Here is a 125716-nt window from a genome sequence, read left to right as displayed (position 1 = left end):
AATATTCCTGTATGGTATTTCAAATAAATTGTGTCACAGTATTTAAAGAAAGAGTACAGCCACATTTAGAGATCATTCCAAAAAGTCTGTATTTTGCACATTGTCAGAGCTATCATTTGTTTCACTTTCTACAAAAGCTCATTTTCTGGCAGCATCCAACTCGAACTTAGCATTGTAGAGTCCCCGTTTCCTTTCTGACAGGTCCATGGTAACCATGTGGCACAAACAGATCCAACAATCACAGTCCACAAAAAACTCAGAAGCTACCCATGACAGTTCACTGAAAATTTAAGTAAGCTGAAGCATTTAAAAGTTGTAATTGAAAGTTGAGGTAAGTAAAATTAAATGTTAACATTTAAAATTTTACACTCTAAATCCTTCCTGGTTGCTCAGTCAGGCTGAACCAGACAGTGCACAAGCTCAGTGTTCTGTTCAACCTTGAGCTGAACTTCAAACTCCACAACCAGTCCATTATCAAGACTGCGTATTTCCACCTCTGCAATATCCCCTGCCTCTGTCCCTACCTCTGCCACTGAAACTCTCATCGGCACATTTGTCACCTCCAGGCTTGATCGTGCTAACATTCTTCTTGTTGGGCACCGAGCTCCACTCTCCATAAACTTTAACTCATCCAGAATTCTACTGCCCAGCTCCTAACTCAAACAAAGCGCCACTCATCTATCATTTCTGTCCTTGCCCAACTCCACTGGCTCTCCAGGTCCCAATACATTGATTTCAAAAACCTTGTTCTCGAACACAAAACCTTCCTCACTCCATTCGACTTTTGCAAAGTCCTCTAGACCTACCTCTCAGCTCACATCCTCTGCTCTTCTAAGTGTGGACCACTCTGTGTTCCCTCCCCCTTCCATTACACTGCCAGTAGCAGAGCCTTTAGCCAGTACGGCCCTGATGTTTGAAATTCTCCTCAAACCCGTGCGCCCTCATCTCTCCCCACCTTTAAAACTATCTCTTCAACCTCACCTTCAATCACCTGCTGCAAGTCACCTCTAAATTCCTGCTTAGTGTCTGAATTTCCCTTTTCCCCTCCTCGTGAAGTACCATGGGTCAGTCTGACAGGTCTAGGTCTGGAATTCAACTTATATGCAGCCTCATGAAGGAGTCACAGGTGTCAGCTGCTCAGACTTACTCAATTCTATTTTTTATACTTCATCAGTAACCAACACCCCAGAGAACCTAATAGTATATAATAAAGTTTATCTATTCCTCATTGTGCTGCTGGTGAAGGTAAGCAGTTAACCTGTCTTACCCCTCTGACTCAAGTTGCAGTGGCTCCTTAATCTACCAGGACTGTCTACAGCTTTTCCTCCCAACACTGCAATAGAAAATTAGAAAGAAAGACTTGCATTTCTACTGCGCCTTTCACCATCTCAGCACTCCCAAACCGCTTTACAGCCATTGAGCTACCTTTGAAGTATAGTCACTGCTGTAATGTAGGAAACGTGGCAGCCAATTTGCACGGCAGCCAATTTGCGCACAGCAGGGTCCCACAAACAGCAATGTGATATTGACCAGGTTGAGGGATAAATATTGGCCAGGACACCTCTTCTTCGAATAGTGCCACGGGATCTTTTATGTCCACCTGAGAGAGCAGACATTTTAACGTCCCATCCGAAAGATTGCACCTCCGACAATGCAGCACTCCCTCAGCACTGCATTGGGTGGGTCAGCCTAGATTTTGTGCTCAAGTCCCTGGAGTGGGACTTGAGCACACAACGTTCTAATTCTGAGGTGAGAGTGCTACAACTGAGCTAAGGCTGACACCGACAAAAATGGCAACTTTTGATATCTGTGGAAGCTACACAGATTACTCAATTAAACATTGACATATCCGTATACTACACTGTAGTGAAAGGAAACATAAAATAGAGTAAATGCACAGTAGGTGCATTTGTACTGGTGCAAAATGCAAATATAAAATCAGTCTCCGAGTCTCCCGCTGGTCAATCCACACAGAAGCATTTCCAGTAGCCTGGGTGCAGCCTTTACCACCAAAAGTGGATACGAGGACGAGGGGATGCACAACAGGCCAGATTCAGAAGAGTAAAAATTGTGAGCTGGAATGTAGGGCTGTAGGATGTGGCACAGGTAATGTGGAGCGAGGTCGTGGAGAGGGTTTTAAATGGAGATAAATATACTGAAATCACCATGCTGAAGAATGGGAATCCATTGGAGATTGGAAAGAACTGGGATGATAGGTAATCAGAACTTAGTATGGCATATAATGTAGGTGGCGTAGTTCAGGATCAGCTGGAGTTTGTGAAGAGTGATGCTCGGGAATCTGGTAAGGAAAGCATTGGCGAAGTCTGGATGTTATGGATGTGGAAAAAAGGTGGAATGGGTTTTAATGCTACCCACAGGTGGGAGCTACAGTGCCCTGGGTTACTTACCCATTGTTGCCAATTTTAACAGAAAATTCTGGACAGGCAGCAAAGCTGACTGCCCACAGCCAGTGGGGGCCTAATTCTTATATGCTAATCAGGGTCCAATTACAGCATTGCGCTCCAACAGTGATTTTAACTACAGCTTGAGCAGGAAGCCATTGTAGCTTTCTTGCCAGTTGAAGGCCAGCGTGAAGAGGATTGGCAAGCTGAAGAAGCCATGCAGGTAAGTTTTTTACTTTCCTATGTGGGGCCAGGAGGAGCAGCAGTGCAAGGAAAGTTTAAGCCTCACCTGCCTCAGACTCCGCCCACATCCCTGCTGCAAGATCTCCTGGAACCTTCTTCCCCACACTTACCCGAGTGTTGGCGGGAGACCAGGGGCCGGTAGTTAAAATTACCGTGGCCTCTTACTGCCATGGGTAGGTGGGAAATTAACTAAAACCAGCGGTTTCCTGCCAGAAATCCACTGGCAGTTAAAATCCCCACCTACTCTCATGGTGTTGAACTGAATATGGAGATTGAAGCTCAGTTCATCAGTATGACCTATCAGCTGAGAAGGTGAATGGATTTGGGAGCTAAATCGCTAAGTTTCGGGTGGGAGCCAAACCGGATTGGGAATTGAAAGCTGATTAAGACATACTGAGCAACAAGCCATGGAACAAATGGAATGACTATTAACCTGCCCCTTGTGCTTCTCTCCTGAAATATGGTAATAGTGTAGAACGCACTCGACCATTCATTCAGCTGTCTGCTCCATCAACCACTGCCAAAGAGTTTTTGGCGACCCTTGACTGGGAGTGACCATCTTTCCTTTGCTTTACCCATTCCTTCATTTTGTCCTCAATAAAATGAGACACAGATTATTCACTTTCTACATATACATGTGGCAGGCAGCAGTTTTATCCAAGAATCGTGAATGGACAAAAAAATGACACAACTGCCCCATATGCACTGGCTAAGTGGAGCCTCGCAAAACTTACCCAAATATTTAAAGTCTTTATCAGAAGCTGGTGTCAACATACTATCCCAACTGTGAAGCACTGTGAAGATTTTGACAGACAAGCTAAAATGGGAATGTGCAAGCAAAATTTGTAAGCATGTCTATGACCACTATTTTGAATAAGCTACAGGCAAAAGATAAATTTTACCAGAGAATTTGGCTTGTAGCACACGTGGCAGGGTGACAAAATCTAGTGAGGTGAATCTTAAAGGGAAGTTATAGTGGTAACAGAAAAGTGAACTAATTATTCAAAATGGTACAGCAGTACTTTGACAGTAGATCAAAATGGATAATGGTGAATCAGCAGCCCTTTTACACCTTGCCCAATATTCTTTTCATTAGACTATAGAGAACACCTTGAGGGTGGCGGTTGTAGCTGAGGACCAGCTACTGTACCTCATGAAGGTTGAGGTACCTCTATGTTGTTAGGAAGTTTCTTAGTGGGTCAGTGGGCATTGATACAAAGGACAGCTTTGTTCTACTAAGAACCACCCACCCAGTATTTCTTCTCCTTGAAGTAATGAGTGTGCTGTGGAATGCCGCAGAATGAAGGCACCATGGTTGCTTCCTGGATGAAGGTCACTAACATGCATGATGATGTTTCTGTGGTCAGATACCACCTGAACATTAATTTAGTGCAAACCTTTCTACATGAAACCAATGGGATTTATCTGAAGAGCCCGGATGCCCACATGGATACAATGCAATTGTTTGTATTCAAGAGAACCCTGCCACCTGGTGAAAGCTGTGTGTCTTGTCCAGCTGATGCCTCCTTCCTCAGGAAAAGTAATGAAGGTGTTGCATCTTGCAAAAGTAGCATTTGTCACTTTCCTGGTACATGTGCGCTCAGCAGACTGCCTGATGAGGCAGGTGCCTCCTGGGGTTGCTTAGATGAAGGTTTTATGCTGTGATAGTCTTCACTTCTACAGGAAGAGCTGTCCATGATCCACATGTCGTGTGCAGGTCATTGTGTAGAGTTGGCACAGCTCTGTGACAGTCTGTCTTGGGGAGTGCAGATAGCGAATGCAGGCCTCCTCTGACATGTCCAGGTACAGATTCTGGGCTAGTGACTTGTGTGGCCAAAATACTTCAGGGGTCATTTGAATCTGCATTTGTTGGCTCCCCAAAAACCCCTCCTCATTGTGCGATCAGAACCTCAAGTGAATACCCATCCTCAGCTCTTTGTAAAATGCAATGTTACCACGAAAAATGAAGAAAAATATTGGCAAGGAGAAAAAAAAATGGAGAGCTACTCTACGAAACCAACTAATGGATGGAGCAAAATGCGACCAAGGGTAGATAAAAACTCAATCTGTCCCTCTCCCAGAATAAAAATATTTACATTCTTCCATAAAGAAGCTTAGTTGCACAGATGAGCTCCCAAACACTCCGGTGAACCCAAATTTTAGGAGAGAGATTCACACTGTGGGTGGATCCTCACCCAAACTCATCAAAATACTCGCACTAAAATGTAATAATGGATTTTTGTAAATAAACGAGGCCATGTATGTTGGTACTACAGCCTCATTATTTGGTTCCAGATTGCAACCCCCCCCCACCCCGCCAAAATCAGGTACACAGTCAGTTGCCTAATTTTGTGATCTCGGTCCACTGCTCAAGAGGTTCCCCACCACTGGCAGGTCCTTGCAAACTAGTGCTTTTACTGTGTTTCAATACAGGCAGTATATCGCATAGGTTAGTGTTGGTGGACATCCTTGGTCTTTATAGAATGCAGAAGTCAGAGACCAGGCCATTGTTGTATGCCGCTGGATTGTGGCTAAGTAGGGAGTGCTTTTGGAAGAGATCTGCTTTTCAGAGGATCCAAAAATATAGCTTAGTCTCACTCTTCTTTCCTGCCATGTGGTGTTTTCCACTGTTAGCATTTATGTCACAAAAAACCATTGCAACTGCAAAAGATCCAAATCCTAATGGCAAAGCATGGCAGTGGCAGCAAAAATCTCAGCCCAAGTTACAAAATAGAAGCTAGTGCAACATTTGCGGTCTCATCAAAAAAACATTTTGGTGTTAGACTTTAAGCAGTCTCCAAGCCAGCTATTATTTATATGTGCTCAGTGACATCAAGCATTTAAAAATAACAGCAGCAGTACTAACTTGACCAAATTATCCTTGTCAGTTTACAAGTTGCTGTAGCCCAAGGGGCATGACTTATATTTTCTTATAACACTAATATTTATCACTGATCACTACCTCTTAGTGATCTTGGGGTTACAGAAATTGGCAGCACTGCAAGTTAGTTTGCAATTTGTACATCTACACAATCTTTGTTTTATTTTCTTTTTGTATAATCACAATGTAATTTAGTCATACCTTTATTTAATTTTTTTTACGGCATTCCAAACAAACTTTTGAAGAGAAACCATGGAGCTTTTTTTCCAAAACAGGAAATGTGAATGGCAGAGTTTGATTTTTGACAGTTTGGTCAAGCTGGGAAGTAGAAACAAACTCTTTTGCCAAGTGTATAGCTGTCAAGATGACTGAAAAAAACATTTACAAAAATAGTACAGTCACAGAAAGTCAATGTGTTAGAATGCTCCAGCTGCTGTCAAACAGTCATCCTTATGTTGCTGTCTGTCAAACTTGAAGCACTTTTCTTTTACCCTTTAGAGGAAGATGGCGATACACAGAGTTTGGGTTTATCCTTCTGCAGGCAAGTTTTTACTGTATTATCAGGATTTTCTATCAAAACATGGAACACTGGTTTTGTACATTAGAAACTTTCTTATTAAAACTAATATGTTTTGTGTAACAAGTTGTATTTCATAATATTTGCATTTTTTTTAAACCATTGTATTCAGTTTCTGAACAGAGTATGAATTGAATACTGTCTTTGCAATAATACTGTAATTCAATCCAAAGTCAAAAAATATATTTGATGGATTATTTTCCTGTATTTAACATACTTAAGTTTATCTTAATCAATTACATGTTGAGTAGATGGCTAGGGTGTGTTGTACAAAAGTTGGTCAGAAGGGAGAATTTTTAACATTGCTATTATTAAATTGCTGTGTTGGTTGCATTGTGGCAGCTGTGTTTCCAGCAATGTTTTAAGTTGGACTAGGAGACAAAAGTACTGGGAAGAAATAATGCAATATCATAGAAGCAATTATGACTTATATGTATCATAAAAAGTTTTGAAAATACGGTATTAGTCAAAGATACTTAACAAGAAGCAGTTTGTATCAACAAAAGTAGAACACAACATTATTTGGAAATTGAACAGTTTTGTTTAAATGGTCACATGTTCTGGTCTAATCCAAGTAGTCCCAATTCAGAGTTTTTTTTGCATATCCCTCTGTTGCGGCTATTTTAATGTTCCTGTTTGGCTTTTGAACTTCATTTTGAGGTCTCTCTACCACCTGTAACATGCAACAGGTTATTTAAAAAATGGTAAAGAGAGGATGCTATGTTTGCCAACAAGATGATGTCATCAACTTTGACACTACAATTTTTACTATTTTTATTAAGTTTCAACTAAACTAAAGGTTTTTAGCCTTAGGTTGACCTGGACTCCTTTCTCATTGAACAGAGGGGATGTATGATTTAGATTCAGCAGCATCAGGTATAACAACCATAGTGGTCTAAGATACTTTCTTAGGATTGAAAATCTATCATTGTGTCAGTATAGCATATACCCCAAACAATACATGTCACCCACTGTACATCCCTGACCTCTCTAACAGGTAGAATAAAACCATACAGTTAGATAATATAGTTCAGCTTAAAACTACTAGTCAAATTTATTGCACAACATAACTTTATACAGAACAAAAATAAATCAGAAGATAAAATAGCAATACAGTACTTAACTGAACACTTTAAACTGTTTTCTCAGACCAAAATAACAAAGCATTTTGGAATTCTTAGAGTCCTTTTCCAAACTCCTTTAACTGGATCTTGGATTAATGTAAAATGGGAGCTTCAGTTCCAGGGAGTTCTGCCTCATCATCGTGACAAACTTTGGTTTAGCTAAGTGAACTAAAAGTACAACCTCATTCCCAAGAACCTCTCAAACACACAACAACAAGCCAGCTCACATATTCCTGCCACTGGGGAGCACATAGAATAAGCACTAGTTTAGGTTGTACTAAAATGAAAGTCAGTGTTCTTGTTATGATGATAGATATTGTTTTAGCAGGAGCAGTGGCCCCAAATTTCCTTGGGGCCCAGTGATATATCTGGGGATGAAGTTCAACAGTCATAATGTGACAGGCCAGAAAATTGGGTGAGACCCAGTGATACTGGTTCTCCGCCCCATAGATCATCCTGCACAAGTTTTCTGTGGCAGCAAGACCAGACAGAAGTTATGTTTGCTCCCTGAAGGCCTGGTGTTGAAAAAAGAGCAAGGCCAGCAGGGTGACATTACCCATATAATTTCTTATAGTTCGAGCCTCTTCTCCCCTTATTATACTAGACGCCATTTATGGGGCCTAACAACTGAAAATTCTACCCTCTAGAATCCATAGTACAGGATGGAATCAATGACAGAGCTATGGGAAGATCAGAGATGGTTAGTATCGATTTATAAAGAGGTCATGTTTGACTAATTTAATTTTTTTGAGAAAATCACAATGTGTATGGGGAAAAGGGAATATGATGGATGTTGTATATGTGGATTTTCAGATAGGTTTTTGATAAAGTGCCAAATAAGACATTGTTACAAAAATTATGGAATATTTGGTAAAATTTTTGTCTTCACTGCATTGGCGGTAATCTGGCAGAGTGGATCATCCGCCTGTTATAGAACCTGCCCATGGGCAGGTGATTCAATCCACCAGATTACTGTCCATGCGGTGAAGATGGAGATTTGATGGTATTAGACAGGAACTTTCAGAAGATTGCTTTGGCAGATAAGGCAAAGGAGAATCCAAAGAGCTTCTACAAATACATAAAGGGCAAAAGAGTAACTAGGGAGAGAGTAGGGCCTTTTAAGGATCAACAAGGTCATCTATGTGCGGAACCACAAGAGATGGTGAGATCCTAAATGAATATTTCGCATCGGTACTTACGGTTGAGAAAGGCATGGATGTTAGGGAACTTGGGGAAATAAATAGTGATGTCTTGAGGAGTGTACAAATTACAGAGAGGGAGGTGCTGGAAGTCTTAACGCGTATCAAGGTAGATAAATCTCCGGGACCTGATGAAATGTATCCCAGGACGTTATGAGAAGTTAGGGAGGAAATTGCGGGTCCCCTAGCAGAGATATTTGAATCATCAACAGCTACAGGTGAGGTGCCTGAAGATTGGAGGGTAGCAAATGTTGTGCCTTTGTTTAAGAAGGGCCGCAGGGAAAAGCCTGGGAACTACAGACCGGTGAGCCTGACATCTGTAGTGGCTAAGTTGTTAGAGGGTATTCTGAGAGACAGGATCTACAGGCATTTGGAGAGGCAGGGACTGATTAGGAACAGTCAGCATGGTTTTGTGAGTGGAAAATCATGTCTCACGAATTTGATTGAGTTTTTTGAAGGGGTAACCAAGAAGATAGATGAGGGCTGTGCAGTAGATGTGGTCTACATGGACTTTAGCAAAGCCTTTGACAAGGTACCGCATGGTAGGTTGTTACATAAGGTTAAATCTCACAGGATCCAAGGTGAGGTAGCCAATTGGATACAAAATTGGATTGACGACAGAAGACAGAGGGTGGTTGTAGAGGGTTGTTTTTCAAACTGGAGGCCTGTGACCAGCGGTGTGCCTCAAGGATCGGTGCTGGGTCCGCTGTTATTTGTTATTTCTATTAATGATTTGGATGAGAATTTAGGAGGCATGGTTAGTAAGTTTGCAGATGACACCAAGATTGGTGGCATTGTGGACAGTGAAGAAGGTTATCTAGGATTGCAACGGGATCTTGATAAATTGGGCCAGTGGGCCGATGAATGGCAGATGGAGTTTAATTTAGATAAATGTGAGGGGACGCATTTTGGTAGATCGAATCGGGCCAGGACCTACTCCGTTAATGGTAGGGCGTTGGGGAGAGTTATAGAACAAAGAGATCCAGGAGTACAGGTTCATAGCTCCTTGAAAGTGGAGTCACAGGTTGATAGGGTGGTGAAGAAGGCATTCAGCATGCTTGGTTTCATTGGTCAGAACATTGAATACAGGAGTTGGGATGTCTTGTTGAAGTTGTACAAGACATTAGTAAGGCCACACTTGGAATACTGTGTACAGTTCTGGTCACCCTATTATAGAAAGGATATTATTAAACTAGAAAGAGTGCAGAAAAGATTTACTAGGATGCTACCGGGACTTGATGGTTTGACTTATAGGGAGAGGTTGGATAGACTGGGACTTTTTTCCCTGGAGAGTAGGAGGTTTAGGGGTGATGTTATAGGAGTCTATAAAATAATGAGGGGCATAGATAAGGTAGATAGTCAAAATCTTTTCCCAAAGGTAGGGGAGTCTATAACGAGGGGGCATAGATTTAAGGCGAGAGGGGAGAGATACAAAAGGGTCCAGAGGGGCAATTTTTTCACTCAAAGGGTGGTGAGTGTCTGGAACGAGCTGCCAGAGGCAGTGGTAGAGGCGGGTACAATTTTGTCTTTTAAAAAGCATTTGGACAGTTACATGGGTAAGATGGGTATAGAGGGATATGGGCCAAGTGCAGGCAATTGGGACTAGCTTAGTGGTATAAACTGGGCGACATGGACATGTTGGGCCGAAGGGCCTGTTTCCATGTTGTGAACTTCTATGATTCTATGATTTCCCCCATTGTATTAAAAAGTATGCAGCTGCATGGATAGAGATGGCTTCGGGGGACAGAAAGCAAAGAGTTGGCTTAAATGGATGTTATTGGAATAGGCAGGATTTGGATAGTGATGGGCCCAGGGATTGGGACCTCTTTTGATTCCCATTTATATAAATGACTGACACAAAAAGAATGACATTGTAGTTTGGTGATGATATCAAATGGCTAACTGTGATGAAGAATGCAAGCAACTGCAGGAAGTCATAGACAGGTTAGTAGAGAGGGCAGATACATGACAAATACAGTTCAATGTAAGAAATGTGATGGAGTAGATTTTGGGAAAAAGAACAGTGAAAGGATGCGTGCCTTAAATAATAAGGTTTTTAACAGAGTGAAGGAACAGTGCCCAGTCCTGAGGTTGTTTATCCCCTGGCTGGAGAATCTAGAACTAGGAGGCATAGGGGTCGATTTTAGGATGGCCTAGTGGGTGCATTGGGGGCGGGGGGGCTCGTAAAATCAGGGAATCCTGGGGCAGGTCCGGAGCCCGGCTCCCGGGACTCCCACCGGCAATTAAAGCCGACGGGATGACAATTTAAATACTTACTTACCTAGTTGAGGTATTTGACAGACCTCATTGACTGGAGATTTTGGCAGGGGTGCAATTTTCATGGATCCTCAGCGTGTTTCCCGTGCTGTGGGAAACACTCCCTGTTGGAGCAGACGTGTTTCAGTCAGTAGCCAGTGGGAGATGCAAAGGATTTTTTGACAGTCGGGGGGAAATCCTCATGTATTGCAGCAGGGCTCTCTGTCACTTCAGACAAAGTTTTGGCTGCAACACCTTTGTCTTTCCACTCAAAATTATTAATTTATAGCCTAAACTCTGCTGCGCAAACACATTTACCTACTTTGCGGACCCCCTCAAACTCACACCGTCAGGATGGGGGGGCGCCATGGCTGCATTGTTCATTTCATCCAAGGACGAGCAACATCACCAGCCTCGCCAGACATGCCGTCCACTTCCGCCACATGGAGCTCCACAACACAGTGCTGCGCCACAGGCACCTGCACAAAATAGTCGTGCAACTACACATACACCCACTGTAGGGTGACCCAATGGGTGGCATCAAGTGTGGGTGTTCATGGAGAACCTCATGAAAAAGGACTTATTGCACAAGCCGTCAAGAATGGCCAAGATGTGGCAGTAGCGGTGACAATGTAATATTTAATGTGAGTTGAACCAGAATCAAATATAAATAAAAAACATGACAAACCATCAAACACCCTTTTGCATCCCCTTTGTGCTCACGAAACCTTTGCCTTACACTTCCTACTACTCATACGTGATGCAACCCCTGTGGCTGCAGCAAAGGTAGTTGGGTGAGGATGACCGTGAAAGAGATGCATCGGAGGGTGAGTATGAGACAGAGCCATGAGATTGTATGAGGATTGGGTTGAGTGGTAGTGATGGGATGAGTACTGGGGAGGTGAGTAAGTGCAGGTAAGTTGAGGATGAGGTTTGAGTGGGTGTGAGAAGTGATGTGATAGAGTAGTGTTGGCAGTGCAGGAGTTGTAGGGTGGAAGACAGAGTGTAGGAGAATGAGTAAGTGTGCTCACTTTGGCTGGCCTAGTTAGGTCATTGAAGCGCTTCCTGCACTATATCCAGGTGCGGGATATGTTGCTGGTACTGATGACCTCCTCTGCCACCTCGAGCCAAGCCTTCTTGGTGGCAGAGGCAGGCCACTTCCTCCCATCCGCCGGGTAGAAGATCTCCCTCCTCCTCCTCCTCAACCCATCCAGTAAGATCTGGAGTAAGGCATCATTAAACCTGGGAGCAGCCTTTCCCCTGGGTTGCTGTTTTGGCTGTTTGCTGCAGGAGCAGCATTGGAGAACTGCCCCTTTAAATAGGGCTCCCGACAGCCTGTGATGCAGGTGCGCAGTCCGCCCACTGCGCAGGTTTCCAACGGGAAACCCGGAAGCCAAGCTAAGTGGCTTCAATTTACACGCGATCGCGTGGGGAATGCACCAATTTTACTGGGCGGGTTACCCACTTGCCCAGTCGACCCCCCGCTGCCAACCCACCTCCCTGGTAATATCAGGGCCATAGTCTCAGGATAAGGGGTCGGCTATTTAGAACTGAGATAAGGAGAAATTTCTTCACTCAGAGGGTGGTGAATCTTTGGAATTCTCTTCCCCAGAGGGCTGTGGATGCTCAGTCATTGAGTATATTCAAGGCTGAGATCGATAAATTTTTGGACTCTAAGGTAAGCAAGGGATATGGGGATCGGGCGGGAAAGTGGAGTTGAGGTCGAGATTAGCCATGATCTTAATGAATGGCGAAGAAGGTTCGAGGGGGCCGTATGGCCTACTCCTGCTCCTATTTCTTATATTCTTATCTAAGTGTTCAGATAATTGAGATCTTTAAAGATGTGCGTCCACGTAGAAAAGGCAAATGGGATTCTGGGTTTTACACATGAATATAGAGGAAGGAAATGATGATAAGTTTGTACAAGACACTGGTTCGGCCACAGGTAGAGAATTGCAAGCAGTTTACGGAACCCCATTGTAAAAAGATTTTTTTTCACCTGGAGGGTTGTTAGAACTTGGAATGCTTTAGCACAACTGGCTACTAAAATAGAGTCTACAACAGAATTTAAAAGGAATTTACAAGGGGTTTACAAAGGCAGCCAGCTTCCACCCTTTTCAGCCAGGTGCCAGCGTGGATAGAACATTTGATCCCAACTGAGGGCCTAGGAGTGGGAACTCCTGACTTTTAGGCACTCCCTCAGCAGTCTCTTTCTGTGTTGTTACACTTGATTACATTTGACACAGCATTACAGCACAAGTAGGAACCATACTACCCGGCCATAATAAGAAATGCATGATTTAAGGATTAAGCTTGCTCATGGTTACATCTGATACAATGTTACATTCTAAACAGGTAAATTAATGCAATGCTATTCTTTTAACACACATCATATGTTACTGTCACATTCCTGTTTATACACTTTATGCAAGCCCAGGTTAATAATTACCTCTTTTCCCAGGCCAGCAGCCCGAACTATTGGAATGATCCAAAACATAATCACACAGCAAAAGTAAAAGAGAAAAGAAAATCAGAAATACATCCACAATTACACCCTATTTTCTCCTATTGTGCTTTGCCTGGAGAGAGAGAGAGGCCACTACTCTTGTGTTCAATTGCCAATTAAAGTTTGCCAATGCCATCTCAATTATTTAAATTTCTGGTATTAGCTTAACAAAAGCCCATGATTATCATAACCCACAAGAGGAGCAAGCTAAACCAAACTGATCGTAAATGGAAGTCACTTAAATTTCCCACCTTGGTGCTCCTTTGTTTTGTCGTTAACTATGCATACTCAAGTTACCATCTTACGCAATACCAAAACAAAGAACAACTATCTGCCTTAAGTGAGAATTAACGATGGCTTTCCCACAGCTTTAGTTACTAATCCTTAGAAACCCAAGAATCCCTCAGAATACATAACATAAATTTTCTATTGGCAGGATAAAGGTTAATTTAAACACTATGTGCACACCCTAATATTTGGAAATATAAAGGCCAATTCCCAGATGATGTGCTCAGAAACCATGATTGTGCATGGGCCTCATTATACCTCTTAATTGTAGACAATCATATCTAAATTGGTCCCACAACTAATTCCCTGATTTTTCTGACCTGTTTATTGCTGCTTGCCCGTTTAAAAGGGCAACTGCTGGGATTTCCTTTTTCTGGTTTTCAGAGCTTGGATTTTTAAGGTGTGACAGTTCACCATTGTGTTTAAAGTTTTATTTTTTGGGGACTTTTCATAGTGGTTTCTGCACTATTGTGGGTGCATTACTTTCTCCTATTATTTGCTGCTGCGTTTTTGCAAAGGAAAACTTTTGCAGTGACCTTATCCAAGAGCACTATTGCTGAAGCAACCGCTTCCCTAGCAGGGACCACAGTTATCAGTATGGGAAGGCCATTAGGCATTCCAATTGCAGTGATGGATTTAGAGGAAAATTCATTCAGTCAAAGATAACAAACATCTCACGTACCCAGCTTGGCCGCGTCCTTTTATGCAAGACTTCAGATTGCGGCACATGTACTTTGGGACAACTGAGGAGACCTGCCTTCACCATTTACACGTCACATCTCTTTCAGCCCGACCTCCAGACAAGACCCTTCACACACACAGATGGTGAAGGTACCCACAACATTAAAATTGCACGCGACTGGATCCTTTCAAGCCACCACTCGTGACATTTGTGTTCGTCACTCTTTGGTCCATCAATGTATCAAGCAAGTGACAAATGTTAGGGGGAAACACTTTGTCACTTTTCCCATGGACAGTAAGCAACATCATAAGAGTACTTTGCACCTCAGTCCTTGGGAGCTCCCTGCAAATGGCTGTGGAGGTGCTACTCACTCTATGGTGGACATCAGGTTTACCAAATTGTCTCACATGACTCTACAGATGTCAGAGCTGCACTTATGCATAGCCTCTAATATATCATGCAGGGAGTTATAGAGTCATAGAGTTATACAGCACGGATAGAGGCCCTTCGGCCCATCGTGTCCGCGCCGGCCATCTAGCCCTGTCTACTCTAATCCCATATTCCAGCATTTGGTCCGTAGCCTTGTATGCTATGGCATTTCAAGTGCTCATCCAAATGCTTCTTGAATGTTGTGAGGGTTCCTGCCTCCACAACCCTTTCAGGCAGTGAGTTCCAGACTCCAACCACCCTCTGGGTGAAAAAGTTCTTTCTCAAATCCCCTCTAAACCTCCCGCCTTTTACCTTGAATCTATGTCCCCTTGTTATAGAACCCTCAACGAAGGGAAAAAGCTCCTTAGTATCCATCCTATCTGTGCCCCTCATAATTTTGTACACCTCAATCATGTCCCCCCTCAGCCTCCTCTGCTCCAAGGAAAACAAACCCAATCTTCCCAGTCTCTCTTCATAGCTGAAGCGCTCCAGCCCTGGTAACATCCTGGTGAATCTCCTCTGCACCCTCTCCAAAGCGATCACATCCTTCCTGTAGTGTGGCGACCAGAACTGCACACAGTACTCCAGCTGTGGCCTAACCAGTGTTTTATACAGCTCCATCATAACCTCCTTGCTCTTATATTCTATGCCTCGGCTAATAAAGGCAAGTATCCCATATGCCTTCTTTACCACCTTATCTACCTGTTCTGCCGCCTTCAGGGATCTGTAAACTTGCACACCAAGATCCCTCTGACCCTCAGTCTTGCCTAGGGTCCTCCCATTCATTGTGTATTCCCTTGCCTTGTTAGTCCCTCCAAAGTGCATCACCTCGCACTTTTCCGGGTTAAATTCCATTTGCCACTGTTCCGCCCATCTGACCAACCCATCTATATCGTCCTGCAGACTGAGGCTATCCTCCTCGCTATTTACCACCCTACCAATTTTTGTATCATCAGCGAACTTACTGATCATACCTTTTACATTCATATCCAAGTCATTAATGTAGACCACAAACAGCAAGGGACCCAGCACCGATCCCTGTGGTACCCCACTGGCCACAGGCTTCCAGTCACAAAAACAACCTTCGACCATCACCCTCTGCCTTCTGCCACTAAGCCAGAGGATTCTCAAAGCTGTGCATGAAGTGCTTCTGTTATTAATGAGTTCCTCTCTACATGCAACCCCATAAGGTACGAATCCATGAGCCATGCAGCAGAGGAACATTTGGCCTTGGACTTCCTTTTACCGTGTTTCTGTTTCTCTGGTGCCACCATGACTTGCTCCTTCTCACTTTTGCTCTGTGTTTCACTTGATGCTCCTTCCTGATCTTTTTCTCGTTCCTCTAAGGGGAATGTATCTGAACTGCTGCCTGTGAGGTCAGGAGAGCTTGACAGGTGCTCATGAGAAAGGCAAGCTTCCTGCTTGAGTCTGCTTGCAGAACTATCATCTTGGGAAGCCCCAACACAAAGAAAAGAGGAACGTAATAGCAAGGTTCATGCTTGAAATGGTTCAGTAGACAATATCAATGCAATTAGACTGTGTGCCATGCTGCTGGGTAGACGTCCCTGTGTGTTTGTGAGGCAATATGAAGAGGGAGTGAGAAGAATTTGTTGAAGAGAACACTTACCTTGTTGAGCTGGCATCAAGTCACCAAGACCTCTCTGGCCCACACCTTCCACGCTCATAATTCCAAGCACTGTCTCCTCATGGCAGGTCATCCATTAGTCTAGTTTCTCACTTTCTGGTATAGGCAGCCTTCTTCTTTAAGAATATACACTTTCAGTATTTGGATCCAACGTGAATTGCACCTTAGAACTCAACCTACTAGCCATCTTGTCTGCAGGAGGACGATATCTTTCTCTGTGCCTACCACAGAATTCAAGCTGAAACATTAGATTCTTTCTAGCTCATTACATAATCTAAAGTGCAAAATTCAAGTAATGATTTACATTTGACCTTTTTACAATGATCATTTAGCAATGCAAATAAATCATAATTAAATCAGATTAAAGTTTGATTAACTAAACAGCACTAGTAGACTGAGCAATGACTAGAAAGATGGTCGAGAATTTCCTAACCTGCGGCAATGCCACTGGAGGTGTGGTGAGGTATGACATCTACCTAACCCTAAATTCGGTGTTGATCCCAGTGCATTTCTTGGGGTCAGTCTAATTAATGGTGGGGGAGAGCATTAAGTCGCTCTTGCAGCAGTCCATCGGCAACTGCAGCAGCTTAAAGGGGCAGGAAATGGTCTGATCCATGAATATGACAGCAATCCATTTATTGGGAGCTCTTTATCAATGTGCCCTTCATAGGTTGCACTGACCTCTGTGCCCAAATAAGACCCCAGATTCTTTCCGCTGCCTTTGGCAATGCTGAACACTTGTTGCCGGCAGGCATAACTTATGCCCAGCGTTATTGAGGCAGTAATGGCAGGAAGTATTACATACCTTGCCATCCTGTCATTACCAAGTCCTTTAAGTGTGCCCAACCTTATTTATGCAGGGATGTCTGATGCCCAGTTAAAATGACACCAGAAGATCGCTACAGTGCCAGAACTGGACAGAGACCCAGCGGAATGGATTCTTGCCCAATTTTCTGCCCCCAACAAGAATTATACCAGTAACCAGGCATAACTGGAGAGGACGATCTCCTCTGTAAATTATAATTTCAAATTATTATTATTGTAATCTCCTCATTAGATGTTCTCTAACATAATATGTTATTTATGGCTCTTTTTTTCTTAATGGAGAAGCAAAGTACAATAACAACAGCAACAACTTGCATTTATATAGCGCCTTTAACGTAGTAAAACATCAAATTTTCAAACAAATTTTGATACCTAGCCACATAAGGAGATATTAGGACAGGTGACTAAAAGCTTGGTCAAAGTGGTAGGTTTTAAGGAGTGTCTTAAAGAAGGAGAGGTGGAGATTTGGCGAGGTTTAGGGTGGGAATTCCAGAGCTTAGGGCCTAGGCAGCTGAGGGCACGGCCGCCAATGGTAGAGTGATTAAAAACGGGGATGTGCAAGAGGCCAGGATTGGAGGAGTGCTGAGATTCGGAGAGTTGTAGGGCAGGAGGAGGTTACAGAGATATGATGGGGCGAGGCCATGGAGGAATTTGAAAACAAGGATGAGAACTTTAAAATCAAGGCGTTGCCAGAACGGGAGCCGATGTAGATCAACGAGCACGGGGGTGAGGGGTGAACAGGACTTGGTGCAAGTTAGGATATGAGCAGCAGAGTTTTGGATGAGCTCAAGTTTATGGAGGGTGGAAGATGGGAGGCCAGCCAAGGGAGCATCGGAATAATCAAGTCTAGAGGTAACAAAGACATGGATGAGGGTTTGAGCAGCAGATGAGCTGAGGCAAGGGTGGAGACGGGTGATGTTACGGAGGCAGAAATAGGCGGTCTTGGTGATGGAGCGGATATGAGGTTGCAAGCTCATCTCTGGGTCAAATAGGGTGCCAAGGCTTTATAATACATTCCTAATAAAATGTGTATCACTCCAAAACAATTTAGGAAGTGTGTTTATTGTGTTTGTTTAATTGATTTGTTTTGTTTTGCAGTGTTCCTTATTACAATATGTTCCATTTTCGCTGATCAGTATGTGACTCCCATGGCAGGGGTCTTATTTGTCCATGTATTGGAGAGGGGCTATTTTCAAGAAGGATTTCGTTCCTTTCAGGAAACATCTGGTAAGCAATCCTATTTAATGTTTTCTTACATTGTATTTAAACTCCAACTTTACCATCGGTGTAGTAATTTCAACTTTGCACTGATGCTGAGTAGGCAGTGTAAATCCAGAGACAGGGCCAAACCTGACTCTCAAGAGAAGTAGAGTGAGATTGGAGTATAAATCCAATGCGGTGTCAAACTTGGTTTGCAAAGTGCTCAGGACTTTTGTTGGACACTTTGTAAACTGACCCGACCTTAATTTAAACATTTAGAGAGCAGAGATTCTCCCCTTGCTGCTCCCCAAATATTTACATTTCTAACTTTGGGGATACAGCTTTGCTGCTGCAGCTATACAGGTATGCACAGAACTCTCTCTAAAATAGGAGAGTTACATTTCCAGCCAGACAGAAACCAAGCAATGTAAACAAAGTTCTGCCTGGCTGGAACCTGAACTGCAGCTACCAGTCTGAGATTGGTAGCTGCAGTGTAAATGCATCCTCTTATGTATGGTAGCCGAGTTATGTAGCTAAACAAAGAACTGTATTTTGAATAAGGCGGCCGCCGCAAAGGCCCTGTGGGGAAAGGCAACCGTTTAGAGCCTTCCCGCCATTGTAAACCGAGGGGATGCAATCAGGGAAAAACCCCCTCGGGCAGAATGTAAAATTCAAATTGCTGAAATGTACCTGTAATGAATCTGAAATGAATCTGTAAGCAATAATCTGTGTTGAGTATGATACAATGAGACACCCTAGAGTGTCATGAACTGTAATTATGTCCAATGTGTTCATTGTACTGTACTTGACGTAACCTGCAAATTGTATAATCTGTATTGTGTACGTTTGGAAAGTGATATGACAACTGTATTGTATGTACTGCTGCAAATTTTATGAATAAAGTATATTTTTTGAAAAAAAAGGGTATGAACAATGGTAGTATAGCAGTAATTCAGTTTCTAGTAGTATTTGTGTGTTTGCAAAAATATTTTCGAAGCTTCAAAGCTCAATTTTTTGAAAAAAAAACTTTCAGGGGACTTGAGTGTGTCTTTTCTGAGGTACAGGGGCCGATTTTGTTTTCAGTTCTGAGTCAGTTCTATATGGTTAAGAATTGGAGCAAATCATACCGGAATGGTCAAGTGCAAATAACATTCAGTTCTTCAGTGAGACTCAGACGTGCCTAGGGAGGACACGAGAGATGGGAGAGGAAATTTAAATAAAGGTCAAATTTAAAGGGATGGAGACAATTAAAGGGAAGTGTCACAATTGGCAGACAAAAAATTCAGAAAGCCTTTGAAAAGTCTCGAAGGGTGTCTGCCAAGACTGAAGGGACAGGCCATTGAGATATGGCAGGCCAACATGAAGGGAAAGAGAACCCTATATGCAAGCATGAGTCTGCATACATGTGATCGATTAGCCCAGCATCTGACCCCTATTCACTGGTTGATGAAGTCGAGGTGGTGCTGCATGAGGTCCTTGTGAGGAGGGTTGCTTTCTGTGCCATTCCACGGTTCCATCCTCCTAGGTCAGCATTGCAGCAGGGCCTCCATGAAGGTTCAGACAAGTTTCAGTCTATAGCTAACTGTCACTATCCCTGCACGTGGCAGCCCCATACTGGATGGTAGCTGCAGGTGTCCTTGCAGACCCTGAAAAGATAGCCATTCGAGCGATGGTGGCTCTTGATCATGCTGACTCCCCAAAGCCTTTCCACCATCTACAAGGCACAAGTCAGGAGTGTGATGGAATACTCTCCACTTGCCTGGATGAGTGCAGCTCCAACAACACTCAAGAAGCTTGACACCATCCAGGACAAAGCAGCTCGCTTGATTGGCACCCCATCCACCACCCTAAACATTCACTCCCTTCACCACCGGCGCACTGTGGCTGCAGTGTGTACCATCCACAGGATGGACTACAGCAATTCGCCAAGGCTTCTTCGACAGCACCTCCCAAACCCGCGACCTCTACCACCTAGAAGGACAAGAGCAGCAGGCACATGGGAACAACACCACCTGCATGTTCCCCTCCAAGTCACACACCATCCCGACTTGGAAATATATCGCCGTTCCTTCATCGTCGCTGGATCAAAATCCTGGAACTTCCTTTCTAGCAGCACTGTGGGAGAACCTTCACTACACGGACTGCAGCGGTTCAAGAAGGCGGCTCATCACCACCTTCTCAAGGGCAATTAGAGATGGGCAATTAATGCTGGCCTCACCAGCGATGCCCACATCCCATGAACGAATAAAAAAAAGCATGACATTCTGTGACTTGGGTGCTTCTGAGGAGCCATTCATCAGCACACTTAGTCAGGCATGCACACATTGTAATGATCCATTGGTGGTCTGTTAGCATAACTTCCTTTCGAAAGCAAAGCCTCCAAAAGCACTACATCTGCCAAAATGAGATAATTTTACCTCTCTCTGCACATGCAGGTGCTAGCAGGAAGTCATGAACCACCTTTTAGATAGCTTGACCTTTCTGACATTCCTCCACAGCCCCTCCACTTCTTTAGAAGCTGTGGCTCGGTGGTAGCATTCTTGCCTCTGAGTCAGAAATCGTGGGTTCAAATCCCACTCCAGAGACTTGAGCATAAAATCAAGACTGACACTCCACTGCAGTACTGCGGGGGTGCTGTAGTGTTGGAGGCCCCATCTGCCCTCTCAGGTGGGCATAAAAGATCCCACAGCACTATTTAGAAGAGAAGGGGAGTTCTCCCCAGTGTCCTGGCCAATATTTATCCTTCAACCAGCATCACTAAAAAACAGATGATCTGGTCATTATCTCATTACTGTTTGTGGGACCTTGCTGTGCGCACATTGGCTGCTGCGATTCCTATATTGCAACTACATTACAACTACACTTCAAAAGTACCTCATTGGCTAAAAAGTGCTTTGGGACTTCCTGAGGTCATGAAAGGTGCTATATAAACGCAAGTTCTTCCTTTCTTTAAAAAAAGCCACTGGTGCCAGTGAAGGTGCTGAGGGTAAAGAAAATATTACGGGCAACTAGCACAAAAAGTCATGAAAATTTAAGTGACAGCAGGAAAGAAAATAACAAAAAGGACCCAGAAATGGGACTGAATGACACTGAATCATCCTTCCCACCAGGTTTCTTATACAGTAGACTTGGCATCCAGAGTATCTGCTGGCCAAAGAATTGGGCGGGGGAAGCTTTCTCACTTCCTTTTGAATAAGCTAATGAAGCTCCCACCAGTCTTGGACAGGAGTTTCCGACGCCCACCCCAGGCCTAACTGGTAGGATAAGTGGGGCTGAAATTAGACAGAACTGATTTCTGCCTATTTTTGCATGTAGGCATGTGATGGACTCGAGTCTTTTGCTGATAGATATTTCGAATAGACTGAAGCTGTTAGAGGTTTGAATGATATAGATTAGAACAATATTCATTCATCTTTGGTACCTCAATTCTAATAAATCAAGCCAAGAAAGAAAGGATGAAGATGTGTTTTCTCTGACTGTTAAGAAACCTAAAGTAAATGATTCTGGATGGTCACAATCAAGTTTTCAGTGACAAACAAATAAAAATAAAAGAGGCTGAGGCTCTTTATGTGGAAAAGATCCATTTTTCTAATCTGTTTTTCAATTTAAAATGTCTTCAACTTTAAGTATGCTCTTCCAAGGACCCTTGCTGTAAGGTGGATGAAGAAATATGTTATTATCCCTTACCCTGATGAATAAGCATAGGGACAGAAATGTTTGCACCAATGCAGAACGGCGACATGGACCACTAATTTGAATGTTGATCCATTTCACTGGATTCCTGCTTAATTGCACAGCTAAATGTGCAAGACATCATTTTAATGGTCAATTTGATGGTAATTCCATTTAAATGCAATTCTGTTCTTTGTGATGGGATCATTGTTGTCAGTTGCATGTTGCACTACTTTATCTTTCAAAGAGGCTTAAGCATGGAAAATGTAGAGGAGGAGGCTTGTCCACAAGCCAGGCCAGACAAGGAGGCTGACAGTGACCCAGAAAATGTTGCTGAAGAGTCACCTTTGCAGCATGCAAGAGCAGTACAGCAGGATTTAGTGAAGGACACATGCACCTAACTGCTGCCAGAGCCAATCATTAACTATCAGTTGTGTGTACATGTGCAGTACACAGTGGACAAATATGCCTCCACCAACATCGTGCTCTGCACTACCTCAACCACTATGGATGCACATCCTTTGATTTGGTGATATCTTATTCTGCACCACCAGAAATAAGCACCCTGAAATTGCACTGCCCCTGGGAAACATGTTACATCATAATTACGTGCCCGCAAGTGCAAAATGAGGCATAGAGACAGGGCAATGCCATCCTGCCCCATTTTGCACCCCTCACCTGCCCACATTACTGCAGTTTCCTGGTGCAACGATGGAAGGAATTCGGGGCCCAGTGTCAAATTAGTTGCACCACCCAGTTCCACAAACTGTCACTTTAAAGTTTAAACTCCATTTGAAAAATATTTACTCTGTAGTTAAAGGTTTAGACCACTTGTTTTTTTATATTTTAAAATATTATTTGATTACTTACAGGTCTGTAAATAAGATTTAGGGGCCATAAATATAAATTAGGGACCATAAATATGATAGGGGCCATAAATATAAGATGATCACTAATAAATCCAATAGGGAATTCTGGAGAAACTTCCTTACCCAGAGAGTGGTTAGAATGTGGAACTCACTACCACAAGGAGATGTTGAGGTAATTAGCATTGATGCATTTAAATGGAAGCTAGATAAACACATAAAGGAGAAAGGAATAGAAAGTTATGCTGATAGAGATGAAGACGGGTGGGAGGAGGCTCGTGTGGAGCATAAACACCGACAAAGACCAGTTGGGCCGAATGACCTGTTTCTGTGCAGTACATTCTATGTAATTCTATGTAATATAGGATGGTCATGTCAATAATAAAAAAGGCAGATATGCATTAGATGTTTTACAATGATCATTTTGGCACAGAAGAAGCTTCTTGTTCATTACTGCCTAAATCCTACCTTTCACAATGTAAAATTGGCATTTACTTTTTATTTCAATCTCAACTCTCTATTCTAGGTGTATATACCAGTACTCCTATCACATTCAGCGCCAGCCTACATGACCACCCTGATCGGCCACGCTGGCTTCGCTTTATTCAGCGGACAGCATACCATGATGGACTGCTTTATGGCACGCCAACTTTGAGTGACGTTGGAGAGAGAATAATTGAAGTACTTACATTTTATGTACATGCACCAGATAGTACCGTAATATTTTGATAATGTGTGTACAACCCCATCAGAAAAATTTTCACACTCCAAGTATGCTGTACTTATAATCAACCACCTATTTATAATTCTAGCTCACTGCCGTCGTACTCCATAGAAAGTATGCAATATAATATTGCAGTAAAATAAACAAAGTTAAGTATTCTTGATCTAAATTCCTTTTTTTAACGTGATGCGTGTAGTTTAGTACATTATACTTAATGCAACAGGAAGATTCATTCAGATTGATATACTGCTTTCAACAAATTACATGTAATGTAATGTTTAATCTTTAATGACATGAAAAAATGTTAATATGTAATTATAGTTTAAAATATATCACTTTTTTACTGGGCACTAAAAATAATTGCACAACATACATAAATTCTGAAGTTAATTTTTGTTTTCTTTTGGTTAGATAACTGCTTATAATAGGAACACGTATGAGACAATGATGCAAAACATCATCTTTACTGTCAAACAACCAAGAGGTGAGATCCTATACATTAATTATTTGCTTGAGGAATGAGGGGTTTGATTGGTTTAGAGAAATGAATATTTTCTATTATACACACATAGGGGGAAAAATTCGATAGGGGCCGTTTTTGGACGTGGGTAGCGTAATGTGCTATTACCCTGCGCCCAATGGCCCCTGCGCAGGCAGAACGCAAGTTTGGACCCACCAGAGCACTTACCTGCAATCAGCGTTCCATTCCAGGCCTTGCATGTGGAATCAATGCAATTTGCACTTTCCACCACCAGAGGGAGCACAATCTCTTAAAGGGAGGATGATTCTTAGAAATCTCTTAAAAGTAGCTGGTAGTTGTTATTTGAACAGAGATTAGACATGGCACACGTAAAACACAGATGCAGGTCCCGTCCCTATGTTTACACACTGATGAGTTATGTTAAAACATTGAATAAAGGTTGCACACTACTAAAACCCACATCCTCCAATCTGCACGACAGACCTCACCAATCTACCGATCTGAGTTGGTACCAGGCCTGCGAGAGTGCAAGCACCAAAGTTCTCTGCTGATGCACTAGAGACCTTGGTGCAAGAGGTGGACAGAAGGAGGGACATCCTATATCCGCAAGAGGCCCTCCAGACATATACTCAAAAGGCAGTGGGAGGCTGGGGGGGATGAAGTCAATGCCAGGCGCACAGCATCATGAACATGGATGCAGTGCAGGAAGAAGTTCAATGCTTTGACATGAGTGGGCAAGGTGAGCGAGGTGAACTGTCAAGTGGTGTCTCATACCAGCTGCACCACGCACTACACCCCCATCCGCAATAAGCTTTTTCCATTAGTACTGAACTGTTCCAATCAGATGCTTCCTCTCACCCTTACGCATCACCACTGTTTCAAGCCGCCCACCCACAACTCATAGGCCACGCACACTGGCAGCTATTCAAACATGACAGGCACATCACCCAGACAGACGTCCCGCTTTCTTGCAGCAGAAGGTGGCACATATCAAGAGGCAGCAAGTGGCAGTGGCATTTAGCCCATCGAGCCAGTTCCACCATTCAATGAGATCATGGTGGACCTGTGACCTAACTCCATATATCCGTCTTAGCCCCATATCCCTTAATACCCTTGGTTCACAGAAATCTATCAATCTCAGATTTAACATTCACAAGTGAGCTAGCATCAGCTGCCATTGCAGAAGAGCTTTCCAAATGTCTCCCACCCTTTGCGTGTAGAAGCATTTCCTAACTTCACTCCTGCACGTCCTGGCTCTAAATGTTAGGCTATGTCCCCACATCCTAGTACTGAAGTCTAGGAGACCTCCAAAAACAGGTACAAATATCTTGGCAGCCAGAAGCAATAATCCAGCCACTAACCTGTAAATCCTGCATGGTCCTTTTAAATAGCGCTGGTGGAGGGGGGGGGGGGTCCTCCAGGCGCTCTAAGACACATTCAGATGGCCGGGGTTAAGACTGTGCGTTGAGTTGAGCGTTAAGTCCCAAAATGGTGTCTATCATTTTAAATCAGCGTTGCACATTGAAACCATTTTCTCCCTACTTTACATGATTCCAACGTTCGTTATCTGCGTCTGTGCTAACTCCTATACCAAGATGGCGTCTGGTGCACATCACGCAGGAAACGTGCGTGCGCATCCAAGACACCATCTTGGATGTCGGAGAGGCTGTGTAGTGCTGAAACAACGGGCGCTACACAGCCCAATTTAGCACCCATAGTTCTTTTGTGATATTGCTCATGGGTCTTTTAGGTAATGGAGCATGCTGTTCCAAATGATATGCATAATGAGTTCACATTGCCACTTAAGTTTCTCATCAAAGTCTTGCAGTTGTCTCGCAAGCTTTTATTTGGACATTGGAGGTAATTTTTTGAGTACATGGCAGTGGGGGCCATTGCACATCAAATAATCGTTGGTGCACCACTCCTGATTTTCCGTCTATTGATGAGATTCCCCACCACTGTTGCATGGTCATAAAATAACCCCAAATGAATGAACATGTTTTATTCACAGTGAGTTAATTTATTTAGGGATCCATTTTCTTTTGACTTTTAGGCACCATATAATTTTAATGAGCTCACAGAAAATCGCCCTCTGGAAAAAAACAACATAGCATAGGTTTTCCTGTTATTCCCTGAACAAACCACAACCATTAAGTAAACCACATCACTTTGCTTGGGTATCAGTAAATTTGATTTTATTTTTTTCCATTCAGGCAGCCCAATCATATAAATTTCTGAAAGTGGAACAGAAGATTACTTTTGAGGAAACTCTGGTGTCATTTTTTTGATGCGTAATGACAGCTACCTACCCATTGCTCCAAAGCAGATATTGAGAACTTAATTAGCACCAGCAGTGAAAATAGGAAATGGAAGCACTCTCTGGAAATAACCAGAATTAGCAAGTGTGCTCAAAGTGTGTAAAGGCCATGCATGTGAGGGGCACAGCAAAAGACAGAGGTCACTGTGGGCCATTTAGGTCCAAAAATAGAAGCCCAAAAATATTGGCACCAACGGTTCAGTTAAATAATGTGATCTGTGACTAGGAAGAAGAAGGTAAAGCCAAACCCTCTGAAAGAGGGCTGGTCTGCAAGGTCAGAAGTTCTTTTAGCTGTTGGGAGATGTTAAGCTTTTTAGGTATTTATTATTGTGACATTGTCTACTGTTAGCTTTGTAATAGTTCCTTTAATTGAATCACAGTATGCAAAGGAGTTAAAAACCAGCTGTATTCAGAATCATGTCCCAAGTCTAACTCAATACAATGTCGCATGGTGGTGGGCTGAAAAGAGCATCCAGCAGCAGTCCCAAAAGGGGAAGGAAAGGGGAATCTCAGTCAGGGTGGTGTGCGGCAGTAGGCCTCACTGTCCAAATTTTCTAACAGTCACCATTTCGGCAGCAATTACAGGTGGAATCATGGGGGAGAATTCCTCAAGTGCATTTGAATGCTTAAATATTTGTTCCCTCCTTAATTTATGTGGTAGTCTGATCGCCTAGCGAACAATACAAAGGATAACTTTGGTTTATATTTAGAATTTGTTAGCCCATAAATAATGTGCTACATGTAACGCACTCTAAAATACAGACTATTGGTCTTCTTTCTCCCATTTGCAATTGTAAACAATTTTACAACACCAAGTTATAGTCCAGCAATTTTATTTTAAATTCACAAGCTTTCGGAGGCTACCTCCTTCCTCAGGTGAACGATGTGGAAATGAAGTCCTCGAAATGAAGTCGCATTTATAATTCACAGAACAATGCTGGTGATAACAGACAGTTTTTTCAACTGCCCGTTGCCAAGGCAATCAGTGTGCAGACAGACAGGTGTTACCTGCCAGGTCTCAGAATATACAAATCACCAAAAAAAACAACAAACAAAAAAAAACAGAGATAGAGAGGTAGAAACATAGAAAAGACAGCAACTGACCCGTTATATTAAAAACAGATAACATTTGTTCGCTGGTGGGGTAACGTGTAGCGTGACATGAACCCAAGATCCCGGTTGAGGCCGTCCTCATGGGTGCGGAACTTGGCTATCAATTTCTGCTCTACGATTTTGCGTTGTCGTGTGTCTCGAAGGCCGCCTTGGAGTACGCTTACCCGAAGGTCGGTGGCTGAATGTCCTTGACTGCTGAAGTGTTCCCCGACTGGGAGGGAACCCTCCTGTTTGGCGATTGTTGCGCGGTGTCCGTTCATCCGTTGTCGCAGTGTCTGCATGGTCTCGCCAATGTACCATGCTCCGGGGCATCCTTTCCTGCAACGTATGAGGTAGACAACGTTGGCCGAGTCACAGGAGTATGAACCATGCACCTGGTGGGTGGTGTCCTCTCGTGTGATGGTGGTATCTGTGTCGATGATCTGGCATGTCTTGCAGAGGTTACCGCGGCAGGGTTGTGTGGTGTCGTGGACGCTGTTCTCTTGAAAGCTGGGTAATTTGCTGCGAACGATGGTCTGTTTGAGGTTGGGTGGCTGTTTAAAGGCGAGTAGTGGAGGTGTGGGGATGGCCATAGCGAGGTGTTCGTCGTCATTGATGACATGTTGAAGGCTGCGGAGAACATGGCGTAGTTTCTCCGCTCCGGGGAAGTACTGGACGACAAAGGGTACTCTGTTGGTTGCGTCCCGTGTTAGTCTCCTGAGGAGGTCTATGCGATTTTTTGCTGTGGCCCGTCGGAACTGTCGATCGATGAGTCGAGCGTCATATCCCGTTCTTACTAGGGCGTCTTTCAGCGTCTGTAGGTGTCCATCGCGTTCCTCCTCGTCTGAGCAGACCCTGTGTATTCGCAGGGCCTGTCCATAGGGGATGGCCTCTTTGACGTGGTTAGGGTGGAAGCTGGAAAAGTGGAGCATCGTGAGGTTGTCCGTGCGTTGTCGGTAACCTCTGCAAGACATGCCAGATCATCGACACAGATACCACCATCACACGAGAGGACACCACCCACCAGGTGCATGGTTCATACTCCTGTGACTCGGCCAACGTTGTCTACCTCATACGTTGCAGGAAAGGATGCCCCGGAGCATGGTACATTGGCGAGACCATGCAGACACTGCGACAACGGATGAACGGACACCGCGCAACAATCGCCAAACAGGAGGGTTCCCTCCCAGTCGGGGAACACTTCAGCAGTCAAGGACATTCAGCCACCGACCTTCGGGTAAGCGTACTCCAAGGCGGCCTTCGAGACACACGACAACGCAAAATCGTAGAGCAGAAATTGATAGCCAAGTTCCGCACCCATGAGGACGGCCTCAACCGGGATCTTGGGTTCATGTCACGCTACACGTTACCCCACCAGCGAACAAATGTTATCTGTTTTTAATATAACGGGTCAGTTGCTGTCTTTTCTATGTTTCTACCTCTCTATCTCTGTTTTTTTTTGTTTGTTGTTTTTTTTGGTGATTTGTATATTCTGAGACCTGGCAGGTAACACCTGTCTGTCTGCACACTGATTGCCTTGGCAACGGGCAGTTGAAAAAACTGTCTGTTATCACCAGCATTGTTCTGTGAATTATAAATGCGACTTCATTTCGAGGACTTCATTTCCACATCGTTCACCTGAGGAAGGAGGTAGCCTCCGAAAGCTTGTGAATTTAAAATAAAATTGCTGGACTATAACTTGGTGTTGTAAAATTGTTTACAATTGTCAACCCCAGTCCATCACCGGCATCTCCACATCATGACTCCCATTTGCAGACATTGGCCTTGAAATTCAATGATGCTGCCTGTTTTACAGGCATAAAATGGGCGCTGAAGTATCCCATATGGTGTGCGGTATGCACACAGACTTTCTGAGCAGGAAGTGGGCTGCCCGCCATATTGGTGTAGGTATCAAAGAGGTGTCCAGGGCCCATGCCTGAAACAGGTGTTAGGCTATTTGCATATGCAAACCCACTGCAGGCTGCTGCCAAAAAGGTAAGTTTTTAAAAAATACTTACTTGAACTTGGAGCTGGGAGGTGCTGGAGTGCACCTCCCAAATTCACTTTAAAACCATAGGCTGTTGCTGCTGGCCACTGCTGATCCCATTCCTGATTGCTACCTTGTCCCCCACTTCCCAAAGGCTACCCCTCCCTCCATCTCCCAATTGTACCACTCCCTCCCTGTCCTGATCACCCCCCTCCCCCTTCGTGCAAGACCCCACATGTGTCACCAGAAGCGACCTGAAATTCAAATGGTTTTTGCTGGCGAGCTGCCTGGCTCCCTGGTCTGAATGTAAATGAGGTCCAAGACGCAATATCGGGTGGGTCTTGGGCCTATCTGTTCCTGCGCAAATCAATTTCTAGGCTGTATAATTTTTGAGTTACAACTGAAAATCTAAAAAAAAGTTTATGCTTACAACTAATCACTTCTTTCTCACTCTTACACTTCGTCCTCTTACATAATCTAAGTGAGCATACATCAACATTTTCAACTGGTAAATGTTGTAACGTTGGCAAATATTGAGCAAAAGTTTTCTGCAAAAGGGCTACTGTATAGCTTATCCTCTGCACAAGGGTATGGTATTTTTTTCTATAGGACATAATGCAAACACATAGCAATATGCAAAATCTGTTGTTGTTTTGTAAAGCGTAAAGGGGAACTTTGCTCACATTCATTAGTCAAGCTAAATTAAATTTCTTTCTTGCTACAGCGTTGAAATTGCCATACCAGGTTGAATTCTTTGTGAAAAACAGAGATGTGGAGGAGGTATTGCCCACAGAGGTGCAAAAACACTTCATGGACAGAGTGGAGAGCATTTGGAGATCTAATCATTTGAACATAATCAACATCACTTCTGCGTTAGACAGAGGAGGCCGAGTTCCACTGCCTATTCAAGGAAGGAAAGAGGGGTGAGACAAATTATGTTCATTTCAAAAACATTGTAGATGAAGTCAATTAAGTGCTTATATGTATGCATTTTCTTTTGGATGGCAAGGCAACAGGTAACTGCCATCCATCTAGGTACTGTTGCCAAAATTTTTCAGTTTTGGCAGCAGCTACCAGATTAAAAAACACAAAAGATGATTCTAACTACCGGTGGAGAATGAGTGGGCAGTGGGCTGAGTGCGACTGCTGCTCGTTTGTACTTGCTGGCGAGAGGCCTGAGCCATTTAGAGGCCCGGGCCTCATTTCCATTATGCTGCCATAAAAAGCCATAAGTCGTAAGAAATGGTATTATCTGCAGGATCTTGTGCATAGCTAGCAACAGTGTATGTTATCTCAGAGTTTGTGGCATAATGGAGAATGTTATATTGAAGGACGACTGTGTATTCAAACTTAAGTTTTACGTTAAACAGTTTAACGTAGGGATCCTCTTTCCAACCCTCAAAAAATATGGAATCTTTATTTCCACATAGAGACTAATTCCATCATGAAATGAAAAATTACATTAAACAAAACTAGTAATTAAAGTGTTCTTCTATTTAAAACAGATAGCAATACAAGAAACAAATGAATGGAAGGTATATTGCATTACTTTCCTTTATCGGTAGTAGCTCTGAGTACCTTTGTAGTGCATAGAGACTATTTTTAATTTGTTGCAGTCGTGAGACACTTTCGAGTACAGAGAATGAAATCTGTCAGAGAACAAAATTTACCATGGCAACCATGGCCTGTGTGAAGAACCCAGTTACTGCAGTGAATTAACCTCCTGCTACATGTATTAGGTCTGGTTCTTCAAATATAACATAGATTAATTCAAAATTACCATTCTGCAACTGGGTTTCTGATATTGTCATGTGTTGCTGTTTATCTGTGTTGCTGGAATGCTCAGTTAAAATAACCTATTGTGTCCCTGTAAAAGATTGATCTCTGCAGAATGATGCTGATCCATCTCAGAGTATAGTTATGTACTTGCTGTTATATAATTTGGCTCAATACATTATCATCTGGTATTATATAGACTTTCTGGACACAAAAAAAAATGTTTAATTAGCTTAGTGTATTGACTCCAGATTATTTTAGTTCATGCGACTTGACGACATCTTTTAGGGTTCAAATTCCCGAGGGTTGTCCTGCTCATCCTAACTTCAGCGGAAGTGCCGCAGAAACCCCGGAAAAACAAGGCAAATGGATTTCCATGGCAGTTCCGCTGAAGTTCCAGTGGCAGAGCGGGAGACCCCCTGAGGAAATTCTCCAGGTATCTAAAAAAAATGTCACATTTTGCAAGGGTTTTCTGAAGCACTGCTCAGCATTGAGTTTGAAGGCTCTGAAGTAAATTAAGAATTTGGCCCAGAAATTGCTCACCCACAGATGCCGTCCCTGAATGGCATCCTGTCTCTCCGCCAATTGTGCAAGAACGCAAATGTGCACGTGCGCATGAAAACCCGGAAATTGCGAACTTGCTCCCGTTGGTTCGCCGGTGGTGTGACAGTTCCGAATTAAAGGGACATAGTACGCTAAAATTATAGAAAGCATTAAACGTTCGTAAACTTACCCATCTGCCCAGCTGGAATGAAGATACTTACGCCACCAAAAGGTGCGCTGGAAAATACCAGCCCTACACTACTTTTTAAAATTGTGGTGACTGTTACCGACTGCGAAACACCAAAAAATTAAATTTAAAAAATGTGGAATGTCAAATTACTCTTATTTTAATATTTTTTGATCATTAAAAAAAGTTTAAAAATTAAAAATTAAAAACTTTTTTTTACTTTTAACTTCTGTAAGTTTCATTAAATTAAATCATTTGCTTGGCTTTTTACAAGATATGTTAAAGTTTTATTGACACTAACATAGAGAAGTTCACTTTAAATGAATGATTTCTACTTGCCTGCTTGTGGGTGGGGCTTCCATTCTCACAGATATTTCCCATGCGCATCAACCCACGCTGTTCAGAGGCTGGGCTGATGTCGCGATTTGTACGCCTCGGATCCGCGGTAAGTAAATTTGTACCTTTTATTCATAGGAGCTGCTGCGGATGTTGCCATGCCGACGTGAGCAATTTCCAGCCCGATCTAATTTGTCTGCTTATTTTTATCATTTACCGGGCAGAATATATAAAAAATATTGAAAATCATAATTAACTCTATTTTCATATGTGTACCTATATGAACATACAAAAATGAAGGACAGGAAAGGACCAGCTGGTCCATCAAGCCTCTCCTCTACTGACTGCTACGTCCCATAACCCATCGTCCTAACAATACATCCTAACACCCAATTCACTTTTGTAATAGACTTGTGGCAGTGTTCATGGACCTTCAATGATTCATGTACTATAACATCCAGTCCTTCTCCTGCTCAGCAGGCTTTAATACGCAATCCTATAGGGTATATACATGCTTGGTGTTGCCCCCTACCCAAGTGCATAACACTATACTTATCTATATTAAAGGATGTCTATTGGATATATGCCCATTACCCCATCACGTCCAGATCTGCTTGCAATCTACTTTTCTCATCTAAGGTCCTTGCACCTGCACATACATTTGTATTACTTACAAACTTGTGGATAGTTTCCTCGACGGCTTCAGCCAAATTACTGATAAAGACAGTGAAGAGCATTGGTCCTAACACTGGTCCCTGCAGGATTCCACTACTAACCAGTCCCTATACAGAACCACTACCATTAATAATTACCATCTGTCTACGAGAATGCAATCAGTCCCATATCCAACCCAAAATCTGTTCATAAAAACTCAACCGTACTTAGTAGCCTTTTATGTGGTACCTTGTCAAAAGTTTTTTGAAAATCGAGATATACAATGTTGACCGGACTACCAAAATCCATCAACCTAGTAACTTGCCTGGCATGTTTTCTTTTATCCAGTACCACGTAAAGGCTGAGATCCTGTGCTTGAGGTGCTTCAAAAGAGTTATCCAGCATTAAATTTAGTCAGGTCTTCATATATTACATTCATGCCATCTGGTCTACTGTCACGGACTTCCTTGAGAATTGGAGTTTCCGCATCACTAATTCTCCAAGGAAGCTTAGACGAGAGATCGGAAATTACCCATTCTGCCTCATTTAAATGCGAACGTAGGTTCAGTTGTCTTCACTGGGGAAGTCCCAGGAAACCTGAAGGCAACACATGAAGGGGTAGTTCTAAGGTGACAGAGCTCCGTCCCATTTTCCTGTTCCTTGCACCTGGGGAATGCCGATTTATCCCCACAGCAGCCAGGGAATTTCCTGCACTACAAACTAAATGGATATGGTTACTCTCAGAATCCGGAATATTAGGCTATTTTGAATTCCATCTTCTTCAAAACACCAGAGATATTAAAAAGTGGTTCACCCTTTCACCTCCTTCTTTCTGCTAGATTAGACAATAATGTTACATAAAATAGCTGGAGGAAAATGAGAAAAATGAGACATGTTTGTCTAAGGCTTAGCATGGTGTTGGCTTTTAAAAATTCTGTCACAGTGAATAAGGAGTTAAAAACCAGCTTCACTTGCAGAAAACCATGAGCCTGAAAATCTCTGGGCCCAATGACAGATCTCCAGTGGAGGTCGGGAGCAGGAGGTCAGTCAGAGATGGAAATCTGGTGGGGCCCAGAAATACGAGGACTCTGCTCATTATCCAGTTGGCAGCCAATTTCTACCAGGGCTTTGGGTAGCTAGGACTTTGGACTGGCTCATATATGGCCCTGGACATCGGAGGGGTGGGCTGGGGGAGAGATTTCTCAAGCCAGGAATTTCCTCGGCCCCAGCCGCCCTGGACCTGGAAGCTGAGATGAACCTGGTAAATAAGTCACTGAACCGGTTGATGTGGGGCCGACCTGGTGTTCGAGGCCTGGATCCTGGCTTGGATAGCCCAGAAAACATCGACATCGTGAGCCATATAGGCTCCCTTTTTGACAGAAATTTTCTGCATCAGTGGCGTCAAATGACCAACAAATAGCTTTCCAGGAGTACTTTTCTAGCCACCCTCCTGTAATGGGCACCCAAAGTGTGCATGTACTGGTGCAGACACCCACTCAACATATGTAAAATAGTATGCCCTGCCCTGTCTGCTGATACTCCGGTGTTGGTTAGGAGCAGAACAACAACATTAACAACATCTTTCATTTATATAACGCCTTTAACATAGTAAAACGTCCCAAGGTGCTTCACAGGTGTGTTATCATACAAAATTTGACATCGATATTAGGACAGGCAACCAAAATCTTGGTCAAAGAGATAGGTTTTATGGAGCGTTTTAAAGAAGGACAGAGAGGTAGCGAGGCAAAGAGGTTTAGGGAGGGAATTCCAGAGCTTAGACAGCTGAAGCACGGCCACCAATGGAGGGGCAAAGGAAAGGGGGGATGCACAAGAGGCCAGAATTGAAGAAACGCAGAGTTCTCAGGGCTGTAGGGCTGGAGGAGGTTACAGAGATAGGGAAGCCATGGAGGGATTTGAACACAAGGATGAGAATTTTAAATTTGAGGCGTTGCTGGACCGAAGTCAGTGGCACCTGCTCTGCTGTATTCGTGCTGGCAGAACAGGATAGGGAATTTTCATGCCCTATGTCTCAGTTTAAGATAGATGCAAATATTTAAGATTTTCTTCACTTTGCCTCAGCTAGGTGTCTGAGGGAGAGATCAAGCCATCCAATCCAAATATAGACATCTTGTGGGATTTGTTCAAATGTGTGTTTCATTGGCAGTCATTTTAGTTTATCAGTTATTTAAATATATTTTCTGGAAAGTATTTCTCAGCCTGGCTGGTTTAAAGCGGACCTCCTAGTCAGTAGAAGGTAGGTCTCATGGACTAGCTTGGAGAAGGCAGGGGAGAAATTAGCAGGAAATGGTGGTTCAGAATAAGAGTGGGGGAGGAGTGGAAGATATTTGGCTTAAGGGGCAAGGGGAAGGTGGAAGGCAGTGGAGGCAGCTAAATGGATGGTCTCTTTCTTAGTGACTAAGAAATCCATAAGCTCTTCACATGGAGGTGTGGGAAAGGGTTTAAGGAGACAGTCAAAGTGGGCACAAAGAGCCTTGGGCTATTGTTGCCGTCTAAGATAATTCTAGAGTAGTGGGCAGTTTTAGCAAAGGAGAGAAACACCCTTAGAATTTCATGTGATCAAACCAGATCTGGCAATAAATAGCTAAGCCAGGTATGCTTATGTTTGTATCCCTCAGACTTGCGCATACTAGTGTGTCAGTGTTGACAGTTTTTCAATTAGCATTATTTTAATGCTGGTATTAGCTCAATTAAAATAAATGGATTAATACCAATTGGAAAATTTAGACTTGATTACCATTTTTTTGATATCATAAGATCACAAGATAATTACACATGAGGAAGGTCATTCAGCCCACCTTAATTCATCCAAACAGAAAAGCCCTGCAGTGTTCCCATTTCAGCATCCAAATGTTTCTTAAATGATTCCAGGGTTTTCACCTCCACTACTCTCGCTGGTAGTCTATTCCATGGGCTCAATTTTGGCACCCGCTATCGGGTGCGTTTCCCGCGGGGGGCTCCGAAAATCGGAGAATCCCGGCGCGGTACTGGAGCCCGCCCCGAACCCGCGCACTTCCGGGTTCCCCGCTGACGCGCCGGCGTGCACGCGCAGCCCCCGCTGGTGGGAATCCCGCAGGCAATTAAAGCCAGCGGGATGCCACTTGACAGTATTTAGTTAGGTATTTCAGGTCATTAACTGACCTGATTAAGGGACTATGTGGGATTTTAGAACAAAATGGGACTGTTTCCCACACTGGGGGAAACACTCCCAGGTCGAATGGACGTGTTGCAGCTGTCAGCCTGTGGCAGCTGCAAAGGTCCATTTGACAGGTCGGGGTGGGGGAGACCCTCACCCATTGCAGGAGGCCACTCCGTCACTTGGGACAAAGTTTGGCCTCCACCGCCCTCCTCCTGACAGTCAAAGTCACCAACCTGCATGCTTACCCCGGGGTCCGGAGACATGTACCTACCTTGCGGACCCCCTCAGATGTACATCTTGCGGATGGGGGCCGCCGTAGCTGCAGTCATGACCCCCTCGGAGGGTGAACAGCATTACCAGCCTCACCAGCCTCGCCATCCACGCCGTCCACCTCTGACACGTGGAGCTCCACAACAGAGTGCTGTGACACATCCACCTGTACAGCAGGAGGGAGGGCTACCGCAGAGAGCGATGCGTCGCAGAGGGCACTACCCTCGCCACAGGGTCCACAGACCGAGGCTCAGCCTCCTGGACCTCTCTGAGCAGCAGTGCACACGGAGGCGCAGAGTCACTCGGCATGTAGCCGTGGACATCTGCAGCCTCTTTCATGCCGAGCTGCTCCTGGCTGGCCCGAGCACCATTTTCTTACCTGTCGTTATCACAGTCACCACTGCCCTCCACAACTTCTCCTCCGCATCCTTCCAGGGTGCAACTGGGGACATCGCCGATGTCCCTCAGTCGTCTGCGCAGAAGAGCCCTGCAAATACACCTACACCCACTCTGCAGTGACACAATGGGTGGCATCAGTGGTGGGTCCTCATAGTGATCCGCAGGAGTGGGCATTATTGCACAAACCAGACAAGATTCGCAAAGACATGGCAGTACTGGTGCCAATATAATGTGTAATGTGAGTTGTTCTGAAATTCAATATAAGTAACATCCATGACGAACCCTCAAACACCCTTGTGCATCCCCTTCATGCTCACGACACGTTTGCCTTACGCTACCTACTGCACACATGTGATGCAAGCCCTGTGGCTGTAGCACAGGTAGTGGCAGGTTGAGTGAGGCTGGCCGTGAAAGAGATGCACGAGAGGGTGAGTATGAGATAGAGCCATGAGATTGTATGAGGATTGGGTTGCGTGGTAGTGGCGGGGTGAGTACTGGCGAGGTGAGTAGGTGCAGGTAAGATGAGGATGCGGTTTGTGTGGGTATGAGGGGTGATGTGACAGGGTAGCGTTGGCAGTGCCGAAGGAGATGTGGGGTGGGGGCAGTGCTGTGGCAGACGGAGTGTAGGGGAAAGACTACGTGTACTCACTTTGGCTGACCTACTAAGGTCATTGGAGCGCCTCCTGCACTGTTTGCAGTTGGGCGATATGTTGGTAGTGCTGGTGACCTCCTCTGCCACAGCGAGCCAGGCCTTCCTGGTGGCAGAGGCGGGCCGCTTCCTCCCGCCCGCCAGGTGGAAGATCTCTGTCCTCCCCCTCCTCCTCACCCCATGTATTGATACCTGGAGTGAGGCATCATTAAACTGGGAGCAGCCTTCCCCCTGGGCTGCTCCATGCTGTCATTTTTGCTATTTCTTGCAGCATCTGTCAGTGGAGGACTGCCCCTTTAAATAGAGCACCTCCAGCTGACAGATCTTACTGCGCATGCGCAGCCCGCCCGACGCGCAGATCAGCAGTGGGGAACCCGGAGGAACAGGTAAGTGGATACAATTAGTGGTTTGTCTGCTACGATCGCGCGGGAAACCCACTAATTTCACCGGGCGTGTTACCCACGCGCCCAATAGCCCCCCCGCCGAGAACCCGCAGCCCTGCTAACATCGGGCCCCATGTGTTGATCACTCTTTGGTGAAGAAAAACGTCATCATATCAGGTTTATATTTACCTTTTGAACTTGTATCCCTTTGTCTGATTCTCACAATTTAATTTAAAGTAGTAATCCAGTTTTACATTTTCAATTCCTTTAATTATCTTAAATACCTCTGTGCGATAACTGTCCGTCCCCTTCTTTCCAGACTGAAAAGCCCATGTTTTCCCAATCTTTCCTCATAATTCAGTTCCTACTCTGCACTGCCTTCAGGCGTCTGAATGTCTCCTTTGTTTCTTGGTGACCAGAATTGGACAGATTACTCAAGCTGTGGTCTGACCAGAGCAGTGCCTATTTTGATCGCAACGTCGACTGATTTATATTCTACTGTTGTGGCTATTTAGTTCATCATTCTCTTTACTTTGTCCATTGCTGATCTCCAAAGTTTGGACATTTTGGGGTTGATTTTGACTTTCGGGCAACCAACCGTCGGAGTACACTGGGTAATGGAGGCTCAGGCCTCATTTAAATTTGGCAGGCGAACTGTGGGTGCCAAACAGGCATCCTGATGCAACTCGCTGGATTGAGGTCTCAGGATCGGGCTATGGCAGCTGTCAGCAAGGTAAGTTGCCAGGGGCAGGGGCACAATCGTGGCGGGTGGAGGTCCCAGGGCGGCAGCAGCCCAGATTATTTTTGTGGACCCCAGAGGAGCACTTCTGCTCCCCTTGCGCCCACAAAATAATTTGACACTTACCTTTGGCGGGCCTCTTCGCTTCTATCGCCCATGGAATTGGTCAGAGTTTGTATGGCGCAAGCTCCAACCAGTTCCGACCTAAAATTGCTCGGAGTCCTTTTTGTTTCATGGAACCCCGATTTTCATATTAAAAGGGGCCTATTGCCTGAAAAAGGAGGGCACTTTGGACACCCGACCGTAGACTCCTTTCAAAATGGAGCTGGCCGCATCACCAGTGTTAACAGGGCGGTAAGGCTACTGACCCCATTTTGAGGCCATTAGTGCCAGGTGAAGGCAGTGAAAAACAACCCCGTTGTGTGTCAAGTCTACTAAGACTTCTAGGTCTCTTTCAACTTCGTCTTTTCAACTTTGCTATTTTATCACCATTCCTTCCTATGTGCAATACTTTACAATTGGCAGCATTAAATGTCATCTATCTGCCCACATGCGTAATTTATCCAACTTATTATGCAGCTACTACCTTTGTTTCCACGGCCCCTCCTAGTTTGGTAACATGTATATTTGGCTAATTTACAATGAGTCTCTAAATGGCAATTAAATTACGTCAATGGAAAAGGAAATCAGGTGTGGTGTAAAACGGGCTGCCTATTTGCTATCACCCACTTTTTGCTCACGATAACAGTTAACCCTCAATAATTCTTCCCAGGATTGTTACAACATTCTTTTCCTGTACTTTGTTTGGGTCATTATCAAATACCAGGTCAAAATGGGCATTGCTTCTTCTGGCTTCCTTGATGCAATTAGGTCATGAAGCTCTCATGCATTACATTTTACCAACTCTGACTCCAAACCACTTGGTTTTTTTTCAAATTATATTCATGCTAAGGAATTAATGAGTGGGAATTAATTACTGTAAATTTACAAAATAAAATTAATTGCCATAAAATGTCACAGCTAGTAATGGATACCTTACCTGAGATTTTCAACCCAGATAGTTCTGAGTTGTGAAGTTTGCAAGGCCATCCATGTGATTGAAAGAATGCTGCAGCTTTTTTCTAAAGGATGTCACTTTTAGTACCAGTAGGTGGCACACATATAAAGGAAAATGTATTACACATATTATTACTGTCAAATTTCATTTCTTTGACATACCAGCTCATTGAAGCTACAAAATGAAAAGATCACTCAAGCCCACAGAATAAGCTGAATTCCGAAACTATTAATTATAATTATACAGACAATTTCCTATTCCTTTTTAACACGCTCACAACGTCTCTCTATGTAACTGCTATATTACTGAAAACATGCTGGCCCCAAAATTCCAAGCTGTTTTTGGCATTTCTGGAGCCTAAAATTGGGGGAACTCACTTGGCTAGCCAGCAAATTGAGATGGAACTTTTCCGGCCGAAAAACAAAGTGCTTGAATTTCGAAATCTCTAATTTGGCCCCTCTCATGATATGCCTGCCAGGTTCCTATGCTGCTGATTTAAATATATAGTAATGAGGACCACTGGTTTAATGCTTGCAGTACACTAAGGGTACGTTGGAATGAAAAATATACGGCATGGCTGTTGCCAGGTTCGGCTGGGACTCGCTGAAATGAGGATATTTTGAGCCTGAAAATTGCTGAAAGTTTGAGTAATGCCACAACAGGAAGCAACTTTTTGGAACTATTTTTTGACATTCAGTCTAATCAGCCTTGTACTTGCTTCTGGCTGACCATGGGAGTATGAAACCACTGGGAGATTTTGACATCTCCCCCCACCCACGGTATGGGCTTCTAAGAAGCAGGTATAGCGTTCCCTATGGTCACACCTTTGTACGGCATTGTTAATATGGAGGAATAGGAGCAGGAGAGGATGGAGGAAAGGAGAATGAGGTTGCATTTAAGGAGGATGCATCCCAAAACATATTACCACCCCCAAAGAATATACAGGCAACCCAGATCCTATGAGGATATTAGTGAGGAGATATGTATTAAAAGAGTGTGCTTCACTAAAGAGACAATAGGGGAGCTCTACAACCACTCCATGAGAACCTACAGTCCTGGTCATCTGTCCAGATTACTCTATCTCAGCTATGAAGGTGATGACCGCACTCAGCTTTTATGGCACTGGGCTATTTCAGACAGTCACTAGGGGTCTTGCAATATCAACCAGGATGCAGTAAGGACATGTATTTGTCAGGTGACTGAAGCACTTTACATGAGAGTTGGGGAATTTGCCGACTCTTGCATCACAGCAAGGGAGCAGCGAAATAGGGCCATCCAATTTTACAGGGTTGCTCACTTTCTCATGGTCTAGGGTTCAATAGACGGCACCCATGTTGTTTTGCGAGGTCTAACAGGCAACCCTCTCAACTTCCTCAATAGAAAAGGCTTCCTTCATGACAATGGATGGCTCGTGGGTAACAAGACATATCCCCTGCTGATGCCCTCACTGAGGGCTGCCCAAACAGCAACAAAGCAGTGTTATAATGACACACGACACTACCAGAATGGTCATCGAGAGGAACATTATGGTTTTAAAAGGGCACTTTCGCTCCAGTTTGTGAGTCGTACAAAGCTGCAGCCTACAGGCCTTGCAGAACTTTGCCATAAAAGAGGCTTGGACTTGGACATTCTTGGGGAGGTGGCCCTAGCTGCTACAGAAGCAGAAATACATGAAGGAGAGCATCAGGATGACCATCACTCAGAAGACTCATCAGTGACTGCTGCAAAGGTCATCAAAGCACAAATAATCACTGAAGTCTTCACTGCCTTAACTCCTTCTCTCCCTGCCTTCAGATAATGTGGAGATGCCGGTGATGGACTGGGGTGGACAAATGTAAGGAATCTTACAACACCAGGTTATAGTCCAACAATTTTATTTTAAAATCACAAGCTTTCGGAGATTATCTCCTTTGTCAGGTGACTCCCTCCCAGGGATATGCTGCCAAGAGAGGAAGATCACCCCATGGGCATTTGTAGCCCAGGTAGCCTGGTGTTGCCTTTAATGTACTACAGGCATGTTGCTCTGAGGGGAAAGACCAGATGCCTGGCATGTGCTGTTGTTCTGAGTGACAGCAATTTCAGATAGGCCAGTTCCAGCCCTCACCATTCCACTAGGCCCTGAATCTGTGTCCCCATTGATCAATGGCCTGGTTGGTCTAATGACAGCTATCGGACCCTGAAAGATCTAAAAGACAGCAGCCTACATCCTGGCTGCCAGGGTCTGGAAGCCAGTCCACAGATTATTGCCTATTCTGTCCAATACTGCCACCAGAGCATGGAGGAGGAGGCACCGCGTGTCCCTTGTCTGATTGTTAGGTGAAGGTCGTCTACATTTCATTGAAGCAGCCACAGGTTCCATTGATGTCTGCAATGAAGAAAATGCTTCCTAATGTTGTCACAAATTAGAGCTGTAGACTCTACAGTCACAACTGTCAGTTTGCCACACATCCTCAGAGACTGACCTCAGAGTCTGTATGGTAGGTGTGATGTTCCTCGAACATTCTTCTTTTAAGTACCTATGAGTTCTGAGTCCCACAAATTCGAAGCCATGGGCAACCTGCTCCTCTGTCTCGATTGGGAAGTTGGGATATCCTCAACCATTCTCCACTCCTCGTACTCTGTGAATCATACAATGCCACATCCTCACTTACACTACCTAATTCCCCTTGGGTGAAAATATCTGAGCTGAAACATGGAAGTGAAAAAGCAAGTGATGCAGGGGGTTATATAGAGGATTTGTGGCAGAGGAACACAGGGCATAATGTTGGCGTAGAACTCATGGATAGCCTTACTTAGATTTCTTCAACATTTTCTCCATTATGCTCCTCCTCCTCAACTTTCCCCCCTGCTGCTTTGGTAGATTTTCAGGGAAGAAGGCTACAAGCTAGGAATGGGCAATCATTACTCACTTGGGATTAAGGAGACAGGGTTGTGTGCTGCTTCACAGGGATACCATGGTGACTTTGCAGCAACTAATCTGGCACCATCAATGTGCCGCAACCTCTCCCACAGCTAGAGCAGAGTGCCTCCTCAGCAGCTCCATGGTCTGCTCTTCATAGCACGTGAGCTCCTTGATGTTAGTGATGCCCCCTCTGGTGCCCTGCTTCTTGCAGACATTGTGTGCAAGTTTTTTCCTGCAAGGATTGAGTTAATTGGGTAAAAGTTGGCAATTGAGGGCTGTCTCCCAGTAGCAATAGACAGCTGATGCACCTTGTTAAAATAGAGGAAGGGGTTTTAAGATTGCATATGCAAGTAAGTGCTATAGGGAGGATGGCTACACACAATGTTAGATCCCAAGTTTGTACCCTATTTAACCAGTGTTAGTGTGAAGAGTTAGTTGTACAACTCTTAGTTTTGAGGATGAAGAGTGCACTGGTGCCCAAGGAAGAAAATAGAGTGGCTGGTATATTAGCTTGCCTGTTACCCGAAATTTCAAATTGAATTACTGTATTGAATACTCTTCTACTCAACCAAAATGACTGCTACCGTTACAACAACAACTTGCATTTATATAGCACCTTCAATGAAGAAAAACATCCAAAAGTGCTTCCCAGAAGTGTAATCAAAAAATGGATGACGAGCCAAAGGAGATGTTAAGTTTGGTCAGAGGTGAGCATAAAGGAGGGTCTTAAAGGAAGAGAAGGAAGTGAAGATGCAGAGGGGATTAGAGTAGCAATTTCAGAGCGCAAGACCTGGACGGCCAATGGCAAGGTTGCCAATGATAAGGAGAAGGAAGGGAGAGATGCACAAGTGGCTGAAGTCAAAGGAAGAGAGAGTTTGCAAAGGGTAAGACCAAGAGGAATTTAAACATGAAGGAGCTGGGAAGTCAGCGAGAGGAGGGGTAAGGGCAAGTGGGACTTAGTGCAGGATAGGAGAAGAAAATTAGTGGTAAGGATACTGAGTTTGTGCCGGGTGCCAAACAAAATGTTTTTGGTCTTCCCAGTGTTTATCTGGAGGAAATTGTGGCTCATCCAAGATTGGAGATTGGATACAATCTGACAGCACAGAGACAGTGGAGGGACCGAGAGAGGTGGTGGAGAGGTAGAACCAGGAGTCATCAGCATGCATTTGGAAGTCGACTGCATGTCTGTGGATGATGTTGCCAAGGGGTAGTATGTAGATGAGAGAGGAGAACAACAAGAAAGAATCTTCAGAGGACTTCTGAAGTAATGGTGAGAAGGAAGGAAGATAAGCCATTGTTAGAGATTCTGTGGCTATGCTTAAATCGGTAAGAGTGTTACCAAATGAGGATAGTCTTCCTGAGCTGGACAATGGAGGGGAGGCATTGTAGGAGGGTGGTGTGATCGACATGGTAACACAAAATAAGGGGCCCCACAGAATGTCACACTGTAAGATGCATGATGATATGGTACTTCATGGCCATACTAGGTACTACGGACTAATTAATTATTTCTTTGTAGTTCACCATCCAAAGGAATATGATACTCTGTGTCACTCTATAGTAACAACAACTTTCATTTAACATGGAAAACATCCCAAAGCACTTCACAGAAGCAGATGTTTTATGCAGATAATTTAATACAAATATTCTAGCCATATCCAAATGACCTCTCACTCGATCTTCCCTCTGATTTTGCTTGTGCCTTTGTGATCTGTTTGTTGCCATAGAACTCTTTGCAAGGAAAACACATGGATCCTTCCCAATAATAACAAAAAAGCCCACAACATACATAAGTATTTTTAAAAATACCATTTTTTGCTGAAAAGTCCAAATATATTCTCATTAATATAAATCTTCAATAAGAGAAATGTTTACCAGATATGTAATTTTAAAATCTGCTTGGCATAACGACATTTTTTTTAAAATGTCATATCCTATTGAGGAATAAATATCACATAACATGAAATGTTTGTTTTACAGTGTGTACATAAAGGTTGGCTCCAATATTCCCTTTCCCTCTTGCCTGGAAGAAGAAGTAAAGCACGATGAGCAGTGCAACGACCAACTGGGACCCACCAACTGTGAAGATTCATTTGGTCCTCACTTTATTGTTGACTGGTGCAGTATCTTATTGGTAAGTTTTACTATTGGATACAAATATCTTGTAATAATGGAAAGAAATTGATATTAACTCACAAAAAATACTCTGAAATAGTTAAGTAAGATTTTCTTCGCTTCACCTAAAAGTTCTGAAGGTTTACTAGAAACAAAACTGATGTAGATTTTTGTTGTATAAAATTTTAGTGAAGAAAACCACCGAATGAAAAAATCAGTGGATATTCTGGGCTATTATAGTTCATAAGAAGGTAAGAAATAGGAGCAAGAGTATACAGAGCCTTGAATATATTCAACGACCGAGCATCCACAGCCCTCTGGGTAGAGGATTCCAAAGATTCACAACCCTCTGAGTGAAGAAATTTCTCCTCATCTCAGTCCTAAATGGCTGACCCCTTATCCTAAGACTATGCCCCCTAGTTCTAGACTCTCCAGCCAGGGGAAATAGCTCTCAGCTTCTACCCTGTCAAGCCCTCTCAGAATCTTATGTTTCAGTGAGTTCACAAGGTATTCTCCTCAAAAGTCTTTTTCAGTTAAAATTTATAAAACTGGTATATTTTATTTTATGGTCTTATCAAATAACGAGTAGATCTCTCTTGGTGTTGCTCAGAGTAAGTTGAAGAATGCACTATTTTATAACGATAGGAGTAATATGTCTTCTATCATTCCTCCGATTGAACATCAAGAAGTCCAAAATCATCATTTTGGCCCCAACCATAAATTCCTCTCCCTTGCCATCCCCTGAAGCTGAATGAGACTGTGCAAAACCTCTGTTTAAGAAAAGTTTCTCCTGCTCTCTGCCTAAATCTCTTCCATTTAATCTTTTATCCATGCCCCCTCATTCTAGACTTCTTAACAATTGGAAACCATACTGTTTCTATCTATTCTGTCCCATCCCTTCATAATTTTAGACACCTCTATCAAGTCACCCCATAATTTCCTGTTCTAATCAAAACATAGGGGAGTAACTGAGTCATCTCTCCTGGCAGCTGATGTGGAGTAGGAGACCCAGACTGCTGACAGTTCCGAGAAGCTTGAACGGAAGTAAAGCCAATTTTATAATTCTTTTGATAAATTAATTAATGTTGAAATTGACAATGTTTTATACCGAACCTGCTAATTTCAAAATGACAGCTGTGAAAAATGTGGGGTTAAGGTTTTATCCAAAACCAGTGGGCAATTTCAGATCTAACCATTTTTGTCCAGTTTGAATCATATTGGACATCATTACAACTACTGCTGATCAATGAAATTTCAGAGATCAAAGGGCCAATTATAACTCCCTCCACCCAGCATAAATGGGGCGGCAGCAGTCCAAAAATGGTTTTGGGTCACTTAAAACCCCAGTTACACTGCTACTCCAGCTGCTGCCATTTTGATAGGGTCCTGAGATGGGCAGCCTGGCAATTTCGGGCAGGAGGCAATTTGTAATATGCAATTGCAATTTCAAGGTACAAATGGGCCAAGTGCATACCGCGCACACTCCACTCATTTGTAATTGGTGATTGGCCTAACCAGTGGTCCTTAAAGGTAATGCTGGAGGCCGCTCACAGAACAGCCCAGGAAATTTTTCATTATTTCTGGTGTGGTCAGGAAAAACAGGCCTGCTCCTCCTGCGCCCACAAAAAAAAATCTGGGTGCTGCCAGACCCCCTGGGACTCCCCCTGAGATCACCTTCCCCCCAGCTCCAGCTGTCAATCGGCTCAGCATGTTGGCTCCTGCTTTAAAATGGTGCTTCCTTTCACTCCTGATGCGTCTACCCCTTCCCTTTAAGGTGCTGCTACAGGCCCTTCAAATTTGGCAGCCCTGTCCAAATTCCTGCCTCTAGATCTGCGAGCTGCCTACTGATACTCTCCAATATTTGGTGCCTGATCAAAACTTGGCTCACTGACAGCAACTCTTCCTCCCTCACTGAAGCCACCTTTCTCAAACCTCAATGGAGGCACTGACAGCCGCTTTTCACATTGAACCATTCCCATAGTCCTCTGACATTTTCTCCATTTCAACACCTCACTCTCTAACATACCTTCTTCAAGATCCTCATTTAATGCTCCCCCTCCCAGCCCTCTTTTGCCTTCATTGTGGAAACCTCCTCCCTCTTGTCCGTTTCGCTTATGCTTGACTCCTCATCCACTGTGACTTTAACCTCTACCTGAACTTGCGTTGCCCTTATTTCTCTACTCTTCTGTCCTCCACATAAACTCTCCCACCCACATCCATGGCCACTCCCTTGCCACCTCCAATATCATTATCACCAACTGGAATGACTCTGATTGCCCGAACCTTTGCATTCACTCCTTCCCTGGAAAATAAAACCCACTCACTCCAAATTCTCTCTTCTTGGTCCACTCCTGGACTGACATCTGTGCCTCTGTTGTAGAGGTAAAGGAAAGGAATTGACCAGAACCCTTCTCAAAACCCTCCTTAAAACCCACCTACTTGACCCTTCCTAATCTTTCCTTCTCTAGCTCAGCATCTGTTCTTCCTTAAACCTCTGTGAAACGCCTTTGGACATTTTTCTACATTAAAGGCACAATATAGATGCAAGTTGTTGTTGACTGAACCCAAATTGCCAATCAGTCCTGTGCACAATGTCAATATGTACATGAATAGAAAGGAATTTTACTCCTTCAAATAGTATTCAATCACCAGCACAGTGTCGTGCAGGTTAATGTCTGTCTTACAGAGAGTTTTCACTTCTCTTTCTTATAAAACAATCTAGTACGCCTCAGTGCTATTTTATCAGGGCTATTAAAAAAAAGCAGAACAGGGTCTATTAGAAAAGTAGCACAATAAGAGAATTTTTTTAAAAAGCAGTGGAATGTGGTTTAAAAAAAGTAGCCTACTGGAGTTGGGTGGGGAGCAAATTGGGTCGGTGAAGAATCAATCAGGAGTAGGAATGTCAGAACAGGGAGAACATTAAGGCACGTAAGGAGTGGGCCTCTGGGTTGAGGAGCAAAGAAAATACAGATTGGGAAAGGAAACAAACCTCCAGGCAGGCCAAGAATGAAGCAGGAACAAGTTGGGGGATTGCAGTGGTGGGTTGGAATTACAATGAGAAGTCTCCAGGTGCGGGCCTCTAAGTCACCGGGTTGGGGAGCAGACTGTGTTGAAGCTGGGAGTCAGGCAGCTGCGATGGGAAGATCTCAGTACAGCAGGAAAGCCAGAGTGATCAGAGCATGCAAGGGGACCATGGGGAAGCCCTGAATAAAATGAGGAAAACCAGGGCCAGCAAATAGGAAGCAGCAGGTCCCAACTCAATGGCGGGACCCCAATGGGGGTTGGCAGGGAGGCAGGCGGGTGATTGAAAACAGGAGCGGGAAAAATGGCAGGGGACATTTTTAAAATGCAAATATTTGAAAATAGTAATATATGTGAAGTGTAGTTACAGGTGGTAAGGTTACTTACCTGGAGAAAAACAAGATGATGACAGACTTAGGAGAGTTAAAAAAAATGTTACACAGGTCCATGAGCCAGCTGGTCACCATAGCCTGTAGCTAGAGGGTTGCAGGTACTGTTCACATATAGGATTTCAATTTAAATGTTGATATAAAAGCATGACAAAAATTGTAACTAAAGGAAGTAGCTTAATTGAACAGGAAGTGCATGCTTAGACAAGATTTATAAGATACTAGTCGATCTCCTGAAGCATTGCAAACAGGAAATGAAGACCAAGTATAGCCTTCAGGTGAAAGGGGGTTAGAGGGCTGGGGATAATTGCTCCAGGGCATGTAGCTATAATTCAGATTCCATTTAAAAGTCATGCAACAGTCCTTATTTTAATATAATACTTTGACAAAGCTTATGGAAGGAAGTATAGTTGAGTGCTCCATAGGAGTGTCTGCAGTAAAAGATGGGTACCCGTGAAGATGCAAAACTGTGCTGCTTCAGCACAACCACTGGTGGAAGAATGTAATTATGAAAAGTTTACATAGGCCATTCCCATATCAATGTGGACATAGGAATTTATAATAGGAAAAGTTGACAGGAAGTGCAAGTAGAAGCAAGATTTTAATATATTTTATATATATATATATATATGTATTTATTTATACACACACATGCTCCATAGGTAATCAACTGTATTTTTCTTTTACAGATTGATAAGTCCAAACCTGATATACCAGATGCTGATGTGGTTCCTGGAGATGGTGTCCTTACTGATGGTGGAGAATACAACCCACCTTCAAATTTCCTTGAAAGCAGGAACTACTATTTAGACTATGTGGTCACAATAGCTGTTCCTTTAGCAATTGGTCTGATTCTGTGTCTCATGCTTGCTTATATAATGTGTTGTCGTCGAGAGGGCGTGTAAGTTTCCTTTTCACAATTTAAGTACAGTATCTCAAATTTCTATTACCTGCAAGTCATTAATTCTATTTTAATCTTTTAACTGGTATATTGAGATTTCAGATTAGAAAGAAAAGAAAGAATTTGCATTCTTTATAGCACCTTTCATGTCCATTGGACATCCCAAAGCACTTCACAGCCAATGAAATACTTTTAAAGTGTATTCACTATTGTAATCTAGGGAAATGCAGCGGCTGATTTGCGCATAGCAAGGTCCACAAAGAGCAATGAGATAAACGACCAGATATTGGGATCGATTTTCAACTTGCCACCAGGGCATAAAGCTGGCATTGTGGATCAGCTGCCCATTATAGAAACTGCCCGATCTTCATTTTCATTGGTTTCTATAATGGCCGGCCGATTCGCAATGCCCACTTTATGCCAAGATGGCATGTTGAAAATCTACTCCAATCTGTTTAGTGACAAGATTGCCAAGATCTTCAAAATTCATCCAGAGGGCTAACTATCTCTCCTGGAATCCTAGATGGCAGGTAAATTGAAATTACAGTTTCTCCTTCCACGTATGTATTAAAATAAGTGGAAAAGCACTGCACATCATTTGAACTTTATCAGACAACAACAAATCTGTAAAATCTTTAATTTTTTTTTGTCTCCACTGATTAGACTCCACGTCTGGCAGTCTCTACAGATTAGTCATTGTCTTCTTTCAGATTTACTATGTTCATTATATAGCCTGTTACCACTCCAGAGGCTACTGGTGGACTGAGAGCAAAGAATCCGCAGGCAAGGATCATTTCCAGCCAATTAAGTGGATTCACCCAGGAAGGGGAATCCAGAATCCGTTGCCAGGCACCATGAAGGCATGTCATCTATCGCTAGATTCTCCAGGGGGCCTGTCTGGGGATACCTCAACCTTTTGGAAGGTTCAGTACTGAGATGAAAAGTTACAATAAGCAGATGATAGCCTTATTACATAACCCCTCCCTGGCATCATTCAATACCTTTTTAAAGAGAGTGCATAAGTCATGTACAATATCCCTGCCACTGCATTATCTGGGAATATGCAGATTGTTTGCCTGCAGAAAGTTATGTATTTAGGGTAGGCAATATTGGTACAGCAGTTGAGTTCTCTAGTCAATCTGCTGTTTATCACAATGATGCAAAACCAACAATTTCCTCCACATTGCTATTCAGAATGTAGCTACTCAGACCTCTTAATAGGCATCCGAAGGCCTCTCCACAGGGCATGTAAGCTTAGCATCTGCTTCACGTGGCTCAGGTGACTCTCCACCTCCATCTCAACTCCTTCACCCCAGATGCTTATAGAAGAGAAGGCCTCCAAGAGCCTGCACTATTTGTCAAATCCAAAAAACAGAAATAAGAACTGCATTTAAGCTTCTTCTAAAGTATATGCACTCTGTCTACTGACATTGGGAATTAACAATTTGATTAGCAGTGTACATCCTTTTTTACACAATATGCAACATGTCAGCATACATCTAATACAGTTGGTCTATATTGATGGACACCTGGGTCAAGCATTCCTGCACAGCACCTAGACTTTCATTTAAATTACACTTCATTGAGCTAGTGTCGAGCTATATAAATGCAGGTTGTTGTTATTGTTGACATTTCTGCACCCACAACATTTTTCAGCATTCTCCGTACCAAGACATCAACAAAGACATTTCCATCTCTGGGCAACACAGGAGCCTGGCTCTATATCCACCCCAACCTACTGCTATGCTGTCATCACTGACTGAAGTGAATTCTTGCTGAAAGATAGGTGCTTGTGCTCCAAGGACTATGGGAAGGGATCTGTGAGGGTGAAAGTATGGGTGACTGTGGAAGTACTCGCTTAAGTCATTCCTGGCCAACAGGGCGTTGCCTTCAGCACAAGGAAAAATATAAGCTGTGGTGTGCATTGTGTAATGTACTTGCAGTCATAGCAATACAATTGCTTTTTGCAGGCTGAGTGGACCCACTGTTCTCTTAAATGATACCATTGCTATGCAAATGGCTGAAGGCGGAAGCGAGCAGGCACCAGGGTTCTCCGATCCTGCACTGGAGGTCTTGGTGCAGGCAGTGGAGAAGAGAAGGGACAATCTGTTTTCTCCCAGGGGACAGGAAGCCCTTCAGGCATCTACTCAGGAGGCAGTGGGATGTGATTGCTGAGTATGTCATTGCCAGGAGAATTACACCAAGAACATGGTTACAATGCAAGAAAAAAATCAATGATTTAACTAGAGTTGTTAAAGTAAGAAAACTATTAAAATACTTTCTCATCACAGCTGCACCACGCATACCCTCATTAATTACAACACTGCTCTCCCCCACTACCCTGTATTGTCCGGCAATCACTGCACCACACTTTAACTTCCTTCTCCTCATACTCACACGCTCCCTACTATTACAACCTTCACTTACTCACAGCTCGTACCCCAAACACAGACTGTTAGCTATTCCACCATAACAGCCACATTCTCCAAACACCTCACAAAACTCTCTGACACACTTCCTTCTTTCTTGCCGGAGAAGGGGTCACACACAATATAAGGCACCAGACTGCCACCAGGGGCGGAAGGGCCCGTCTGCACACCCTCTCCCCTCTTGAAGAGAGCATGCTGGCCATCATGGGATGGGGCACAGCGGAGGGCGTGGCCACAGGCGATGCTGGAGATGACACCGTGCAGGGTTTCTTCATACCTGATCCTGTCTCTTCTGACTTCTCCCTCACTCCACACACTCTGCATGACAAGCTGCAGATTCTTTCAACACCCATTTCTTTCTCTCTGCTCTGCCTCACACTACAAGCTAACCCTTATCCCTCTCTTTCATTTCAGCTGCTGAGAATATCGATGCCTCTCAGCGAGTGGAGGAAGAAGAGCATAATGTTCCTGAAGATGCACCATCACTTGATCGCGCAAGCACCAGCTCAGATACTGTCACCACATGGACTTCAGAGGCTAGGTTAGAGGAGATATCTGCATGTGGTGACTCACCGGACACAAGTGCGCAGGAGCTAGGGCAGGGGAATAGAACGCCACAGTTGCCAGCTCGCTGGAGGGTGAGGTTGCATATTAGTTCTGCTGCAGAGGACTCAGATGCTAACTTTGATGACCCAAGCTACCGAAGAAGGCTCATGGACATACATCGGGAAATGCTAGGTGCACTGGACAGCCAGCTAGAGAGCTTGCACACAATGTCGCAGGACATGGAGGCGTCCAGCTCCAATTTGTCTCAAGGCTTTGCGCAGAGCATGGAAACCATTCTGTCCAACATGGACATTGAGAAGATGGGTGCTTTTTCAGTGCGCTGTGACATTCAGTGGAATTTATGGCAGAGCAAATCTGGGGTGGAAACCCAGCGGACCTCAGGCCCAGCCCAAATTCCTGCCCCCAAAAAGGCACAAAAACCCAGGAATTTGAGGGTTGATAGCTGTAGGGAGTGATAATAATAGGCTTAAAGGGAGAGACAAACAGGAATAAGTGGTGCCAATGAAAAGTATAAATCAGGAAGGAAAACAGTGATAATGAAATAGCAATTAGAAAGGCAAACAGACATTTCCACATAGTACTAGAAGAAAAATAAACCACATTAAATAAATCATTTGTTTCAAGCCACCATTGTAATAAACTAAATGCACAGCTTAAAATTTTACTATAAATGTTAAGTTGATGGGATGAATCCCTTTGTAAGTTACATAAAGCACATCTGACTGCATTTGGTAAATTGCCTTATAATTACAAGTGCTAGTCTTACTTGTTAACTGGTCTGAATATTGGTGATTAGCATAGACTTCGGCTTTGAATTTTTCACACTTACAGCTGAACCTCTAATGATTTCCCCCTCCCTTCATTCAACATACTTTATTGACTCCTTTCATTTTGTTCATTTGCAGGGAAAAAAGAGACGCAAAGACCTCAGAGTAAGTTGTCGTCTTCCTTTATCTTTTCCATTAAAACAGGCTTAGTTAAAGAAAACAGAAATAGATATTTGGAATACAGCATACTTATCAACTGTCTTCATGTGCACAAAATAATGCAAAGTTTGTTTTTGAAGTCCTGAAAAAAGTCCATTCTTGCCTGCTATATCACCGGTAAGCAGACTATAAGTGAAGTACTTACAGGAATTCATCAGAACAGAAATAGATGAAAAAGGAGGCACATGAAAAGGAGTACTTCCACTAACAACTTTCACACGAGCTAAGACAACCACACAGTATCTAGGTGCTAGTTACAGAGATTGTGCCAGACGCAAGTGAGGTAAAGTTTTTGTAGATGTTGATTGAGAGATAAATGTTGGCCAGGACTCTAGGAGACCTCTCCTACTCTTCATGGAATCTTTTACGTCCACCTGAGCAGATAAATATGGTGCCGGTTTAATGTCTTATCCAACAGATGGCACCTATGCAGCAATCCTTCAGTACTGCACTGAAGTGCCAGCATAGATTATGGGCCGGAAATTGCACTGAGCGGCGAACGGACGTTGCCTGCCGCTCGTAAGTAACTAACTCACCCACAAACTTTTCACGGGCTTCTGGGCACCAACTTGCTTTAATTGAGAGCTGCAAGAAGTGCAGCGGTCGTTCCTGGGCTTCTCTGAGCCGTGAGAGGAGGAAAGGATCTCTCTCTCCCCTCAACCAACCAGCTTGAATAAACCACGCTGTGAGAACCAGGAAGTGAAGCGCATTCACAAACCGCGCAGTCTAAGAATCAGGATCATAAGATAGTGTCAGATGAGAATAGTAAATGTACTATAAAATCAGATAGAGAAAGCAAAATAGAGAGGGTAAGATTAAAAGATTGAGATAAAAGAGCCAGAAAGAAAAAATAAAAAAATAAAAATTTAAATTTTTTTAATCTAATTTTTTTAATATGTCCAAAATCTATTAAAATCTGGAATAATAAGACTCCATGTTTTTAAAAGTTAATTTTCAGTGCTAGAGAGGTTGTTTGGCAATAATTAATACTTACCATGCCATTAAAAGTCAGTTTGGACCTGATATAACTCAGCGTACCTTTTTTCTTGGGAGATTTGTTAGTTTCCAGCTGGACAGTAGAGCAAGTTCACACTGGTCCATTGATTCCAGCCTGCGATATCTCTTTCACACAAAGCTGTCAGATCAGCAGGGAATCAGGAAGAGCAAGTTCCGGATTTCCGTGTTTGATTCCGCATGTGCGCTCGCTAGAACTTGTTCTTCGATTTGCCCTGAAATAATGGTGAGCGCTGTTAGCCTCACTGTTATTTCTTGAGCACTTTCCGGGCCATTGTGTTCAAATCTTCTGACTCTAAGGCAAGAATATAGCACTAAGGCTAGGCTGCCAGGGCACTCATAACTCACTATGGCACTTCGACCCCACATTTTTTGCTTCACATTCAACTTTCATTTGTTAACTTTTTAAAAATTTCTAACATCAGTAGCTCTTACACATGCTCCACAGCATAGGTAAAATTATCCTTCTGAGTATGTTTTCTACTTATCATTTCAGCTCCTGCCACCATCTCAAATGACCAAGGTTCCCTTGCTCACAGAAAAGCAAGGCGTTTTCACCTGGAATGTCTTTGTAGTTGTTTAGAATTATTTATGGTAAAGTTGGAAGTACATTATTTCATCATGGTAATGACCCATGAAGATTGTGACTTTAAATCCCCAGAATATATGGGTCAATGAAGTGGCTCTTAAGTTATGTCCAGAGTTGCATACCTTTCCATCAGTCATTTAAATTATATATGCAATTAAATGCATGATAAAATAGAATATAATAACTCGTGAATTAAACCTAGAAGATTGATGCTCGACGACTTCAAATGGGCCGTCTTATAAAGGGGGCCAATTTCAATGTTCTCATTACTTTGTAGCTGGTCTTGCCAGCTTGCATGATCAGCAATCCAGCACCACATCTTACACTCTCTCCCGGTGCCAGGATGCAACCATGAGCACTCGCTGGATCTATGTAAATTTCCTGACTCCAGAAACTCCAGCAGGCTCAGGCTTTCAGCCCACTGGGATATCAGGACTCCCGCTCCGCCAGTTATGACAATTGCAGATATTCAGAGCCAAATTATTGTGAATACAATAGAGATACAAAGTCAATAATTATATACCTTGTACCTTTTTTTCTTTTAGCATTCAACTTGTCCATCACCATTCAATTCAAGATAATACGAGTGAACTTAGGAATATGGCTAAAAGCAGGGATGTCCCACAGCCTCTGTCCACTCTCCCCATGTTTAATGCGAGAACTGGGGAAAGAGCACCTCCACGTCTCCCTCTCAACTATGACACATCCCGTATACCTCTTATATTGGACCAACAGTAAGTTCTCTTTTTGTTAAAGTGTCATTGTGTAGGAGAGAAATAGGCAATATATCGTGAAGAATCAGTGCTGTGCCAATTCTCTGTTCAATATATTGTACATCCATTGTTTATTTTTGTTTTATGTTTAGCAACTTTATATTTTAAGCTTGCTTAATGAGGGCTGTAATTTAAATTTTTCATCCACATCAAAAAAAACGAGGTTTAAATCAGATAAATGATTTAGAGTAGTTCCTATCCCAACCTGTACTGCCAGTTGAGTCTAGCAATGAATTTAATTGCAAAGCGTTCTGAAAGTGTGTGTTGGTTTCCGTGGTAGCTAACTAGTGTTAGGAGACAGTGGGCAGCAGCATCATCACTCTACTGATATTTAAAACATTGAAAAATAAATCTATAAAGTTTCCAGGAAGTCTAATGGATTTTAAAAATTGGGATGGCACCCGCTGGAGTTATACCGCAGTCAGTGTGAACTCTAATTGGTGCAAGACTACCAACTAAACGTGGTCTTCTACCTCTTCCATTTTGCCCTCCGGTGTCAGTTATAAAACCATTATCACACCGATGTGAAATAGTTTTGGGTGTGTATCAAAGCAGTATAACTGCACCCTATTAAAATATCCAGACAGTTTTCGACTCTAAACACTAAAATTCAATACAAATCATTTGAAGAAAATTATTTTACTGTGCTGCATTTCATATTACAATGGTCAAACAATGGATGCTTCAAATAGAGGATTTTATTAAGCCATAACATAAATCCTGCTACACAATTTTAAGAAAAGTCACATTGCTCTCATCACCAACTAATTTCCAGCTTAAGCATCATACACTAAAACTGGGAATACAAGCATCACTTAAACAGGGTGTTGTCTCCAATACAGAGCACCAATACAGAATAAAACAACAGTCTGTTGAATGATTATATTCATCATTTAATCGTATGTAAAAAACCAAAGATGCTCTTTTTTTCTCTTCACTACCACATGGATATATTGCAAAAGAGTGAGTTGATAGCACTAAAATACATTCAATTATTTTATTGTTTTTGGTAATCAGTTACAGCTCACATTTCTCTGGAAGTCCTTTCATCGTATTAAAATGATGCTTTGCATACCATGATCTCAGATAGAAGGGCTGATTTTACGAAGGTAATATCTGGCAGGTGAGGCTCCCTGCCGAAAGTGCGTTTGTAAAATCAGCCCTATATTGTGGTACTGGATTGGCTCTAAATTACATTCATTCTGGCATGTATAGCATGTACACTTCACTGCAAAATTATGAAAATGTAAATATTCATTTTTGTAACAATTACAAATAATATAACAGAATAATATAACATAAAGTTAAAAAGTTTATTACTTAAAAACCCAAACTACAATTATAAATGTGCTTTACTGACAATGGATTTTTCTGTAACATGCCATGGTGGGCTTCAAAATATAAATTACAACTATATATCTTTTTTAACATGAGAAAATCAATAAAAAAGACAATATTCACATAATAATTTATAATCAAAATGTAATAGAGCACAATAATAAATATTGCAACACAAATACTGGATATTAGGACAACTTGGATACGGAGTGTTCGTGCCATGTTTTTCTGGGTTGGCATAAGAACGAGCAAATCAAACGCTCCCAGGCTTCAATTTCCTAATACAAGCGCAGGACCCCTACTTACATATTTTAATGAGGCCAACGTTCATTTCAGGCACCCACCAGGGATGCCTAATGAGCGCCTTAAACAATTTGGTGGCCGCCACTTTTTGTGCGCACTTTGGGCGCAGGATGTCCCACTGTGAAATTGGTAAGTGTAACACCGATTTTGCGCTCAAAAACTTGGGGAAACGCAAAGGAATTTCAACGCAGGATATCCTGGAGAGTAACTACAAACAACATTTGGATTGAAATTTTAACATGGAACTGTAAGAATTTGTCGCTATCAATTGATTTTTTTTTTGACTGTATGAGAATTTGCATTGTTTATTCTCACAAGATTTGTTAAAGAAATATGTATTCTTGTGTTGTCAATTTATACTCTAATTATTTATCTTTTTTTAAGCTATTCTTTGTTTATTCACAATTAAAAACATTTTATTTTTCTGTCAGGGAACCACATCGTGATCCTTATCCCAAGTAAGTTTGCCCTCAATTTGTAAATGAACGTATTTATTGAAACAATATTAACTGGGTTGAAGTATTTTGATAATGTGTAGATTACTAACGTTAAATTGTTTGGGAATCTAATTATCAGTGTGCTTCAATATTAGTAGGTAATTTATCAACGAAGGATTTATGAACAAAATAACATTTTTTAAAAATATATACTATTGTATTATTGTACTGGTCACTTGGTTTAAATACAAATCCATTAAGTGCTTGACCAGCTCAGCATGATAAAATAGCAAACTGGCAACTAGATTACTTCTAACAGATCATTCACACCACCTACAGTTCAATGCATGATACTACTACAGTAAATAACTCATCCAACAAATCTAAATGTAAAGACTTGCACAACACCAGGTTATAGTCCAACAGTTTTATTTTAAATCACAAGCTTTCGGAGCTTACCTCCTTCGTCAGATGAGTGAAGGGATTCTAAAAACGCATAGCATATATAGTCAGAGAACAATGCCTGGTGATTACAGATAATCTTTCCAACTGCCCCCTATAACACCTCGGCTGGGAGACGATCACAGCAATCAGAGGTGTCGTTAGTGTTCAGACAGGTTAGCCACGGAAAACATTACATCCCAGTATACTGAATACACAATGGGTCAGATTACAAAAACAGAGAGAGAAAGAGACCCGAAAGGCAGAGAGAGAGAGAGAGAATGTCCAGTTGTATTAAAAACAGCTAATGTTTTTTTCCCCGCTGGTGGGGTTACATGTAGCGTGACATGAACCCAAGATCCTGGTTGAGGCCATCCTCATGGGTGCGGAACTTGGCTATCAATTTCTGCTCGACGATTTTGCGTTGTCGTGTGTCTCGAAGATCGCCTTGGAGAACGCTTACCCGAAGATTGTTGGCTGAATGTCCTTGACTGCTGAAGTGTTCCCCGACTGGGAGGGAACCCTCCTGTCTGGCGATTGTTGTGCGGTGTCCGTTCATCCGTTGTCACAGTGTCTGCATGGTCTCGCCGATGTACCATGCTCCGGGGCATCCTTTCCTGCAATGTATGAGGTAGACAATGTTGGCCGAGTCACAGGAGTATGAACCATGTACCTGGTGGGTGGTGTCCTCTCGTGTGATGGTGGTATCTGTGTCGATGATCTGGCGTGTCTTGCAGAGTTTGCCGTGGCAGGATTGTGTGGTGTCGTGGACGCTGTTCTCCTGAAAGCTGGGTAATTTGCTGCGAATTACCCAGCTTTCAGGAGAACAGCGTCCATGACACCACACAACCCTGCCACGGCAAACTCTGCAAGACATGCCAGATCATCGACACGGATACCACCATCACACAAGAGGACACCACCCACCAGGTACATGGTTCTATCTCCTGTGACTCGGCCAACGTTGTCTACCTGATACACTGCAGGAAAGGATGCCCCGGAGCATGGTACATCGGCGAGACCATGCAGACACTGCGACAACGGATGAACGGACACCGCACAACAATCGCCAGACAGGAGGGTTCCCTCCCAGTCGGGGAACACTTCAGCAGTCAAGGACATTCAGCCAACGATCTTCGGGTAAGCGTTCTCCAAGGCGGCCTTCGAGACACACGACAACGCAAAATCGTCGAGCAGAAATTGATAGCCAAGTTCCGCACCCATGAGGACAGCCTCAACCAGGATCTTGGGTTCATGTCACGCTACATGTAACCCCACCAGCGAGGAAAAAAACGTTAGCTGTTTTTAATACAACTGGACATTCTCTCTCTCTCTCTGCCTTTCGGGTCTCTTTCTCTCTCTGTCTTTGTAATCTGACCCATTGTGTATTCAGTATACTGGGATGTAATGTTTTCCGTGGCTAACCTGTCTGAACACCAACGACACCTCTGATTGCTGTGATCGTCTCCCAGCCGAGGTGTTATAGGGGGCTGTTGGAAAGATTATCTGTAATCACCAGGCATTGTTCTCTGACTATATATGCTATGCGTTTTTAGAATCCCTTCACTCACCTGACGAAGGAGGTAAGCTCCGAAAGCTTGTGATTTAAAATAAAACTGTTGGGCTATAACCTGGTGTTGTGCAAGTCCTTACATTTGTCCACCCCAGTCCATCACCGGCATCTCCACATCATGGCAACAAATCTAAAGAATGCCTTCTTCATAAATTCTGTCCTTTGCAGAAACCAGCCAAAGACTCAACTGCAAAAAGACATTGGTTAGTATTTAAGTGCTAGAAGAATTTAATAAAATGCAATTTTTTAAATATAGTAAGTTTTAACATACAAGTTAATTAGCTTTTGGGTTCTTGCTGAGGGAGGAATGTTGGCCAGGACTCCAGGAGATTTTATTTTTATTCATTCATGGGATGTGGGCGTCGCTGGTGAGGCAGGCATTTATTGCCCATCCCTAATTGCCCTTGAGAAGGTGATAGTGAGCCGCCTTCTTGAACCGCTGCAGTCCGTGTGGTGAAGGTTCTCCCACAGTGCTGTTAGGAAGGGAGTTCCAGGATTTTGACCCTGCGACGATGAAGGAACAGCAATATATTTCCAAGTCGGGATGGTGTGTGACTTGGAGGGGAACATGCAAGTGGTGTTGTTCCCATGTGCCTGCTGCTCTTGTCCTTCTAGGTGGTAGAGGTCGCGTGTTTGGGAGGTGCTGTCGAAGAAGCCTTGATGAGTTGCTGCAGTGCATCCTGTGGATGTTACACACTGCAGCCACAGTGCACCGGTGGGGAAGGGAGTGAATGTTTAGGGTGGTGGATGGGGTGCCAATCAAGCGGGCTGCTTTGTCCTGGATGGTGTCAAGCTTCTTGAGTGTTGTTGGAGCTGCACTCATCCAGGCAAGTGGAGAGTATTCCATCACACTCCTGACTTGTGCCTTATAGATGGTGGAAAGGCTTTGGGGAGTCAGGAGGTGAGTTACTCACTGCAGAATATCCAGCCTCTGACCTGCTCTTGTAGCCACAGTATTTATATTGCTGGTCCAGTTAAGTTTCTGGTCAATGGTGACCCCCAGGGTGTTGATGGTGGGGGATTCGGCGATGGTAATGCCGTTGAATGTCAAGGGGAAGTGGTTAGACTCTCTCTTGTTGGAGATGGTCATTGCCTGGCACTTGTCTGGCGCGAACATTACTTGCCACTTATCAGCCCAAGCCTGGATGTTGTCCAGGTCTTGCTGCATGCAGGCACGGACTGCTTCATTATCTGTGGGGTTGCGAATGGAACTGAACACTGTGCAATCATCAGCGAACATCCCCATTTCTGATGGAGGGAAGGTCATTGATGAAGCAGCTGAAGATGGTTGGGCCTAGGACACTGCCCTGAGGAACTCCTGCAGCAATGTCCTGGGGCTGAGATGATTGGCCTCCAACAACCACTACCATCTTCCTTTGTGCTAGGTATGACTCCAGCTACTGGAGAATTTTCCCCCTGATTCCCACTGACTTCAATTTTACTAGGGCTCCTTAGTGCCACACTCGGTCAAATGCTGCCTTTACGTCAAAGGCAGTCACTCTCACCTCACCTCTGGAATTCAGCTCTTTTGTCCATGTTTGGACCAAAGCTGTAATGAGGTCTGGAGCAGAGTGGTCCTGGCAGAACCCAAACTGAGCATCGGAGAGCAGGTTATTGGTGAGTAAGTGCCGCTTGATAGCACTGTCGACGACACCTTCCATCACTTTGCTGATGATTGAGAGTAGAATGATGGAGCGGTAATTGGATTTGTCCTGATTTTTGTGGACAGGACATACCTGGGCAATTTTCCACATTGTCAGATAGATGCCAGTGTTAATAGCTGTACTGGAACAGTTTGGCTAGAGGTGCGGCTAGTTCTGGAGCACAAGTTTTCAGCACTACAGCCGGGATGTTGTCGGGGCCCATAGCCTTTGCTGTATCCAGTGCACTCAGCCATGCACTTTGCTGTATCCAGTGCACTCAGATCTCCCTGTTCTGATTTTAATAAAGACACGGATGGCACCTCAGTTTAATGTCTCATCTGAAGGATAGCACCTCATACAATGCAGCACTCCCTCAATACTGCACTGTAATATCAGCCTAAATTATGTACTTAGGTAGGACATGAACTGCAAAATATTGCAGTTATTCTGCCAACTCGCTTTGGTTCACATGGCAAGGCCCCACTAGAATGGTCCAAACATCATAATCAGACAGTCCTTTTTAAGAAGAAATAAAAATTGATACACCATTAACTGCTACTCTTGTTTACTATTATGAAGAGTCTCACTTGAGATTTGCCAATTTTATTACTCATATTCTAGTCTTGTGAGCAATTTCAGGAAAATATCTTGTTTCCTTGCACAGTATCCATTCCTTTCAGTATCTTAAAGATTGCGATGATGCCCCCACTTAATCTTCCTTATTGATGATGACTGTAGATGACTTCAAGGTAATAGTACAGTTAAAATACCAACAGCTAGACCTTTTGGATTAGTCTTTGGCCATTTACATTTTTCCTTCATTCATATGTAAATATTAAAGCTTCATCACTGGGAGAAACTGAAATAGTTGAATGGCTGATGGTCTGGAAACGGCTACATTTCCTTGCTTGTCAAAAAATGGGAATAATTCTACAAATTGCACTAAATTTATGTTTAAATAATAATGTTATCAAATATTTTAATGATAACTGTTACAAAAAATTGCAATTGTTAGTTTGCGTTATTTTCCTTATCAACACTGGACTGGTCCCCTATTTTATCGCAGAGTGGTACTGCAGCAATTAAAGGCAGGTTATGTAATTGCCATTTTATACAGTGATTTCTCCCCAAATGGTGACTCTGCACTGCACATATACTGACAGGATCGGATCAGCCACCCGTTTTATTTGAAGTCAATGGAAAGTCAATCGGGCTGTGTGTAAAGCAGGTGGTTGATCCAATCCTGTTAGTTTCCCATCGGGTGGGTTAGGTTAAAATTACCCCCTAGTTTCCATTACATGATACATGCCATGCATCATTCACTAGATCACCCAAAGTGAATTTCCTGTACCTGCTTTTGATTTACACAGTACTGCTTGGGGTAGGATGGTGAAGGAAACTGGATCTACACATATCTTAACCAATGAAATTGAGAAGGATTGCTGAATTAATCTCATATTTCTAGGTTCATGTTTATTTATATATGTTTAAGGAACAGTTTTAAGAATCAGATCATTTAACTAGGTGTTCTTTATACGGACCATTGTGAGTATTGCTTATACAAAAATGTTAAAATAAGACTGCTGGAATAGACAGATACCCCACAAAATGGTTTTCTGTCTTCCATCAAAGCTTCTGCATCATTTTTAATTTTTGGGAAAACGTCCTTGTGCCAAAATACTTTAACTGTCTGGTTTAAGTAGATAAATTCTTAAAATCTCCTATGATATCCCAGACCATTGTATGATGTGCATCAAAAATGTTCATGCTATTGGAAAATAGACTATAGTTATTATAGATTCTCGCCCTAATGCCTGTCACATTTTCTCTTGATAATTATGTAACTATGATTGAAGAATATTGATATTGGGCCAGAAATTGCTCCCAAAATAACGGAGGAGCTCAATAGTGCTCTCAGTTTTTAGTAATGAATTGAAGGAGCAAGTTCCCGCGTTTGCGCATGCGCAGTGAAACGCAGAAATCCGGAACTTGCTTCTAGTGGTTTGCCAGAGATATGACAGCTTCAAAGTAAAGGGCCATCGCACACTGCAATCAGAGAAATCATTGAAAAATCACCAACTTGCTTATCTGCCCAGCTGGAAAGTGATTAATTACGCCACCAAACAGGTACGCTTAAAAATACCAGGCCTAAACTAAGTTTTACCAGCACGGTAAGTCTTAATGACTGCCAGACAACTAAAAATTAACTTTTAAAAATGTGGAGCCTCATATTACTCCTTATTTTAATAGTTTTTGATCATTAAAATTTTTTTAATTTTAAATTTTTTATTTACCTTTCCCTTCTGTCTCTTTAATTTAATTCAATTAATTTCTTTGGCTTTTTATATAAAAAAAATAAAATTTTTATATACAATGACATACAGAATACTAACTTTAAATGAATGAAGTCTACTTGCCTGCTTGAGCAATGCAGCCTGAAGCTGTGGGCGTGACTTCTCTTCCTGACAGATTTTGTGAGTGTGTCTTCTCACAGACTTTTCCAGCTGCTGCTCAGAGGCTGGGTTGATAGCGCACATTTTGTTTAAAGTTCAAATTCAAGCAATTCGACGCCACAGAGCTCGCTGTAAGTATTTTCATTAATTTAACTCGCAGGAGCTGCGGTGAGCGTTGCCTCGCCGCTCTGCACGATTCCTGGCTCATTATTTACATTTCTACAGTAACTAACAAATTTTCCACTTCTTAAATAGCCACATATATGTTGAAGCTTAATAGTGTTTCTTTTTAATTAGGTAAATAAAGGCATAAAGAAAAGGTTGCTGACTGGATGCTAATCACTCCAATCTCAAAATGTGATATTTTCTATAATGAGAGAGAACAGAAGTCAAGTTAGAAATGCATGTATACTTAAATTTAAGCCACTGCTTTTTAATGATCATATCTTATGTGTACTGTAATGACTGCTAATATTTACAACACTTCATTCTAAGCAAGCTGCACAGCTTAATAAACAAAAATAACACCACTAGTCTGAAATCACGATGTGCAATTTCAGCAAATGAGCATGTTATGAATATAACACCTTTGTCAAAGTAGCAAAGGATTTTCATCAGTACTTTATCATATCTGTACGGTAATATCACACCACATGTTTTCAGTGCAATGTTAGAAATATTTTATCATTTTACATGTGGAATAACTGTAATGAGGGGGTTATTTTAAAAGGCAATAATAATTCATCAAAATAACATGAGCAAAGATTTAGTGGTTTATGAATGTTGTCTAAATCTTTATATGGAATGAATGCTTTATCTTATTTCTTAATGTTATTCTGTGCAATATAGATTTTATAGACTGTGTATTAATTTCATTCATCTTTTTCATAGTTTTTAATACAGAGCAGACATCTCTGCAGAAAATTGGCTTGTGTTAACATTACTAGTAGCATCAAGGAGATGAGTACTATACAGATTTAAAGGAGTAACAAGTGAAACGGTATAAACGTTTTTCAGCAGATTACTGAGAATTAAAAATTAAGTTATAAAATGCATTAGTATTTCACATTTGGGATGCATTTCCTGTTTTTTTACTGACATCTCAATTAAAATAGATAAAAGATTATTGGCTCTTTTATGTTACGTTTCTATTCATATGTAACGCAAGACCCATAACTTACAAGTATATAATTAATACAGTTTTTCATGTGTAAAACTCCAATCACCTGAATTAGGTGTTTATTATTGTGTATGTGCTTGCTTCAATACACATGAAAAAATATTACTTCCTTTGTCTTTGTTGCAAGAGAAATCATCACATTGTTATAATGCCAGTGTTTTCAGTTCAACTCTACACAGTAAAGTCAATTGAAAAAGAATACTTATTAAAGATGCATGTTTACCAGTTATTTCAGAGTTGTCCTCATTACCCAGAATAGGTGCTGCACCTGTTTTTACACTGTTTTAAAAACATAGTGGGCTGTTAATGTGATGGCTAGCTTTGATTGTGCTGAGGCACATTGGGCACTGGCTCCTGTATTATCAGGTAAGGAAGCCTAAGATCTATTCTGTGCCGATATGTCTAGCACAACCCAATGCTGCATTAGGATCTTGAGGGCACCACAAGTGATTAAAATATGGGACCTCCACATAACGTGACCTGAGCAGTGCTCCAGTTGGAATGAGTGCTTCAGACGAGATGGATGGCAATTAAAAATGTTTTGTTCCTGGATGGCCCTCTCCTTGACATGGAGCTACCTTTACTTGTTGCCCCCATTTTTTTAAGTTGGTCTTCATCAGTCAAATTCTACAAGAGGACGTAAGTCTTCATACCTGGAGTCCAAGAAAAATAGTTGGCAATGAACGGAAAGCCAGCAGCCTTTCCATTGCTGCTGGCATACTGATATTCTGCTCCCGATTGCTGTGGCACTTGCAGTTGTCATGCGATATGCAGTGTCAAATTATATAAACAAGCTGACCTTGAATTACAGGGCAACGTCAACTCATTCGGACATGGGGTGGCTACAGCTTCTGGAGCAGCAGACTCGGCACAGTGCATTATCAGCCATATGTGGGTAGATTAATCATTCAGGAATGGAAATGCATCTTTCTGGTACAAGAAAGACCAAAACATAAGACATATTGTACTTACATAATAAGTCAACGATATGCAATGACCAGCCATCGATTTTCTCCTTTCCTGTGGGAAAGAACCTAGCCTTCACTCACTGCTACCCCTGATTCTATGCTGAAATTGGGAACTCACTGTAGGGCATGTAAGCCCATATCCTACCACTCTAAAGGACAATGTGTTCCACTTGCCTTTCAGTTTTTTTTCTATTTCTCTTGTATTCCCTGTCTCTGATGAAATTGAAATTCCATCCTGTCATGGTTGTAATTTTTTTAAAGTGTCATATAATTAAAGTTAAAATAGCTCCTGTCGTGTTTACAGCAATATCAAAGATGATTAATACTGTTTGGAAAGACAAAATGACGATTATTTGATTGAGTATTAAAAAGAGGTTTGTTGCCTTGAATCATATGAACATCATAGAATGATACAGCACAGAAGGAGGCCATTCGGCCCATTGTGACTGTGCCGGCTCTTTGGTAGAGCTATCCAATTAGTCCCGCTCCCCTGCTCTTTCCCCATAGCCCTGTATTTTTTTTCCTTCAAGTATTTATCCAATTCCCTTCTGAATTGTCGTTGTCGCTTTTTCAAAGGTAGGATGTCTCCATTTGTAGGGAATAACTTTGTATGATGTGACACCATGTAAAGGCTGCATCACTGCATTTTAAAATATTCATCTTTCAAGATCTTACTTCATTCTGTTTTAAGAACCATTCAAATCATGCCAAATATTTGTATCATTGTTTTTTGGTAATTCACTGAATGGCATTCTGTGAGCTTTATCTAAATGAACAATTGGTCAATGGAGTCTTGGATACAGCCATTGTGCTTTGTGTACAATTTGATCAAGATTCATTGGAGACCCCAAATCAAAGGGAATGTGTATTTAAAAAAGCACCAACATTTCTCCACCGAATCCTGGGAGACGTATTTCTAAAATAAGTGCAGGAGGAGTTTGGAGAAACATGTTTTAAAACCACAAAAGTCTCTTCTGCTAGAAAACAGTGGTATTAAACAAACTGACACTTTAATGGACTTTCTATTCTTCATTCCTTGTGCTCTGAGTATTTGCTTAACAAGTATTCTGTAGTATTTGCCTCATCTTTATATTAATGCTTCTGCATGTTTTTAAAATTCTACATATTGTTGTAAAATTAGTTGGTAAATACCATGGGCTCAAGTTTCAAATGAAAGTCCGGATTGGGGGCAGGGGGGCAAAGAAAATCGGAGAAATCCAGAGCGGGCAGGATTCCCGGCTCCATCCCGCTGAAGAACACGCATGACCCAGAGTCATCTGGGTACGCGTGCCGTTCCCGAACCCGGAAATCCCGCCGGAAATTAAAGCCAGCGGGGACGATATATAAACAAGCAAATGTACCTCATTGAGGTACTTAAGGTACTTTATTTTTTGCATTTGGGCCACTTAAAAAGATTTTGAACTTACCTGGGCGGCTTTCCCATGGCTTCCAATTCGAAGGGCCAGATCAATGAAAAATAAAGTAAATAAATGAAATAAAATTACATTTCACATTGTGAAAAAATAACTAAACATATCTTGCAAACGGTCTCACTTGCACCCCCCTGCTCCGATGTCTGATGTCTCTCCGATGTCTCCTCCCCTTCCGTTGTCCGATGTCTCTCCAATGTCTGTTGTCTGCCCCCCCCCCACCCCATCCGATGTCCTCCCCCTCCTGACGATGACTCTCCCCCCCGCTTCCGATGTCCGATGTCCTCCCCCCTCGCAATGGCCGATGAGGTCTCTCTCTCTCTTCCTCCCTCCCCTCGGATTTGCAGCTCCTGTCGGCAGCGTGCCTGTCAATCAGGCTGGTGCCTGGCACAAAACCCAGAAGAGACTTCAACTGGCCTCATTAGGGTTGCAATCGCATCCCACCTACTTGCCTTCTGGGTTTGGCGCCTGCAAATCATCCCCCCGCTGCCATCCCGCCACCCTTCTAAAATTGAGCCCCATGATCTGTGTAGTAATGTGTCTTTACAGAGCATCTGAAGGTATTGTACAATGGGTAGGTTAATATGCAGCCTTGTTTAAATTAATAGAGGTTGCTTTTGTGATAAAAGCACAACCAGGACAATGGAACAAAGCAAACCAGTTCTTCTCAAATTCCAGAATGATTTATCAGGGTCGGCTCGAAATGTCTGGTAAATTGTGTTTACCCAATGGGCTACATGAGCAGTATTTTTATTTTTGTCATTCTCGGGATGAGGGCGACGCTGGCATTTATTGCCCATCACTAGTTGCCCTGAAAAGGCAAGGAACCATCTTCTCGAACTACTGCATTCTATGAGCAGTTCAATACAATGGAGTGTCATGCTTGGCCACTTCACAGGACAATTAAAACCACCTTGGTGCAGGACTAGAATCGCATATAAGCCAGAATGGGTAAGGACAGCAGGTATCCTTCCCTAAACGACATTTGTGTATCATTTTTTTAAAATGACAATCTGACAGCTTCATGGTTACTTTAACTGATACCAGCTTTTTATTTCCGTACTTTTTAAAGTGAATTCAAATTCTGAAACTGCTAAATTGGGATTTGAACTCACATTGACTGGATTACTAGTCCAGTAACCAGTAGTCACTCTGAGCAATGTATTGCAATGCGTCCATTCTGAAAATGTTCCTGGGGAAACTCTGAATTTTCAAGTGTAAAAAATTATACTGTGTTGCTGGTAGCACATTGTATTTATAAAATTCTGACAGAAGTGACAATTTGCACGTTTACCATTAAAATACAAAGAGTTGCAGGAATATCATACAGTATTGTAGCAGCATTTCATGCATCTTAGATTATTTCCTACAAAGACACATAATAACAGTTGTTGTCACTATGCTCTGCCTTATAGATGTTGGGGTAAATTTTCCATTTGTGCTTTCCTGGCACCAGGAAATTGCCCACATCCAACCTATGATTTTCCATCCATTCAATTGTAAAATTACCCCTTACATTCAGCATGGTTTAATCAGACTCTTCTGCAGCATGTCATGAGGCTTGAGCTGTATAGAGCGATAACCTGCTTTTTGGGTCTAAGTACACTCCATTTACTTTATATACATATGTCTACCAAACCATTCAAACTTTGTAACAGAACAGTTAGTGACCTTCCTCAATTCGAGAAATGCCAGAAACAGAGAGGAACCCTAATATACAATCTGTCACTCATTTGTATAAATCATAGGTTTCCAAATTTGAGTCTACGGATCAGAGGGGTTTGGAAGGGGAACCCAGGCTTACTACAAGGTCATAAGATTTCCTCTGTCAAGAGAAGTCTGTATATGTTGACTTACTAACACATTATTTCTGTTGCAGTGTACTAACAAATACATTTTCTGCAACGATAACACTGTTTAGCTTTGAGTATCTAGCATTGTCTTTCAACAGTTAGGACAAAGGATCTCAGCATGTTAATGTTTCCAAAGATCCACCACATAAAAAAGTTTGAAAACCTCTGGTGTAAACACAATCTGACAACCAGAAAGATACAATGGGTCAAGCAGCTTGCAGCACTGAAGTGTTTACTGAACAATCATTTTATTTTGAAAATATTTTATCTATCTAAACATGCACCATTGCAAGTCAAAAGTACATTATAAGGGCTTAGTTGGAATGAGGTATGTGTTACTGAATTAAAGTAAAAACAAAGTTAACTCTACACATGTTCACCAGATATTACTGACATTTTGGAACTTTCTCCTAAATAAGAATATTCTATAGTTTTAAAATATATTTCTTTGGTAAATGTATTTCTGCAAAACTGATCACATCATGAGTTATTCCTCCCCTTACTTCTCTTCAGTTTATTGGCAGGTATGCTAAGAATCGGAGACGTCTGTGCGTCTCATTGTTTTGAGGCTATCTCACAAAATATTCCATTATCTCCATTGTAAGGGAAAAAATCTGATGTGGTGTGTGTATGTAAATGTGTACCGTTATGTTATATACTTTGTACTTTAATATTTTTTTAAGTTATTATACACAGGAAGTTTGAAAAACAATGCCTTACAACCGCACATTTTTGGGCCCACTTGTCCAAAGATCTCACTGAAATTGGTTACTGTAATTGGGCAATTCTGTAGTCTAAAAGTATTTGAAATACGAAGGAAGAACCTTGCTTTAAAAGCACCTTTTGACAGACAGGTCCCAGTTACCTCGCCTACCTTGTGAAATCTTGGCCAGTCCAAATATTTGAATATTACAGCGGTCAAATTACACAACCAACGAGGTAGATATCAATTTGAAACGCACGTTGTTCACTGTTGGATATTTTGCACACGAAATTATCGAGGGCACTTCCTCACAGGCGTGTGAAGAAAAATCTGCGCTCCGAACTGAGAAACCGTCAATCACCGCCGACCAACTGCCGCACGGGATACCACGCGCCGCCAACTAACGGTTGCACGGGATACCGCGCGCCGCCAACTAACGGCTGCACGGAGCTCCGCGCGCCGCCAACTAACGGTTGCACGGGATACCGCGCGCCGCCAACTAACGGTTGCACGGGATACCGCGCGCCGCCAACCAACGGCCGCACGGAGCTCCGCGCGCCGCCAACTAACGGTTGCACGGGATACCGCGCGCCGCCAACTAACGGTTGCACGGGATACCGCGCGCCGCCAACTAACGGTTGCACGGAGCTCCGCGCGCCGCCAACCAACGGCCGCACGGATCTCCGCGCGCCGCCAACTAACGGCCGCACGGATCTCCGCGCGCCGCCAACTAACGGCCGCACGGATCTCCGCGCGCCGCCAACTAACGGCCGCACGGATCTCCGCGCGCGAACTTTCCACCTCGCTGCAGCCAGCGCCGTATATAAAACACCGTGAACCTCCCGATCACTGCAATTACCCTTATGTTGTCTCCTCAGCTCGCAACCGCCACACTATAATCTTGCCGTACTCGGGTTGTAAAATAACACGGCTCAACGTCGAACTGCGCCGACCTCAAGGGCATGGCAACCACCGCCACATTAAATGCCGACGTGTCAGCAGGCAGTGATTACCAGCGCTGTACTTAGATCCCTCAGGAGCATTGAAAGCAGCCGACGGTTAGCATTCGCGCTTTTCTTTTTGCTGCTACGTCGCGCAGGTAAAGTAGAGAAAGCGAAGACCGAGCCGGTGCCCGGGACACTTTCCAGAGCAACCAACCGGCGCTGGGATGTTACTGGCTTTACCTCTCATTTACACAAAAGTAACACACTGCCGATGCTGGAAATCTGAACTAATTCTGATGAAAGACCATCGACCTGAAACGTGGACTCTGTTCCTCCCTCCACAGATGCTGCTGAGTGTTTCCAGCATTTTCTGTTGGTTTAACATTAAAAACTATCTTACTGTAAAAAGTAAATGTCGCTCCAAACGTTTCAAGTGAGCTGCAAGCAGTCACATTTTTAAAATAATACAGCGCCTGTGTGGTATGAGCTGTACCCATTTTAAACCCGTATGCCGCCTTATCTTCGCAATGTCATTACCTTGCTGTTTCTTGATTTAAATTCGCACAGTCGCGCAAATGCTTTAAACCCCGCCATCACCATCCTCTTATGTAAAATAAAACTGTTAAAAAATGTTTCCGTTATTTAGTTACATTTGTCAGTTTCTGTGGCACCAGTAATGCCAAAGATCTCATGCCACGTTCATTCAGTATATTGTGCAACATCCCTGTTTAATAATATTTATTCAATGGTTAACTGGAATTTTGACAAATCATCCAAACCACTGTGAAAACTTATCCCACCCTGAAATTACCCATTTTTAAATAACCATCAGCATTCTTCCTTCGTCTTTTTGTCTACTGGAACGGATCTGCTCCTTATTATTTTCACCATTTCAATGAAACCCATTTCTTTTAATAGCCAATACTAAGCTGTCTGGAATAGAAATGCGAAAACAGTTGCTAGCACAAGTACAAACAGTTCATTGGGATTCTGCACTGGACTAAACGTGGAAACTGCAGTACAGATTCACTAGTATTTCCAAACTATGCCGCTTGTTTCCAAGTCCATTTCTAGAACTGGTTTTCGACGCCATTTAACTTACGCACCAAGTCGCAGAATCTGTGGTAGACTAAATCCCAGACTATGCCTCGACCCTTGAATCAATAAAGTAAAAACACAAAATACCATATTGGGCAAAACGCTTTTACTCCTGAATTAGGAATAACATTGAGACTACGATTAGTACAATGCAATCATAATGTACATACTATCACAAAGTGCAACCCAGTGTTTCTTTTTCGTCGTTAATGACTAAGCAATTTAACATGAAAGTATATTTCCAAAGCGAGTTTAAAGTACCGCAATGTTGGAGTGAAAATATAAAAGCAAAACGCATAAAATTAGAGTTTCATCACATAACAAAATACACAGTTAACATTACGCATTATGGCACAAAAATACGTGAAATTCATAACATTAAAAAATCCAATCTAAATCAGCCGAAGACGTGTCTGCCGGAGCTCCTTCCCCAAGTTCGGCTAGGACTGTCACAGGAATGTGAATCAGCAGGTCGAAGCCATGTCGAATTAATAGGCTCAGTATAAGGAACTGTGGAATTGGTAAGAAACAACCCCTTCTCTGTAGTTTTGAACTTTTTGTAAGTTTATACACGGCGGCAGTGGGCAGTCCTTCTAAGTCAGTGACGTACAGATATGTGACCAGAATTGCTACAATATAAAAGTGATTGTGGACAACTGCTGGCACTTCACGGAAAGTTTCTGGAATTCACTCAGGTATCTAAATCTTAAATCAGCAGCATGCTAGTGAGCTTCACAAAACTAAACTTTGGAACAGGCGGTGGGTATTTATGAATTTCCGAAATTAGCAATGTTCATTTCTAAACCGATGGGCAATTTCTATGCTCACTTCGCTTTGAAAGCGGCAGGAGTTTCATTCATACAGTAATTGGTATTTATTCATTATTATAAAGAATGGATTGATATTATACAAAAAATACTAAATAATCAACTCAAAAGGCAATAATCTTTAAATAATCTTTTAAAAAAATACTCGGAGTTAAAACAGTTAAAGATAAATAAATGACCGTGACTTTTTGTTGAAATTAACGGTACTTCCAAAAGTAGAAACTCCCTAGGTGGGGAAATCGGGAATTAAAAGTACAATGCTCTGCTTCTCGGACTTGGACTTATAAGAAACTTACCTAATTTTAAAATGGTCTTGCTAGCGCTGCCATCTATAATGAAGATACTGACGTTTTTGCAGCAGGGACCAATTTCAGTTACGTGTGTTTCGTGTCACAGTCATAAACTTTGCTCTTTATTTCTGGTCCTGTAGATGACGGAGAACAAACAGCAAAGATCAGCCATTTGATTCCTCATCCGGAGAGAGACTAACGCTCTCCCCTCTCATTGTAGCATCCAGTTGTTTCTTGAATGATTCTAGGGGTTTGCCTCCATCATTCTATCTGGAAGTTTATTCCACATGTTGATTACTCTTTGTGTGAATAATAATTTCCTGATACCTGTTCTAAAATTACTCTTCTCTAGTTTGAATCTGTGTTCCTTAGTTCTGCAGTTTAATTTAAAATAATATTCCTGGTTACAGTTTTTTAAACCCTTAACAATCTTATATACCTCAATAAGATCGCCTCTCAGGCACCACCTTTCCAGGACTAAGAGCCCAAGTTTCTGCAATTTTTTCTCATAACTCATACTGGATTAGACTGGTGGCTCTTCTTTGCATTGCCTCCAACACTTGAATGTCTCTCTTGTTTCTTAGTGACCAGAACTGGACACAGTGTTCAAGGTGCAGTCTGACTAGAGCACTATACAGTTTGACCATTATCTGCTCTAATGTATATTCTACTGTTTTGGCTATGTAGTTCAACATCCTATTGGCTTTGCTGATTGCTGCTCTGCATTGGTTGGACATGTTTAGCATCTCTTTCAGCTTGATACATTTCAACACTATACATGGAGTATGTGCATCATCTATTTTTTATTTCCTATGTGCATCACTTTACACTTGTCTGCATTAAATTTCATCTGCCATTATTCCAGCCATATGCATTTCTTGTCCAATTCATTCTGTAAATTCCAAGTTGTTTCTTCCAATTCCACTGCCCCTCATCTGCAAATTTGACCACTTTGCATTGAGTTTCTGAATCCAGGTCATTTATATAAATTAGAAACAGTAGTGGTCCTAGCATTGAGCCCTGAGGTACTGCACTCAGTACTCCTCCCCCACCCCACCCCCAACTCTGACATCATTTCTCCAATGAGTACTTATTGCATCCTACCTTTCAGCGATTTTCTTACCCATTCTCATGGTTTACCCTGAATCCTCATACCTTTGAGTTTAATTAATAGCCTTTTGTGTAGAACTTTGTCAAAAGCCTTTTGGAAGTCAAGGTACACCACATCATCGGGCTTAGCACTGTCCACTTGTATTGTCATTTCCTCAAAGAAGTCGAGGAGATGGGTCAGGCAGGATTTTCCCTTTCTGACTCCATGCTGACTGCCGTTAACTAGGTTATTGTTGTTGATGTGGAGATGCTGGTGATGGACTGGGGTTGACAAATGTAAACAATCGTACAACACCAAGTTATAGTCCAACAATTTTATTTGAAAATCACAAGCTTTCGGAGGCTTCCTCCTTCGTCAGGTGAATGTCAGGAATGTCATATTGTTGCACAGATGATTCTCAAGTTTACACCTGACAATCAATTCCATTATTTTACATGGAATACAAGTTAAGACAATTGGGTCTGTATTTGCCTACACCTGTTTTGTCATCCTTTTTAAATATGGGCACCATATTAGCCGGATTCAAATCTTCTGGTACCTCCCCAGTGTCCAATGATTCCTTTATTGTCAATATTTCACAAATATCTTCCCTAGTCTCATTCAGTACTCTGGATAAATACCATCTTTCCCTGGGGATTTGTTTTGAGTCTGATTCGCCTGTCCAGGACTTCCATCTCATTTATAACAAAGTCATTGATTTTACTTGGGATATCTTTGTTTTGAGAGGGCATGTTGCTCATGTCTCAGGGTTATTAAAAATACACCAAGGGAATATAGTGGCTGGTCGGGGTAGATAGACCAAAGGTCTTCTCCTGCCTGAAAGCGTTACTATATTTCCCTTATGAATATGTACAGAAAACTGGTAAAAGCTGACCAACAGCTTCATAAATTCCCACAAAACCCCAGAAGTGCTGACAGCTCAAAGATAGCCCTGAATACAGGTTTGATGACATATGAAGACGAGGGGTTGCAGTGCAACAGGTCTTGGACAGATCAAAACTTTAAAAATCCTAAACTACAGAAACATGCAGTTTACAACAATGGTGAATTCAAAAATTACTGAAGGGGGATGTGAATGTTGAAGGTGTAAGATTTATTTTCAGGCGGGATTCAGGGAAATGTACCCCAGAAGGATTTTTAACACTTTATTTGGTGCATTTTCTGGCTTTTTGAATCGTACCATAGTTCGACCCTTCGGTGTTAAAATAATTTCAGATATTTTAAATGTAAAAAATAAATGGGTTAACATTATTCAAATGAGCATGTTAAGCGTTCGTAAACTACTATCGCTAGCAGTAATTTCTAGCCTATGTTATTGTTTTGATCGTGTCACAAAGGTTTCTTTTTTTATGCTGGGAATATAAGTTATTACATGCTGCAACCATTTTAAAAAAATGATTTTCAGGAACTTGCATGGGGACATGAACTTTGTGTTCTCACGTGGAGCTGATTGATTGACTCCAATCTGGGGCAATCTATTGCACTCACACTAATTATTAATGTCAATCCTCACATTTCCCCACTAGTTGACCACTCTATTATGGAGGGTGCAGGTTCTCTCCCCAGTTACTGCATGGTAACAAAAAGACCACACTTATGCATGTCTAAACAAAGTGAAAGCAGCTAAGTTACAGAACATAACTGGGCTCACATAAATCTTGTTAATTTTGTCTTCATGTATTCATATTCTGAGAACACAGTTCCAAGTTAACTAGCCTACTTACAGCTACATTACTCACACCCTTCATCATTTTAATGGCCTCTCAGTCTTCAACAATTAAAATGGCCACTCTGTGGGTCTCTCTTCATAGAGCTAAATCCCATATTCACCCTTGTCAGTCTTCAATTGCAGCAATGTCCTGTTCAAGCTTAAGTGCCCAAATATACAAACACAAGTCTAAATGTAGCCTTTTCAACACATATTTTCAACAGGTAGAATAGCCCATCTTTGTTTAATCAAATTCCCTTGAGTTGCATCCCAATACTTGATGGACACTGCTAATTTCTGAATGATTATTTAAATGTCAACGTGTGCAGTGGGAAATTTAGCACTGACTGAGAGTCTATGGCCTTGATTTTCACGGTGGGCTGGGGGGAGGGGATGGAGCGAGAAGGAGACGGGGGAGCCCAGTAACGGGTAATGAACCCGGCAAGGCTGGGGATGTGGAGGCCCTGCCGATCTTAACAGCTGGGCCTAATTTAAATAAATCTATGCAGAGTCCCGTCCGACAACCGGCCAGATAAACTACCTGGCTGGTGGGCAGGGGTGTGCATCTAATGGCAGGAGGCTGCAGCCAGGGACCCGTATGAACGGTCCCCAGCAATCAGTGGGGCGTGGAAGGCTCTGGCAGGGATTGGGAGGGGGAGAACACTGTTGGTAGGGATCCGGGGGGGTGGGGGGGGAATGTCTCTGGCCATGATCGGGAAGGGGGAGGGAGGCCTCTGGCCATGATCGGGGAGGGTGGGGGGAAGTCTCTGGTCACGATTGGGAGGGGGGAAGGTGTGATCGGGGTGGATGGGGGGAAGCCTCTGACCACGATCGGGGTGGGGGGGTGGGGAAGGATCTGTCAAAGATTGGGAGGGTTGTAACCCAGCCCAAGGGAGGCCCAAGGCTTCCTTGTGTAGCCCGGAGGAGCCCTCCTGGCCCACAAGAAAACTTGAAATAAAACTTTAAAACTCACCTCCGGGCTTCTTCTGGCCCACAATCTGGCTCCCAACAGGTTTGCCCTCCCCCGCGCCCGCGCCCGCTTCAGGCTTCAGGTTGAAATTGCAGATCGGGACCTAATGACATCATCAGACCCGATATGCATATTTAAAGTAGGACCCTGCTTCCTTTCTACGGATGTCCTGCTTGCTTGCTCAAAAGAGCAATTTAATATCAGGACACAGCGGGAAGGAAGCATGATCGGAGGGGTTGCTCACATTATTTTAACTACCCAACTGCCTGGTTTCTGCCAGTTGGGGACAATTAAAATTTGGGCCTATGGTTCTCTTTGAGTGTAGAATGCTAAGGACTATCGTATAAAATAGTTTGCCTGTTTGTATCTTCTGTCTGGAATGTATAAGCACCCTTTAAATATAATGGTGATATTAAGGGTCTATGTATCTCTTTCTACCCTGGAGCTACTAATGGTCTGATCCAGCAAGAATTGTTCTAATTTAAAAGAAAGTTGACCACATCCTGCACAAAGTGGTCACATTTATAGAAGCAGGTTTTCCAATAGAATCAAATTTACCAAAGTAGAAATCTTTTCCCCCATTGCTAGTGAGTAAAATTTAGTCAGTTCAAATGTGTTAAGATCCTACCCAGGGCTTTTGTGCACAACTGCTCCAAACTGTACAAATTTAGGAACTAGTCAACCCTGAGACTGAACAAGTCTTTTCAGTCATTAAATAAATAAATAGATAAATGCCGTGAGTAAAGATCATTCACCAAATGCAACCTTATTGAGAAGAATGTTCATTTCAGCTAATAATATTTGTCCCATGAAGAAAGAGGTAGTGATCGACACCTGTGCAGATCTGATTCTTTGTACTTTAGCAAATTTAACAGTCATTTGTGCACATTGGGTGTTGATTTAAAAGCTATACTTTATCCGCAGGTTACAAAAAGAAAAATGTCTTCAGTAGGAAAATCAGTCATAAAGGGTACTTTAGCCTTTGACCTTTTCTGTCAACTTTGTATCCTAAACATTTACAAAGTTTGTTCATAATCTTTAAAAGGTATTTAATGAATGCTACTGTTGGTCAGGTATAGCAAAATACAGTCATTATACAGGAAAAGCTTGTGAATTAAAATGGGTCTATACTATCTCCTTAGTGCCAGTCTGTATTTAATACACAGGTAGGTGGGACAGCCTGGCTGGGTACTTTTTGAAAATATAGTGGAGCTGATAGAATACTCCTGTAGTTCTGTGTTCAGATCCCTCCATGGTCTGACCCTCCCTATCTCCATAACCTCCTTTAGTTCTACAGCCCTCTGAGATTTCTGCACTCTTCTAATTCTGGCCTCATGCACACCCCGATTTTCATTGCTCCACCATTGGCAGCCGTGCCTTCAGCTGCCTTGGCTGTAAGCTCTGGAATTCCCTTTGTAAACCTCTCTACCTCTCTCTCCTCCTGCAAGTTGCTCCTTATAACCTACCTCTTTGACCAAACTTTTGGCCACCTGTCCTAATATCTCCTTATGTGGCTTGGTGTCAAATTTTGTCTGATAACGTTCCTGTGAAGCGCCTTAGGATGTTTTTATTACGTTAATGGCGCTATATAAATGCAAGTTGTTGTTGTAATACTGATAATCAACTTGCTTTGGAGGTTTCACTGAACTTACGACAGCGTGTGGAGTATTGATAATATTTTCTTAAGAGCAGCAGAAGTCAGAACAGACTGGTAAATAGACCCCTCAAATGCTACTAAAATGGAAGAATCTGAAGGTGGTGGACATTGAGGTCTGGCTTAGATAAACTGCATCTCATCCAGGTGAGTACAAAGTGTTTTCCAAATCTTAGCCAGCAACATGAAGGTCCCAATATTTAAGGGGAGGTGGGATGGGTGCACAGGAGGAGGAAAACATCCCGGGAACGCAGTGACGTGGAGGTCCTGCAAAATTTAACAACAGGATATCATTATAATTTTATCCTTCCCTTTCCTGCCCGGCAGCCGGCCAAATTGACAGGCTGTCCGGCTACTGGGCAGGAAAACCAACAGCAGAGGCCGCAGCCGGGGACCCTTGGGGATGGTCCCCGGCAATCGGGAGGGGGGAAGGCCAGAGATCGGGGTTTGGAGGGTGGAGGAAGCCATCCCGGGAGGGGGGAAGGCTGGACACAGTCCTTTTTGGGGGGAGGTCGGCCGCAATCACGGCAGGGAAAGGACATCGGTGGTGGGGAGGAGGTCTGTGAGTGCAGCAGGGGGGAGAGAGAGGCCATGATCGGCAGAGGGGAGGCCAAAGGCTTCCTTGAGGGGCTGGGGGGAGCACTCCTGCTCCTCCTGGCCCACAAGGTGTGCTGTAAAAGGCATTTATCTTCTTGAGCTGGCAGCTCCCGCCTCCCTTTTACTGCCAGGATTCCCGAGCCCTTGGAAACCTGCATGGCAACTGTTAAATTTAAAACAGGGTCCCAATTGCACCTGGGAGCTTGATTTAAATATTACAATGAAGTGTCCCGCCTCTCCACAACAGGACACTCACACGCCATGAAAACTGCTGCCATGAAAATGGCGTCAAGCACATACATGGCAGGTTAATAGTGGACGTGTTCCCCATTTTTTCATTTCTAACCTCTCCCCCCCTCCCTCCCCACTCTCTCCCGCCTGTCGTTGGGGTGTTAGTATCAAAGCCGCAATCTCGGTTAATGAGGGAAATGGTTCATGTCACGGACATAACTAGGTCAATAACTAGGAAGGGCTGCTAACAGACAAGTAAAAATGTTGGTCACCCAAACAACCCAATTAGCCATCCAAGAGTTAACCACGATCCTGATTATGACACTCCTTCTTTAAGGGTCTGATAGCATTGCCATTTATACAATCTCTGCTGCCAGATTAACACTTTGATTAAAGTATGTTGGGTTGTAATGTCATTCACAAACAAGCAATTACTGAGAATTTACTGCTCAACGATCACTATTGATCCTTATAACCAATAGATGGCATGATCAGTGGCTGAAAAAAGTCATCGGTCCATCCACAGTAACAACAAATTAAATAAAAAACAGTTTGTCATGGTAGGAAGTACATACTGTACTTAAATCAAACAGGTTTGTCAAAAGATTTGCACAAACAGTTTTCTATTCAGTCCAGTGAATTGGTGTTGAAATTCATTCACTTGCCCAATGGACTGCACGCACTCCCACTATTACTGATCTATTACCGAACATCATGGTCTCAGTGTGTCAGAACAATATTAGTTTCAAGGCCTGAAACAATAAGCTGCAGTATGTCTTCAGAATAAACAAAGCGATTACTTCTAAGGAAACAAATCCCCCGTTAGCTTATGATTCAAAGATTTTATTAATCCATATTCAATTGTATGTGGTGGGAATGGAGTAAGAGATCCAGCAGAAAGATCAGTGGCTGTAGCAACAAAGGAGGTATTAGTAGAGCAGGAGGCTGATCACTCACAGAGGAGCTGGAAATGAAGGTCAGAATGAGAAGAAAACAGATGGGAAGAGGAAACATATGTGGCTTTCAAGTAATGGCCTGACAGGAAGAAATGGCTGCATTATGAACAAACAGAGCAGCAAATTAGAGTTGGAACTGGAGGGCTGAGACTTGATTTTTTACCGCAAACCTATTGGGCTGGATTTTGCTGTAAAAATAAAGGTGAGGCTAACAGTGCTCACCCATTATTCAAGTGCAAATCGGACAGTAACTTCCAGTGACCGCACATGTGCAGTTAAATGCGGAAATCCAGAAGTTGCTGGCCGAGATGCGATGCTCCTCCAAAAGCTATGCAAAAATAGCATCTTGTTGTCTGGTTCCATGTATTGAATAGTGTGAAGTTCCTGTACTTACCTGATAGATACGAACTAAACTTGCCAAAAAAAAGTTGTCAAGTCATTTCAAGTCTAAGTACCCTGTTAATGGCGTGGTAAGTCTTAATTACTGCCAAACAACCTCTCTGGGACTGATAATTAACTTTTACAAAAGTCAAATCTCATTCTGTCAAATTTTAATTGTTGTTGGACATTAAAAAATTAAATACTTTTTAAAACTTTTTCTTTCTGTTTCTTTTATGTTCGTATCTTAATTCAATCTTTCTTTCTCTCTCTTTATTTCGTTTTCTATACCTGATTTGACATTGAATTCATTATTCTAACTTACACTTCCTGGTTCTGACTGCGCTGTTATTAACGATTCTTCAATCTAATTGGTTAAGGAGATACACAGTTGCTTGCCCTGTTCGCACAGGTCCCAGATGCCCTGTAGAGGGCACCCCATGGAATGGATCTCTAATTTCCAGGAACTTGCCACGCAAAAGCTCATAGAAAGTCTATGGTCAAGCGCAAGTTTAACGAATGGCACCACAGCAAAATCTAATCCATTATTTTCCAGTTGGAAGCTTTTTAGAAAAGAATATTTAATTGCTTTAGATAATAATGTAGAATGGCACCAGGTAATGAACAGCAGGTCAGTGTTGGCTCATTTATATTGCTTTGCTGGAACTGTTAAACATTAAGTGCTCAAATGATGTTAGAGCCATGCAAGGCAAGGAGGATTCCATAAGTTTGGGGTCATGGGTAAAACAGACTATTACAGAGCTATGTGCAGATATAATACTGTTATGCGTTTTTTATGTATTTACATTTATATGTGAGTGTAGCACTAAATACCACAATCCATTTCAAAGTGACTTCAGGGACAACCCACTGCTGTGAGCCCCCAGGTGAAAATAAACCTTTTAGTTTTGTTCTAGGGGGAGCATGGAAATGCTATTATGATCTCAACACATCTTGCATGGAAGCCAATGCCAGCCAAGGGTAACAGTAGCGCAGCCTCCTTTTAGTTGTTTTTACATCTGTGGGAAACAAAAGGCAAGAATGTTTACGAAATTCATACTTTCGCAAAAAGAAAACTATTGTTTATTTTACATTTCTTTTGTTTATCCATTCCCACCATTTTGCTGTCACTTGTGAATGGTATCAACATTCCTGATTCCTTACTGTGCAAATTGCTTTCCCTTTGAAACTTTTTGCTGTATTGGTCTTCTTATTTTATCACTCAACAATCTCAGTGAGTTTTCCTGAATAAGGTTTTAACGATTTAAATTGATGCCATTCCTGCAGTATAACTTCAAAAGTTCCTGTTCTTAATGTTCTTAAAAGTGCTGACATTTTCAGAATTATTTTATCAGTCGCTTAATTTCAGTAATGTAAAAAAGCCTCTTCTGGATGAACTGAGTGATTCATTTTAATAATGGTAATAGGAGTTATGTGAACCAACTAATGAGTGAAGAATACATATTCACGAGTATTTCTTGGATCATTTAACATGCTTTATTTCAGCATTCAAAATAATTAAAAACATCTCAAATTATTATACATATACAAAATAGGTACATATCCATGTACTTGCCCCAGAAATGTCTGCCTCTTTTTTCCCCTCTAAAGTAGAAAAAAAGGTGTATCGCTAAAAAAAAAGCACAAAAAGGGCGCTGAGATGATGAAACAGGAATGGCAAGGGAGAGAGGGATCCACATGCTTAACTCTGGAAAAAGACAGGTAGTTTACGATGTTTCTTTTGAACATAAAAGTTTTCTCCTAGTGTATAGACAGACACTTCTAAATAGCACCTCATTTGGAACAGAAATTCACTCTATTCCTAGACAGTGAGGAATGTTTCTTAGCACCAGTCAAAGATTCTTCAAGCTCTCTGTGCTCTGCTGCACTGCTTTAAGAACCTAAGCATAAATAGCACCTTTCTTTTTATATATTTTTTTTCTTAAAGCTGTGAGCGTGTAACCTATCCCGGCACTTTTTGATTCACTGTGGCTGGCTAATACATTAGGTAACATTTTGTGTGAGGTAGCCCTATAAGTTTTGTATTGGAACATGTGAGGATTTTAACCTTCTGCACTACAAAATAGGAAAGAACAGATTTTGATGCTTTCTCACCACATGTAGAAGGACAATAACAAGCTTTTGACATTTTTTCAAATTTATTTTGCCACCTGAAAATGGTACATACAATCTTTCAGTTTTTCTCTGCAGTGGTATATGGCAAAATGTCACCTGCAGTGATCTCTTAACTCCAGGGGGAGGTTTACACCTGACAAGTACTTTTTTCCTGTTGCCATAGAAACAGAGAACATAAAAAAGTGTCCTTGTAGTTGTCCCACCCGTCTTCAGGCCCGAAGTTTAAGCAAGTGGACCATGGCTGTCGAATGAATTAGAATTCAATGCATAGAAAGTTTAGAGATGACTGCAAGTAAATTTCAAGTCCGTTTTACAAAAAGCAGACTGGGCCAATGTCAACACCAAATTCCTGATCAGGGCCACCAACGTCCATAGGTGCAATGTCAATAATAGGCAGTCGTGATGTTTTTGTTGTTTTGTATTCAATGACTGTCCTGCCCCATTCGCCAGTATGTCTCTGTTGGGTTAAAAGAACAACAAGAATCATTAATAATTCATGGCATTACATGAAGCACCTGTCACCTAGTGTATCTTGATCAACTTATTTTCATCTTTACCACCTGAACAGCCTTTATAGAATCTGCCTGATTTTCATTCCATTGATTTCAATGGAATGAAAATCAGGCCGGTTCTATAAAGTGCATACGTTCCACCCCGCTAGATTGCCGCCCATTTGGCAAAAATGAAAATCTATCTTATGAAGTATCACGACTCATTTTTTAGGTAGCATCTCGCAAAACGTTAATTGCCTTTTATGGCTATAACTTAAGAAGTAGTTTAAAGAATACATATAATTTCATTAAAAATATTAAAATGTGAGAGATGCAATTTGCCCCATAAGTTGAATTAGTTCTCACTAATGTTACAAGCTGAATTGTTAATAAACAAGATCATAATATTCTTTTGTGATACTGTAATCCCGCTCTTTAGATGTTAAAGAGTCTATAGCATTTCAAACTCACCGTGCAGCCATCTTCAGCAACGCTGTATGTGAATCGACTGTTGCCTTCTGCTCTGATTTCAATTTCATTGGAACCTTGGAGCAATATGGCCTTCTTCAGGTTACCAGCTTCTTCGTCCATGTAGGCAATGCTGTTCTTACAGTGGTATGTGACATTCTGGGTTGCCTCAGAGGACATCAAACGCAGGAAGGTAATCTGGATTGCAACGTCGCCAGCAAGGACACCATCTTCACCACCATAGCCAAACTAAAAAAAAGGAAAAATAAAGTTAGATTATTCCTTAAAATTAAACATATTAATTATTAATTTAAGACAACATGTACATGTGGTTTTGAAACATACTTTCAAGCAAGAAGACGCTTTATTAGTCATTACTTAGCATTTGCGAGATGTAAAGTGCCCTTTTCACCAAACAAATCTATTTTAATCTACTATCTCATTATAAGTAAAACAAAAGCAGACACAATGAAGTTTAATGGATAATAATTTGTGTGATTTTTAAAAACAAATTTTCATACCTGGAAGCCGCCATCCATGTTCTCGCCGAACCAGATGTGTTTCTTCTCCTTTGGATTTTTGGTTGTGTACCAGTTCTTTTGTGGGATGGACTGTGGGCTTGAGTAGACGCAGGTCTCACCAGTTTCCATGTTACAGTATACACGGATGGCATCCAGAGTGCAGCCTTGGTTAGGATCAATCCAGTAATCACCTGTGTGAAAAATGATAAATGTGTTTAGTGTTCCACTCATGATTCATCAAGACTAGTTTCAGTTATGTTGTGGTGCTTCGAAACAGCCTGATAAAGTAAGATTTGATTGATCTAAAAGTTAACTCACGATCTATATATTATCCTAATTTTGAACCTTTATTACAGCTGCATTTTTCTTTAATCAAAATTCCAAACCATCTCTCTTTTTATAAAGTATTTTCTATCATTACATTGGATTTTGCTTGTGAATGTTATAGCCCCTACATTCAAATTTACTCTGTGGTTAATTTCAGTATTGGTTCTGTACAATATCGATCAGGTTCGTTTCTTGATTTATGTATTTAAGCTCACCGCTCTTCCATTCTGAATGGCACATCTTCAGGTCACGGCAAGTACGGGCTGGGTTCTTTCGGGTACCCTCGGGGCTGCGGATATTCTCAATCTGCTGGGTCAGGGATTTCAGAGTGGTGTCAATTTGAATGTCACGATCTCCAACAGCACCGGCATCATCTGCTCTGAAGTAACGGAGTGGATCTGGACCTTTGTCTGTTTGGGGTGCAGCAAATTGGAAGTCAAATCCACCATGAGATGGACCAGGTGGGCCAGGAACACCAGGAGGTCCAGGTGGGCCCTGTACAATGATAAGAAATGTAGTTAAGTAAAGGTGCCATGAAGAAAATCAAGTTCATATCCAATTTGAAAGTACAAATGTAATGGCATCAGTAGAGATATTACTTACAGCAGGACCAGAGTCACCATTACGACCACGGGGACCAGGTGGACCGATAGGACCAGGCAATCCACTAACACCATCTTTACCGGGAGAACCAGCTGGGCCAGGGGGACCCTAGAAGGAAGAAAAAACATTAACAAATGGAACCAGTGGCAGTTTCATCGTGTTATTCATATTCTCTCTAATATTAAAGAAAAAACTATAATCGCTTGGTTCAAGTGATTGGAAATCATGCTACATGTTCTAAAATTTCCTGTTTTAGTTTTAAATATTTTCTTCTATTAAAAATAAACGTATTTCAATACTATGTTATGTAAGAGAAGATTAATGTAATTGAAAAGTGGTGTCTCTCTCTTATTCAATGAAGAATATACTTACACGTGGACCACCAGCACCAGAAGGACCAGAAGGACCTTGTTCACCAGGAGGACCCTGTTCGGTTAAATAAAATGTTTAAATATGGAAACAATATCACAGGACAAGAATAATTTGAAGAAAAGGAAATAAAAAGTTCTGTCATAAAAATGCATAACTTACAGGAGGACCAGGCTGACCTTGAATACCAGAGAAACCTCTGTGACCTTTAATGCCTCTTTGGCCAGATTCTCCAGTTTCACCTCTGTCACCACGGGGACCAACTGCACCCTAAGTGAAAAGAAGTTTGTTTTAATTACTGATATTTTGTATTTCACTATTCACAATTTTGGAAAGCTACAAAATCCCTGCTTTACTTGGGCTAATATTTCCTATGCTCTTTTCACAAGTTAAGCTTAAGCCATTTCTTATGCTAGCACTTGTACATTTTGGTTTAGCTACTTTATTTTTGTGTTTCCATTGATCAATTATTAAGAAGACAGAGAAGAAATTATTAGTTCAACCATTGCTTGCTTCTTAAATTATACACTATCCAATTCATGTAAATACACCTGTAAAATTGTTTGCTGAGAATTTCCATCAGTAACTCTGAAAGTAAAGTTTGAGTCTACTAAGCAAAGATGAACTCTTTATAATTTTAAAAAACAAAAGTTACTTACCACAACACCACGAGGACCCATTGGGCCAGCAGGACCAGCTGGGCCAGCAGGACCCTGAAGAACAGAAAAAAATGCAAATGTAAACATAATTTTCAAATTAATACATTATTTTAAAATCAGTGCATTTTGAAGATGGATTTGAACTGTAATTTCAGTTATATTTAATGCCATAAATGGTACACTTTTGATTAACAATATTAAATTATAAATTAACACTGGAACTTGTACAAACAGCTATGTGTACTTTGCAGTTACTCATTTTACCTACCAGATTTTTACCTGACATTACTGATATTTAACTGCGTCACATTTTAATCTGTATTGGATAAATATTTAATGTATGTCGTAAGGATCTGCAGTGCTTTGTATTTAAAGCATTTGTCTTTGGTGGAAATGTTTACAATTTTGAAGTAAAAAATATTAAAAGATTAAAAAAGTATAATTACAGCTTCACCACGGTCGCCATTCTTGCCAGCAGGGCCAACTGGGCCAGGAGCACCAGGGGCACCAGGAGCACCAGGAACACCAGCCATACCATGTTCACCACGATCACCCTAAAAATGAATAAAATATTTGTTATAGTACAGTAACCATCATTTAAAAACAATTCGTTGGACTTACTAATAATATTTGTGAGCTTGAAAAGTAGAAAAACTACTAACCTTAGGACCAGTAGCACCATCACGACCAGGGGCACCTTCAGCTCCAGGAGCACCCTGAAAGAGGTAAAATATAAATCTAAATAATCTGAAGTATTGATATTAAAATGTATTAATTTCATTCCTTTCACCAACACTTTCAGGATGCATCTACTCTACAACTGTAGTGTTAGTGCAAAGAAATTTCACTTCACACCAACGTTGCAGTTATAGTGTCAATGCAGCCTAAATCAAGATCCAGGGCCCAATCGGACAATAGAGTGAAAGTAGGGCGAAATTCCCTGGAGGAGGAGATGTTACTCCACTTCGATTCAGAATCAGTTTGGGTCTTAATATCCGATTGGTGTCTTTGTGAAATTGATGCCGCTTCACATTAATACTAAACTTGCACAGGCAGAAGTTTTGCAGCGATTGACAGCCATTTACACTGTCTCTCTGGGTTTCTGCCGAAGTTACAGTGGGAGATCAGAAGATGGCCCCCCACCACCCCCCGCCCCCATGGAAATTCCAGGTGGAAGTGTAAATAAACCCTCAAAAAATACCCCAACTAAAAATTTTAAGGAGCTGCATTTCTGGAAGTAGCAAAATTATTGATTTCAGATTTGATTTTTTGAAAATGGCTTGATTTGGTATTTATTATTGTGTGTATCAATATAATTCATTTTGTTCAGGTACATAATGCACTCAATCCAATATACAGAGAAAAGTGGGGGAAATCCTATCTTATGTTAATGCATTTTTAATGAAATTCTTCTCTGATATTTTAACAAAGGATAGTGGAGAAAGGAATTTCATGCAAAAGTGCTAATGTGTTCATATGTGTGTGAGGACTGCATTACTAAAACAATTTTAAATCAATATTTCAAGTGTTTTAATTAGTAAAATCCTCACTTCACGACCAGCTTCACCAGGTGGGCCAGCTAGACCAGGAGGACCCATTGGGCCAGGAGGACCACGTTCACCAGGTCCCCCAACTGGACCTTGTTTGCCAGGTTCACCCTAAAAGGATAGACAAAATAATGTTGCTTAGTGAACATAAAGACCAATGTCAAGAGAAGATATAACATAATGTCATAACTATAGCATGTCATCAAGTTGCAAAGAAGAAAATAAATATTAAATGTATTATTATCAAGAGAAAATCTTGATTAAAAAATATAATCATGAGTAAGTATCTATAAACACAGACTAAATGTTCTTATATAGGAAACAATTATGTATTTTCTGTTGATTCCATCATAAAGAAGTTATTTGACAGCTCAGAAGCTTAGATGAGATGTAGCATATTGTATGAGTAACATTACAGAAAAAAGTTATGGCTCTGCAACTTACAGCATGGCCTTGGAGACCCATGGGACCACGTTCGCCTCTTGCTCCCATTATACCAACAAGACCACGTGCACCAGAAATACCTTGAGGTCCAGGGCTACCGGCAGGACCCTATGAAAAGAAGAAATTTTAGTTGGAGAAGGTATATAAGAACTGGAACATACTGGTTTCATTCTTTTTAATAGATTGGTTCCCAAAAACTATTTATATTTGATGTCAGTAACTACTACCTAATCGTTTAAACACCTGAAAAGTGAAAGTACTTCCTCATTTTCCATTAAATAACATGATGAAGATTAATTTGAAAATCTTTATTCTAATGTATCAGGAAAAATGGAGCAAAACAAGTTACTGTAGTTGTTAAGGGATTAAAAGGCATTGGTTTTAAATAGTACATAGGGGATGAAATTCAACTTCGGCAGGGACACAAACAGATGGTGGTGGATTGGTCGCCACTATAAACAGCACTTGATTTTCCTTGCCATTGGCTGCAATGAAAAAGGAAGATTGCTTGGGGTGTACATTAGGTGGCTGATCCATTGCCGTCTGTTTTGTGCCCCCAGAGAAGTTGAATTTCACCCCCATAATCTCTTGCTACTTTGCAGTTTTACATTACTATGCTTCTTTTCAAATGATATTTATGGTGAGAATTTTTCAAGTGGCCACTTAACAGCGGAAACTGGAATTTTGTGCTCGGAAAGCATTAATTTCAGGTCTGGGTGTTTTAGGCCAAACAAACTTACAGCAGGACCATCAGACCCAGGAGCACCTTTCTCGCCAGTTGGACCAGCAGGACCAGCAATACCAGGTTCGCCAGGACGACCAACAGGACCAGTTTCTCCACGAATACCTTTAGCACCTTCTTTTCCGACACCGCCAGATGGACCAGGAGGACCAGCATTTCCCTATAAATGAATAAAACAGTTAAAGTACGTACGTCTCAATTTGTAACCTAAGTAACTATGCTGATAGAAATTAAGAAATTCAGAAAATGTCCTTGCATTATCACTTAATATTGCTAATATTTTATAATGATGTTAATATTTTGTTTAAGATTGTATTAATAGATAATTATCACAATTAAATTTCACTGGATAAATATCCTACTTTATCATGGTTTTGAAGATAATATCAAAAAAGCATCTTAAAAAGTCATTTTAAAATATTTGAGAAATGTACTTACACTAGGGCCGGGTGGACCAACTCTGCCACTAGCACCAGGGAAACCAGTAGCACCCTAAAGCAGGAAAGCAAATTATTACTACAATTAACTCTTTCAATTATATTTTATATATATATATATGTAATATGAAATTTCAATTCATGTAAATGCATCTTTATTTACAAATATTATTGCATCATGTGTAGAATTTCTGCTCATTCGGAAAAATGTTTAGTATAAACTACAGCAAACTAAACAAGTGTATTTATGAACATTTTCAGAATTATTTCACAACGTTTAGTATTCTAATAGCACTGGTGTATTTAAATTCAAATGCTTCACCTTTAAAACTGCATTTACACCAGCACTTTTTCAATTCAGATTCCACCATGTTCCAGCTCTTGAGTTTATACTGCTAAATCTCGCTCACTTGTCCTATTGGTAGAATCATAGACCCATGGAGAAAATGGGTCTCTGTCTCTGTGACCAGGATAAGGGAGCTGAATTTATTAGTGTAAATGCATGGAGCTGGTTCAAGTCAGTCTCCTGGAATCCAAGATGAAATAAGTACCGGTGTCAGATACACAGTGGCATCAAAGAGGATTCAAATAATTAGTTTGAAATAGTTCAAAATATGAACTTACAGGTGGACCTGGAGCACCACGAGAACCTTTAGCACCAGGAGAACCAGTAGCACCCTGTGGAATAGAAAGAAGAGGTGGCCTTGATGGAGACACACATCAAGATTTGGAGGAAAACCCAGTTTTCTTTTTAAATGAAGAGTACTTTTGTGTTTTTTTAATAGTTACTTACAGGTGGGCCAGCAATGCCAACTGGACCAGCAGCACCTGGAGGACCAGCATCACCCTTTGCACCAGTGTCACCAGCTTCACCCTTAGCACCAGGTTGACCATCTGAACCCTATTAAGAATAATAGGAAAAGACAATAAGCATTTGACTACATTATAACCATTTTAATTTTGATACCATTAATGCCTGTGTAAATTCTAACTAATTTTTATTGTCACCATGCTCTTAAGGGCCAAATGTAATATTTAAAAAGTTACGTATCTTAGGTAACAGTTGCTACTCTTAATATGAGATACATTGTAATAACTACATTACTTTTATATAGTCTGACATATGTTTAAACATATTGTGATTATTTTTCAAAATCTACGTCAAAGCCATTCCATGTATTAAGCTCCATTTATTAATACACATCATGTGCAAACCATATTTACCAACAAATCATAGCTTTAACATAAAAGTTTACAATACTCACAGGAGGACCAGCGAAACCAGCAGGGCCAGGAGAACCAGTTTCACCACGGTCACCCTAAACAGCAAAGTAAAAGATTAGATACATGCAATCAATGAATACCATCAATGACGCTTCATCAGTTTTGAGAGGAAGACAGGTTAAAAATAATTTTTAAAAAATTAATTTAAGAACTGAAATGATATAGGGGTAAAGTATGATGGGGCCTTGCAGGCAGCCGGCAGCGATTACAAAATCATGGCTGCTCTGCCTCTGATTTTACAATTCCCACCAGTTGTATGTGAGAGCTATCAGCAGTATGGGGATCTTGAAAAATTTACCTATAAATGTACAATAAATTTATGTAATCTAGATTTTACTCACAGGAGCACCACGGGCACCAGCAGGACCAGAAGGACCAGGTGGACCAGCTTCACCCTATGACCAATGGATATAACAAAAAAATGATTAAAACAATATAGAACATAACATGAAAATATCACATCAATACTGTGTATATTGACATTTGGTTAAGTATCAACTGCTAAAATTGTACTAAATGTTGTAATTTGTTTACAATGGTGGAAAGTTATTCAGTTGTGCTGTATATGTTGCTAATGATTTTGGGAAAGAAACATAAGTTCTCAGTAGATGACCAGTATCATTTTATGTATTGATTCTATATTGTTTTTCCACAAATAATGCTATGTTGAGGATGCATGGCGTATGACATTAAGTTTACAGGTTTTTTAAAAGCATTTTAACCAGGAAATAATAAGCACCATTGAAATACCGTACCTTCTCACCAGGTGCTCCAGATGAACCGGGTGGGCCAATTGCACCAGCTACGCCCTAAAAATGATAGCATTTTAAAATTAATATCACAATTGTCAGTAGCTTTTGATTAGACTGATATTTGTAAGAATATGGCAGAATGTAAATATAATGATTAATTTTGAATATATCAACATGAAAGGATAAATTCATTGAACCCATGCTCCCAGTAGGAAAGTATGCTCAAAGGATATGCAGGATGGAGACAGGGCTATAATATTGTTGTGCCACTTCTCCAGCCTGCAGTCCCTTTGATCACAGCTTCCCGCTAAGAATACAAGATCAGGAAACTCCTCAAATCTTTCAAATTTATATAAACAAGCATAAACAAAGCATTTTTTTCAAAATAATATCTGACAACTTACTCTCATTCCATCTTTGCCAGCAGCACCATCAATTCCCTTTGGACCTGCTTCCCCCTATTAGAGAGAAAGAGAAGGAGATGGAGAAGTTGTTATTTTTAGCCACTTGAGTACAATTAACAGGTAACAACAAAATATCTTTACATTTACAATTTTGTGAACATTTAAGTTGGAGCTAAGTAAAATTGTGAAGATAATTGTGCTGAAAATACTCACTCTTGCACCTTTGATACCAGGAAGACCACCAGAACCACGTTCACCAGGCATACCCTGCAGACCAGGAGGACCTTGACCACCAGGAGCACCAGGTGCACCAGCATCACCCTGAAAGGAGTCAGAGAGAGTTAATGTAACATTATTGGGATATATGTGACAAAAAGAAAGACTTTCTAAATATAACTGTCAATACTTACAAAGTTACAATGAATGTATTTTTGTAACTACTAAAATATCACTAATATGATGTTAGGCAGATTTTCAAGTCGCGTAAGATGCTGGAGGATTTCATTAGCTAATTATATTTGAACAAAAACTTGCTAGCCTCAATGTTCCATTTGTGTTCAAAGAGCAAATGCACTTTTAAAAATTATATATATCTATAATATATTAAAAGTGTTATGGATAGCACACACTTCCTTGCCTTATGGGAAGCTCATGTTATGCTATTTCCATCATACATGAGTGTCATGTCTGGGTATTAAGTTTAAGCCGGTGAGGTTTAAATTTCCCATTTACTTATATTGTACTTGCATCTTCAAGGTAGATGGTGCTACGCACCACATTGCCACCCCCTCCACGTTCCTTTTGTTCCCTTGGTGCGATCACCTCCAATCCTTGCCGCATCCCTCCCCAAGTTGGCATCCCAATCCAACATCCTATGGTCCTGACTGTATTTCTGCCTGACTTGCACCCTGCAACCACCACCCAAAAATGCAGAGCCAATCCCTCCTCCCCCAACCCTCCAGCCATCACCTAAGGCCCACAAAGAATTCTCCACCCATCAGCCTGAAGTCCCAACTTGGTCATTTCTGACTTCACAGATGTTTTTCAATCCGTTTTCTCCCCACAGTTTTGCTCACTGAGACTCGCACCTGAAACCCCCCACATAGTGCTACAGTCTAACCCTACCTCTGCATTTGCTCTTCTGTCATAAGCATCTGGTCTAAGAAAAAAACTTTTACAGGCAAACTAAGTAAGCATTTACATAGTATAAGTAAGCATTTACATGATAAATTAGCTGAAAGAGTTAATTTAGCCCCATGTTTCCAGGATAGCGTTGAATTATCTAAAAATCCTACTCCTTTATTTGCTCCCTTTTAGTAAATTTTAAATAATTTTATTTCTGGTTGAAATTCACTTTTTATATGTTTGTGTGTGAGGATTTACCTTAGGACCATCATTACCAGCAGAGCCGGGAGATCCACGAGCACCTGAAGGGCCCATGGGACCAGGAGAACCACGTTCGCCTACTAGACCTCTTTCACCCTAAAGTAAATGGGATTGAATCATTAGGGGAAGACATGGATGCAAAATTTTCTGATGCAAGTTTTTCTTCGCGATTGAAAAAAAATTTAAGAAACTTACTCTTGAGCCAGGAGAACCAGGAAGACCAATATCACCAGGCAGACCCTATTGTACAAAAATAATGAAATAAATAATAATTAAAATCAAAAATTTCTCACAAAAGTCATAGAACTACATACTTTTATAGAACAGTTTCTCCCTTATACTGCGCCATTTTAAAATCTTTTCTCCTTTGTTGTCAACCAACATAGCCAGTGAATTTTGTTCCATTACAAGACTATATATATATATAAAGTCTCAACAGACTGGGGAAGGTTTATTCTGTGCATCGCAAAATCACAAAAATGCATTCTTAAAAAAAACTTTATGATTTTCCTGCAATTTAACCTACAGAGGAAAACTTTTCCTATTACTAGTTTTCCATAAAAATTGATTTGTTTTCCTCTCAGCGACACTATTTTTACTTGTTACCTAGCAACCAGAGAAGCCATACTAGAAAATCATTAAGTGGGGAGGGGTATAGATACGACCCCCCCCAGAGATTTAGGCTACAAGTGAATGTAGTCACATTAAACTATCAGTATTAGTGCAATTCTGTTTTTATTCAAATGGATACTAAATAAGATAATGCTAACTAAAATCTTGGAGACTTATTATTATCTGTTGTTATTAACGCTAAGTTAACTTTCTAATTAATCAAATATTATTTATTTGGCCGACACTAATATTGAATTCCTATTATACTAGCAATAATATTCCAATACATCTTTCTGTCATGATACATACCTGTTCACCAGCTTTACCAGGTTCACCAGCAGCACCAGGAGGACCTGGGAGACCCTATAGAAGTGAAATTGGGATATTGTGTATTAGTAATTAAATATAGCAATGTATTGATCCAAAACAATGTTTCAAATTATATTACATCATTAAAAATTCTGAAGATGGTTTAGTGTTTATACCTGGAAGCCAGAAGGGCCTGGGGAACCTTGTTCACCTCTCTCACCACTAGGACCCTGTGTGAAAAAGTGAATTATAGATTGAAATCTTGATTTTGATTACAATATATATATTTATTTTTATACAATTTCTTATTAGCTATGGATAAATGTAACTGAGTATCCAGTCTATTATGCATTAAATTTCTAATGTTGTCTACTACAAACAATATAAATAATTTTAATATAAGCATAAGCAGTTACTGTATGATTTGTTTGCCATCTTACACTTTGACACAAATTTATGTAAAGCCAAAGAGAATGGAGGTAATATTTTCTTTGGGGTGTTCTCTTTAGCCAATGAGCCTGAGACCCTCTAACATAATGTTGGGGTTGTCTCATTTTTCAAGCAAAGATTTTTTTTCCTAATTGATTAGATGTGTTGTATTTTACTTACAGCAGGACCAGGAGCACCAGGAGCACCAACTTCACCATCTTTGCCAGCAGCACCCTAAAGGGAAAAAGGTTTAAATCTTTTGATTACACCTGTCTGTGATAATCATCAGTTGCAAATATTACTATATAAAGGTCCAATATAGAACCTTGAAAATTTTTAGTGTTCAATACAAATCCATAATGTCATGAAATACAGCAAGTTTTACAGTTTATGATAATTTAATGAATGATAAAATCTTTAAAACATTAGATATATGCAAAATTGCAGCCAAAACCTTGCAAAATACTTACAATCAAACCAGCGGGACCAGGAATTCCTCTCTCACCAGCCTTGCCAGACTCACCCTATAAAACATAGGATATGATTAAATATGGGCTCATAATATATATGTAAACTGGGAATCTTTTTAAGATAATCTCTTATTGATAAATTGGATCTTCTTAATTCGTAAGCTTGTACTTCCCTTGCATCTACCAAATGCTTCATACTTTACTTTAGACTTTACTTTGATTTTGTGGAATAAATTGGTAAAACCCATGAGCCTAGAAATGACTGTTTGGGACATTAATGCACAGGTACAAGTACGTAATGCTCATATGACATGCCTCTGACCTCCATTTTAAACAGGGGAACTAACCCCTTAAAATCTCCCAGGCCTCAAGCTGCCTAAGTCAGGAGGTCCGCCGCTTGCCTCGGCACCTGCTCGCCTAATTCCCGCCCAGAGTTAAAATCGGGGCTAGTGTGACTATATTAATACAGATACTGGACATGTTACAATACAGTTAGTAGTGGTAAATTTTTTGAGCAAAAAATTTGCTTTTCTCCAAATTTGGCACACTTTGGGCATTTGATACTGCCATATATTTTAAAGGATACCAACTCTCATTAAAAAGGTTGAAATACATGTTATGTAGCCTTTCATTTTGATTTCATACTTACAGCAGCACCCTTAGGACCGGGGAAACCCATCACACCAGGTTGACCTCTTGGACCAGCAGCACCAGCTGGACCAGGACGTCCATCTTGACCAGTTGGACCCTGTTAGGTTAATGTAGAATATCAGATGGTGGCAATTTGTAGGCTAGCCATGAAAGCTGCACAATACCTCGATTTTTTTTGTATAAATATTTGTTACATTTATTTCATACATAAGTATGCAATATAAATTAAAAATACAGGTGCCATATTATTTTTTTAAAGTTTTAATTCTGTTCACTCTTTATAATGACAGATTAGTATATATCAGGTGAACAGTTTTCAATAAGTATTCTAAAAAAATTTTCTTGTGGAAATAAATACTTACAGCAGGACCAGGCTTTCCATCAGCACCAGGACTACCAGGGCTACCAGTCAGACCCTAAAATACAGCATTTTATTAATATTGCACCTTAACACATCTTTCAGAAACATCCCAAAACTTTTCACACAATGAATTGCCATCACTGCTGTTAGGTAGGTGACATCGGCAGCTATTTTGCACACAATTCAGTCCTAGAAACAGCAGTGAGACAAAGGACCAATTTATTTGTTTTTAAGGAGAGAAGAATGTTTACCAGGACAGCTTCCTGCTCTTTAAATAGTGTCATGCAATCTTGAATGTCCACTGAACAGGTAGAACCCACTTTAACATCTAACCTGAAGGATGCTACCTCTACATTTGCAGTAGTCCCGAAGTTCTCTTACAAGGTATTACATAGGAACATGCTTCAATCACAGCAGCACTTGTTGGTTTCCAAAAAAACAGGAAGCAAGTGTTCTGTGACTTTCTGCACTGAACAGTCTCAGGGACCAATAGGTTTTTAAAAATCAAATATTACTAGTTTTGATATGCTACGCTTGTCCAAATAGTCCACAGCGTTTTAAAGATAGGTTGAATTTTGCTCTTTTTTTCTTGTAACATATTCATTAGCTTATGCAATATATATTAAGCTATTCCAAAAAATATATAATGTTGCTGCATGAAAAATATATGTAGAGACAGATTTTTTTCCATTTGCTAATTTTAGCAAGAGCATAGAGGAAGGAACATCACTCTATACTTAGATAAGTTTTTGCTATAATTAGTAAACAAAGGAAAATGTACCCCTTATTTAATATATGGTTATATCATCTTAAAGTAAGTACTGCCTAATCTATACATTTGGTTGGTATGTTTTTCACAGTTTCAATTTTATACCATATGGTAGTCCTCTGCAGCTACAGACAGCATTTTTATGTTGCTTATGCATTAACCCTGTACCCTAGCCTTATCAAATACTCACCCTTGCACCAGGAAGTCCGGCCTCACCAGGTCGGCCAGGTTCACCGGTGGGACCTTTGGGACCAAGAGCCCCAACAAGACCACGTTCACCAGGAACACCCTGTAACAGAAAACAAACATAAAGTTATGAGTTTGAGGGAATTTACAGACTGTACATCTCCTGTAACAATGAACAAAGCAGAACAGCTTTAGTAGAATTTATTTACCTTAGGACCAGCAAGACCATCGGAACCAGGGAAACCTCGGCTTCCAGGGGCTCCCTGCAATGGAATGAAAGATAATGAAGCAAGATTATGCATAACTATAACTGCATTGGAGATTAGGGAAACATCAGATAACAAATTTATTAATTTTAATGAAAATAACTTTCTCAACTTACACGTTCACCAGGACTACCAGGGAGACCCTGAACACCAGGCTCACCACGGCCACCTCTCTTGCCTTCATCACCAGCTGCGCCAGGAGGACCTTGGATACCAGCAACACCCTAGAGAATATCAGAGTTATAATCAGTGGCTGCTCAATGGGGCAATCCATCTGTGTTGCATTCAGTATTATTGTACAATTTGATCACATTTCCTTTTACAATAAAAATCTATTAAATTGTTAAGTGTAAATAACTGCATAAAGCACAAGATGCATACTTACAGGTTCACCTTTCACACCACTTTCACCCTTGGAACCAGGGGCACCAGATTCACCCTAAGGCACAATGAAATTACATTAAACCTCTGAAGTCAATAGTGAAGCAGGTTTCATTCCTAGATAGTCATTAGATTCTTTCTGACACTTCGGCCCTGAAATTCCGCAGAGGCCTTATCAGTGTCCTGTTATATGTCCAGTGGGAGACCAGCAGAACTTCCATGGAAATGGTACAAACGGCTGTTTACATAATTTCCCTGGAGGCTCCACTGGTCTCCTCCTGGAGTTACAGTGGGAGACCAGTAGAACCCCCATAGAATTTCAAGGTCATGTTAGCTGTTAGAATATGCATTTTACAATTTTACCCACTAGCCTGCAGATAAAACAACAGCTACGCATTTTTTTTAGTTAAAATATCTGCAATAATACATCTCTACATGTAAATAATAATGGGTAAAGAGAATATTGTCAATATTCCTTTTTATTAATACTTCAATACAGCATAGCTGTTTAGTTTTTTTACACATGAATTATATATTAACCTTTAGGGCACCAATGATGAGTAACTTGTTTTGGTGGTGACCAATTCTCTGGGCTGCCAAAAAAGAATGTTCATTGGGTACTTGTTTTTAAAAAAAATCAAATGTTTGATCAGTTTCAATGATGGGACCAGTTCAAGTTGGTTTGACGTCCTGGAACTCAACAGGCTGAAAAAACAGCCATCAGAGCCAGTCTTCAGCCTTTCTGTGGCCACATTTCAAAGATGTGTGTTCAGCTTAGGAAGAGAGGTCAAATCCCTGGAGACACAGGGCAAAGGATAAAATAAAAAATAAATAGCCTATGAAATAATATAAAAATTAAAAGTGAAAATGGAAGAGATGAGTGAGTGTACGGAATAGGGAAAAAGAGAATAGAAGCAGAGTACAAACTAAATCACCTAAATTTTTACTTTTATTTAAAGTTACTTTACGTTATAAGTGTACATTTTGGTAGCATGTAATTATATTACAGTTGTAAACCTAACTTTGACATCTGAGTAATATTATTACTGTTGGTATTAGGAGATTTTTTAGTATCAGAGTGTGTGACTTGAAATCTTGAAAAAAATAGTTGGCCCAGGAATACCCCAGAGCCACTAACTAGCACTTGAAAGATTAATCCAATCTCCCTCTCACTACACCGGACAGCCTAATGTTTACCATGATGAAAAAAGGTACTTTTCAGTGGACCCAGTAGTCACTTACATTGTTACCCTTAGGGCCGGTAGGTCCAACAGCACCTTGTGGGCCACTTGGTCCTCGTGGGCCAGGGAAGCCAGAAGCACCAGAAATACCAGGAGCACCCTGGAACACAAAGAGATAAAATGTCAGTCATTGCAATCAGAATTTACTAGAAAAACCTTAGTTCACCAAAATGATTCAAGAGGCAAACTATACAATTATTTACTCACAGTTGCACCTTTGGCACCAGGTTGACCATCACTACCAGGGATGCCCTAATGGTAAAAAAAAAATGAGTAAGTGAGAGCAATGTTTTAGAAAGCTTAGATGCACATAAACATCAAAGACGTATCGACATTATTATGGTGGATAGTCTTTTTGACTGCTAAATAAGTATAGTTAATTTGATTTTCTAAATACTTACAGGGCTACCAGTAGGGCCAGCAGGTCCAGCATTACCAGGTTCACCACGAGCACCAGCAGGACCATCAGCACCACGACCACCAGCAGGACCAGCTTCACCCTAAATCAAAAACAATAAAGGAATTTTAACTGAACAAAATGCTTCTTTGATATTCAGTGTTAGAATGCTACAGCATCACAGGCATGTTTAGGACACTTCCATGCAGAAATATCCAGGTGCTTTCAATAGAACAAGTATTCCATCGCACTACTGAATTCTCTTGAACCTTACTGAATGGAAGCCATGTTAAAACAGCAACTAGCATTTAGTTCTGGCCTTTAAAGTAAGGTACTTCACAGAAGTGAGCAATGTCCAACAACTATAGAGCTATGCAAAATGATGTAACTAGGAACATGTGTGTTAGGATAGGGCAGGAGTGAAGAGAGACCTTTTTCAGTCACAGGTTTGACTCTCTATTGAAGGCCATGTAGTTTGAGCCACATGAACAGAAAAGGTAGGTGGCTTTGCCTTGTGATATATTGGATCTCTTAGCATGTGACCATCACGATAACATCTTGCCACTCATTATTGTCTAATTGTAGTGTTCATAATATTGATGGTTGAATAGATTGGATTAAAATGGACAAATGTATTTACACAAACCAAAAAGTTGGATTATTCATAACTATATTCAGTATAGTATAAAGGATGGAACAGTTATCCTGCAGTATTCTACCTGGTAAACTATGGCCATATATAAATCTAGGAGCTGCCATGCAATTCTGAGGTAAGATGTTCTTTTTACTATAAAGGCTATTAACCAAATGTTTTCAATGTACTTATGAACTTCATTCCAAACTGCAGTGCATTGGTTTATTTCCTCTTGGTTTTCATCCTCATTACATTGTCTCTGTCTTTGATCAGCTTGGTTCTACCTAGAGTGACTTTGATATAACCACACAGTTACTAATCTGTAGGTATTTTTATACTTGTGCAATTACTGCATCACATTATAGGAGAATGACCACTGTGTGTTGCTCCCCCACTTTGAAGCTCTGACCGTGGATCTCTCCATAGGCACATTGAGCTCTGTTTTTATTCAGAGAGCAAATGCCCAGGACTAACTTCCTGTATTTACATTAAAGAAACTAGCTCCTTTATCCCAACAGCAGAATTGTCGACACCTATTTTCATAGATACATAATGCCACTAGTTCCTGACACCTAGACTTCTTTGCACCTCTGAGTGCAGCTGACAGAGGGGGACCCATGCAGTCGACAGCACTCATCATGTAAATACACCTTAAAAACTGCATGGTTTACAATGCAATAGATGGATCCTTTAAATTCAAGCCCAACAAAGCTACAGTACAATGATGAGACATGATACTTGCATTCCTATTCCCTTAGATCATGTAGGATGATTCAACGGTGGCTTTGTTCTCACACTAGCATGAATTTTAAAGCCACCGGGATTAATTTTTGCACCAATACTGTAAGACATGAGTGATTTGCAATACTACGCTGAATTTCCCTCAACCTGACCTTCGTACTATAAACAGAGATTTTTTCTTAATTTCTCTCAATTCCGACTCATGCTTGCTAAGATGATATTATGAATGCCATCAGATATGTCAGGAGATAAACACAATCTTAAATGCTGCATTGTAGCATATATACCATACCTTAGCACCAGGAGCACCGGGGAAACCAGGAGGACCAGCTGGACCAACGGAACCCTGAAATACAATTATTTAGATTATGTTACATGCTGGAAGAAACAAATTCTAGAAAATATCAGTACTTATATAGAGGATGCAATAAGATTGACAAAAGGTACTTACAGGTGGGCCAGAACCACCAGCGGCACCATCATTACCACGAGCACCCTAGAATAGTTAAAGGAAGAACTCATTGTTATACTGCTGCCAAACTAGTCAGACTAGAAAAACATAAGCAAAGAAAATTTAAAATAGCTGTAATATGATGTCAAATCGTAAGGGTATTGCAATTAATTTATAAATATAATGTTATACTTACAGCAGGACCAGGGGGGCCAGAGCGACCTCTCTCGCCAGACGTACCACGTGCACCCTGTTCAAGATAATATATGATGTTATTTCTATTCAATTTAATACATTGCATTGTAAATGTAGAAGCATATAAGTGTTTTATTATTGCTTTGATGTAAAATATATTGCAACATGTTTCTAAAAAGGTAAACCTACATTTTGCTTTGCTGATAAATTTTAGTTAAAAAGTAGGGCCCCGAATTTCCAAAGGATTCTCCCGATCTTCAGCCATAACTTCAGTAGAACATCGGAAACCCTGGCACAATGGCGCGAACGGCCATTTTTAGCCATTTAAACTGTTCCTCTGGGTGTTCCGCTGAAGAATCCCATGGAAATTCCAGGCATAGGTATCAGTATAAAGGGGCGTTTCCTTCTTTATACCCATGTCTACTTTTTCACCAAATTAATGAATGTAGGCCAAACTGATTTCCAATGCAAAATATCAATGTCATACTGTGTGATACAGGCCTAGTGTGTCTTGTTCTTTACAGCTTAGTAATAGACCTCCTCTGTATATAGCTTTCGAACCAAATATATTGTATATTATAAATTTATCTCTCCTATACTGTGATGTCCTAAGAAATTCTATGATGGTTGTGCTTGCAGTACAATTAATAATTTGCTTACCATTGCACCAGGACTACCATTTTCACCAGGTATACCAGTTTCACCCTATTGTAAATGGAAGTAAAATCACAGTTAGTACACTGAATCCTTATTATACAAATAATATTAAATATTGTGGAGGGAAAAAGAGCATTGAAATCTTTTTTTTATAGTACATGCATAGGTAGCATATTTTAAGGTAAATTGAGACATTACCTTAGGGCCAGCTGGACCAGTGTCACCCTTAGCACCATCTAAACCATTGTAACCCTGTAGAGAAAGGGCAAAGTAATGAGAAATAAGGCTCTTTTAAGCCAAACAATATTTTACAACTGAATTTATCTTTATGGATTCATTGTTATATAAAAGCATTTCACATTCTTTATAAAAAATAATACTTCACTACTAGATGAAGTAGGGAGGGAGGAGACTTGTGTGAAGCATAAACACTGTCACAGACCTGTTGGGCTAAATGGCCTGTTTCTGTGCTGTACATTCTATGTCATTCTATGCATTGTATGTTAATGTACCAAATTTGACCAAACTGTAAAGGTGGACTTACTCTGTGTCCTTTGATCCCTGGTAGTCCAGGAGTTCCAGGGAAACCACGAGCACCCTAAAAACGTAACAAAAGTCTAGTAAAATATGGGAAGTATCTGCAAAACTGTTTTCCTTGTATAAAGAAGGTCAATATAATTTAAGGAGCAGCAATTTATGCATTTTTTGATGTATAAATAGTATATTTGAATACTGACTGTTTTCAATACTCTTGCTCTTGTGCTATCATCAGTGGTTTATGTTAACAACCAAACATGTGATAGGGCAAATGTACTAACAGAATATAATATAGGGATGTCACAATATGCTCAATAAATGTTAGTAGAAAATCTGTTACCTGAGGTCCAGAGGGACCACGGTCACCGGGGCGACCAGCTTTGCCATGTTCACCCTGTGGAGGAAAAGAACAAGTTCAGCCATTTTTAACTGCAATGGAGATTGAAGTCAATTATTCTGAATCATCCATAAACATGCACTTAATACATGTGGATGCAGCTTCATTTTCAGCCTTCATCTTTCAATGTTATCTAGTATGCGCAAAGACAGGGTTTAAAATATTATGGTATCAATAATGATCATAAATTACTTCAAAAGTTTTTTGATTTGATTCAATGTTCAAGAATACACCAGAGTAATTATTGCTGAAAGTACTGCTTATTTGTGTCATTTATTTAATATAGAAAGAGAGCAGCCAGTGAGCGCAGTACATTTAAAAACATTTTGGTGCTACTTACATCATCACCATTCTTTCCAGGAGGACCACTAGGACCACGTGGACCCATTGGGCCCTAAAAAATTAAAAATATGTAGTTAACAATATTAAAACGCAGTAACCAAAAGGGAGTTGTGTGTTGTAGTTAGCCAGATTTCAATAATTTACTGAAAGTAATAATTGCTGATAGCTGGTGTCACAAAACTCTCATACCCAGCATACATTTGTTTGGGTACCTTTCTTTGCAAAGCATCAATGGTAAAGATTCAGCTTGAGGTAAATTATTTGAAAAAAGGTAACCATGTTTCTAAACGATTGCAGCTTTAATGTGAATGAATATTAAGTTCTTAAGAAGAACTGCATTGTTCTATTTTATTGATTACTTACAGTTGCACCTGCTTCACCAGGCTCGCCTTGATGTCCCTGGAATCCTTGAGGGCCCTAAAGTTTAAATATATAAAGTATATATTAATATAATAATCATGCACTTTTATTGTACTAAAATCTGTGTTATTTTCTCATCAAAGTTCTAGTCTATACTTATAATACATGCATTGATAGTAACATTTTAAAAGTTTTTGGATAAACATCCATTTCACTAAATATTATAGAATTTTTGGTAATTACATGGTAACCAATATTTTTTAAAACAATTTGGTATACTTACGGGTGTACCAGGTGGGCCGGGAGATCCTCTGGGACCCATTGGACCCTGGAACAAAAACAATACTTATTTAGTAAAGAGACATACAGTGTTATGGACTACAGTCACATATTTTACCTTTTATTGTAAAAAAATCGTGACAATCTGTTCACATTTACCAAATCAAATAAAAAAATCTACTGTAAAACATGCACTTATCCCAAGAGCTAATCCCTTCCCAAGAGCTAATGCATTCCATTATCAACTGATCTGTTACTAAACTATTCATTATTTTATATTTTCTATCTGCTATTTCAAAATTCATTCTACATTCCTTCACTCTCAGGTGACTTATTTTGCTTCAGGAGTGTCAAAATTACATAAAACATTATACGCTTAATAGATGCATTGTTGCATTTACTCTTATATACACTATATGGAATAAATAACAATGGTTCTTACCATAGGCCCAGGCATTGGAATACCACCAGATGTTTTCTCATCATAACCACCAGACATTTGAGGGAGGAAGTTCTGGAAGAGAGCAAAGTTATTTTAGATGCTTGCCACCTGTAAAAGGTATTGAGAATGATTGTAAGTGTTGCACCATTTGTTTACATAGAAAAACATTACTGTAAGGGTCACTTACTCCGCCAAGGCCAGATGTCCCAGGTGGGCCAGGAGGACCAGGAGGGCCGTTAGTACCTGGGGTTCCTGGAATTCCATCTCTTCCTGGTAAACCTGGAAGTCCCTAAAAGTACAAAAGAAAAGATTATGTTCATTGTTAAATGGGAAAATATTGTTTAGTATTATTTCATGTTTGCTGCATTCACTGCTTTAGCAACAGTCTTATCTATTATTATCCCTTTAGTTGTCACTTCCTGTTTGTTGTCATTTCCTGCGTATTGCCAATTTCTAATGCCTCGCCATCATTCTCAATGGATTCCTATTCATTTTAATGCCACCTTAAGAGGCTAAAGTTTCTAGCCATTGACTATGAATGGATAGAATATATTAATTTTCAGTTCCTGTCTATTTTAACATCTGGTGTCCAGGAAAATTTGCCCTTTATCATCATTGTTTCATTAGTTCAGTCAGCTGGATATACTTGTAACTTTATCTAAATGGATGAAATAATCAAAGTCTTCACAACTTGGCAGCAATAATGTCACATTAAAAAAAGTAATAGGCTACTTACCCTATCACCCTTAGAACCACGGTCTCCCTTGGGGCCTGCGGGTCCCTGGAAAAAAATCCAATAATCATTAAAATTGTAAATAATTTCATAAAAGTAAGTTTAAGACATTGCAATATATTGTATTCTTAAATCAGTTTTGTGGATTGTATGTGAAAAATGTCTCTCCTTACCTGAACTCCAGGGCCAGCGGGATACTGAAAAAGGAATAATTGATAAGTCAGCCTATTGAAATTTGTTAAAAGTAATAGTATCTAAAGATGTCATTTTCATATAGTCTATAAATGAAAATGTTATGTACTTACTGTTTCTCCGCCATCTGCTGCAAAAATAAGAACATTTTGATTAATTTTTAAACAAGTTTTCTCAAATAATAGATAAAAGTATAATTATGATTCAGAAACGGCGGACAGTTTGTGTGCTGTACGCAAGTTTTTGGGGGGAGGGAGTGCTAAAACTTCATTGGTTGTAAGACTCGTTCCTGGTTTAGCTTTAATTTGGGGTGTGACATAGTTATTGAATCATTCAGTGATGTCATATTTTACACTCAAATTAAAAATATGAAAATGCCTAAACTGATTTAAACAAAATAAAGTTTGAAAATATTCCTTTCAGACCAAGTGATTCAGAAAGGGACAATAGTCTGGGATATTGTTATGGTCTGTTATCAACAAAGTCATACTTATTTAACTTAAAATAAAAATAGTTTGCCTTTGCCTTTGCAGAGTAAGCGTCAGCACTACATTTCTGAATTATTAAAACATTCAATAACACTTTTAAATGATTTGTCAAAATGTTTCCACGTTACTAACAAAATGTAAATAATCATTGACTACTATAGTATATCCACTGCTATGTTACTATGCCAGTATAATATTACATTCTTATTAATACAAAGTTCATATTCGCAACGTAAATTTTGTCAGTTGTATAAAATAACGTTCAGGATTGTCGACTTCGGAGGAAGCCAGCTTTGATTAATTCCAGTTTGGTTGCTTTATTTTCCACTGTCCTTAAGGTTAATATACACATTGCCAGTTATTCCTAATGTGTTTTACCGTCGATAATTGTGAAGTTGAATTTTGTACTGTAAAGCGTTGATCTTAAACAACTGTGAGATGGTCGGCGCTAAATGCCTTTAGTAGCTTAAAACAATTGACCGAGGCTTCTAACACTTTCGAAACGACCAAAGATGTAATACTTACGTCCTTGCTCGGGGCAGATAGGGCAGCATTCTCCAAAGGGGATTTCAGCATTGGGGCAGTCGCTGGTTTCCTCGCAGATTATGTCGTCACAGAGGACCTGGCCACTGTCGCAGACGCAGATCTGGCAAGGCTCGGGTTTCCAGATATCCTTGTCCCGGTATGTTTCTCCATCCTTCCTGCAGCTCCCTACCTCAGCTGAGAAATAAACAGGAAACTAAGTAATGCTGAACTGAGCGCCCTCTAATGCACAAAAAAATATAAGCGCAGAAATCCGACCCCTTCTTCCGTTATATTTAATAAACATCAATCTATTTATTAAAAGGGTCGGTGTAACCAGTCTTGTACAAAAACAGATAATGAAATGTCCCAAATTCAAAGGAACGAGAAAATTATGCGGATTCGCATTTATTTGTTCATTATGTATCACAAATAATACAAAACAAAACAAAAAATGACCTTACATAATAAAAATATGCTTTAGTTATATTTGTGGAATCATATTTTGGTAAACTGTATCGCTTAATTAAATGTCTGACCTTTCCAGGTTTAAGTTTCAACAAAGTTCTTGGCATTTATGCTGTTGTTTTTTTGGAGGGACGTCCTTTATTTCACTGACGAACGCATTATTTACGCTATTTAACATATTCATCTTGACTAATAAAACGTTCAAGTCAAGATCATCAGACAAGAGATTCAACAGATGGCGCTCTAGCTCCATCCAGATTCTCCTAACGGTGGCAAATTGACACCCCTGCCAGCGTTAAATGGTACAACAAAAGAACCCAACTCAACAAAGTTATTTTAGTCAAGTAAAAGTGATTTGACTTAAAACTCGTCTATGTAAAATTGTTGTATGGTACTGGAATAATGAGACCTTGGTTTTATTAGAAAAAGTCGAGGTTTTAAATTGCTACAATTTTACATGTTGACTAGAGGTGGCACTATTGAACCATGGCACTAAACTGGTTCCCAACTGCGCAGTTTTGAATGTTGTACGCAAACATCTGGAATGCTTCTTATCCGAAGATTGTAATCTTTTCCCTTACACAATTAGTTTCCTGGCTTGAATTGTAAATAAGTAGATTTTAGGCATTGAAACGTTCTTGTTCTTTTTAAATCCCTTATACCAGTAACTGATTTAGCATTTGTTGGTGAACATAGAACTAAATACCGTAAGTCCCTAAAGATCGAATCTGGATTTTCTCCCCTTTGTGTGTTTCGTTTCTTTCCCTTTAATCACCCCTTTAAATACTTTCTAAATCACTTTGTGACCTTGTTTCCTTGCCCTCCAGACATCATTTTCTTCACTTTAAAAAACCCCAACTTGTTCAAACTTCGCCACAAAGGACTTGTTCTGCATGCTATGCTGTGACACACCCACTACGAACGGGCAGCTGTTTCATCCAATTGTCTCGTAGAATGTTCTCCTTTATTTCGAACTAAAATTATTCTAACATTTGCCTTTATTCTGTTCACCTTTCTTAACGTAGACGATACAGCAAACGCCCAACATCTGTACGTTGGCGGCACAAGTTGGAAAGTCTGATAGTTACGAATTGCCTTTGTATTGTACAGATGTTTTTATTTTACACCCTATCCCCTAGGGATGGAAAAATGACTCCATAAAAGGGAATTCGTTGCAGCAAACCATTTCGAATCGTTAACATGTTGGTTTTTTTAAAAAACAATTTTCTTCTCGATAACTAAAAAAGATACGTCTTACCATCTGAAACTAATATCAGAAGAACTTTTAAACTTATTGTTCCCGCTACATTTCTGCAGGTCAACTTCACTTTATAACTTTTTTTTCAATCAGAAACAATTCAAAAACGCCACGCATCTTTCTCCAGTTATTTCAAACTTTCAGTGACTTCGTGATAACCCATTAGCAGGTGAAGATGGGTAGATTTTCAAACATTCTTGATAACTGAATAGCAACGTAACAGAAGAAAAGCGAGAAAGCAACACTTACGATCATCTCCTTGACATCGTCCCACTATTAAAGTTGCTGCTAGCAACAGCAAAGTCCGAGTATCCACAAAGCTGAACATGTCTAAATATTAGACATGTAGACTCTTTGGGGTAAAAGGGAAACTTTCTTTAGCGTCCGGACATACAATTTTCTGGTGTGTGTAATTCCAAACTTCAGCACCGAGCCCCAGCAGAAACTTCCTACTGTTCCGTTTGCAGATCGACTGTCCTTTTATGTGTGCCTTGGGTTTGGAGGTGTGAACGGTTGCCGCCCATCTCCAGACAGGCTAGTCCATTTCACCCGCTGAAAACAACCAAAGTCTCCGCCCGCGGGAGGGTCCAGATGTTCGATTCCATCCACTGAAATTTACATGGATGCCTTCCTCCAATCAGGAGGTAAAGAGGGAATTCTGGATGGCGGGTTTCAGCCGCCATGTGGCTATTGGACTAGCACATGCTTCCACGCCGATGCATGACCCATTCAATTTGATGAACCATAATTTAAAAAAAATTGAAACCCATTCTTCTCAAAGGAAAGGCACATCAGAGCGATTTTTTGGCTTCATTTCAGAAGGCTGCTGAAGAGTAGAGACACGTCGAAGCCTGACTGGGTCACAGAGGGGGGAACAGGGGCTGGAAAACTTTCAAGTGTAGGAAAGGCTTCGATTTTACTAACCCAGCATACACGTAATCATTTTATTGATATGCCAACTCATCAGTTTTTTTAAAAAAATACTTAACAGCAGAGTACTCAAAGGTAAGGATGCAACACAGTTTCATTGAGACTGCCGATCTAAAAAAAAGTCTAAGAAACGAAATTTAAAGGACCCAAGGAAAAATTCACGGAATTATAAATAATAGAACCGTTTCAAAGATATTTCGCATAAGTACCACAAATAGTCATCTTTGTCATGTTATAAATGCTTTTAGAGGCACTAAGCTATAAATGCAATTTATTTCTCATTATCAAATAAGAATTTGCAAGCTGTGAATGTAATATCCCAAAGCGATATTAAAGTCAGTATTAATTCAGTGTACGGTGCATCTGCTGAAGCACAGACACTTGTCACTTTCTCTTTCCAGCTGAACATATCAGCAATAATATATTTGAGATTTAAAAAAACGAAGGGTCATAAAATTATTGGTTTTGGTGTCACATTTAACAGAAGAACAATTCTACAAACGGAGCTCATTTTATTTTTTATTTAAAATCGATAATTGGATAATATTACTAAACGTCAACCATTGAGGTTGCCTTGAATTTGTTGTTTGTATCAACATAATTTCAACATTGTAAGTACACCTGCTCCAACAATTATTGCTTTCCCCGATGCTTAACACTCAAAACTCCATGAAGATGATCTGTTGTGGGGGTGGTGGGTGGGGTGGGCGGTCGGGGGTGGGGGGAGAGAAGCATTCTAATTTTAAAGTGACATGTGGCAAAGACCCTACAACAAAAGTGGTCCCTTTAATATAGCTGCACTTTTCAAAGGGAACTACATCAGGATAACGGTGTGTCCGAATCGTCCTGGTTTCAATATTTGATGACCTGGGATTATAAATCATATTTTTGTAACTTCGTCAAATATGGGTACAGTACAGATATTATGCTGCGATGTGATGTTGAATTCTACAATGTGTCCTCCAATCCTACAATCCTACATGTTACAAGGAATAATGTCCCTGCAATTTAACAACTTCAATAAAACAGACACACACAAATACACACACACACACACTTTACCTTTCTATTCCAAAGGCTTAAAAAAAATCTAAAGTGACAATTTTTTATCAGAGAAATACTACAGAGCATTCGCTGGAAGTAATGCCATGACTAAGAGGCAATGAAAAAGATCTCAGAGAACATCATAACTTCTAACAGTCTGGCGTTTTTCTGTCAGGTAATAAAATGGCTGTTGCATGCTTGTCTAATAACATTGAAAGACATTACGAAATGAAAGCAGGGTTTTAAAATCAAGAATGTTATATTAATATGCGCTTGACCTTATAGTTTAGCGGATTAACGGAGGCAGTAAATTATCATGTGTCTGAAAACGGTTACGTATATCACACTGTGAATGTGATACCATTCAGTGCACCGTGGACAGACCCCGAGGAAGTCATCTCAGGTTTTGGAGGGGCAGAGATGTGAAAAGTTGATCGTGGATTGCAAGTTTTCGATAATAAGACCATAGATGGGAGCATAGAAATTGAGGTCTGTTTGATAGTAAAGGACGATTAAAAGAGTTTGACTGTATTTTGAAGGTATAATGCTTTGAATGTAATTCTTTGAAGTATAAACACTGAATATCACGATAATCATTCTAGCTGGTTGTGTTAGTTTTCAGCATTGATTTCATAAGTTTCGCTGTTTAAAACATTTTAAAGTTCCATCCCTCTTGACAGATGCTCATGGTTCAAGTGCACTTGGCAACTGACTCGAAATGCACGGTTCCATATTTTGAGTCCCCAAGTCTCCTCGCTCTCCGTCACTCTCTCTCTTTGCCTGAACTGAAAGACAGATAACACTCCTCAGCACACGACTGCCTGAAGCCTCTGATCTCGACCTCAGAAGGCTCCTGCTCCTGCCAGGTTCCCTTACGTAATGATGAAAGAATTATTAATGCCAGGATCAGCATTTTATTCATTTAAGCCACTGAGAGGAAAGTTTGATCTACGCCATTTATATATGTAGGTATGTGTTTTTCGTCAAGCTTTCGTTTAAAATAATCAGCGGAGAATAGTCTGTAAAGGAATGATTGCAAAAGGAACTTTTATAAACTAGTTTGAATCACAGAGAAGCGCCCGGGGTATTTTTACAACACGGTACAATAGCCAAATACGGTCTCTCATCGAAAAAATAGTACCGTATACTTTTTTGTAGGTTTAAGTTCTATTACTGACAAAAAGCAAATATGAACATCGAACGACTCCATCAAACTGCACAATGAACTGATTTCTGTTTCTGATACCGACCAGACAGTCCAACATCTGGGATGCGTTATACTCGCTTACATCAACACTATTCCAGCTGCAGATGGGATGAATTAGTTAACATGTTTTTGGATTTTAAGAAGAGAGAAGGAATGTCAGACTATATGGGTTGGCATTATGTCGTTCACGTAACTATCAGGGCAAAAAAGGCAATCGTTTTAATTAAAATCACAGAATTGTTCATTTTCCTGCGCCGGGATGTTTTGGCAAAATTAAAATTAGACTTTTTTTGTGAAAATTCCATTCTGCATCAAATGGGCTAGCAAACTGCAAAACTGGCGCTACCCGCCCTGCATACGTGGTATTCTTTCAGGTCTAGGTGCTTGCGTGAGGCCAGTTCTCTTGCAGAAAGGTTACAATTATTTCAGGTCTTGTTCCTTTCCAGACTCAATTTCACAGTTTACAACTCAAAGAAAACTGTACTACCCACGCCACGAAAGGTTACTAGAAGTACAACTTCATCTATTTTCAACTTTATTTTTTTAATAATAAAACACATTATTATGTACTCATTGCCTGGGCTATTGATTTGGTACTGGCAACAACTCACCACAAATCCTGCAAATTATTATATTTCCAATTGGAGCGCAATTTGTACCATACTTTTACATTAAAAATCCTGGGGGCAATAAAAATGCTTTTTTCAGAGTGGATTTGATTGATAAATCACTGTCTTAACTATTAGTAAATAAGATATGGCCAATTTCCTGTTGGGCCCTGACCAGTTAATTTCTCATCAAAATGTAGGAAGGGGGAACATAGGAACAGGAGTTGGCCATTCAGTCCCTCGACCCAATTCAATTATATCATGGCTGATCTGTAGCTCAACTCCATTTACTCACCTTAGTTCCATATCCCTTGATATCCTTACCCAATAAAAATCTATCGATCTCAATCTTGAAAGCTCCAATTGTCCCAGCATTAACAATCTTCTACATAAGCACATAAGAGCTAGGAGGAGGAATAGGCCATTTGGCCCTTCTATCCTGCTCCGCCATTCAATGAGATCATGGCTGATCTGATTCTGGCCTCAACTCCACTTTCCCACCTGTTCCCCATATTCTTTGACTCCCTTGCTAATCAAAAATTTGTCTAACTCTCCTTGAATATATTCAATGACTTGGCCTCCACCGTTCTTTGGGGCAAAGAATTCCAAAGGTTCACAACCCTCCGAGAGAAGAAATTTCTCCTCATCTCCATCTTAAATGGGTGACCCTTTATTCTGATACTATGCCCCCTGTCCTAGATTCCCCTAAGAGGGAAACATCCTTTCAGCATTTACCCTGTCAAACACCCTCAGAACCTTATATGTTTCAATAAGATCTCCTCTCATTCTTCTAAACTCTAATACCAACCTCTGAGCAACACCACTGTATATTTCCCTCCAGTTTGAAAGACAACAGTTCACCACTACTCTCTGCTTTCTGTCCCTAAGCCAATTTTGTATCCATACTGCCACTGTCCCTTTAATCCCATGGGCTTTGATTTTGCTAACAAGTCGATTATCTGCTACTTTCTCAAATGACTTTTTAAAGTCCATATACACAACATCAACCGCACTACCCTCATCAACCCTCTCCATTGCTTCATCAAAAAACTCAATCAAGTTAGTCAAACACGATTTTCCTTTAACAAATCCATGCTGACTTTCATTTGTTAGCCCATACTTTTCCAAGTGCCAACTAATTTTTGTCCCGGATTATTGTCTCTAAAAGTTTTCCCACCACCGACGTTAGGCTGACTGGCCTGTAATTGCCGAGTTTATCACTCGCCCCTTTTTTGAACACAAGTGTGACATTTGCAATCTTCCAGTCCTCTGGTACAATCCCCATATTTAAGGAGGATTGGAAGATTGTAGCCAAAGCCTCCACAATTTCTACTTTTACTTTCCTCAGTAACCTAGGATGTATCGCTTCTGGACCGGGTGAGTTTTCTACTTTGAGAACTGTCAATCTTTTATGTACCTCTTTATCTATTTATATCCTATCCAATATCGCTTCCATCTGCTCCTTTACTGCTATATTGGCAGCATCCTCTTCTCTAGTGAAGACCGATGCGAGGTATTCATTTAGTACTTCAGCTATACCCTCTGCTTCCACAGGAAGATCTCCTCTTTTATCCCTAATCGGTCCCACCCTTCCTTTGACTACCCTTTTACTATTTATATGTTTATAAAAGACTTTTGGGTTCCCTTTTATGTTAGCCACTAATCTACTCTATACTCCCTATTTGACCCTCTTATTCCCATTTTTAGATCTCCTCTGTATTCAGCTTAGTTCTCTACTGTATTATGAACCATACATATATCATGAGCCTCCTTTTTCTGTTTCATTTTAATCTCTATATCTTAAGTCATCCATCTGGGGGGTCACCATTGACCAGAAACTTAACTGGATCAGCCACGTAAATACTGTGACTGCAAGAGCAGGTCAGAGGCTGAGGTAATCTGCGGTAAGTGACTCATCTCCTGACTCCCCAAAGCCTTTCCACCATCTGCAAGGCACAAGTTAGGAGTGTGATGGAATACTCTCCACTTGCCTGGATGAGTGCAGCTCAAACAACATTCAAGAAGCTCGACACTATCCAGGACAAAGCAGCCTGCTTGATTGGCCCCATCCACCACCTTAAACATTCATTCCCTTCACCACCGGTGCACCATGGCTGCAGTGAGTACCATCTACAATATGCACTGCAGCAACTCGCCAAGGCTTCTTTGATAGCACCTCTCAAACGCGCAACCTCTGCCACTTAGAAGGACAAGGGTAGCAGGCACCTGCATGTTCCCCTTCAAGTCACACACCATCTTGACTTGGAAATATATCGTTGTTCCTTCATTGTCGCAGGGTCAAAATCCTGGACCTCCCTACCTAACAGCACTGTGGGAGTACCTTCACCACACGGACTGCAATGGTTCAAGAAGGCAGCTTACCACCACCTTCTCAAGGGCAATTAGGGATGAGAAATAAATCCTGGCCTTGCCAGTGACACCCACATCTCATGAATGAATAAAAAATCCAGGGAGCTCCAGCTTTGGATGCCCTTCCTTTCCCCATTTTGGGAATGTGTCTACTCTCTACCCGAACCATCTCCTCTTTGAAGGCCTCCCATTGTTCAATTACTGTTTTGCTGACCAATTTTTGATTGCAATACACTTGGGCAAGATACCTTTTTAACTTCACTAGGCAACCAAATGTTATTCAAACCATGGCATGACGAGGCAGCCCATGATTTCAACCCTGTTTTCTTACCCCATTGTGAACTAAGCATTCCAATTTAAAATGGGTGTTAAAACCAGTAAGGTTATTGTCTATTGGGAAGGGGTCCCTTACAAGTAACACAGTTATTTTGAATCCTGACATTCCAATGCAAGATATGGAGACTGTTTTCAATGCTCTCTATAGAATCATAGAATCATACATGAATGATTACAGCACAGAAGGAGGCCATTCGGCCTGTCAAGCCCATGCCAGCTCTCTGCAAGGGCAATCCAGCTCGTCCCACTTCTTCACCCTTTCCCTGTAGCCCTGCAATTTTTTTTTCCTTCAAGTACTTATCCAATTCCCTTTTGAAAGCCATGATTGAATCTGCCTCCACCACTCTTTCAGGCAGTGCAATCCAGGTCATAACTACACGCTGCGTAAGAAAGTTTTTCCTCATATCACCTTTGGTTCTTTTGCCAATTACCTTAAATCTCTGGTTCTTGACCCCTCTGCCAATGGGAACAGTTTCTCTCTATCTACTCTGTCTAGACCCCCTCATGATTTTGAAAGCCTCTATCAAATCTCCTCTCAACCTTCTCTGTTCTAAGGAGAACAACCCCAGCTTCTCCAGTCTATCCATGTAACTGAAGTCCCTCATCCCTGGAACCATTCTAGTAAATCTTTTCTGCACTCTATGGCCTTCACATCCTTCCTAACGTGCGGTGCCCAGAATTGGACACAATACTCCAGTTGTGGCTGAACCAATGTTTTATAAAGGTTCATCATAACTTCCTTGCTTTTATACTCTATGCCTCTACTTATAAAGCCCAGGATCCCATAGGCTTTTTTAATTACTTTCTCAACCTGCCCTGCTACCTTCAGTGATTTGTGCACATATACCCCCAGGTCTATCTGTTCTTGCACCCCCTTTAGAATTGTACCCTTTAGTTTATATTGCCTTTCCTCGTTCCTCCTACCAAAATCTATCAGTTTGCACTTCTCTGCATTAAATTTCATCTGCCACGTGTTCGTCCATTCCACTAGCCTGTCTATGTCCTCTTGAAGTCTATCACTATGCTCCTTACTGTTCACTACACTTCCAAGTTTTGTGTCATCTGCAAATTTTGAAATTGTGCTCTGTACACCAAAGTCCAAGTCATTAATATATATCAAGAAAAGCAGTGGTCCTAGTACCGACCCCTGGGGAACACCACTGTATATCTTCCTCCAGTCTGGAAAAGCAACCGTTCACCACTACTCTCTGTTTCCTGTTACTTGGCCAATTTCATATCCATGCTGCCACTGCCCCTTTTATTCCATGGGCTTCAACTTTGCTGACAAGCCTATTATGTGGCACTTTATCAAATGCCTTTTGGAAGTCCATATACACCACATCAACCTCATTGCCCTCATCAAACCTCTCTGTTACCTCATCAAAAAACTCAATTCAAATTAGTTATATACGATTTGCCATGCTGGCTTTCCTTAATTAATCCACACTTGTCCAAGTGACTGTTAATTTTGTCCTGGATTATCATTTCTAAAAGTTTTCCCTCCACCGAGATTAAACTGACTGGCCTGTTGTTGTTGGGTTTATCCTTACACCCTTTTTTGAACAAGGATGTAACATTTGCCATCACAGAATCACAGACCAATCACAGAATTCCAAGTAACAGGATGAAGAAGATAGGTCAAGGAAATCAGATGGTGATAGAACAGGACTACCTGCACCCATGTGCCACCCATCTTATCCATAGGTCCAAGCATAGCTACCTGGCAATGAATGAGGAATAATTCATCCACAAGTTCATGTGCAGCAGGGAGGCAGCTGCAGAGCCAAGCCATTTGTCATAAGGAAACATTTTTACATTCACTCCCTTCCAGAATTGCATAGAGAACATCTGCAATATTAGCCAATTTGCTAGAAACCTGTACCAAACAGGTGACTGATGCATTGTTAAGCTTGACCAACATTCCTATTTTCTTTCCCATTGAATAGCAGCAACAACATGTTCAATTTTCCACTGCACTGTTATATTTCTTGGACTATCTCTCGAGGAAGGGAAGACTTTGTCATTGGGACAGCCTTCACCTAAACCAAGGAGGAGACATTCATCTAGGCTGATAGGGTATATAGAACAGTTGAGAAGGAGGGGTATTAGGAAGGAACCATGTGGATATAACAAGGAGGACAAAGAATGAATTAAGATATATTTACATGAACGCCAGGACTATAAAAAATAAAATTGATGAATTAGAAGTGAAGGTTAATAGAGAGATAATAGATATTGTAGGAATTACAGAAATCTGGTTAAAGGAAAAAGTGGACTAGGGAACAAATCTACAGGCTTAGATGTGCTTCAGGAAGGATAGAGAAGGAAACAAAAGGTGTGGCATGGCACTGTTTATCAGAGAAGGTTTATACATTACTCAAAGGAAGGAATTGGGAATTGGCACAGTTGGGTGGATCAGAAAGATAGAACAGGAAAAAAGCTAGTGGTAGGCCAGCACAAAATCAAACAAAGGGGGATGTATTGCTTTAGGAAGTCAGAAAAAAAATAGTGCAAAGGTCTCAGTTGTAATCATGTGACATAGACTGGAATTTACAGTAGGGGCAATCTGTATACACAAGGGAGTTTATTGAATTATTTGAAGAATCTTTTCATAAACAGTAGGTGAGGGAATGCACAAATTGGAAGGCAATATTGAAATTGCGCCTAACTAATGCGGATGGAGTAATAAAATAAGTTGAGGTAAGGACATATTTAGGGTTTAGCTATCGCAAAGTTGTTAATTTTGAGATTGAAATGAGAACAGAGCAGCTAATGTAACCATTAAGAAATTGGATTTCAGCAGAGCAGACTTTGAGTGGATGAAATGCTGCATGAAAGGAATATAGGACTAAAATGGGAAGAACTATTAAAAATGAATGGAGGAAAAATGGCAGTGCTTTAAGGTTTTTTTTTATATATACTGAAGAGGCAGTTTATCCCTGAAAGAAGTTGAGGACCGAACAAGAGAGTAAAACCAACATGGAAGGCATTCGGGAGAAAGAAAAGGTGTTTAAAATTCTGAAATATACAAGGAAGGAACAGGAGAGGGAAAATTATCAAGCAGAGGAAAGCTAAGAAACTGATAAGAGAGGCAAATAGGGAACATGAGAGGAATATAGTAGGAAGTATTAAGCATAATAATAAAGGAGTCTTTAAGTATATCAGGAGCAAAAGAAAAGTGAAGGGGAAGATTGGACCATTTACCAGTGGCAGGGATGAGGTAATGTCTAAGGACAAAGAAGTAGAGGAATTACTAAATCATTATTTTGTGGCTTTTCGCTATTGAAAGGAGGGAGAGCTGCCTGAGTTGAGAGAGAAGTATCGGAAAGAGCAGATTAGAAACTCTTTGTATCACAAGGCAAGGCATTGGAGAAAGGTTTAGGAAGCTGAAGATAAATAAGGATAATTTCCTCCTAATGAGTTAGTTGAGGAGGTTACAAATTCCCTCACCAATATATTTCAAAATTTGGTGTATTTGGGTAATCTCTCAATGGATTGGAAATGTGACCCTCATCCTTAAAAAGGGCTAAGGATGAACCCTCAAAATACTGTGAGCCTTACCTTGATAACTGGGTAGGTGTTTGAAACGTTGATGATATATAAGTGAACATCTTGAAGTTCGGCTTTGATTAGAGAGAGACAGCATGAGTCTGACCAATTTACTGGATTTCTTTGTGTAGGTTACAGATCTAGTGGCTAAGGGTGAGGCAGTGGATGTTATTTACCTGGATTCCAGGAAGGCATTTAACACTGTCACATATAACAGGTTGATTCACAAGGTGGGGGCCTGTGGGATAGGTGGCAAACTGTCAGGATGGATTGTTGCATGGCTGGAAAGCATCAGAGTTGAAACCAGTTACCTGTGGATTACCACAGGAGTCAGTACTGGGGCTGTTGTTGTTTATAAATGACTTAGAAGATGAAATATTGTCCATGGTGTCTCCGTCCGCGGATGACACTAAATTGGGTGCAGTGGCCACTGATGCTAAACAATGAGTGATATTCCAAAGAGATCTGGACATGCCACGTCAATGGGCAGTGATGTGGCAGATGGAATTCAACACAGATAAGCATAAAGCCATGCGATTGGAAATGAGGATGTGGATTGCAGATTAAATGGCAATATGCTGGAGGTAACAGCAGGAAGGAGATCTGGGGATTTTGGCAATTATGTCATTAAAATGTTCAGTGTTGACAAATGGTGAAGAAAGCAAATAAAATATTGGGAAAAGATATTAAAGTTGTTTCTGGCCTTGTTGAGGCCACATCTGGAGTACTGTGTGCAATTCTGGTCTCCATATTACTAAAAGATGTGGAATTAATAGAGATAGTCCAGAGGAGAGTTATGAAACTGCTTTTCCTTTTGTTGTATCACTTAATGATTTTTAAACAATCATCAAAGAAATTGTTGATTTTAATAAAGTTATTGATATTTTAAAATGCAAGATGCTTGTAATTTGAAAACTGTTTGCTGGAAACCTAGAGAATGCTATTGGAAATATATCTTTGGTATTGTGATGGATAAGGAGATAAGTTCAATTTCAAATCATAAGGAAGTCTCCATAGTTTTACTATCTCTGGATAGAATCCATGCAGTCACATTAGATTTTGCTTACTGCAGCAGTCAGTCCAGCTATAAATATACAAGCATCACCAAGAAATTGCCATAGTGGGGGAAGCATTCATGGAGACTAAGCCTTCTTCTTATGTAATGCACTTTGATAGCAAAGCGAGTAGGAACCACTTGACAAAGGCTTGAAACAATCAAATTAAGGTAAAAATGACTTGGATACATGTGCAAATGGATTTGGAGCCTTAGGAAACCACTCTAACTTGATAGCTTTGTTCAATTATGAAAGACACCTTTACAAACTTCCATATAATGACGGACAGGAAAAGACCCATTGGTCCATGCACAACTGAGATGCCTTGACTACTCCACCTAAAAGCCATGTAATCTCCTTTATGATGTCCCAGTTTGAATTTCAAAGGGAAAAGGAGCTATAACCTATCCAGCCTGCTGCAACTCATCAGTTATTCTGAGCCTGAGAGAGTCATAGAATCATACAGCACAGAAGGAGGCCATTCGGCCCATCGTGCCTGTGCCGGCTCTTTGAAAGAGCTATCCAATTAGTCCCAATCCCTTGCTTTAGTCCCATAGCACTGACATTTTTTCCTTTTCGAGTATATATCCAATCCCCATTTGAAAGTTACTATTAATCTGCTTTCACCAGCCTTTTAAGCATCATATTCCAGATCATAACAACTCGCTGCATAAAAAAATTCTCTTCATCTCCTCTCGGTTCTTTTGCCAATTATCTTAAATTAATGTCCTCTGGTTACTGACCCTCATGCCAGTGGAAACAATGTCTTCTTATTTACCCTATCACAACTCCTCATAATTTTGAACAGCTCTATTAAATCTCTCCTTAACCTTCTCTGCTCTAAGGAGAACAATCCCAGCTTCTCTAGTCTCTCCATGTAACTGAAGTCCCTCTTTCCTGGTATCTCAGAAGAGTCAACCACGTTGCAGTGGGACTGGAGTCATATATAGGCCAGACCAGTTAAGGGCAGCAGGTTTCCTTCCCTAAAGGGGTATTAGTGAACCAGTTTGGGTTTTCACCAGGCCTCTGCTTCACTAGTCCAGTAACATAACCACTGCACTGAATGGTGTGGATATACAGAAAAATCTAGGAGTTCAAATCTATAATTCCTTGAAGGTGTGAGTGCATGTAGATAAAATTATGATAAAGCCAACAGCATTTTGGGTTTAATAAATAGAAACATAGAGTACAAGAGTAAATAAGTAATGTTGAATTCATACAAAGCATTGGTTAGGCCACAGTTAGAGTACTGTGTGCACTTTTGGGTGCCATATTCTCAAAAGGCCACTAAAACTGTAGAGAGTATACAGTGTATGCTCCTTAAAATCTACCTCTTTGACCATGCTTTTGCTCACCTGTCCTAATATCTCCTTATGTGGCTCAGTATAACGCTCCTGTGAAGCACCTTGTGTTGTTGTTGTTGATGTCGTAGATTCACCAGGATAATGACAGGGATGGAAAACTATAGTCATAAGGAAAGACCTGAGACACTAGGACCATCTTCATTGGAGGAGAGAAGGCTATAAGGAGATTTAATAGAGATTTTAAAATTATGAAGGGCTTTGATAAAATAAATAGGGAAAGATACTCCCTCTAATTGTGGAGTCAGTAATTCAGCAGCACCTTCCAAACCACAGACAAAATCTTCTTCCTGCCCCCCATGTTCAATAAAGTAGAGTCAAGATACAAAGCTTATACAAAATTTTGACGGCACACTGATGGTTACTGATATGTGTTATAGGATCCTATAGTTGTGCAACTGTGCTGCCCGGTCTCTTTGGAGGATTCCAATATGTTGGCTTGATCTATGCTATTCTAGATTTGCAGAGAATTTTCTTTTATCAATGGTTATATTTTGAGCATCAATTTGAGACACAGTTTTAGCCTTAGCAAACTTTCCTTTTTAAGTGAATTTGTAATAAATATAGCATTTTTTCTCTTAATAAAATTTCAACATTTTATTTTATAACTGCATAAGAAATAACTGATCATCAGTGTCAATGTTTTTGTTACAAATATGAATTATTTTCTCTACATGTTCAAACAAAATGCTTTCAAGACAGGGTTAACCTGCAGTTAGATTTTGCTCTGCCGTTTTCTTGAAACTTGACATCTACGTGGCACATTGTAAATAAAAAACATATGGAGCTAACTCAGTCCAGTGAAATCCTTTAACATTCATTTAAAAATTTAGTTCAACTATAAGCACAAGCAAATCCAAAATAATGGCATAAATCACAATGTAGCGCCATTCTGGAAGAATTTAACCAACGATATGTGGCAATAAAGGTACCACAGCCTAGAAATGCAGCTGCGCAGTGCCCATTTTACAGGCGCTAAATGGCCTACTAAGACTCCAATATGGCGGGCAGGAAGCGCACGCTCATTACGAGCTGGAAGTGTGCCACCCTTCATATTAGTAAAGGCCAAAAGATCGATGTGGCAGAGCAGAACAATCTTGCAGTTGGGGCCTGAAACAGGCATTAATTCTTTTGCATACTTAAATAAGCGACTTAATGCCAATTTGAGGCCCCTACCTTAAGATTGGTTTGCCCTGAGGCAGCTGGCGTCAGCTGCACTCAGGAAAACCAGGCCTCTATGCTGCCTAACAGGTAGTCCTTAAAGGGACTGCCTATTAGGCCGCTACCAACAAGGTAAGTTTTTAAAATATACTTACCTGAATGTGGAGCCCATAGGAGCAGGAGTGCTGTACCCAAACCCACATTCAAAGAATGTAGGCTGCTGCTGGCTGCTCCCCACCCTGATCGCTGTTCTCTACCCCTCATCGTCGCTCCCTTCACCCACTGATCGTCACTCCTTTCCGCCTGATCACCGCTCCCTCCCACTCGGATTGCCGCTCCCCCACCTTCCGATTGCTGTTCCCTCATCCCCTGATTGCCTTCACTTCCTCAATCCCCTAACCCTAACCCCACCTCCTGATCACCTCCACACCCTCAACCCCAATCGCCACCGCTACCTCCCAACCCCTTCCTCACTTACTTAAGTGTCACTGCGACACCAGCAGCAGCCCGATCTTCAAATACGCTTCGCCGGAGTGCTGCCTGTTGCTGTCCACAGCTCGTTGGCTCGATAGAATTGAGGCTCGAGGCCCAATATTGGGGACGTCTCAGGCCTCTCCATTCAGGTGCAGGGATCGTTTGCTGTGCCCACATAAATGGGATCGCCTGAATTTCTAGACCCAAATGTACAGTAGAATCTAACTAAATTGGCCACTTAAGGGCTGAACAAAAATGGTTGACTTTCAATGTGTTAGAATTTGCAGTTACAGTCAACTGTCATGATCAGCTGCAGCATATTGGGAGGTTTAGCTATAACTGTAATATTGCCCTGTAGTCACCCTAAAGCTACAGATGATGCTTCTGTTGTGCTTCAATTGACCTACATTTTTACTATGATTCTATTTAAAATATCTCTTCAGAGGAATTAGAAGTGCTGGTCAGAACCAAAATAAGTGACCTATTTCATAAATTGTGGGGTGATTTTGTCAAGGATCCAACATCTGTATGTATGATATTCATTTTGAAATGGGATTTTAAAAAAGAATTTAACATAGTGGGGTGTTAAAGTTAGTGACATAGTTCACTTGTGAAGTTTGACTGTATTTCATTTTGGGTAGTGCAATGGTGTATTATATAAGTTTACATTTCATAGACCGTTATGCTGTGAGCTTGTGGTCACGATTCCCTACTTAGTGAGTTCCCACTCTCAGTATGACCGGGGAGAGGGAGTCAAAGAATGGGAAAAGCAAAATCTTATTCAATCTGCATCACTGTAACTTAGCAGTCAGTTATACAATGGCTTTTACAAAGGTCAGGGAGTGGTAACTTGGAAGTACATTGTGTTATCTGACAAATAAGGCCTCATGTAGCATTCTCAGTGCATATTCAGTGTGCATAAGAAGTGGTTGTGACTTTGGCTTTGCTAGGCAGAGAAAATGGAGTATAAAATCAAAATAAATCAAAAGGAAATAAAGTAAATCGGTGACATAACAGCAAATGACTCTTAAAACTCAAGAGATGAAAACAAAAACACATAACTGCAATGAGTTCAATGAGAAAATGAATGTATGCCTGATGTTATCAGTGGGTGGATAGCATTCAGCAACAGAGAGAATCCATGAAGACTAGATAGATTCACTAGAGACCAAAATGACTCATCAAGTTGTTGGATGAGTAGAGCTACAGGAGAGAGGTGGAATCATTCAGATACAGTAAATTGGCTCTATCAGCTGCACTGGTATAATTACCCTCCACCCCCAATATTTTTCTTACATCATCTTTCAGAGCAAGCAAAATTCTTCATGACTAGAATGTTAACACTGCTCCATGTTTAGATATCAGCAATCAGGCAACAGAACGAGATATACTGTATCTGTTTATCAAATTTATTAACTTAAATAGTCTTGTAACACAGCTAGTTAGCTACCAGTTAGCTAATATGCAGCAAAATCCAAAGTAGTTGCATTGTTGATAATTATAACTGCATATACAACTGTAGTGTCAGTACAAAGTGGTTTTGGTTCGCACCAGTGCTAAAGTTGTAAAAATATGGAGTCAGGCCTAACCTGACTCAGTAGCGAAGTGGAGTAGAGTGAGACTCCCTGGAGGGAGAAGTCTCATTCCATTTTGCTGCAGAATCAGGTCAGGTCATGATACCACATTCACACTACAACTTCTTAGTATCAACAAAAAGCAAAAAATTTAAATAAACCAGTAAAGGCAGGACAATCATCTGGGCAACATCTTCATCTAAGATTGTTCCAGAAAACTCCAAAAAATGTGAGACTATGTCGATAGATTTTAAATTATTTTGTCATACACTGTAGACATTTTGTATTCTGATCAAGTGTCAGTCATCCCTTCATGTTTGATTGAAATACCTTGACATAACTGAGGATACCTTTGCTATTGTGCTTCATGCTAAACTGGTCACGATCGAAGTTCAAAGCTAATGTTATTTGTGTACACAATTAATCAGTGGCGCAATCACAGACAAAGAGCTGGAGAGGAGACATCAAAGGTAATTCCGGGATTCGGGGAGGGGGAAACAGCCCATTTTTAAAAAATCTGAGGGTGAGGAATAAGTTCCCCCACCCTCCACTGATGGCACCCATGGAACAATATTGCCAATGTGATAGATCACAGATCTATCTTGTTTCAAATTCTGGATACTACTTCTGCTGAAGCACAGGCAGCACTCTCACCCCAATGAATTGGCTTCACCCCACAAGGCAGGATCAGCTCATTTACATAATTTGATGTGGATTGAGGGCCAGAATGTCAGGGGCCAGAGAAGTGCTGCTGACTATCCATGCATCACTGCCATTTTTGGCCATTGCACCCACTCTGAGGCACAATGACCCCTTTCTTTGTTTGGCCATTGGAGGCCATGGGAGCTATGAGGAGGAATGAAGGGTGGGCCTATTAGAAGCAGAAGTCCTTCCTGAAACCAATTTTTTTTTTTTGCCACTGGCCTCTCTTTCAGCACCAGTTCCAAATAAGTGCTTTGCCTCTGGAGCATCCAGTCGCATTATGAGGAAGTCCCTAATTTCCGTAGCATTTGGGCCCCTAATAAGCACCACATACTACCTGAGTATATACACATTCAATAAGTAGTAGGTATCAGGCCTCTGTTCCTGATAATACAGCGGGGCCAGTACCCAGTGTACTTCAGCTGGTGGTCACTTTGGTTTGGTTACTGCAGCTGCATGCTGGGACGGATTTTGTCAGTTTTCTTTTCCTCATTATTGAAGGGAATTCACATCACTGGCTGATAGGCACACAGCCACTGCAAAAGGTAGATGGGTCACCTTTGTCTAGATAATTGTAAACAATTTTACAACACCAAGTTATAGTCCAACAAATTTATTTTTAATTCCACAAGCTTTCGGAGGCTTCCTCCTTCGTCAGGTGAACGGTATGGAAACCGTTTGTCTAGATAGACTGTATTACGCATGTTTTACTGTCGAGTCCACATGGGTGACAGAAACACCATTGATCACCTGACTGTGAGAAAGAGACAGGCTTAATTGTTTATCATTCTTTATTCCCTTAAGCGATTTTGCAAACAAAGTTCTCACAGGTTGATATTCTCCTGAAATTTGGTGTACGGCCGGAGACAGTTTTCTGTGACACCAGTTGATCCTTTTGAATCATACGCTGGGAAATTCCTCAGGTCTGGTGGAGCAGGATCAGCTCCAAGGAATTTCCCAGCCATACTGTATTTGACATTGAATGTCACTGTAAAAGATTTTAAAAATATTCCTTTGGCTCAGTTCAGATGTGGAAGCAGAGAGTGGTTATAACTGTTGCCCTATAGCTAGACTATTTTGTGATTATCTACTTCATCAGACAGTTAATGAAGTAAAGTGAGTGAAACACTGGGGTTGATGATGCGATCTTTGGTGTGTGTACTGTTGTGGGACATTGGGTGCTTGCTCCTCACATTATATGGTTCTGAAGGGTTCATGCATTGTGCATTTGTGATATTAAGCCCAGGGGTAGGCACTGCACGGAAGGTGTCTTACATCAAGTTGGGTCTTTGCTATTAAAGGTATATTGCTCTTCTGCTGATTTTTGTGCAGCTGTTTGTTATTCACTGTTTCTGTGCTTGTAATGTTAGAGATTCAATGCACTTAGCCATGCCCTTTAAATTAGCTACTACCACAGCTGATTCCCTAGCAAAGTTGGATGGCCATTTCACATGAGCGTTCTTTGAAAATGTCCTGCACACTCAAATGTCAGGAAGAGGATAATCTGGAATGCGCTGCCTGAAAGGGTAGTGGAAGCAGATTCAATAGTAACTTTCGAAACGGAATTGGATATATACTTGAAAAGGAAAAATTTGCAGGGCTACAGGGAAAGAGCAGGGACTACTTGGATAGCTCTTTCAAAGAGCTGGCACAGGCATGATGGGCCAAAAGGCCTCCTTCTATGTTGTA

The 125716-nt window shown here is 41.1% G+C and overlaps 2 protein-coding genes across 3 annotated transcripts; one reads left to right on the top strand and one right to left on the bottom strand.

Annotated features, from left to right (window-relative positions):
• The first annotated feature begins 5972 nt into the window (after positions 1 to 5972).
• Positions 5973 to 64829, top strand: sgca (sarcoglycan, alpha). 2 transcript variants are annotated; one of them, XM_067968983.1, is made up of 12 exons: positions 5973 to 6067; positions 18156 to 18284; positions 23322 to 23476; positions 23931 to 24003; positions 30121 to 30319; positions 44429 to 44582; positions 48663 to 48874; positions 52776 to 52802; positions 55005 to 55193; positions 57305 to 57331; positions 59493 to 59527; positions 63718 to 64829. In XM_067968983.1, the coding sequence occupies exons 1-12, from the start codon at positions 6031 to 6033 to the stop codon at positions 63723 to 63725; spliced, it is 1245 nt and encodes a 414-aa protein (XP_067825084.1). In that variant the 5' UTR covers positions 5973 to 6030; the 3' UTR covers positions 63726 to 64829. The 2 variants fall into 2 exon arrangements, with proteins under 2 accessions (XP_067825084.1, XP_067825083.1); XM_067968982.1 differs by lacking the exon at positions 5973 to 6067 and adding an exon at positions 17826 to 17909.
• Positions 64830 to 82458: 17629 nt separating this feature from the next.
• Positions 82459 to 108121, bottom strand: LOC137299954 (collagen alpha-1(I) chain-like). The gene is made up of 53 exons (XM_067968981.1): positions 107906 to 108121; positions 105934 to 106128; positions 105034 to 105050; positions 104902 to 104925; positions 104732 to 104776; positions 104183 to 104284; positions 103996 to 104067; positions 103558 to 103602; positions 103278 to 103331; positions 102913 to 102966; positions 102516 to 102569; positions 102183 to 102236; positions 101837 to 101890; positions 101642 to 101686; positions 100983 to 101036; positions 100787 to 100831; positions 100628 to 100681; positions 98965 to 99063; positions 98771 to 98815; positions 98565 to 98663; positions 97327 to 97380; positions 97058 to 97165; positions 96885 to 96938; positions 96680 to 96778; positions 95722 to 95775; positions 95358 to 95456; positions 94709 to 94762; positions 94419 to 94472; positions 93986 to 94039; positions 93810 to 93863; positions 93084 to 93128; positions 92886 to 92984; positions 91716 to 91823; positions 91503 to 91556; positions 91102 to 91155; positions 90688 to 90741; positions 90328 to 90381; positions 89856 to 89963; positions 89687 to 89740; positions 89064 to 89117; positions 88624 to 88785; positions 87884 to 87991; positions 87443 to 87550; positions 86555 to 86608; positions 86339 to 86446; positions 85893 to 85946; positions 85396 to 85503; positions 85237 to 85290; positions 84865 to 84972; positions 84477 to 84756; positions 83935 to 84125; positions 83417 to 83662; positions 82459 to 82911 (listed from the first exon to the last, which is right to left on the bottom strand). The coding sequence occupies exons 1-53, from the start codon at positions 107982 to 107984 to the stop codon at positions 82765 to 82767; spliced, it is 4386 nt and encodes a 1461-aa protein (XP_067825082.1). The 5' UTR covers positions 107985 to 108121; the 3' UTR covers positions 82459 to 82764.
• Positions 108122 to 125716: the final 17595 nt, after the last annotated feature.

The sequence above is a fragment of the Heptranchias perlo genome, chromosome 30, assembly GCF_035084215.1.
Source record: "Heptranchias perlo isolate sHepPer1 chromosome 30, sHepPer1.hap1, whole genome shotgun sequence".
In the NCBI taxonomy this organism is placed as follows: domain Eukaryota; kingdom Metazoa; phylum Chordata; class Chondrichthyes; order Hexanchiformes; family Hexanchidae; genus Heptranchias; species Heptranchias perlo.
Note: the sequence above shows the minus strand (reverse complement) of the source record. Positions and strands in the feature narration are given on the sequence as shown.

Bases quoted from the DNA above. Each gene is read 5' to 3' on its own strand.
- sgca (XM_067968982.1), top strand. From the start codon at position 17,852: ATGGAGGGTGGAAGATGGGAGGCCAGCCAAGGGAGCATCGGAATAATC. The intron at 17,910-18,155 runs GTAACAAAGACA...TTTGTTTTGCAG, and splicing joins CGGAATAATCAAGTCTAGAG to TGTTCCTTATTACAATATGT. The intron at 57,332-59,492 runs GTAAGTTTGCCC...TGTCCTTTGCAG, and splicing joins CATCGTGATCCTTATCCCAA to AAACCAGCCAAAGACTCAAC.
- LOC137299954 (XM_067968981.1), bottom strand. From the start codon at position 107,984: ATGTTCAGCTTTGTGGATACTCGGACTTTGCTGTTGCTAGCAGCAACT. The intron at 101,037-101,641 runs GTAAGCAAATTA...TATCTTGAACAG, and splicing joins ATGGTAGTCCTGGTGCAATG to GGTGCACGTGGTACGTCTGG. The intron at 91,824-92,885 runs GTAAATCCTCAC...GACTCCTTTCAG, and splicing joins CTGGTAATGATGGTCCTAAG to GGTGATGCTGGTGCACCTGG.